The sequence below is a fragment of the Phyllostomus hastatus genome, unplaced genomic scaffold (assembly GCF_019186645.2).
Source record: "Phyllostomus hastatus isolate PE091 unplaced genomic scaffold, TTU_PhHast_1.1 phas_scaffold_501, whole genome shotgun sequence".
Taxonomy (NCBI): Eukaryota; Metazoa; Chordata; class Mammalia; order Chiroptera; family Phyllostomidae; genus Phyllostomus; species Phyllostomus hastatus.
The window spans coordinates 30,123,989-30,265,578 of NW_025334033.1; the positions used below are offsets into that span (position 1 = coordinate 30,123,989).

Genomic DNA, 141,590 nt, shown 5'->3' on the forward strand with positions numbered 1-141,590 from the left:
GTTTGCGTCCTAGTCTCAGTAGGTTCGTGGAGCCCTCGCGCCACCCACCCGTGGTTTTTGTAACCGTGTGTAGTGTGTGTGCGCGCGGGTGTGCTCTCTCCCATCCGTGCTCGCCGCGCATCGCGAGCCCGAGAGCGGGGTGTGGGCGCAGTCAGGCTTGGGGCGGGGGTGCCTGGGCGAGCGTGGGGCGGGGGCCACGGCTCGGCCCGCCCCAGGAGCCGGCCCCTCGTAGCCGCGGGCCCTGCAATGGGACGTGTTCTCCTTTAAGAGTTAAGAAACTTGAAACCTTGTTTGCGCAACAATCAGCGCCGCGGAGCCGCCAAAGTGTCTAGACTGGCATATGATGGGAGGCAGCCAATGACTCCGCGGCGCTCCTCCGGGGGCCCTCAGTGTGCGTTTGAGAGAACAAAAAAGAGAGAGAGCGCCGAGCAGGGGAGCGAGCGAGGGAGCCGAGTCGAGAGAAAGAGCTGCCCGGCGCTGCCTGGCCAGACTTCGCCGGGATCGCGGGGCCACCGGGAGGCACTTTCTGTGGAGGGGGGAGGGGGGGCGACCTCTGCAGCGCGGCGCCCCGGGCGTCCGAGCGCACTGTGGGGAGGGCTGCGACCTCTGCCTCGGTGGATTGCATTTTTAATTAAGGATTCCCAAGCAGCTCTTTGGGATTTTTACAGTTTCCACTCTGTGTTGACACCCGCGTTCAGGAGAAACTCGCTCCAAGTGCATCTAGCGCCTAGGACCTGAGACGGAGTTGGCGTTTCGTGCATGCAATTACAGGGATTTTGGTTTTGTTTGGGGTTTCTTTTTCTTCCTTTTTTTTTCTTTTCTCTTTTTGCAGGGAATAAGAAGGAAGCTGAGGGTATCAACAAGCCTGCCATTTGGATCCTGCAGGAAAAGCCCATGTAGTTAAGAGCTTGGGTTTTACAGGCAGGGCTTTCCAGACACATTTGGTGGGGGGGGGGGGGGGGTTCGACGCGAGCGCTTTGTGCTCATGGACCAGCCGCGCAACTTTTGAAGGCTCGCTAGCCCATGCGGGGACTTTCTGGTGGCGCGCTGCCCGCGGTTCTCCTCAAGCGCCGGGGCTGGAGTTGCTGAGCAGCCCGGCCGCCGGGTCCATGTAGCCGCTGGCCGGGCTCAGACTGCGGCTCGGCGTGCGCGTGTTCCCCGCTGGCCCATCTCCGCGAGCTCCCTCATGTTGCAGCCCTGCGGCGCCCCTTCGACGACAGGCTGTGCGCGGTCTGCACGGCGCCCGGCGGCGGAGCTTCATGTGGGGCTGCGGCCCGCGCAGCCGGCGCCTCGCTGAGGGAACGGACCCCCGGTAACCGGAGACCGCCTCCCCCCCCACCCCCGGTGCCAAAGGATATCGTATGTTCAGGTCCAAACGCTCGGGTCTGGTGCGGCGACTTTGGCGAAGTCGTGTGGTCCCCGACCGGGAGGAAGGCGGCGGCAGCGGTGGCGGCGACGAGGATGGGAGCTTGGGCAACCCAGCTGAGCCAGCCCCGCGGGCACGAGAAGGCGGAGGCTGCGGCCGCTCGGAAGTCTGCCCGGTAGCCCCGCGGCGGCCCCGGGACACGGCGGGACAGCGAGGCGCCCAGGGCGCAGCGAGGCGCCGACGCGCAGGGGGCCCCCCGAGGCCCATGTCGGAGTCGGGGGCCGGCGCTAGAGGTTCCCCGCTGGACGCGGCGGAGCCGGGAGGCCCGGGCTGGCTGCCCGAAAGCGACTGCGAGACGGTGACTTGCTGTCTGTTCTCGGAGCGGGACGTTGCGGGCGCGCCCCGGGACGCCGGCGACCCCCTGGCCGGAGCGGCCCTGGAGCCGGTGGATGGAGGGCGGAGTCGCGAAGCCCGTTCGCGGCTGCTGCTGCTGGAGCAGGAACTCAAGACGGTCACGTACTCGCTCCTGAAGCGGCTCAAGGAGCGCTCGCTGGACACTCTGCTGGAAGCGGTGGAGTCCCGCGGCGGCGTGCCGGGAGGGTGCGTGTTGGTGCCGCGCGCCGACCTCCGCCTGGGCGGCCAGCCCGCGCCGCCGCAGCTGCTGCTCGGCCGCCTCTTCCGCTGGCCTGACCTGCAGCACGCCGTGGAGCTGAAACCCCTGTGCGGCTGCCATAGCTTCGCCGCCGCCGCCGACGGCCCCACTGTGTGTTGTAACCCCTACCACTTCAGCCGGCTCTGCGGGCCAGGTGAGCGCGCCGCGCCGGGCTTGTGGGGGCGGGCTCTGGGCCCCCTTCCCGTTTCCTTGTGTGGCCTTTTTATCCCGGACACCTCGGGCGGGCAGAGCTGTGGTGCTCCCGCGGGTACCCCTGAAGCGTGGGAGCTCCAGTGAAGGTGCCTCACCCTGGCCTTGCTGGGGAGTGGGGATCTGGGTGCACACATCAAATGGTAACTTCATCAAGGCACCAGCAAACTTTAAAGGGTACATCGTGAAGTTTTCTCTGTACATCTTCAGGGGTGGAATGTAGGCTCCAACTTCATAGGGGGCGGGTAGGACTAGGAGAAGCCAAACACTGAGACCCCCTACCCCCTAATTTCCCCCCAATCTGTGCTCAGGCCTGTAGTATTTGCCAGCATGTGCCTATACTTATGCTGTAGTTTTCTATATCCAAGTGTAGATATACGTTGTGAAACAGGGTGTAGACGATTCATGGTTAGAGTCGAAGTGTTTGTAAATTTCCTCACTTGCTCTTTTGTATACTTTGGAGCAAAAATTTTGCAGGGCAACTCCTCTCAAAGTGGGTACCCCCCTTTTGACCTGATTGGTCCCAGCAACCCTTGGGTGTCAAATGCCAGGGTTTTCCACTGTAATTTTCAATTCTGTGTCCAGCTTTTGTGTCCAGTTGAGGGTCCTGGGAGCATCTATGAGTAGGTGAGGAAGCCAGGTATTTTTATTATATCTGAGAACTACTCCCTGTCTTTGTTTTCTACCTGGGACTTCATGCACACATCCCACCCCCAGCCCAGTTTACCTGAGGATGCCCTGGGTGCTGGAGCAGAGGTGAGGACAGTTGGGGCCAGGAACTTGCAGGAACACACATTTTAACCTGTAGTGTCTTTGGGATGTATACGCCTTAGGTGTCATTGGGGGTTCTGTCGGGGTGTACATGTCAGAGAGCTATAGACTGTTGGGTGTTGGAGGACTCTGAGTTTCTCCTTTCTGGTCCCTCTGGAGACAGTAGTCAGCGCTCATCCTAAGGGTCCATAGAGGGTCAGATCACAGGTCTCCTAACTCCCAATGTGAAGGAGGTGAGGGGGAAGTGGGCCTATGAATGTACGTGGGGGTAGTGGCTGGAGGGGGAAGGAAAAAGTAGGTGCCTCTGTTGTGGTTCACTGATGGGGATTGGTGGGGAAAGGTGGCACTCATCTGGCTGCCCTCATGGTTGGTCACTCCAAGCCTGATTCAGGAGCTTTTGGCAGTCTCTGATCTGCGGCCTGCAGTTTTCTGTGCCTGACAGCATCCCCTGGAAATGGCTTCCTCCCTTCTGCTACCTGGTCTCCTCTCTGTCTTTGGGGCACAGGACCTCTCTGTGGTTGCCCTATCACTGGTCATTATTGTTTAGTGAGAGATCATTGGTGTGGCCCACTCTGCTATTTTAGAAAGCCCTGGCAGGTACTTTTTCTGTCATCATGTCTGCCTGCCAGCATATATTTGTTGAGCACTTACTCTGTGCCAGGCACCATGCTGGACGCAGTAACAGAGAGAGTGGAAATATGAGTAGGATCCCTGTCCTCAAGAAATACAATCTTCCAGGGGAGATGGGGTAGAGTTGGGGGAAGAAGGGCCAGGTCAGGGGCTATGAACTATCAGAGTGCTGTGGGGTTAGGTGTGTAACAGGGTCACCTCCGGTAGCTCCATAGCTCTAACCTGGAGTGCCTTGGAGGGTGGGTAAGGGGTGGTGGGTGTCGAGGAGGAAGAAAGACCCAGCTGAAAGTCAAAGAGCCAGGCAAGCCCAGGTATGTGGGTGGGAAGTGGGGGAGTGAAAACGTTGGAGACAACAGACAGGATACACCCTTGCCAAGCATGGATGGGTTGTCCCTCTTCCTTGGATCAGAAGTCATCTTGGATGTTGGTTTGAGTTTGGTGGGCCTGGGTAGGTACAAGTTGAGGACAGACTGCAGTGGGATGGTGCTTAACCACAGACTTGGTCCTAGGCTCTGTTTGGCCAGTAATACAACTTGACCTTGGATGAGTAACCTGCCCTCTTAGTCTCTCTGCTGGTCAGTGGGGGTGGCTCTAGGAACATTCTCCACATCTGATTCTAGACTAAGCATTAGCACTTGACTCCCTTCGTGCTTCCAGAAGGAGGCACTGTTGCAGGGGCTGTATCTACTCTCCTTCCTCTTCAGCCCAAGGGTCCCCTCTTTCTAGCCATCCTGGGGGCTCTGGGGAGGACTGATGGCCTGGGAAGAGTTTCCAATATGAGTCAGGTAGACCCTCTTGCTTCATTCCGCTGCCTGATGGCATGGGCTGAGGAGACTGTGACTGAGAACGGGGAGCCCTTTTCTGCTCACCCCACCCCCACCGGCTGGCCGCCAGTCTGGCTCCCAGAGCTGGGCGGGTGCATAGCTGGAGCTCAGTCGTGCGCGTCCTGATAAGGAGACTGCTCCTTCCAGGGCTCTAGGGGAGAGGGCTGGGGCAGACCGGCAGGCAGGCAGGCAGACAGCTCAAGAGTAGACTGGAACACCCAGCAGGCTGACTGAGGGACAGCCACCTGGCACCAGTCACCTCAGTGCCCCTGAGCCCCACAGGGACCCCCAGTGACAGGAGGCCCCTTTCTGGGCATTGCAGATCCTTGCTGCTCAGAGCAAACCCTCCTCTATCCATACCATGCTTCAGGACAGTGAGGCCAGCTCCCTCTTTGAGGCTCTTTTCCCATCTGTAAAGTGGTCAGGGCAGACAGTCCTTGAGGTCTAATGGGTAGATTTCAGGTGACACAGGCCTACCTCCCTAGCCTTCCCCTCTCCCCCACTCTTACCTCAGAAAATGGGTTTCTCCCTCTGCCCAATCTGTCTCCACCTCCACACCCCCCCCCCACCCCCCACCCCGTGGGAGTCAGGCCCCTAGCGTTCCCTCCCTTTTGTGTGTCTCTCTCAGTCCCGGGAAAAGCCAGTTCACTGAGCTTGGTGCCTATGTGGACGGAAATGTGGAGAAATACTTTAATCACAGTTCTAACCTGTGTTTACAGAGCTCCTTTCTCCTGAAAGTATCCATTAACTTTGGAATAAATCTGCTCTTTGCTTCACCGCTTTTTTTTTTCTGTAATTATATTCAGTAAATTACTATTATCCAAATTGCGCCAGGGAAAGAGAGACAGTGAGAGAGAGAACTTCTAAACGACTGTAGGAGGCCGCCTAGGAAAACACAGGGTTCCCAGGCCAGGACTATAGGAATTAGAATGGGCTAGAAAGTTTTCCTTTTATTTGGACTGGCATTATCCCTTTGAAATCAGATCAATTTCAAGTTGGGCTTCCAAGCCCCCGCCCCGCCCCTCTGGCCTGCCTTGCTCTGCTCCTCCAAGCTCCTCTGAGCTCCTCCTTGGAGGTGAGGAAGGGGTGATAATGTGCAGTTTGCCTCTTGCTGGCGCCAGCCGGCCGCGCTGTTTATCTGGCTGCCTGGGGAATCTGGGCAATTAGGCTCAGCCGGCCTTAAAGTGCCAGGAGCTCCTTTTTTGTGTTTCCCACCCTGGGGGTTGGGGTTCAGCCTAAAGTTTCTGGGGTTGGAGGGGACAGGCACTGGGAGGCCACCTCCCCACCCACAGCCACTCCTTGGTAGGGTGGAAACTGGTTGGCCCTGGGGGAAGCCAGTGGAGCCTTTCCTAAGCAAGATGCTGGGCTGCAAGGATGGGGTGGAAGGTAGTGTCCCAAACTGATACTTTACCAGCTATTGAGACAAGCTGTGAACTCTTCTGGTTTTAGAATTAGATAGATACCAAAAGGCCAGGTACCCTCTGGGGGCTAACCAGAGGCATTCTGGGCTCAGCTGAGCTGAGCATTAGCCTTCTGGTACACGGGGCCCCTGGCTGACTTCTCTCTCACTGCTGGAGGAAGTTGGAGGAGATTGCAAAAGTTGATGCCTGAGGCTGGATGTCTGAAAGGACTGGAATTTCTTCTGATCCCTCTCCCTCTCTTCCTCTCTTCTTTTCCCTCTTTCCTATTCTCTATTTCCCTCCCCCATGCAAATTTCTTTCATAGGGGCCTGCAGGACTCTAAAAGTTATTACTGTTAAATCAACACAACTTTTGTAAGCACTGAGAACTTCTAAGAAGGGAGTGAACAGAGGACCTGGAAGCAGCTCACACCTTCTTATCTGACCTTTTGTTTGTCACACCATGTGTCTCACCTGAGTGTCCACCTTGCTCACCTGATTTAATGTCCTGGAGCTCCATCCTCTTGGATCCACTCCCTGGACGTGTGGGAGTGGAGTGGAGGTGCCAGTTTAAGGTCACCCAGTATTGTTTAGAGCAGCATTATTCCTACTAGCCCAAAAGTGGACACGACCCAAATGTCCATTAGCTGATGAGTGGATAAACAGAATGTGATAGATCCATACAATGGAATATCATTCAGCCATAAAAAGAGTACCATTCTAATTCATGTTACCACATAGATGAACCTTGAAAACATTACGCTAAGTGAAAGAAGCCAGACACAATGTATAAGCCAGAAGGCCATACAGTGTATAGATCCATTTGTGTGAGGCGTCAAATGGATCTCTACGGATCTGGAGTAGGCAGATCCACAGAGAGAAAGTAGATTTGTGATTGCCTAGGGTTTGGGGTTTGGGGGAATAAGGGCTGACTACTAATGGGGACAGGGTTTATTTTGAGGTGATGAAAGTGTTCTATAATTAGGTGTTGGTCTCACAACTCTGGATATACTGAAAACCACTAACTTGTATACCTCAGAAGAGTAAATCTTAAAGGGTATGTGAATGATAACTCAATTTTTCAAGAAAAGGTACAGTAACTTGCTATTGGTCCCCAACTGACCTCCTCCTTTGTTTAGTTGAAATACAGTAACTTCTCCTTCCTACCTTTCTGTGTGGCCTTGAGATGGTCCTATACCTCGCTGGGTCTCAGTTGCCTGATCAATTAAAAGAAGAAATTGGGTTGGGTGAACTCCAAGAAGCTGAGTTACACAAACCTCTGACATTCTAAATCCCCCCATTGGGGATGAAGTCTAGAGGCCTTTTTACTGTTTCACTTGCCTCATATGGAAGTTAGTGATTAGCTTCCAGTGCCCACAGTTGTTAAACTGCTCTGTGCACACTGTTTTGCTGGAGCAAATGGGGGTCTCTCCAGAGAGCTTTGCAGTCCCCTGCTTGCTGGTGTGCCTGACATTTCAAGTTCGTACATTTGCTTTCTGTCTTGTTCATGTCATTAGAACCCTGCTAGCTCAGGGGTGGCCATGGGTGGTAGGTGTCACAATTCAAGGCCCAGGTGGTCCCTGGAAGAGATGCTGGTGTTGATGACAGTGGCTTGACTCCAACCGCTGCCCATTGCTGTTAAGTTTCACTTTGGGGGACAGATCTGGGCGGGGGAGGGGCAGATTTTCGGAGCCTCCCTCCTTGGGTGGCCTGGGCCTCAGCCAGTCGGATTTTTGCCAGAGGAACCCTAACACAGTCATTGCAGTCCTTCTGATAAGTTAGTGGGGTAGTGGAAGGGCATGAAGCTGGGGGTCAGTAGTCCTGGCTTCTGGTTCTGGCTCTGCAACCAGCTCCTTGTGTGGCCCTGTAGGAGTCCCTCTCATTGCCCACACCTCAGCCTTTGTACAGTGGGAGCACCGGCCTCAATTCTCCTTCCCTGTGGAACTTGAGCCCTACCTGTGTTTTGATTCTTGTCCTGAGGAACTAGTCCTCACTCAAGTCTGGTCTCTAGCCTCTCCAAGTAAGTACTGAGGACCTGTGGATAAGGTGACTCTTACTGAAGGCAAGTAGCTCCCCTCCTTGAGTCCTGTTTTAGGTCTCCCATGGATCACCCCTTTGGCCCCTTGGGTCGTCTTAATCCACCCCTTTGCCCACTGCTGCCCCCAACTTGACCACTGTCCTCATCTTTGTCCACACATGCTTACTGAGCACTTTCTGTGCAGATAAGGTGACTCAGCTAGGACGAAGGGGTGGAAATGGGGTGCCTTTGATTACCTGTCTCATTGCGGGGTAGAGGAGAGTCAGGCCTGGGCTCACATCCTAGTTCTCTCATGATTGGCAGGGTGAGTCAGCTGGGCAAGTCAGTTTTCTCATCTGCAAAATTGGAACTCTGTTGACCATTTTGTCTTTGAGAAAGGATGAAATAAGAACAAGTGCCCAATGAGCATAATTAACCACTCTGTACCTAAGATTCAATAGGGTAAAATACAACAAATAAAATTGAAAATGCCTGGCATGGAGAGAGACACAGCGCAGGCTTTCTGCAAATGTGTGCTTCTCTCCCAGTAGCTACTCCATTATTAACTTTTCCTTCTCCCTAAATTCTGTCCACAAAAGATTCCCTGTTTCTAGACCACAGCGCCTTCACTTTGTCGGAATAATTTCTGGCTGGAAGAGCTGAAGCTGCATAGGGTGTGCGGAGCAAAACAAATGCTCCTGCAGCTAATTGCGCCTTATAATTGCGAAAAACACTTATTACCCCTTGTGTCATTACTGATACCTGCCTAATAATAGTTATTACCACTTTACTACCACTGAGGGTTTGTTTTATTTTGCGATTTGATGGTGTTTAGTTTCATTTAGAGAAAATGAAGGGTCATTTCATTCATGCAAATTGTTACTTAGTTTAGCAAATTGTTACTTCCCCTAAAGCAAGAGGCTAAGGAATTCTTCTGAAGACAAAGTATATGTTTTTAAGGAGGAGTATTTTAAGCAAATGAAAGGAAACCAAAAGAAAAATACCGTAGACAATAAGGAGTCACAGAGGGTCTGAGCTGGAAGGCCATAGGGAGCTTGTGTCCCACCCTTTCTCTTTGCAGAGCCAGGCGCCGAGGCCGAGGGCTCACCGTGGCTGGTGTGAGGTCTCCCGGCTAGGGAGCTGGGTTTGGCTCCTCTGGTCCTAACCAGTCTTGCACGCCTGCTCTCCCGAAGAATGCTAGTTCTAATGTAGCTTGTTTGGAAGCGAGCTTCTATGGCTGAGCCTCTGCACTCACACTTAGTCCTGATGAGAGTGGCCAGCTTTAGCAAATAAAAATACAGAATGCCCAGGAAGTTGGAATTGCAGGTAAACAACACATACCTTTCTAGTATAATTATGTTCCAACTATTGCAAGGGACATACTTATACCAAAAGCTTATGTTATACTCGAGTATTTCCAAAAATCAGATTTACCTGAGCATCTATTATTCTTTTTGTTTGTTTGTATGTAAGATATTATTTACTATTTTTAGAGAGAGGGGACAGGAAGGAGTAAGAGAGGGAAAGAAACATCTATGTGAGGGAGATACATCATCGATTGCCTCTTTCACACCCATAGGAGGGACCCTGCAACCCACGCACGTGCCCTGACTGGGAATCAAATCCGCAACCCTCGGGTCTATGGGCAGGTGCTCAATCCACTGAGCCACACCAGCCAAGGCCTGAGTGTGTTATTCCATCAAGCAACCCTGACTCTGACTTTGCCTGCAGTTTCTCTTGTTACAATAATAATAGTTACTGTTTGTGGAGGTATTTTTCCACAGTACTAAGAACTCTAGGCATTTTGTATACATTTATCTTTCACTCTCCTCAAAAACCTGAGGGGTCTATATGATTATTGTCACCATTTTAGAACTGAGGAAACACCTCTGAGAATTGAAGTAACTTGCCTGAGGTCACACAGCCGAAGGTGGTGGAGCAGGGACTGACCCAAGGTCTGGACCCCCCACCTGTGGCCTTACTGTTGGGCAGTGACATTCCAGTGGATTTGGGCAGCAGAGGTGATGGGAGAGCAGGAGGGTTTCCTGTGAGCTGGGTTTATTATTGGAGGAAATCGGTAATCAAAAGCATGTAGAAGAACCCCCAGGTGGGAACGCTCCCGCCCTGGCAGTGACGTACTGTCTCCTGTCTTCCAGAATCACCGCCACCCCCCTACTCTCGGCTGTCTCCTCGTGAAGAGTACAAGCCACTGGGTAAGTGTGCCCTCCTTCCGACCCCTGGGGAGGTGTGTCCATCCTGGCTCCCTCTCCGCCTCACTGCTGAAGGGCTGGAGGGGAGAGAGAAAGCTGGTCTGGTTGCCTTTGAAATGGGGTGAAGTTTTACAAACACACCCTCAGTTGGGCCAAAGCAGACTCAGCCTCTCCAGAGGGCTATTTACATCTTGGAATTCCTCAGCTCATCATTAACCTCTCTGTGACCTTTAAACATGGGCCTGTGGGAGATGAATGGGTTTCAACTTAAGCATCTCGTTGGAGGTGGGTTGGTATTTGCTTCTTCTCCTTTCTCTCCCTCCCCCGGTCTTAGATTGTTCTTCTTTCATGTGTACTAATTGTTATTATGACAGATACGCTGAGCAAGAAGTCACTATTGAGAGGAGCTGTAGGTTTTTTCCCTTGTTAAACCAAGAAATTTACCTGGGCAGGACCAGCAGTAATTGGAACATTTAGAAAGCATGCGTATTGCTACATAAAGCCCCTGGCATGGTGCTTAGGCAAGGTGGTTATGTCATTTCAGACAGGTTCCATTCAGAGTTGGGGCGTGTTTTCTGTAAACCTTGGGGCTAGGCGAGCAGCTTGCATTCTGCAGTCAGTGTGTGTGGTGTGAGACGCAGAGAAGGCTTGGTTTCCTGGCCATCTTGCTTTGTCCGACGGAGAATCCTGGCGGTGGGGTGAGGTAGTTTGGCTTTGAGTACCAGGAGAGAGAGTGGCTTTGTGACCCATGCAGTTCCCGTGGGACTTAAGCTTTAAAAGTCAGATGGCGTGGCAGTGATGCTAACACATTCCATCAAGTGACCACAAAAAGTGGGTTTTGTTTTGTTTTGGTAAAGTTCTCTTCCCAGTACTGTGTGTCAGCATCATCTGGGAGGTCCCTCCTAAGTGTTGTCAACTCTCAGGCATCCAGTCCAGCTTCCCTTCCAGGCCCTCCTGTGGAGTCAGAAGTGCCCACCAGGCCCCTCCAGGAGTTTGACCTCCTCAGCTTAGGAGGACAGGGCCTGCCCCAGGATGGTGTGTGAGTCAATGGCTTAATGATAGCAACTTCTTCATTATTTTCCCGGACATATGGTCATCTCATCGATGGAGGGTCTTTATTTAGTTCCCTGGAGAACTGGAGAGGTCATCTGGTTGGACTCTGTCACTTCATAGAGAGGGAGTCAGACATAGGGTGGGCTGCCCAGCTAATGCATAGCAGGGCTGAGGTGGAAATCCAGAGCAGCCCCCCATTCAGCCTGCTGGTTCCCCATCCTCCCCTCACAGGCTTGTCTCAGCATTTCCTCAGACAACATAATTGCACTGGTCATTTAGACAGTCCCTAGTTCCATTAGAGGGGGAAAAATAACCCTCAAATGTTCTTAGCAAAGTAATACCTCAGTTTGAAAGTCAAGGATCATTGCCCTAAGGAATTGTGGGTCAGCCTGTGATAAAGCAGCAAAAATCCGACACCACTTAGCCCTGTAGAGTGACCATTTGAAAGTCAACAGGTGTCCTGGTTGTTTTACAAATGGGACAAGTGAGGCCTAGAGGGAGGAAGTGACACTTGCTGGTGGTCACATAGCTCAGGGGTCTGCAAACAACAGCCTACCATCTGTTTTTGTATCATCTGGGAGCTAGGAATGGTTTTTACTTGCTTAGATGGTTTTTTAAAACATTGAAAGAAGAATACTATTTCATGACATGTGAAAATTACATGAAATTCAAATTTCAGTGTTGGTAATAAAGTTCTGCTGGAACATAGCCACACTCACCTGTTTCTGTATTGTCTGTGGCCACTTCCACACTACAGCGGCAAAGCTGAATAGTTGCAGCAGAGACTGTATGGCCTGCAAGGCTGAAAATGCTTAATATTGGGCCCTTTGCAGAAAAAAAAGTGATGACCCCTGGTTTCGCTGGCTAGGGACTTGAATCTGGGGCTCCAACTTCTAGCTGGGGTCCCTCCTTGGGGTTTGAGCAGCATGATGAAAGTGGGGAGTGTTCTTTTTCTTCAACGTCCAGAAGATGCTTCAGACTTCGAGGGCCTCCCTAGAAGCACCAGACATGAGGGTTTGGAGAGTGCGCTGCAGGGACTTACTGCAACAGCTGCGAAAAGTGGAAGCTGCCTGCTGTTCCCACTCCTGGGAGCCTCACAAAGCTATCTATCTGTGTTGGCTCCACAGTGGTTCACCAAGAAGTAGGTTCAGCCTATGACAGTGCTTCTTCAAACAAGAAGTGGCAGCAAAACTTGGGGTACTGAACACTTTGGGAACATTCGGTATTAAAAAAGCAATGATCTTAAGAAGGTTCCCCTGAGGCATTGAGATTTTTTTAAAAGAGATTTTCCATCTGTCCTTATTTTCCTCCCAACACATTTTACCAGCAGATAACTTTTTCATGCCCTGATAGTCTGAGTTACTTTTTTTTGTATTATTTTCTTTTCCTTGCATTGTTGCTTTTTCATAAACAAAAAGTCAGCTCACTTCTAAGCCTCTGTGATCACATGAGACCAAAAAACAAAATAAAACCCAGAACACCCAGTCAGCATCTGGCAAGTGGGAAACGAAAAGAAAAAAGAGGCCAAACTGGTTAATGGTCTCATCTTCCCACTCTCCAAGCCATGTGGTAAAAGGAAAAAAATAATCCTGCAGGATCGAGTGGAATCCTGGCCAGTGAGGGCCTAGGCTAACGGCTAACGGTTTTTGCCCTAGGAATCCCCAGCTTGGGGTGCCTCTCCTGAGCCAGGTGGGACCAGCTGAGCCAGACCTGGGCTGTGCTGGGCGAGATGATGATGAAGGTGCGGCAGGCCTCACGGAACATGTCTCCCGACTCCTGGACAGGCCTGTCCCTCAGCAGGGACAACACCCCATGGCTGGTAGCAGGAGGCACAGGCCCAGGAAAAATTTTCCAAGTCTGCCTGCCCCAGAAGGCATCGGCTTGTCAAGCTAGCAACTCAGTGTCCAAGAAAAAACGTGCAAAAGATTTTCCTTTCCCCATCTAACTGCACTGCAGACAGGGCAAAACAAATAATGCACGCCATATGAAGTACTTAAAACTACTTAAAAAGACTGCCTTAAAAAAAACAGTCCAGGCATTGAAAATTGCTCTGTGAGCAGGTTTGGATGTTAAGGAGTGGAGGAGGGGAGAGAGAAAGAAAAAAAAGTTAATCTTTGAGCAAATGCTTGAGCCCTTAATTAGAGGGGTGTAGCGGGACAGAGTGAGGATGGCTGGTAACTTGTTAAAACAGAGTTTCCTCAGCTCCAGTGAGAGGAAGGAAGGAAGGAAGGAAGGAAGCAAGAAGGAACAACTTCAAGAATTTTAATGGTTGTAATTAAGTACAGCAGCCAGCTATGAATTGTTTAGGGGCTTAATTTAACCTTAACCAAGGAGGCTCCAAGTTGCTACTTGCTCAGTCCCCTGAACTTGGGTTATTTCTGTGGTCAAAGCGATTGAAACTTTTTCAGGTGCCAGGGCTGCAGCAGTCAGCATTTTCCAGAAGAGTTCCAGGGTGGCTGGCCTGGTCTCGTACAATCATGGGACAGGGTTACAGAGTGGCATCAGAAAGTTGGGAGGGACCCGCTCGCTGCCCTTTGCAAGCTGTTGCATGCACACATGTGCACGCAGATGCATGAGAAAGCAGAAGAGGGAGGCGTGCCCCACAGCCAGCTAAGTTCTCTCTCTTTCCTCCCACAGATCTGTCTGATTCCACATTGTCTTACACTGAAACGGAGGCCACCAACTCCCTCATCACTGCTCCGGGTGAATTCTCAGGTTGGCATTTTTTTTCTTTACATGTTGCTGTTGTGTTGAACGTTACAGACGGGGAGAGGTGGGAGTGGTGCTCGATTGAGGTCTTTTTGATGTTCCCACTTTTCTTCCCCCTTTCCTCCCACATTTGGGATGTGAAGACTGCTCATGTCTTCATCTCTGGTGTTCTGGGGTTTAAGCACAGAACAGTGGGTATGAATGGGACCTGAAGATAACAACTTAAAGTGCCTGCCAATCCATGTTTTAGCGAGTTGTCTCTACCTTGTCGCATGGAAATGAGGAAGCCCAGCACAACTCTTCATCTCTCATTTTAGCAAGGGATCTTCTTCCCCCAGCTGCTGAGAGGCAGCAAATGGATGTGTTAATATACGTTTCTCTTCATGGGTTTCTCCTGTCCCTGCTCTGAGGAAAGACCTATGTGGAAGGTCAAAAGAGGGGGAAGTGGAGCGGGTGCAACAAGTTTTCAAGAGGGTCTGGTAAGCAGGGAGTTTGCTAGAGGCCATTGGTTTCCCTGACTTCCCTTGAGCAGTAGACGCTGGGCTAGCATGCAGAGAGAATGCTGGTTTGGAGCTCCCACCCATTGCAATGGAGTTGGCCGCGGGGACATTCCAGAAATACCTAAATCAAGCTTTCCTTAAGAAATAAGAAGTTGGTGGTGACCCGGGGGGCATAGAGGGCCAGGAGGGACTTGGATGCCAAGATCTGTGGGGCCCTTTGGGAACGTGGAGGTGGTACCCTGTGAGGGTAGCTGGGCCTCGTGGCCTGGCCCTGTGCTGCATGGTGTGACAGGCAGCCCTGTGGGCTGGAGCTGCTTCCCAAGTGGGCATGGCTGGGTCTCGGCCTAAAGACCCCTGTCTGCATGTGAGCTGTCTTTCCTGTGTCCTGCGCCCACGCCAGGATAGCATCAACCTTGACCAGAGCTATCTAGTGTTTACGTTGGGCCATGGCCTGTGCTTGGGTCTCTTTACTTCAGTATGGCAGTAAAGGAACTTGGCTGGCAGCACATAGTAGCAGAGCTATCTGTCAATGTATTCCACTGTTCTGCTTCCCATTTGTCTGCAAGGGCTGAGTGTACCTCTGATAAACTTGTCCTGCACAAAGTCCTGGCTGTCATTCCTGCCATGTTCTCACCATGACTACACAAAGCTGGCTTCTCAGGGCTGCCTGGTCATTCATTCCCCCTCTGCAGAGCCCTTCCCTCCACTCTCTGGTCCATCACAGCCATGGGAGGTCACACGACCACTGTATTTTGCCATGGATAATATGCACTTTCTTGCCCAAATTTTTGAGGGAAAAAATAAGGATATACATTATACATGGGCAGTACTAATTACGTATCTATGTATGTTTCGGATTCTTTTATTTATGCTTATACATTTTTAATGTTTTTAATTCTTTTATTTATGCATATGCATTAAAAGTATAATTCTAGAAAGCAATAATGATATCTGTATGCAAAATAATACCTTGGAATATGATCATTGGTTTTGTTTCTAAATATAAATAAACAAAAATTGAATTAAAAAATTAAAACAAAAGATCTTTTTTCTGAAAGTTTGGGCCAAAAAATATGGGTGCGCATTATACATGGGAATGCATTATACATGGCAAAAGATGGTACATCTGTTTCAAAGCTAGAGAAACTAGCCCTGACTGGTGTGGCTCAGTTGGTTGAACATCATCCTGCAAAGCGAAAGGTTGCTGATTCGATTCCTGGTCAGGGCATCCCAGTCACTGTTTCTCTCCCCTTCTTTCTCCCTCTCTTCACCTCTAAAAGTAAATAAATAATATCTTTAAAAAAGAGCAGGAAAATGCTCTAAAGGAAAGAGAAATTTGAAAGATAGAGAGACTAGAAGCTGGAGCAGGAAGTGACTTGTCAGGGCCACGTTAGTGGGGCTTACAGCACAGCTGGTCCTGGGACCTCGGTCTTCTGGATCCTACTTGCCTTTTGGTTTCTGGTGGCCCCTCTCATTGAGCCACTTTGTTTTCTTTGCCTATTGGCCCTACCTGGTTATAGTGCCTTCCCCCTGAAAGACTTAACTAAACAAACACAAGGAGTTAACATTTTAATCCTTTCTTTTTCCTCCGTGACTGTAGGGATGGAAGCCACATATGATTTTGAAGAGGATTAAAAGTATGTCTGAATGCATGATTCTATGTCCCTGCCAACCCTCAGAGTGTGTTCAGTTTAGATGGCTCACATTGGCAGTGTTTGGATAGATGGGTGATTTTTTGACATCCCCTTTTCCCCATTGTTAATAATGGAAACTCCAGTGTGCGGAGGTGCCTTACAGTTTCACATTGTGTTTACAAGCAGTCTTTTGATCTCCGTCATCCCAGAATGGGCCAGGTGTGTGGCTCAGGCTGGAAGGAGCAGACTCCAGACCATCTGCTGGAGACCCCTCCCTTATCTGGTTCCCAAGAGAGAGCCCCCACTAGAAGCTGGAAGGTCTCTGGAGACCTTGGGGCCATTGAGTTTGGCTGCCTTTGGGTTGCCCACTGTTTGGGATTCCTACTGTTATCCCAGAGCAGTCTTTGGTCCTGGCCACTGAGAAGGCCCCTGCTGCTCTCTACTGTGGACTGACCAATACTGTGTGGTTCTCATGAGAAAATTTGGCATCCAGTGGCTTTGGAATTCTAAGAGGCTAAAGAAACTGGGGAGGAAGTTTGGGATTTCCTGTGGAGGGGAGATTGAATGGGGTGTGGTGGGCTTGTGTCTGAGTTCTAGTGGTCCCAGTAGGCCAGTGGCATTCCCCACTGTGGTTGTTCAGTTGCTTTCTAGGGACAGTACATGTCTCCTCCTGCTCCAGGCTCTTCTAGTGTACTTGTCTTGTGAGAGTCTGTGGATGGACAGGCCGACACTATCCCTGATCCCAGGAGCTCACAGACTTGCAGCTGCGGTGGCCATTATCCTGGAGAATAGGCTCAGGGAGGCAGGCCCTGTAGGGTGGGGGAAAGGCCCAGAGGGGTGACTATCTCTGTGGATGATGCAGGCAGGAGTCATCCTGCAAAGGCGGAATGCAGGGTGCTGCCCAAGGGCAGGGTGGGAGGCGAGGTCAGGAAGGTGAGGGGCAGAACGTGTGGAGCCAGGGCAGGGCATCTTATGTTCAAGGACAGATAATAATGATGCTGGGGATGACAACAGTTGGCAGTTATTGACACTCACTACATGGCACTTTGCTAAGCGCTGGTCATTCTCCATCTCGTTGACTCTGTCACACCCAGGGACACAGATGTGATTCTCCCTATTTTATAGGTGAGGAAACTGAGGCTCATTGCTGTGCCAGCTGCCCAAAGTCACAAATTGCAAGTGGCAGGCAGGCGATGGGAGCCTGAGCAGTGTGACTGCCCAGCTCTCCAACCTGAGGGCCCTGCCTGGCATTCCACAGCAAGGGCTCCCACCCTCTCCTGCGGGGCACATCCAGGGGAGCAGTGTACAGTGATCAAAAGGAGTCTTGGGCCCTGGCTGGTGTGGCTCAGTTGGTTGGTGAATAGGTTATTTAGTAGACCAAAAAGGTTGAGGGTTCAATTCCTGGTCAGGACACATACCCAGGTTGCAGGTTTGATCTCCAGTTAGGGTGCAGACGAGAAGGCAACCAATCGATGTTTCTCTCTCTCTTTCCTTTTCTCTCTCTAAAAGCATTGAAAAAAAAATGTCCTTGGATTAGGATTGAAAAATGAAAAAGGAGCCTGGAGTCAGCCAGTCCCAATTTAAGTACCAAGGATAGGGGTGAGGGGTTGGCTGGTGGCCCCGGGCTCTCTGCTCATCCCTGTCACCACCCAGCAAATCCTGCAGACCACCCAGAAACCATTCCAGCCAGCTGTCGGTACTGCCCCAGCCCCCTTGCCTCCCTCTGTCCCGAGAGCCTGCGCCTTCCCACTGTCTTGTGCAGTCCCAGGACGGAGACCGCCCTTGTTCGACTTGCACAATGGCAATCCCAGCACCCGGTCTGGGACTATTTTTATCCAGTCCAAGGTCTCCGTTTCACGTTGCTGTCCACTTTAGAAGGGATGGTGGGAATTTTGAAGCTTAGTCACAGCCCAGCGGTCAAGAATGCATCAGCTGAGGGTGGGCAGGGCAGGGCACGGCACAGGGCGGGCAAATGGGACTGTCTTGCTTCAGCTTTCCTCTGAGTGCTTGACAGCTCTTTCATCTGGCCTCTATATCACCACCAGACCTAGATCCTAGAGCCTTGAACATCTGGGTCCCTTGCCTCACTCAGAGCCTGGGGTACATCCCCTCCCCCTCACTGTCTAAAGCCCCCTGCGGCCATCCTCTTCCTCTCTGCAACATCTCCACCCCTTTCCTATTGCCTTTATCTCAACTGAGTTCCTGAGGAAAGGAAGATTAGCTAGTTAAATTCGCACTAACGTGTAAGTGGTCGGTAAACAACCCCTTCTTGTTATTTAAAGGCAGAATATGCCATAATTCAAAGAATTACAGGGTGAAGGGCTACATGGGAATGTCCATCCTGGGGAGGGCTGAGGGAGGAAGGCAGGGTTCTCGCACCTCTCTGATACTCTAGGCTAGAAGAACAGAATGAGCAGGACATGAGGAGCTTTGGGCTCTATGAGACAAGGAGCAGCCAGGCCAGGCTTGGTGCTGGGTGCTGAGTGAGTTCTGGGTCTTTCAATGAGAACTTGAAGGGGTGGAGCTACTTTCGAAGCCAGGCCTGCTGGGCTCTGCGCTGGGGGGTGGGGTGCAGCACTGAGCAGGCTTCTTCAGGAACCCGTGACTTCTCTCGGTTTCCTATTCCAGTGCCTATTGGACAACAGTTCATGTGCTTTATTGTTTTTTTTTTTTTAATTTTTATTTATTGAATTTAGAGAGAGAGGAAGGGAGACAGAAAGACGCATCAATTTTGTTGTTCCACTTATTTATGCATTCATTGCTTGTTGCTTGTATGTGCCCTGACCAGAGATTGAACCCACAACCTTGGTGCACTGGGATGATGCCATAACCAACTGAGCTACCTAGCCAGGGCCCAAGTGCTTTATTAAGCACCCACTGTATGCAAGCCATGTTGCAAGCTGCCTGTCATGGGGACTGGGCTGTCATCTTTGCTGACCTTGGGTGTGTGTACCAGTTTCTTAGTCCTTGAAACATGCTGGTTTCCTGAGAGCTGTGTCAGTGAGGGCGAGCCCCTCATTTTAAAGAGGAAAGAAGGGAGCTACACAGGATTATGTGGAGAGTTGGGGTCTTGGCTGGATTTCCTCCACTAATCAGACTAAGTTCCTTGAGGGCACGGACCCTTCTCTAGGATTCTTGCATTTTGTAGATTGACTGGTTTGGGAACAGAGGCTCAGAGAGGTTAGAAGACTGGCCAAGGGCCACACAGCAAGCATAAGCAAGTAGAGCCAGTTCATGACCTAGGTGACTTCATGTTGCCCACTTACCTACCACTTTGCAGTGGTCCCTGAACCAGGCACCTTTGAGGATCGGTGCTGTGTGATGTTCATCTTCGGTGCCTACAGCAGCTGGGAGAAAAGCACGTTGAGGCAGTATTGTCTCCTGCTGCTCCCTGATTCTATAATGCCCAAACATGCCCTCCTCAGATGCGCACATCTAGCAATGTGGGCTGAAGAGCATGGACTCTGTACTAGTGGGCCTTGGGTTCGAGTCCCAGCTGTGCCATTTCCTAGTTATGGGTCTGGAGACTTAGATAAAAATGATATCATTTCTGCCCTCAGGGTGTTCACAGACAGATAAAGATGCAAACAATAGTAATGTGAAGTAGTGTAAGAGGTAGTCCAGAAGAAGAAGGAATTAGTGATCAACTTTCAGCTTGGGGGGGAGATGTTCTAGGAAGACTCCCTGGAAGAGGTGATATCCAAATTGGATTTTTGCAGGATGAATAGGAGTCTACCAAAGAGACACATTCTACGTCCAAAAAAATGCAAGGCCCAGAGGTGGGAAAACAGCTGATGCTGAGAAGCCAAAGGAGGCCAGAGGGGTTGGGAAGCAAAGCACCAGGTCTTGGTGGGAGATAAGGCAGGGGGAGGCCAGGGCCTGGTAATACTTATTAAAAACTTTTTACTATAGGACACAGAGTGCATAAGTAAGTGTCCAGGTCCGTGAAGCTTCACACACTGGCCACCCCCTGGACAACATTGCTGTCCATGGCAGTGTTTGACCCTGACACTCGACAGAGCTCATTGCCCATGGGTCCAGTGCCGCTGCATGTCTAGTGAGCGGGCAAGGGGCTAAGGTTTTAGCTAAAAAGAAGGTTTTGTTTGGTTTTGGAGGGCAAGAAGGACATTTTATCTGGAGTTTGGGGCATCTGGTATCCCGACATAACCAGATGTGAACCTCGGCCAGCCCCCATGGGTTCAGAGCTGGCCCTTGGGTGTGGCACACACGGGCTCCACCTGTCTCCCAAGTCAGGCTGCAGCCTAGGAGCGGTGGACAGGTGTCCGGACTGACTGAGCTCTTGGACCAGGACTGGCTTGCCGCTCCCAGTTCAGAAATGGCCTCAGATTCTTGCCTCCTCTTGCGATACTGGCGGAGGAGGAGAAGCACTCACCTCTGGCGAATCAGCAGTATTTGGAACTTCTGTCAAGCCTCGGCCTTGCATTTCTTAGCTTTGACCAACCAAAGGAAAAAAAAAGAGCCTTCTTCCCTCCATAAAACCTCCCAGGTGTTTCACAAAGGGACCCACCCATTCTTCCAGGGCTGGTTGTTTGAAGTTGGAACAGAGGAGTGGCAGAGGTGACTTCAGTAGTCTTGGGAGGAACAGGCAGTGGTGGAGGGGTTCTGCGCAACCTGATTGGTCATGAAGCAATGTGGGGTTTACCACAAAGCCAGAGTGGGTTCCAGGCTTGGCTTTGCCCTTTACCCTGCTGTGACCTCAGGTGAACTCCTCACTCTCTAGTCTCCGTTTGCTCAGCTGTACATTGGGGCCATCAGGTCACTGATTTTGGGTGTTCTTAGGCAGAGGGTGCCAGCTCTCGAGACTTGAGGGGTTGTGTGGAGAGCTGATGCTTCCAGCCTGCAGCATCTTAGCTTCTCATCATTGTCCCGAAGCAAAACTAAGGCCTGGGATAAGACCATGTGGAGGGAGAGAGTGGTGTCCTGGATTCTGCCCACCCCCTATTTCAGAGCACTAAAGCATGAGGGATAGAGTGAGGGCACCCTTGACTGATGACGAGTCCAAGGCCCAGAGTGGGGACAGACTCACCAGAGATCACCAACTTTCACATTCTGTGAGGTCTCTGACATAGGACCCCAGGGCTCGTGTGTTTCCTGACTGTAGGCTTTAGGGTGACAAGTCAGTGTATTGAACATTTGTCAAGAACCTACTTTGTGCCAGCGTCAGGTGATACAGAGTGAAAGCCAGGACCTTTTCCCGGAGGAGCTGATGGTCTAGAACAGCAAGCAAAGCAGGGGGAGTGACTGCGTTGCCTGCCGTGGGGCTGTGGGCACAGTTCAGCACCAGTGCAGAAGCGGGGGACTCTGTTGGGCGTGGAATGGCATGTTCAGGGAAAGCTTCAAGAAGAAAGTGATTCTGAGTTGGGTTTTGTAGGGTGACTAGTAGTTCACCGAGAAGAGAGCAGGGTGCAGACAGCCGGTAGGACAGAAGGAACAGCTCTCGCAGGAGCAGGGAGGTGTGCAGCTGCACCGTGCATGCTCCGTTTGTGGCTAGAAGGTTAATGTGTGAGAGGTGGGGCAGTAGGGGGAGATTAAGCCAGGGGGGTATCTTGAATTTGGAGGAATGGGCTGGAACACAGGGACTGAGGTTACTGGGGCCAAGGGAATTTGGGGATGTACTTGGTCCTGAAGGGGCTCTGGACCTTGTCTGGCATCCAGTACAGGGCCTATCCCATGGCCAGAGGTCATTGTGGAATAAATATATGACTCCTTGCCTGGGACAAAGAGATCCACAGAGAGAGAACATATAAAGATAACGACAAAGATCATAACACATATTAAAGACTCATAGCTAACACAGCTCTGTGCCAGGCACTCTCTAAGTGCCGTGCGCGTATTCATTCATGGTATCCACCACACAACTCTTATGAAGTAGCCACTCTTATTAGCCACGTTAAAGGAGAAGTAACTGAAATTCAGAGAAGTTAGTAACTTGCCTAGGCTCACCCACCTAGAATCAGTAGAACTGGGATCAGAAGCCAGTCAGTCCGGTCCCTCTTAGGTTCCCCAGTGTCTGGCATGGTGCCCACTCTGTCCCCTGGAAGATACAGGACTCTTGTAGTTCTGGCTCCTTGGGGTCTTCTGTGTTCCTGGGTACTCCAGATTCAGTATGAACAATTGTCACCAGGCCTCAGCACCTGTGCTCATCAGATGGTTGCTGGATGAATAAATGAATGACCAGTGAGGTGACAGGTGGGTGGACTTCTGAGAGAAGGCTGTTGGGCTGAGGGCGTCCTGTGCCTGTCCTGGGCTATTTGACTCTGAGCTGGAGGTGGATGGCTCCTACACTTCGGGCAGCCTGCATCACGGGGTAGTGGGGCGGTTGTGGGGCGGGGGGACTCGGACCAGCAGGTTTTCTCAGGAGACCTGAAATTCCAGAAAACGCGCTTGGTTGCATCCAGCCTAATCACAACCATCTGTCTGCCAGGCACCGTGGCTCCCCCTCCTCCTGTCCCTGCTGGCTCGCTTTCCCTGGGCGTCTGTAACAATCGGGAGCTGCGCTCGAAAGTTTCCTTGTCAGGGTAAAGCAGCTGTTGCCAAGAGCTCCTTCTTTGATGCAAAAAATATATCCTGAAGGTACTTTGTCAGATGTTTTTATATTAAACATTCTCCCTCCATGGCCCATGCCGCCAAGGGAAGCGGAGATGCATGGCTTTTCCAGTTGCCCTTGTGGAAAGAATTCCTGGTGTTCACAGGCCTTTCACCGCATCCGCACCCCCGCCCGCCCCAGTCAGGCCTGGCACCCCCAGCCAGAGCGACTCAGGCCTTGGGGGCTGGCACTTCTGCAAAGCAGGGGCCATCCTGGCTTGAGGGCCATCCTGGCTACCCTTACCCTGGGGTAGAACTTTCTGGGTTTGGAAAAGCAGAGGTCTCAGGTCTGGCACAGACATCCAAGTCGCTGTCCCAGACTGCAAGGTGAATCGTTGCTGAGATTTTAATGGATATTTAAAAGGAGATGTGGTAGCTCAGAGATAGGAGCCCGTTTTGACCTCTCCGAGTCTCCAGGGTAGTGCCAGCACTGGACAGAGCCGGGAGAAGGTGGAGAGGCGGGCTCAGCATGCAGCCAGGGCCTGAAATCAGGAGGGGTTGGGCAGCGCTGGGTTGGTGCCTGTGTGGCTTCGCAGCCTTGGGAAGCAGCTGAGGGGAGGGGCTCTGCTGGGCAGATGTGGTCATTGGGGCGTGTTGGGAGAGCGATGGGGGCAGAGTACAGCTGTTCTGGCTCATGCTCCGGCTCTGGCCTCTTGGGCTGATTGGGGTGAAATGGGGCATCCAGCAGCACCTCTGTACACAGACTGTCTGCATTGGCCCGTCAGAGTGGTCAGAGTGTGGGTGTCTAGGAAGTCCCAGACCATCTCCCCACCAGTCTGCCGATCTCTGCTCACCTTCTCAGCCCTCCTGTCCACTGCTCTGCGTCCGTCCACTGCTTTATGTCTGGTTCTGGGAGGCTATGCCCCGGAGCCCCCAGGTTGGGGCCTAGCCTTCCACCCAGTGGCTGTGTGGTCTTCCGCCAACCACGTGTCTGCTCTGGGCCTTAGATTTTATGTTCAGGGTCCCTCTCCCGCCTGCCCCCAGGGTGGCAGGAGAAGAGGTGACATTATTTCCAAAACAAGGACTCCAGCCTGCTCTCAGAGGGCAGATGTCGGGGATGGGGCGTGGGATGCTGGACTCTGAGTGCAGCGCCTGGGTCTTCCCCTCCTAGCACCCGCATAGGGCCTCATGTGCAGTGCATGCTGGGTTTGCGTTTGTGGTCCTTCTTGACCCTCAGCTCTCACTGTCTGTCTCAGTCTCAAGGAGACCCTTATTTGGGGGGAAGGAGTCCTGCCTCTGGAGCCTCTGCTGCTGTTTGTCCTGAGGGCGGAGCTGAGGAAGGCAGAGAGGGCCCAGACATTTGGGGGCACAGACGTAGTCTCCTCCTGCCTGCTGCTCAGCTGCGTCGTAGCTGCCAGCCCTTTTCCTCACTGAGCAAAGGCTGGGAGAGCCCCAGGGGCTTCCTCTGGGTCTGAAGGAATGCCACACCTGGGGCCAGGGGACCCAGGTCTCAGTCCCAACTCTGGCTCTCATCCCCTGGTGATGTCAGATTGTTTCCACTCAGCTGCTCCGTCTGTAAAATGGGCCAGTTGGTCTAACTTAATTTGTTCACAACCCTCTTTGCACAGAGTCCCATGAAGACTTATTTTTATTTATTTATTTTTGAGACGGAAGGAGGGAGAAAGAGGGAGAGAGAAACATCGATGTGAGAAATATTGATTTGTTGCCCTTCGTATCCACCCGGACCAGGGACCAAACCTAAAACCTAGTCATGTGCTCTGGGAATTGAACCCGGGATCTTTCACTTTGTGGAACAACAACCAGCCAACTGAGCCACACTGGCCAGGGCTCGTGAAGACTTTTTAAATAGCTAGACCCCATTCCAGAAGCAGCTGGGGAGGACTGGGCATCAGGATTTTAAAAAATTACCTAGGTGCTCAGTGGTTTGAGCACCAGCCCGAGAACCAAAAGGTTGCTGGTTTGATTACTGGTTGGGGCACATGCCTGGGTTGTGGGCCAGGTCTCTGGTTGGGGGCATGTGAGAGGTAACCAATTCATGTTCCCTCACACATCTTTGTTTCTCTCCCTCTTCCTCCCTTCCCCTCTCTCTAGAAATGAAAAATAAAATCTTTCAAAAATTCCCCAGGTGATTCTAATATGCAGCCAGGGCTAAAAACCTAGGTCTGGATGGACCTAAAAGAGACCTGGAGAATCCAACCACCTTTCCCTCAAAGTAGGAGCCTTTCCTATATGTGGGCCCCCAGCCTGTACTTGGTCACGTCTGGGGACAGGCATACGGCATCTTAAAGCGGCTTGCTCTGTTTGTGAGCTGCCCCAACCCCAGTCTCTTCAGCTGTGGTTTGTGTTCTGGGTATTAGCAGTACTACAGCCCCAGTGAGGTCACATCAGACTGACCCTCCGAGAGTCGTGAGGTGCCTACATGTTTGATTCTCAGCACAGCCTGGTGAAGTAGGTGCTGTAACTTCCAGGTTTCGGGTGAGAAAGCTGAGTCTGGAAAATGGTTAAAGTAACTTGCTGAAAGACATTCAGCAGCCCTGGCTGGAGTGCCTCAGTGGATTGAGTGCCAGCCTGTGAACCAAAAGGTTGCTGGTTCAATCCTTGGTCAGGCCACATGCCTGGGTTGCAGGCCAGGCTCCCAGTGGGGTGAGCAAGAGGCACCTGATCGATGTTTCTCTCCCTCTCTTTCTCCCCCCATTCCTCTCTCTCTCACCTGCTGAAGGCCAGTGTCTGACTAGCCCAGGTTGTAGTTTTCATTTTGCAGGAAGGCAGGCTCTCTGAGCCCTCATTCTGTCTCCTTGTGTCCTCCTTGTTGCCTCCTTATTGCCCTTTACTAAAAATTGAGCCACTCAGCTCTGCTTCTAGACCTTGGAGTAATAGAGTGTGCAGGTAGGGGTACAGATGACAGGGGATGCTGCAGACTCCAGAGGTCGGGGTGGTCCTGGCCAGGTAGCTCAGCTGGTTAGAGTGTTGTCCTGATACGCTATGGTGCAGGTTCCCCAGCCGGGGCACATACAAGAAGCAACCAATGAATGTTTACATAAGTGAAACAACAAATTGATGTTTCTCTCTTTCTTCCTTCCTCTCTCTCTCTCTAAAATAAATAAATAAATTTTTTTTAAAAAGAGGTCAGGAGTGAAAAGGCCAGGCTTTTGGGGGCCAAACAAATCTGTGGTCTAAATCATGAAGTCTCCCTTTTGCAGCCTCACTTCACTGTACTGACAAGTGGTCTGGGCAGTACCTCATGGGCGCCTTAGAAATCCCACATGCACAGTGCCCAGCATGCATTTAATTTTCAGTAAATGGTAATTAAGTGAATCGGTAACCAGGTTCTTAACATGAGGGATAGAAAAGGCATGAAGGAGAGGATACCGAAGGTGTCTCCTCAAGGCACGGGGCACGAAGGGGAAGATACTGAATATCTTCTCTAAGAACTTGGAATCTAATATAACCCTAGAGAGAGGCAGAGTGCGTGCCGTTTCCTGGGTGAACAGTGTGGGCTGGCAGCCGAGCTGGGCTGGAAGGAGGAAGAGGGTTTCAATGGGTGGAGGGGCAAATGGCAGCCGAGGCCCGGGGAACCGCTGGGCAAAAGCAGGGTGATGAGAAGAGGGTTGCTCTAGGAAGGGGAGTGATCCTGGCAGGGCAGTAAGCAGTGAGGCCCACAGGGAGGGCCTCAAAGGCCGCCTGGTGGAGAGTTGGACTCTCCTCTGTGTTGGGCCACGGCTGCATGTCCAGGAGTTCTTTTGATGGAGGGATGGATTGACTGGGGCCTTAGAGAGCAGGTTTGTATGGCCCAACAGTGGAGAGTTTTATTTGTTTAATGTAATGTTTTTATTGATATATGATATGTGTACCGGAAAGCAAAAATATCCCTAAGTGAACCATGTTTCCAGACCAAATGTATTTGTGTAACTACTGCCCTGGTCAAGAAACAGATCACCATGTCCAAAACCCCTCCTGGTTCCCTTCCGGTCACTCCCCAGCACCCACGGCAGCTAAGCTCCATCTCAACTTGTAACACCAGAGACTAGTTTTCCTGTTTTTGAACCTGGTACCAGTGGAAGTAGACACCGTGGCTCTTCTTTTTTTTCTTTTACTTGAGATATAATCCATATAAACAATGTCATGTTAGTTTTAGGTATGCAACATCATGATTTGATACTTGTATATATTGCAAAATGATTACCATAATAAGTCTAGGTAATTGCCACCACCACACAGAGCTACAATTTTTGTTTCTTGTGAGGAGAGCTCTCAGGATCTACTCCTCTAACAGCTTTCCCACACACACCATGCATCAATGTTAGCTGTAGACCCCGTGCTGTGCATGGCACCCCCAGCGCTTACAACTGCGAGTGTGCCTCTTTTGTCTACCTCACACTCACACACCATCCCCCACCCCACCTCTGGGCTCTCCTGTCACTCGGCATCTGCAAAGCCCATCCATGTTGTGACGCTTTGCATCACATGTTGCATGTTGTGACTGCTCGCTCATTGCTGGGTGATATTCTCTGGGCACAGACCTCGGTTCTCCTCCTCTAATGTATGCAGTCCACTGCTAATGAGCCCTTGGGTAGTTCCCATGTTCTGGTTCCTGCCTGTAATACTCCAGTAAATATTCTTGGGCAAGCCTTTTTGTTGACATAAGGACACCCTTCTCTAGGGTGTATACAGGGAGTAGAATTGCTGGGCTCCACGTTAATCGTGTGGTCAGCTTTATTCCACGTCCAAGGCCACAGCGTTCAGTCAAAAACATTTCTGTGGGGGTTTTGCTTCATTCCACCCGTTTTACTGAGACCTTGAGAGGGGCCGCGCCTGTCCGTGGCCCCACAGCTCCCAGGTGGCAGAGCTCAGTCCCCACCTGGGGTCTGTGCACTCAGTCCCTGGGGCCTCTGCCCACGTGGAGGGGGCACCCTTCCTGCCACTCAGAGGAATTCAGGCCTTGTATCCACCTCTGCCCTTCACCCTGAGGCAGGATTTTAGCTCCATATCCTTTTCGAAGGCCCTGGGCAGTGCACTCTGGGAAAAAGAAAAAGGAGAAAAGAGTGAAAGGAAACCAAACATTAGAAAAGAAGTGTGTTTCCAATAAACTGGGCCTTTCACCGGTAGCCAAAACATTGCATTCCTGGACCCCGGGAGCAGCTGGTCGGGTTTGCCTCTCTGGGCTGTAAATCTTTCTGGGTGTTGGGTCGGGACTCTCCTCTCACACGGTCCCCAGGACACACAGGCAGCCAGTGTCCTTCGGGGCTCGGGAATCCTGGGCTTGGGGTGGCGTGTCGTTTTTTCAGCGGACTGGCTCAGCCCCAGCAGGGCCTCTGACAACGAGCCGCCTCGGCCCTTATGAGGGAGCAGTGTGTGAGTTACCGTAAGAGATTTTCTTCGCTTGCCCACCCCCTCCCTTTCTTGGGTGCTTTGATGGGTTTGAGGTGTTTATAGGCTTGATTCACAACGGAGTTACCAGGGTTTTCCACGGAAATAACTTATTAAAGGGGCCGTGCACACGGCGACACTGAAGTCTGGGGAGGGGCGCGCATCAAAGGCGGCCCGAGGCCCAACCGGGCAGCGGTCCCCTGGCCTGGCACTCCAGACGAGGCTAGGCGGGGCAGGGAGGGGGTGGCCTGGGCTGCAGGAAGAACACTTGGGCTTAAGAAAACAGTCCCCAGACAAACCCAAATTCAAGTCCATGGGAGAGAAGAGGGAAAAGTGGAAGCCCAGCCTCTCAGGCCAGCCCTCCGTCGGAACCTCCTGCCCAGATGTGGGGACACATGTGGGTACCTGGCTGACACATGGTGCCCAGCCTTCTGCTGTCATGCCCAGCCCTCCCTGGGCCCAGGGCTGTTCCTTGGAAGGAAATGCTAAGTTTGTGGGCTGCCTCCTGCCTTTTGCCAGGGATGGGTGGGGAAGAAGTTAGGGGTAGAGGGATTTTCTGGTGCCCTGCCTGCCTGGTAACTCCTTTCTTTTGATTTAATTACATCTTGTCCTTTTGATTTGTCCTTTGGGGCTCCCTAAAAGCTGTCCTTGTCCAGGAAGCCAGCAAGGATTGCATAGCCCACAGTGGCTTCTCTCTCTCCTGACCTCCCAGTACTTTTCATCTGTATACTACTTCCTTGCAGTGAGCTGACTCCACTGAGTTTTTCTGCTGTCCCCAGCCAGAATGAGTACCTGCCTTCTGGTCAGGGCCTGGGTCTGCCTCTGCCCCGCAGGGACACTGGTGGCCCTGGTGTCTGGCATTGCCCACTTCATGCAGGAAGGCAAGGATTGGAGCCTGCAACTTAGTTCAGGTTCCTTCACAGTAATCATGACAGTAGCGGAGGAAGTAGTAACAATAACGGCTAAAACTTGAGTGCATAACATGCAGCAGACACTGTGTTTCTTATTCCCGAAGCTCATTCAGTCCCAATAAGGTAGCTTCTGTTAATTACTTACCCCCATTTTTCAGGTGAGAAAACAGGCTCACAGGGGAGAAGTAATGTACCCGGGGTAGCAAGCTAATCGGTGGCAAAAGTGGGGTTTGAACCCAGATGCTCCTGACTCCAGAACTTGTATCCTTGGATAGTCCCTTGACCTCTCTGGGTGGGCAACACCCTCACTTTCTATCAGTGAGTACACAGACTGGTTGGAGAACCCAGACAAGTCCTCATGAGGCTGCATAAGGTTTGCTGTTTGTTTTAAGATACACTTGACATACAGCAACACTGTCTATGAATTTTGACAGTTGTTTAACCATGATCAAGATACAGAACATTTCCATTGCCCCCCAAAGTTCTTGGCGCCCATTTGTGGTCAGCCCCCACCCAGCCTTCAGCCACTTGTAAACCACTCATCTGATTTCCATCTTTATGGTTTTGCCTTTTCTAGAATATCCTCCAAACGTCATCATACAGCAAGTAACTTTTTTCTTTAACTCAGAATAATGATTTGAGACTTATATATGTTGTCGTGTGGATGGATGTTTGGGTTATTTCCAGTGTTTTCGGTTATAAACATTCTGTGTTCAGGTTTTTGCATGAGCATAAGTTTTGACTCATTTGGGTAAATACCTAGGACTAGGATTGCTGGGTGTATGCTTAAAGGAATGGTTAACTTTAAAAAAAAAAAATCTGGCAGAGGGTTTCCCAGAGTGGCTGGACCATTTTGCCGTCTCACCAGCAGCGCGTGAGAGCTGCTCCACCTCCTCACCTCGTTTGGTGTGAGCAGTGTGTTTTTGTGTGGGTCACTCGGGCAGAGCCGCAGTGGTGTTTCACTGTGGCTTCACCTCACCTGTTCCTGAGGACTGATGAGGCCGAGCGTCTTCTCGTGTACCCTCTGCCAGCTGGGCTGGGTGTCTTCAGCGAGGTGTCCGTTCGGATCTTCGCACGTTGTGTGTGTGGGGTTAGTTGCTTTCTTGTTGAATTTTGTAAGTTCTTTACATGTGTTGGCTCTCAATCCTTCTAAAGTATGTAGTTTGTACCTGTTTTCTCCCAGTCTATTTTTTGTGTTTTCACTTTCATAATGGAGACCTTTGAAGAACAGAAGTTTTTCATTTTTCTGAAGTCCAGTTTATCAGTTGTTTCTTTTCATGCTTTTTGTATTGTATGAAGAACATTGCCAAACCCAAGGTCACAAAGATTTTCTAGAAATTTTAGAGTTTTAGTTTTGACATTAAGGTTTGTAATCATGTTGAGTTAATTTTTATATGTGAGATAAGGGCCTGGGGTCTTTCTTTTTGTATATGGAGTTACCCTTGTTCTATTACTACGTGTTGAAAAGACCCTTTTGGGTTATGTTGGCCCCTTTGTCAAAAATTAATCGATCATATATGTATGTTTCTCTTTCTGGGTTATATTCTTATTTCACGGTCTTTGTGTCCATTCTTTTACCAATATAGCACTATCTTGATTTTTTTAAAGGTTTCATTTATTTATTTTTAGAGAGAGGGGAAGGGAGGGAGAAAGAGAGGGAGAGAAACATCAATGTGTGGTGGCCTCTCACATGTCCCCACCCGGGGACCTGGCCAGCAACTCAGGCATGTGTCCCAACTGGGAATCGAACTGGTAACCTTTCAGTTCACAGGACGACACTTCATCCACTGAGCTGCACCAGCCAGGCCTGTACTATCTTGATTACTGCAGTTTCGCTCTGTTAGTGTGAGTTTTCTTTTTCAAAGTTGTTTTGGTTATTCTAGGCATTTTCATTTCCATATTAATTTTGGAATCAGCTGTTGATTTCTGAAAAAAGGTCTGCTGGGATTTTGATTGGGTTTACAGTGAATCTATAGATCAGTTTGGGCAGAATTGACATCTTGACAATATTTTTTCCAATCATTGAATATGGTATAGCTCTATACATTTAGGTTTTTGATTTCTCTCATCAGAGAATACAGATCTTGCCCATTATTACATTTATTATGATGTAGTACATGCTTCTTGGTGCCGTTGTAAATTGTAAAATATACTGCAATTATTTATTGCTAGTATATAGAAATGCAATTAATTTTTATATTGACCTTGGATACACAGGATTTTAATAGCTCTTGTGCCTGGCATTGGGAGGCATGTTTCAAAGGAAGAGTTGCAGAGTAGAGAATTGCTTTCTCCGGACTCTCAGAAGCATCCCCTCTGCCTCATGCTGTTCCCTAAGACAGTCAAGTGTGAATGTATCCTGCTGAGACAGGTGTGACATCTTGGTGAGGTGCCTAAGGCTTTGGGTGTCAGTTTCCTGCATGCACGATGGAAGGCAATGCAGACAAGTGAACCTGATGGTCTGGGGAGATCCCTTCCGGCCCTGGGTCTGGGGAGATCCCTTCCGGCCCTGAGTCTGGGGTTCACGGGAACCACAGGACTGGAGGTTTGGAAGAGAACAAGTCTTAATCCTAGGGACCCCGCTCCTTATTTCACAGAACTGAGAGGGCATGACACCTGCCTGGGCTTGCCCAGCCCCTGGTGAGAGGACGGGACCCCTGATGTGGACGGGGAAAGACAGCACAACATGGTGACTGGGAGGTGACACCACTGCCACAGGCAGGAGGGCGGGAGGGCAGCAGGGTGGGGGGGGGGTTGGGGGAGAGAGTGAGAGGCTGGAGAGGCGGCCATTGGCGCCGGCAGCCAGAAGGCGGCTGGGAGCTGTGACCCTCAGGAGTGGCCAGTTCATATTTGGCTGTTTTCAGAGTATGAAAGCACTGTGCTTGGGCTTTGGCTGACCTTGCCCCTAGTGTGGAGTTTAAAGGCCTTTGTAATAACTCTGGTTTGGAACAGGGTCTGGGCAGGGCTAGGGGAAAACACTGGAACCCATTAGTGCCCATTGCTGCTGCTCTGCCTCTGGGAGGGGAGAGCAGCCTTCTGTCCCTCTAGTCACTGCAGATGGCCTAGGAACCTCTGAAGGGTGTGAGCAAGGAGAGAAGAAGGAAAGGGAAGAGCCTTCCTGGCCAGAATGGCCCCCATGGCCTTTACTGAATAGAGCTAAGAGTAAGTCTTAGCATTTAGTGCCCATTAGCTTTGATTTTTCATGGCACCTCTGCACCTGTGTGACTCATCACCCCATTATACAGATGAAGAAACTGAGACTCAGAGAGGTTTCATGTACTTACCAGAGTCACACAGGTAGCAAGTGAAGGAGCTGTGATTCAGACTCGTTTCCTCTGAACTCAAAAGCTGGTGTGATAGGTTGCTGACGAGCACGGGGTTTCCGTTGGGGTGATGGGAAGGTTCTGGAACCAGATAGTGTGATGGCTGCACGACATTGTGCGTGTACTAATGCCCCTGAGCTGCATACCTAAAAGTGGTTATTTTTATATTATGTTTATTTCACGATCATTAAAAAGTTGGGGTGCCTTTTCCCCCATCTGTGGGACTTCCTGCTGTGGCCGCTCCTTGGCTTGGAGAGTGTGGGTGCTTGCAGCTGTGCCTCCTGGTTGGTGGGACTGCCCAGGATCCTGGCGGAAGGGCGGGCAGGGCCTTTGGCCAGTGGGTAGCCAGGGCTAGGTTGGTCTTTTGACGTCATCCTCCTCTTTAAGGATAGAGAGAAACTTTGACCCTGGCAGCATCCCCAAGAGGATGCTGGAACATTGTCCCTGAGCTCTTGGTCCACACAAAAGAGGTGGGACCTGGGGTGACCAGGGCCTGCTGGCCAGCAAAGCCATGCCATAGTCCAGGGCTGGGCTAGAGCCAGAGTGGATGGCCTGGTGCCCGCCTGGTTGGCCTCTGGTCTCTGTCCCTTGGCGCTGCTGGGAGTTATGACTCTTTCCCCCACAAGAGCCTTCCCCTTTGGGAGGGAAATCAGGGAAGGAAGTCAAAACCTAACTGCCCATGTTTTTTTCAGAGATGCATAATGAAGGATGTAGGGGGAAATGAAATGAGGTACTACAGCCAAAACAAACAGGCAAATAACTGAATACACGGGGCAATGAAGTAGTCTTGATCATTGTTGAATGAGTGAGAGCTGAATTCTTGAAAGCAGAGTCTGAGATGCGCATGCGGATCTGGACTTGGGTGCACATGGTTCGTTGGGGGGCGTGTTCTCAGGAGAAGCCCAATGGGGAGGCAAGGGTGTGGCTTCAGCTGGAGCCCAGCCTCGGAGGAGCTCCAGGGAGCTCTGGGGAGGGAACAGCACCACAGAGTTGGTCACACCTTGAGGCAAGGGTCAGCCTTTTGTTCCCATGTCGGTTAGTCATTGGCTGTTGGCACAGACACAAACACACACACCCACCCCATGTGGGAGGGGCTAAAATAACCTGACCCAGGACAAGTCTCCCAATAAAGGGCATCTGTGAACCAGTGGTAGCCAAACCTCTTAGCAGCTGGGGATAAAGAGGACCTGGGTGGGGCATGTAACAGCATCCACTACATGGGTCTGTAGTACTTCATTGTTAAAACTGTGCTTTTTACTTTTAGTGTATGCTTGTAATTTTTCACAATGGGAAAAAAAACCTCTAGTGAAACAAGGTTCTGCGAAGGAAGGAAGGAAAAGGTAACTTCCACCCGCCGAGTGCTGGCTTTATGCCGAGCAGCTCACGGCTGCCTTTCACCCGGGTTATTTCCCCTCCGCCAGTGGGGAGGTTGAGACTCGGCGAAGCTAAGTGACTAGCTGAGGTCTAGGCTTGCCAGATTCAGCAAATAAAACCACAGGCTGTCCAGTTACATTTGAATTTCAGGTAAACAACAACAAATTTAAGTATCTCCCATGCAGCATTTGGGAAAGACTTATACTAAGAAGTTCTTCACTGTTTATCTGAAATTCAGATTTTAACTGGGAATCTGGTATTTTACCCGACCGTCCTGTGTAGGGTACTTGACCGTGAAAGGTGGGGAGCTCATATTTACACTCAGTGGGGGCTGACCCCAAAGCTATGGCTTTCAGCTCTGGAGGGCACAGCACTAACAAAGGGGTTTTGGAGGCAGTACTTGCCAGGGCCTCCTTAGGGTGCTGCCTGAAAGCAAAGTTCACTCGAATCATCTGGGCAGCTTTGAAAACTGTGGCTGCCTAGCCCCACCCCAGACCAGTGAAATTATAATCTCTCCTGGACAACCTCCCCTCTCTCCCAGGGGTTTTTTGAAGCTCTGAGGGTGGGTCTCACATGCAGCCAGGGCCCAGGGTCACTGGCTGGGACCCTCAGCTCTCACTGTTCATGGCTGTGGGAAGGAGTCCACCAGGAACCAGGAGGGAACCCTCCGGTACCTGGAAAGTACCCAGAGCCTCTGCCCTGGCTTGGGCCCAGGAGTGTCCTAGGGAGAAGCAGGGAGCCTTTTCTGTCACTCTCCCCAGCGCAGCATCGTCCCGTAGCAGGAGAAGGTGCAGCCTGGCACCAGGCCCTGTCCCAAACTGCCAGCACGCTGGGCTCTTTCATAGCTCCTAAACCTTTGCTGTCCCCTCCACTTGGAATGCTTCTCAGGCTGTTTTGTCCACCTGGCCAACTCCTGCTCCTTCTGAAGGTCCAGCGCATGTCACTTCCTCTCAGGAGCCTGCTCAGACCCTCACAGTGGAGCTGACCGCCCTCTCCTCAAGGACCCGTGGCCTTTGAGTCAGCAGTTGCAGTTCACTTCCTAGCAGGAACGAGTGAGGGGTCTGCTGGCTGCCTGCATTGCTACCTTGGTGCTTCTCCGTGTCTAAAGGTGGTGCCTGGCATGGTGACGCAGCTGGAAAATGGGGATTGAATTAGGGGGGAAAGGAAGGATTTGTGTGTGTGTGAGAGGGAGTGGGGTCCCATCTTTCCTCCTTACACTCTTTGTCTCCTGGAGGGTCCCCCATTCCCACTGCTCCTCTTCTGGGCTGGCATCTAAGTTCGTTTGCCTGGAGCTCAGGCCCTGTTCAGCCCAAAGGTAAACAGGTTTATGATGACTTGAGGGAAGAAAAAAGCAAGTGAGCCAGGAAGTCTTGCAGTGCCAGCTCTGGGCCTGGGGAGGTGGAAAGAGGCCCCTGTGGCAAACCCGGAGTCTTGGAGCCAGGCCCCGGCCAGCCTGGGCTGATTCGCCTCTTCCCAGAACTCCACTGGATAAACACGGAAGTGAGGAGCGAAGCCTCCTGCCTTTTGAAAGGGGCCATGGCCCAGAAGGAGGCCGAGGGGCTGGGGAGGAAGAAGAGGGTGTGGGTACTTGCCCTTTGGGTATTAAAAGGATAGCCTTTTAAAAAATTGTGGTAAAATACATATAATATAAAATTTACTACGTAAACCCTTTAAAAAAAGGATTTTTATTTATTTATTTTTAGAGAGGGGGGGAGAGAGAAAGAAAGGGAGAGAAACATCAATATGTGGTTGCCTCTCACATATCCCCAACTGGAGACCTGGCCCGTAACCCAGGCCTGCAGCCCAGACATGTGTCCTGACTGGGAACTGAACCAGCGACCCTTTGATTTGCAGGCTGGCACCGAATCCACTGAGCTACACCAGCCAGGGCTATTTTAACCCTTTTTAAGTGTACGGCTCAGTGGCATCAAGTACATTTGCATGGTTGTGCCGCCACCACCACCATCACCCATCTGTAGAACCGTCTTCATCTTGCAAAAGGAGACTGGCTTTTCAAATCTCACTTTATGCTGTTTTGCACCGGTTGAGGGGACACATGAATAAAACAGACCCCTACCCTTAAGGAGCTCTCATTTTTGTGGGGTAGATAGGACCGAGGAGCCAAGGAAAGTTGGACACAAGTGAACGGGCAGGGCGCAGCTGAGTGTGTGCAGTAGGGAGGACACCGCTGGGCGAGACTCCAAAGGGGGTACGGGTGATGGTGAGTGGGCACATTTTATACTGGTCGTTCATTCCGTTGGTGCATCCCCAGGAAGACCGTGCATGGAGCAAACATCACAGGGATGCAGGAAGTTCAGAAAACGGAATAAGTTGCTCCTTGCACATGGACTGCTCTGCTCCGTTTCCTCCCTGTCCTTCAGTGTTGTGTTTCGTTTGTGGGTTCACACCGTCACGATGCAGTGCACAGAAGATAACGTTTTCCTTTCTTCCTCCCTCATCTAACATCTTACTGGAACCGCTTTTCCCTGTCCCACCCCTGGGCTTCCCAGTGTTCACAAAGAACTCTGTTTTGTCTGGGGGCATTCCTACCATTAATCCTCTCCAAGCGGTGGGGTGGGTGTGGGTGGGGGTGCTGGCCACACTGGTGGCCAGAGAACAGGTTCAGATGGATGGGCTGAAATGTAGAAACAGTAGGCTAGACACTGCAGCAGCTTGTGGGGCACCTCCTTTTTTGAGCAAGGTCATGCATGGATGGTGGATGTTGGGAATATTCACGAGTTATATTTTTGTCCATGCATTCCGCTCACAGGCATCCCCTCTTGGTCCTGTGTCACCTGTGGGGGGCTCCGGCTTTCAGCTGGCTGCAAGTAGAACTCAGGTGTGATTGCTCCACCTGGCAGCCTTTCAGACAGTGCAGGCGGCCAGTGAACGTCTGGCATATGTGTCCATCTTCCCAGGGCCTCAGATTGCCATTCCCAGGGCCCCCTGGAGAGAGAGCCCCACCCAGGCCGGCTGTCTTCCAGTACAGTTCCCTGGTCCTCCGCACAGGAGGCGGGGCAGGCCTGCGGGGAGCTGTTCAGAGATGCAGGTGTGCAGTGCTGAGGGTCCTTGGAGAGAGACAGGGCGCCAGCGGTGCCATCATTTTCGTTAGCGCAAAACACACCTATTTGCTTTTGTTTCTCAAAGAAGCATATATCTCATTATGGAAAATTTGGAGATCGTAGAATAGTACAAAGAGATGCAAGGAGGAAACTCCCATAATCCTACCCTCCAGAGAGAACCACTGTTAATGTTTTGGTTTATTCTGTTTAAATTTTTTTTTTCTGTTAAAAAATACAGTTTTGTATCCTGCCCCCCCTCAGCATTACATAAATATTTTCCCATGTCACTAATGTTCTTCATAAACGTTGTTTTTGATGGCTGCATTCTATTCCGGCCTATGGATTGACCCGGGCTGACTTAACTAGCTTGTAAGTTGGACATCTGGCCTCCCAGGTGGGGAGATGATGAACCCCAGCCGTGAGGAGGGCTCCGCCGTGAAGCAGGCAGTGACTCTGATGCCTCCTGTCTTCCCTGGCCACTTCTCTGGGCTCTGTTGCTTCCTGCCTGGGCCTGGCCTGGGGAGGAAGACATTCACTGTGAGTGGTTAGTCTTGGCGTTAACCACTCCCTCTTTTGAGCTTCGGCAGCCCTGGCAATTAATGGAATGGCTCTTCCGGGAAGGCTTCCCTGGACACCCCAGCTCGGGGTGGCAAGTGGGTACTTTCCCTCCTCTCTGAACTCCCGAGAAGGTGGAGCCTTCCCACGTGCCTCGACTGTGTGTGCTTATGAGGTGGGCGCGGTCCTTGCTCCACTTGGCCTGTGTTTGTCACTTGCTTCGTGGAGTACTGACCTTAGAGGGAGGCCTTTCTGTTCACTGGCTGTGTGACTTTGGGCAAGTCCCTTGACCCCTCTGTGTCTTGGTTTCTGTAAAATGAGAGTGATAAAAATGTCCCGTTTGCTGGTTTGTTGTATACACGAAAAAAGATAATATAGGCCAAGTGCCTAGTGCTGCCCAGGGACAGGGTGGGCACTTGCTAAGTGATGGGGGTTACTCGGCGTGAGACTGCACTGTCGTGTCACCCCCCCTTTACCCATAGGAAGGAGCAGCCCGTGGGGAATGGTTGACCCAAACTCAGTACAATTGAAGGAACTATCTTTGCTCCCTTTTCTTCTGCCCACACTTTGGTTAGGGAAACTGAGGCCACCCTGAAGTTCCGCCTACACTCCATGACTCTTGGCAGATCCCTCGAGGGTGGCGTAGGAAACGTCTTTGGAGATTCAGGAACACACTGGATACATCAGTTGAAGAGCCAAGGAAATTAGCAGTAACGAGCTCATTTCGATAGCAATGAGCTGAGTCTCCCTCCAGCTGCCAGACATTTATGAGGCTGGCTGGGTGCCGGCGGCCGGAGGCCTCCAGTGGCCCTCATCCCTCTCTCTGCCTTCCGGCTGGAAATAATTCGTATTTAAAAAATAATAATAATAAAAAAAATTCTCCATCTCCTCTGGCCTTCTGGTTCCTTCGGGTCCAGGTGGGGAGTGGTGGACGTCTTTGCTCTGTGAACCCCGTGGGGGCAATGGGAGAGGAGGGGCCCCTGCTGCCCCGCCTGCCAGAAGGTCGGCCCACACCACCCCATCTGCAGGATGGCCGAGGGGCTTTGCCTTGCAGGGACCGTCCGTAGCCGATTCTGCTGTTAGGGAAGGATTATTGGAATTTCAGTAGGATCCTGCAAGAGCTTTGGGTCCTTTCCCTCCTCTGGGCCTCAGTTTTCCCAGCTGCAAAATGGGGGAGGGATTGATGGTCGGGTGTGTAAATTTCAGACCCCGTACCCCGTGGAGACTGGAATCCAGGCCTGCGGGACGGTGGGGGCAGAGGTCCTAGGCCTGGCCAGAACCACGTGTTAAGTGCAGAGGCCCAGGACGATTGAATCGAATCTCCAGGGCAGGGCCAAACAGTGTGCATTTTGGGGGCAGTTTTTGAAATTGAGGTTAAATTCACATAACATAGAATTCACCATTTTAAAGTGTACAGTTAGGTGGGTTTTGGTGTATTCTTAGTGGTAGGCACCCATCAACACTATGGAATTCCAGAAGGAATGTACATTTGGAACAAGTGCCCTCAAGAGATTCCAGTGCCTCCTGTCTGTCCCTCTGGGTACCTCTATGAGGGAGTGTCCTCAGGCGTTGATTGAGATGGACCCGTGGGTACCAGGCAGTGAGGCTGTTCCCTGCTTGAGTTTTCTGCTGAAGCAATGAGTGTTCCAGACCTCTGCGAAGGGAATTGAGGTGGGGGGCCTTTGGGAGAGGAGCTCCTGTTTCCCCACAGCTTTCCAGGGAATGGAGCCTCTCTCCCATCCTTGTTCAGTGCATGCCACACTCTGCCAGCTGGTTAGCGGTCACTTACTCGGATCTGGTGTCCATTTAGCTCCCAGCCTGAAACTGTGGGGCCAGCTCGAGCAGTGTTGGGCTCACAGCTAGGACACACCCACAGGGATGCCCTTCCCCACTTTCTCAGCCTACCGCTGGAGGGTGTCAGTGTCCCCTTGCTGCCCTGGTCAAGCACCCCTGCTGCGGACCCTGGGGGTAGGGTCCTTATGATCCCACTGAGGTCATACCCTTTGAGAATTTCCCTCCGGGCCACTTGGGGCAGTGCAAACTTTACCTTTTTCCAGAAAGGCCTTTGTGAGGGCTGAAGAGCTGGGGTAGGAGCAAATTACTGTAGTTCCCACCTTGTCAATAAAGGGACAAGATCTTTCCAGGGGTTTCCTCAGCTCCTTGCAGATGGCACAGGAGGCTCCACCCTGGAGGATGGTGTGTCTGGCAGTCTTGGGCAGGCCACTCCTCTTTGCCCCCTAACCCCCCAGAGTGAGACCTTGCACAAGTTTCTACAGCTCTGACATTTGTGGTGTTGGGCCCCATGGGCGGTGCAGCCGGCTTCTTGGATAGTAGTTGGTAGTCACAGGAATGGGACCCAGCTATATTGCTCTTGCTGGTTGACCCCTCCCCCAGGGAAGGGGGCGCTGCTTGGCTTTCTGCCCCCTCCTGATTCGGCTCTTGCCTTTCAGGGTCACCACTGGTATTTTCGATCCTGGTCAGAGTCAGTATCCCTTACTTACAAAGCCCAGTGGTTCGGTGGACATGGCCTTTGCTTTGCACTGCCCCCCTGGGATCTCTGGCCTGAGACCTGGCTTTGCTTCTGGTTTGGGTGCTTTTACTGAGATCTTGCCTGGATCCTTGGTTCTGGACTTCTTTTCCTTGGATTCCCCCACCTGGAGGTCTGCCTCCAGAGTGACTGCCTTTTGGAGTGACTGCCCTCCACAGGGGTGGGCCACGCCCTGACTGTGTGACCTTTCGCTCTGTGGGCCTTGGTTTCCACATCAGATCATAACTGGTTCTTTCTAGCCCTGTACTTCATGAGCCACCCTTGCTGGTGGCTGCCCAGGGAAGACTGAGTGAATGGGTGGGTGCACCTACTAGCCAGAGACCCTGCAGTGCCTTCCTGCAAGATTTTGAGTCCCCTGCAGTTTGCAGTGAGAATGTAGCCACTGAGAGTTTGCTTTTTTAGAAGGGTTGGTGGCTCTGTGGTGGGGCGGTTTTCTCCCAGGGTCCCACTCAGCCCCCCGCTTCCAACCAATCCCACAAGGTGGGCTTGGGCTCCATTCCCTGGGGGTGGCTGGTGGTGGGACTTGGGTGCTGAACAGAGACCTCTGGGCTGGCATGGAGTCCGTTTCTGCACCTGTGGAATGGGTATGAACCTGAAGGGGCTTTTGTGACTGAGAAATGAGATGATGTACACTAACACCTGTGCAGTACTGCTGTCATAACTGTCAAGATCGCTGATGTGCTCATGAGTCCTCAGGGGGCTCCCGGAGACATGGAATGACTTGTTGATAGCGGTGACGGAGCGAAGCTCCGCCCCGATAGCATTCCCTCTTTCTTTCTTTTTAAAGTAGTACATGACTAATGCAGAACATTGAGAAAACAAGAAAAGCACAAAAGAAAAACAAATTACCCTGAAAGGAAATCATTATTTTTTACGTTGCTTAGAATATTAATTTTTTTGTCATCCTCTTTCCTTAATGAAAAATGGGAGTAGAAATCTGCTGTAAACATATGAATTGCCAAAGGAAAAGAAGGGCACTATTAAAAAGTACATGCAGCTGTTTGTAGCTCCCTTCCTTTCTCTCGGCGACATGGAAAACATGTCCTCGATGCAGCAGACACTTGGTGTGATTTCTAATGGCTGCTGAGGTCAGCCCTCTCCTGGACGCACCGTGTTTACCTACTGACCTCCGCAGACTCCTGTGCTCCCTGGGTGAGCATCCTCATGCATACATCTTCGCGAGCATCCCCGGGGTACTTCCTTAGGAAAAATGTCTAGAAGTGGGACTGCCAGGTCAAAGGCCATGCACACTCCAGATCGGGGGCCCTCTGGCAAGGCTCTGTCCGTTTTCTCTCCTAGCAGCCGTGCAGGAGAGGGCCCGGATCTTGTAACTCACAACCCTTGGCTATTTCCAAACCACGAGCCCAGAAAGAGTTGAAAAAAAAATAATAATAAAAACCACTGCGCTGGGAGCGACTTCCTGCCAGAGGAAGGGAGGCATTTGGTAAATAGTCCACTCCCAGTTTCTGAGTGGATGCTCTTGGGCCTGCCTCGGGCCAGGCCATGTGGGAACATGCAAGAGAGCCGAGACCCGATCTGTGTCACTGGCTTCCCACCACCCTGGTCAGGGAAGACGCGGGACACCTGAGAGGCAACAGGAGTGTGAGCCCAGGAGCTGCGAGGAGTTCAGGCTGAGGGCAGGGCCACGCGGCTTTAGCCACCTCAGCCACCTCAGCCACCTCCGTCCCTGGCATCTGGTTCAGTGCTCCAGGGACTAGAAGTGTGGTGAATATTTGTCGAATAACAAAGAGCAGCTTGTTACCAAAGGAAGCCTACGTGAGCTCTTTGATGTAGGGGCCCAGTCTTGTTCACAGCTGGCTGCACCCTGAGCCTAGAACGGTGTCCTTTCTCCGTAGTAAATACTGGCTGGGAGTATGAATGCTTTATGGGACAGATGAATCCAAGGAAGTGAAGAAGGAGTGGTCCAGATCATTCAAGAAAACGGGGTGAGCCTTCTTGCTGCTTGTACGTGACCCACCCCTCGTGTAGGTGGGTGCCAGAGCACGCTGGACAGGGAATCTGGGTGCCAATTTCACGCCCCTGCTCCTGTGCGACTCGGGTAGTTGCCTCATTATCTGAGCCTCAGTTTTCTTAAGGGACTAGATCTTGTTCTCAGGGCGCCCTTCTGGCTCTCAGGCCAAGAGTCTGGGTGCCTGTGGTCAGGATGGGGTCACAGAGGGTATCAGTTGGCAAGGCTCTGGCCCCACATATCCAGCAAGATGCCCCCCTCCCCAAAGGTGACATCTGGACCACAGGCAGCTGCTGCCCAGCCCTGGTTCCTGCCATTGCCCCTCTTTCCACCCCTCAGCAGGGCCCTCAGAGGTCATCAGTGGCACTTCCCCAGGGAGGGGATGTGGAAATAAGGTGATCTAGCCCCCACCCCCCTGCAGTGTTTTTGAATAAGGTTGTGGATTGTTTATTTGAGAGGAGAGGTGCCAGGCAAACATCCTACTTTTAAAATCAGAGCTCCAGCCTCCCCTGCCCCCGCCCCACACTCCCCAACCCCAACCCGGGAGGCCCCTCTTTTGCAGACCCTGGGCTGGCATGCCCCTGCCCCTCAGCGTGATTCCCCACCCCCACTTCCTGGGCCTGACAGCAAAACAGCTCCTGATGGCTTCATCTTCCTTGTGTCCTGTCCCCTCCCCTCATTTCCCTAAACCTCCCTTCTAAGCAGGAGAGGAGAGGGGTTTCCTACTCCAGGAAGGCACTTTTACTTTGTCACAACACTTTCCTATCTTAGGCTTGTGTGCTCAAGGTCTAAGTGCTGAATCCATTTGGTTGGTGAGGATACTTTCTCAGGGTGCATGGCGCAGCAGCGGCCTATGCCTACTGTGTGAAAGCTGGGGCTCCAGCACAGCCTCTGCCTCCATCTTGCTGTGTGACCTTGGACAGGTCCCATTCCCTCTCTGGGCCTTAGTTTGATCATCCACAGAGTGAGTGGGTGGGTGATGGATGATCTCTCAAGTTCCTTCCTACCTCTGTGTGTCTCTAGGTGAGTCATGTGGCATCAGGTGGGGAGGCCCCTTGCAGTGCCTCCCAGGCCCTGTGGCACCCCCACCCCTCCCTTGTGCCCCACTTCCCGTAGCCAGTTTGGAGCCAGAGACAAAGGCCTGCCCTGGGAGGAAGGTGCGGCCAGTGGGGATGTGTGCTGGTGCCTGGCTGGCGGGCCCTGATAAGAGGCTGCGGCTCTCGTGAATCAGCTGGAGGTGCTGGGGGCAGGGGGAGATAGGGCGGGCTGGCACCGGTCTTACCAGCCTCGGCCCGCCCCCTCTGGGGCCTCCCCAAGCTCTCTCATACAGGTGGGAGAAGGTTTTGTGACAGATGCCGGACTTGAGCAGAGAGAAAGGGAGGCGGCAGCTGTGTAGCTTTGGTGACTCCTACACTATTAAGTGTTTGCAAGCCTGGGGTTTTCTGGCCCCTACAAACCTGGGACCTTCAAAAAGGCCATGTGACACCCGGGCTCTCTCCTGGTGTTGGGGACAGCATTTGGTATGGGACGTGTGTAGTTTCTGGAAGTTAAAGGTCTCCCTTTCCGGCGCACCAGCTCTTTGTTGCACATCCTCAAGGACCCTGACTTCAGCTTATTGTTCCCGCTGCTGACACAGAGGCTTCCAGTTCCTCTCTGGACTTGCACGGGGGTGGGGGGTTTCTGGTGCTGACAGTGGGGGCAGGGGGTGGGATCTCTGAGTACCTGCTTGTGGAAAGTCATTTGTTCATTCAGGGGAAACGTCATTTTGGGACACCGTCTCAGTTCTGTGGGAGTCTGAGACAGTGACTGCCACTTCTGGCCCTTGCTGATTTCATGCCCATTTAAACTGCTCAGGTGGCCACTGAAGGAGAAGGTTCCGTTCGGCCGTAGCTGATAGGGGTAATGCAGAAAGGGCTTGATTCTGGCTTCGGCTGTGAATGGTTACGATGACCCCCAGTGAATCCAGGAAGTCCCCCCTCCCTTGTGGATTCACAGGACGTTCCATTCAGAGTCAGGTGTGAAGAACTGAGTTCCCCAGAGTTAGGGGGATGATCCTGGAAGGGGAAGACACTGGCTCTGGGGGTTAATCTTGTTCTAAAGTATAAATAAGGGAAGGGTATATTTAAGCTACTTTCCGAGATATGTCATGCATTTGGACATTAGTATGTCAGTTATTGGTATAACAATACTGACACACAGAATTCCTTCTGGCCTGATTTTCTATGTACAAAGAATAGCCCAGCACCCTGACCTGTGCCGTTCAGTTGTTTGGGCAACCTCCCGCAAAGCAAAAGGTCACCGGTTCAATTCTTGGTCAGGACGCGTCTGGATTGTGGGTTTGGTCCCCAGTGGGGGCGCATACTAGAGGTGACGGACTGATATTTCTCTCCCCCTCCTTTCTTCCCCTTCCTCTAAAAATAAAGAATCAAGATCTTTTTTTTTTTTAAAGAACAACCCAATTGATCCAGTTAATTTTCTGTAACAGGGTCCAGTCAGGAAGACAACTTTTTAGCTCCACTTGGCTGGCAGGTGGGGAGACGGAGGCTTGGCCGAGGCTGCATGGCTTGCCGAGGTCGTGGCGCACTGGGGCGTGGGTGGGCCTTGGGGCTCTGGCTGCCACACCTGCCATTCTTTGAGAGCCTCATCTGCCCCTGCTCACAAGCCTGTCCTTGACCTGGGCCCCTTGGTCAGCTCCTCAGCACCCCCAGGGGGAACCCAGCCAGCGAGTCCCAGGTAGTCTTTGAGGGTCTATGGCCCAGTCCTTTCGGGTGTTCACCGGGGGATTGAGGGACCTCATGGAGGTGCTGTTCACAGAGCCCACTGGGCCGTCGGTGCCTCCCTGCCTGCCCCGCAGCATTGCTTCTTCACCAGAAGAACGTTCACGGGTAGTTCTTAGTTCCAGCTTAGCCACTGTGGTCTCTGCCACCATGGTTTCTCCCTTAGTCACGTATGCTTACGAAAAGTTGAAAAGTGAGCAGTGTACATTTAATAGAGGCTAAACAAAACACCCCACCTTAGAATGCAAGGCAAGGCCAGATGACTCAGGGATCATTGGACATTGGGGGTCATCCAGAGTGGTCATTTTGCTCCAGCCACCGTTGCCTCATAAGGCTGACCGTAGCCATCTGTCCTGTGTAGGAGCCACTAACTCACCCTCTTCCCCCTGCAGAGATGTGTGAGTCTCCTGAGAGTCGTGTGGGTCTCCTCCCCCTTGCCTTAGTATGAGGCAGTATTTGGGGGGCACACACGGCCACTCCCATACCCTAACTTGCTCCACTGCAGCCAGACCCCTCCCTGAATGATGAATCCTGCCTAGACTCCATAAATCACCCTAACAGCACATTCCTTGGGGGATTTGTAAAATAATCAAAATATTTGGGGAAAAGACCTTAAGATTACTTATGGCTATTAGTGGGATCCATATATTTTGGCACCAAACATGGCTTAATTGAAAAAATATGTGTGCTTGGTGATTTCTTTCTTTCCTTTTTTTTTTTTTTGGTAAGGAGTAGGCCTAGAGAAAAGCATGGTTAGGAAAAAAAACAGGGAGGAATTAAATATCAAAAGGGTTTGTGTGGAGGAGCTGTTTACAGAATTGTGGAAAATATAATGCTAAATGGAAAGTAAGTCCTGCCTATATAGTTTGGGATTATTAATAGAACAGAGTTAACCATGTACATAATGAAGCTTTTAAGAGACCTGGGACACCTCTCCCCGCTGCAAAACAAGTTTCCTTCGAATAGCACCATTCACTCTGCTCAGGGCATTAGGTTACAACAATAAATAAAAATGAACAGTGCCCTGAGAAATTCAAGGAATGCACAAATGTTTCAGTGATTTAGTATGAGAAAACACTACTTAAACATTTAATTGAATCGCATACTTTCATCTTTAAAATGTGAGCGTTTGAACTGCCACCTGAAGCGTTCTCTCCGCTTCATTAGATGGCAGGGCTCCTTGGGGGAGGTGTCCGCTCCTGCCCCTCTCCAGGTTTTTCCCCTTTCCTGCTGTGCCCTAACTCACCGTTGTTTGCCCGAGATGTCAGGAAAAGGCAGCTGGACTGCAGTTTCCTCGTAAAGCTTTCGGGAGAGGCCTGCCTGCAATGTGCTTTTCCATGTGCTGTAACCGTGCTGGACTGGCCGGGATATGGTGTTCGCTTTGGAACCCTGGGTCAGCTGCTGCCCCTCCCTGAGCCTCAGTTTCTCCTCTGGTGAACAAGGGGCTTGGAGGAGAGCCTCGGGAGGACTTTGTCACAACACACGTGCCTGGAGCGCAGTCTGATTCAGCGGGTTCCCTGGGTGCCAGTGTTGTGCCTTCCTGGTTAAAGATGACCTACCAGGGTAGGTGCTCCTGAGGGCTCTTCCAGGTTTAGGGATTCAGAGGGTAGGGACACGGTGACCATTGTGCCCTCCCGGGGCTGTGCCATGCACTCAGGGTTTGCTGCAGGCTGCCTTGTGGAATCCCCTAGGATCCGGGGACTTGGCGGCTATAATCCCAGGAGGTGGACGGGGCGATACCTGCTGAAGGGGGCCCCAGCCCCATGCTATGCTCTGCAGTTGAGTCTGTGTGTGTGGGGACTGTTGTCCCAAGTTGCTAGGTTGGGTTTGGCATCCGAGGGAAAGGGAAGATCATGGGTCACAGCATAGTCCCCACACTTGGCCAGGTGCTGTTTTTCGAGGTTAATGTGTACACACGGGAAGCATACACAGGCACTCACTCCCTCGGAGGTTCACCACGGCCAGGGCTCCGGGTCTTTCCTCAAAGATTGATCAGTGGCCCCTTATTGATTGCCTGCTGGGAGCTGCTGAGGGGGGCACAGAGGGACTCCTCTCAGCCCTGCCTTTGAGGGGCTTGTGATCTGTTTTCACACACACGATGGAAGAGCTGTGTGACCCTAGGTATATCGTCTCTCTGTTAGACTCGTGGCCTTTTTGTCTCTTAGATGCCTAGGGAAACCCCCTGGTGCCACACACTCCTTTTTTGTGAGTGTATTCATGAACTGTTTTGTTTTATCTCCCAGCTAGAGTGGGGATTTCTCAGGACAGGATGAGTATTTCATGTGGCCAGGGAGCACTCAGTAAATGAGGCATCTTAAGTTTATTTTGCTCCATTTATGGGCACCTCCAGGGAGCCCACCTGTGCCTGGTGCGGGGTGCCGGCAGCAAAGACCCAGCCCCTGCGCATGTGGGACCTCCTGTCTCTCTAGGCCTGGGCTTGGGGTTTGTTTGGTGCCAAGGCAAGGTGTTCCCAGGAAGCAGACCTGGAGACAAAAATTCAGGTGCATGGTTCATCAGGACAGGGGTTGACCCAGGAAACAATAGGGGAAGAGTGGGGAAGGGAAGGGGTGAGAGGTCAGGGTTGGGAGCATGAAGAAGCCAGTTGCCTCTGGGGGCACTGGGACTGGAGTCTGCTGGGAGCTTTGGGAAACAGCATAGAGCTCATCTCAGAGTTGTCTCATTTGAGGGGCGAGGGAGCAGGGGGATTGATCCACCACTCTGGGGGCATTTATTCCTGGCCTTTCTGGACTCTCAGGGCATGCATGCCCTTGGATGAAAGCAGGTGTTGGTACATGGAAGCTGGGCCAAGCCTGAGTTGGTGCGAGCTGAGGGGTGTGAGCAGGGCACCAACAGAGGTGTTCATTCAGTTCATCCAGCCGGTGTCAACGGAGCGCCCTGCATTGTGCCAGCCCTGGGTGGCCCAGAGACCCTGCCACTGGCCTCCCAGAGCAGCAGTTTCATCTAAGCAAAGGAGAGCCCGACAAGCCCCTGCCCTCTGCAGAACCAGTGCGAGGCAGGCCCTGTGCTTGAGGTTTTGTGGGTGAAAGCACTCTGCCAATTGTTGAGGTCTGTTCTGTGGGTGGTCGGAGGATAATGGTGGTGACCACAGCTCTGCACAGAGGGCTCAGACCTGGAGGCTTTTACCACCTCACTTTAGAATCAGAAGTCAGGGCCAGTGGGAAGTCTGTGGTCTTGGGGAAGCCACTGAGCGTACCTTGCTGGCTTAGTGTGGCCCGTAAATTAAATGATAGTTCAAGTACAGGCCTTAGCCTGGTGCCTGGCACATCGGTGCTCAAGAAGTGGGCACTCTCACTCCCTCCCTTACAAGCTGGTCACACGTACCTGTACACTTTCCGTAGAGCTCCCAGCATGCTGTACGGTGGCAGGTAGGGCATGGTCCGTCATCACCTCTTTCATAATAGGAAGCTGAGTCCCAGGAACAAAGACCAAAACCAGGGTCTCCTGAGCCCCTGGGCAGCCTTGCTTTTCCGACAGGACAGGTATGTGTCAAAAGTCAGAACAAACTGTAAAGCCCACCTAGAGCGGGAGGAGGGGAAGCCCTAACATGGTGGGGGGACCAGCCATGCTGTTGGGCTGTGGCTTTCACCAGCCTTTAAGCAGGTTGGTGCATGACAATGTTTAGACTCGGAACTTGAGCTCTGGATTTGCGCCCTCTGTCCCCTCAGGGCCTGGACAGTGCGGGCACAGAGCAGGATATTAGTGCTAGTGGGGCTTTGGCGGTCAGCCAGCCCAACCTTTGTTATGTGGTGAAGAGGAACCGCTCCGGAGACACCAGCAAGTCATACAGTGACTTACTGGCAACCAGAAATTCAGCTGGGCCCTGGATGGCCAGCCTGCTTTTCTTCCTACTCCTTCCGGAGGAGGCTGCTAAATAGAGTGTGTTTTATTATAGCTGCTTATAAACATAATAAACATCCCTTACATTTAATGGTTCCTTTAAAAGAAAGCAACTTCCAACCCAGCTTTTCACTTGTTCTTAGGAAAGCCCCGAGAGGAACAGGGGTGTTGCCCATTTTCAAGCTGGAGTAACTGAGTCCCAGGAAGCTTGGGTCTTGGGACTTGCAGAACAATGATCTTTCTGCCATTCTGGGTACTCCAGTGGGTCATTTAAGGCCACCTCTGGCTTGCTGTCACTACAGGAAGTCACATTACCTCTGTGCTGTGAGTTCTCTCACTAGGGTCGATGGTCTCACGTCACCCCGCCAGCTTCAGCCTCTTCTCTCAGAATGCTTGCACTTAATGGAAGCAGACACTTAATGAAAAATTACATGTGCAAATCTATAATAAAGGCCTGAACAGATTGCTGTGGGGATTGCAGCAGGGGGTGCCTAGCTGAGTGTGGGAAGGCTTCATGGAGGAGGTGATGTTTAGCCCTGAATGGGGACAGTGAAGGACCAGAGAAAAGATACAGGGGGGTGTCAGTAGCATTCACCAAACACTGTGCTGTAGGTATGTTGTCTTACTGAGTTCTTAAACAGACGGCTGGCTCTAGGAAGCTTGTTTCATTGTGGCCATTTTGCAGATGAGGTAACTGGGCCCTGGAGAAGGAAGATGGCTTATTTGGGTTGGGTTTTAACGCTCCCGTCTTCCTTCCCTGCCCTGTGCTCTCTGCAGCCTCCCCTGCCACTGCCATAAAGGCCGCGAGGCCTGAGCAGATCTTCCCAGCACTTTTTGGGTCTGAGATCTCCAGAGGGTGATGATGCTGAGCAGTCCTGTAAGATGGTGTGTCCTGAGTGGGAGTGGGTGGTCCCGGGGCCTACCTTGGTGCCATCAGCCTTGTCCCTCAGACTCCCCTTGAGTCATCCCAGCTGCGGGATCTGGGTAGAGTTGGGCCTTATGGGAGCTGGACATCTTGCAGGATTCCCAGACGCTCCTTGCTTCCAGAACCTCAGCACTGCCCCTTGGATACCATCTCTCTGCTTCTCCCCTTCTCCTGCCTTGGATCCCTTGGGAGGCTTCTGACATTCATCAGGGGCAAGTGGGTGTGGCCAGGGTAGCCTTGGCACACCTGCTCCTCTCCCTGATCTCTGGGTGGCCTTTTCTAAGGATTCTGCTCTGTGGACCTGAGACATCAGGGGTCACCCGCCTCAAGATTTCATCCTACAGATGGGACAAGCAAGGCTCTGAGAAGGGAAGTGCCCGGCTCAAAGCCACACTGTGGTAGGGACGGGGCCAGAACTGCTTGCGATCCCAGGCTCCTGGGGACCGTGTGGACCCTCTCGTCCTCTGCATGATAGGATCCAGTACTTCCGCCCCGCCCAGCACAAGTCTGTCCCTCCACCCCAACGATCCTCATAAACTTGAGGAATTTCTAAAAGCATTTTTTCTCTTCCTGCAAGGGCGTCATCACTTTTGTGGAGATTTGTGGGGCAGGGTCTTGCTGAGGGAAGGAGTCCCAGCTGGCTGATGCGGAGGCTCCATTTCCTGGCCCAGCTCCCAGACACTGCCAGCCTTCTCCAGCAGGGGTCCTCAAAGGTAGCATGGAGGGGGGTGGTTGGGGCTCAAGCTCTGGGGTCAAATGTCAGCTCCACCACACTCACCACCGGTGGCCGTGGTCTCATTTGTCCTCCTCTGTAAATGATGGCAGGCCTATCCCAGGGGAATGAGTTAACAGTGCACATACAGTAAATGCCCCACAAATGAGTGACGTTGTCTGGCCCGCAGAGACATGCGGGCTGTCCTCGTCCCTGCTTTCTCTCCAGCTGGCTCTGTGTTTTCCGGGTGCCCTCAGCCACCACCGTTCTTACTAAGTGGACTGTCCACTGGTTTGTGCTCTTCTTAAATTAAGGGTAGGGGTCGATCTCAAACTCTGCTCACAGAAAGGTCGGAGTGTGCCAGGCTGCAGGCGAGGCAACACTGCCTGGGCATGGGTGGGCTCTCGCTGGGCTGTGGGAAGACTCGCCTGCAGTCTAGTTTGCAAGGGCCACACCCCCGTCTCCCTGACCACCGTCCGCTTGTCCATGAGCACATGCAGCTCGCCCACATCCCTCCTGTGCAGTGCAACAGGCGGTGCTTGGAGGGGAGCTCAGTGGGGCCCAGGGCCCGCCGCAGTGATGTGGCCTGGTGGTGCTTCTGTGCTGGGCACTGGAGGGTGCTTCAGAGTCAGTGCCTGCTAGTCGTTCAGCACAGAGGTGGGTGTTGTACAGAGTGTCTTTCATCATCTTTACAATCATAGGGAGTATCAGCAGGGAGTACAGTTAATTATAATCCTCATTTTACAGGTGGGCTCACTGAGGCTCAGAAGAAAGGCACATCAACTTAAGGTAACAGCGAAGGGCTTAAAAGTCCACTTAAGGCAATGGTGCCAGGGACAAGGTGAGGCCTTATGGCTCCCTGCGGAGGCAGCATGGGGGCAGAGGGAGGCTCTTTGGTTTGGGGGTGGTGTGTCTTAACTCATCAAGGAGGTATGACTTCATTTGGGGCTAGGGATAGGCTGCTTTATTTTTGTCCCTAGTCCCCCCTCTGCCGCTTGCTTGCTGTGTGACCTTAGGCAAGCTCCTTTCCCTCTCTGGGCCTGTAAGGACCGCACATTCAGGTCATTTTTGGACTTTCTGGAAACTCCAGCAGCAGATCATTTGTGCGCAGAAAGGAGCTCTTTTTATTAGTTCTGGCGCTGCCCTTAGTCTTCAAAAGCCTCTTAGGGGCTGGGGGCTCCTGGCCCAACTCTAAGGGGTCACCTTCCTATTGAACAGCCACCACCAGGCTGGGGGTCTGACAGAAATCTTGGCTTGCTCCCTCGAAGGTGCCAAATAGACCCCATCGGTATGAGTGCAGGGCCACACTCCCCAAGCCCCACCTGCCCTGAAACCAACAAACCGTGATCTCTCCCTGTTCCTGGGCCTAAGTTTCCCCTTTTGTAGCATGAGGGGAGAGGAGACAACTTGGATCTGTGGTTTTCAAACTCTCAGGTGCTGCTACAAAGCATGGGGGACGGGGTACTATACCTCTCCCCATTTTAGATCCTGGGCTCACAGTAAGATTCTGTGTGGGGGAGAATGTGCGGGGAGAGGGCGTTCCACCTGCTCACTAAGAGAACAGGTTTCAAAAACCAAGGGGATGATCTCATCCATTCAACATTAGGATGCTAAGGTCATACTTGGATGACCCCCAGGGAACCCCAGAGGGGAAGATGGGGTGCTGGGTAGAGGATGTAGGGCAGGACTCCAAGTATTGAAGCTGTGTCTGCAATTGCTACCAGTCCGTGAAGTCGCCACTGCAGCCGTCTGCTTACTTGCAGCCATGGCCCCACCTGGGCTCCAGGTGGCAGCGCCCACAGGGCATCCCTGTGCTTGGTGGGTGCTCAGCGTGTTACCAGGTGCTCACGACTGATCTCCCAGCACTGCCTGAGCAGGGAAGCTTCCAGTTACCACCCCATTTTAGGGATAAGGAGCTGAGGAAGGAGGAGCCCGGCCTAGGTGAGGGACTGGGGGAGTGGCCATCCAGTGGGTGTGGGGAAGCTGGGGGGTTGGGGGGTAATATCTCCAGCCCTGGGCACGGCTGGGCTTGGCTCCCATCTCCAAATGGGCCTTCAGGCGAGGGGAACCCATAGTGGGGTTAAACAGAAAGGCCTCCTGGAGGAAGGAAAAGATTCCCAGAGTTCTGTGCTTCAAGCCATTTTGGTAAAAAAAAAAACCTAATTAGAGGTGACAATGGTGACTTTGTCTGTGGGCTCACTTTTTCCTCCTTCTTCCCCCACCTCCCCCTTCTTTTTGTCCCTCATTTGTTATATCCATGGGAAAACTAGGTAACGTTATAATTACTGAAAATATTGTGGGTCTGTGGAAGCTAGGGGGAGGGGCGTGCCTGAGAGTGCAGGAGGCCCTTTTTTAAAAAAATTTTTTTTTAGGTTTTATTTTTTTCCTTTCGTTTGGAAACGGAGCTCTTTGCAGTCATGCTGTCACAGTTAAAATAAGGTTTAAATTACAGGCCAGCCCGTGGCTTTTCCCCTTTCTTTCAGAATTTTTGCCAACTTGCAATTTACTTAATGAAATCCTGCTATTCCGTTTAACGGGGATATTTTTTGCAGATGTTGATTTAACTTAGCTTTGCAAAATATGTGAACTGTACCGTTTCTTTTCCTATTTTTAACGGTTTCAGGATTCTGGTTCAGCAACTCCACTGGCTCTGCCATGCCAACAGCGGTGTTTACTCCCATCCCTTGAAAATATTTGTTTTCCATTGCTTGGTCTGCCCTCCCCTCCATCCCACATGCCCGCCACGGGGAGGGGTCCGGTACACTGCAGAATCTTCCAGTGGAGACTTAATTAGGTTTAGTAATGGGTAGAATTGGGCTGATGGAACTGGAAGGCATACCACAGTTTGTTACAGTCTAATGCCCTTGTTTTGGACATGGGGGATCAGAGTGGGGAAGTGACTTGCCTGAAGTCACACAGCAAATTAGGAACAGAGCAAATGACAAGTATATAAGCTGGGCCTCCTGGATCGAGGTGAGAGTGGGTGGTTTTGGCCTTATGTCTATTTTGGCTGTTTCTTCTCCATAGAAAGAGAGACCTTTTTCCTCCTCCCCGGGAGCTTTGGGCTCGACCCGCAGGTTAGGAGGGAAGTTCTGCTTCATGTCTATCTGAGGCTGCTCTGGCACAGTGGAAAAACTGAGAGCTCTGAGACCTGGGGCTGTAGGGAAGGGCTTCTGCTGCTGACTAGCTTCTGTGACCTGGGTCAATTGTGTGACCTCCCTGAGCCTCCATTTCCCCACCTGTGCAGTGTAAGTGATAGTACCATCCTTGTCTGTTGTGAAGATCTAATGCAGAAGGGCGGTGTGAGAAGGACGAGCATGACACAGCAGGCATCCAGGGAATGCTTTTACAAAATCCCCACAAATTGCTGACTCTGACACTAGGGTGGGACGTGCGAGGAGAGTGAATCTGGTGTCTGTGGGTGCCCTAGACCCATGTTCAGACACAGAATGAAATGCCCCTTCCCTTCTGGGCAGGGACCTGCTTCCTCTAGCCACCTTTTTCTTAAGAAGCAGTCACCCATAGTGACAGGGCCTGGAGTCCGGAAAGAGTGGACAAATTGTTTAGCTTACTGGGGCGGAGACCCAAGATGGCAGGGGGCTTGCCAGGGGCAGAGCCTGAACCCGGGCATCACTCACTCCTCATGGCTCCTGAGGTGAGTCCAGCCCCCTCAGATGTGTCTCTCCCAAGCTCCCCAGGCAGGGGACTGGTCCATCCTAATTCCGGCCCCTTCGGGGCCTCGCCCCCAGTCTCTTGGAGATCTTGCCTGGCTCTGACACACACACACACACACACACACACACACACACACACACACACGGGAAGAGGCTAAAGGAAATTCCGGGGGTGGGGCCAGCAGGGAGAGCTGGGGCAGCAGCTCGGTGTTGGAGGGGGGCCCCCCCCCCCCCCCCCCGGGCTGGGCCTGCCCTGAGTGCCGCATTCCCCACACACGCCCTGGCTGCCAGAGCGTCCCCGAGCTGCGAAGGAAGTGCTGGCAGGACAGCAGAGCCACAGGCAGAACGCAGTGGGCCTGGGCACCGGGATGAGGCCCTCTGCACGTGTGGAGCTGGCCTGTCTGGGGCCAGGGGTTGGCGGGGGCAGGGCGGCCGCCTGGGTGCTCTGGGTGACCTCAGGGAGCAGCTTCCCGTAGCCGGGGGGCGGGGAGGGGGCTGGTTTCTCGTTAGTCTGAGGGAGAGGGCTGAGGGCACTCCTTGAAGCACACTTCACCTTGTATAAACTCTATTTATATAAAGTTGTTGTCTTTGTGTATGTCTGCGGGTGGAGGTGGTGGGAAGGAAAGAGTGACTGGAACTTTTGTTGACTGAAGAATTCATCACACAGATTCTCATATATCCATGACTCTTGGTTCTTAAAAACTCTCCTTTTTATTATTAAACATAAAGTAATACGTCTTTATACAAATAATACAGTTACATTCTCTTTCTGTAAAATTTAAAATGTACTGGTAAAGCAGAAGTCTCTTTTTCTTAGCCATCCCACTTTTCTCCTGACAGTTAGCTACTCTGAGAGTCAATGGTATGGAAAACCAACACAGCACGGTACATTTAAAATAGATATGTGGCAAGTGCAAACACTAGTGACAATAAATGGGACAAAAGCTCTCAGACTGTGGTTCTATAAATCCAGTTACATGTGGATTTCCAGAAAAGAGACACTAAACAAAATTATGTAGGAAGGTTGAAACTAAAGAGAATGGGGAAAAAAGATATACTCATCAATACTAAGCAGAAGAAAGCCAGTGCGGTAATTTTGATAGGAGGTAAAATAATTCCAGGCAGAAGAGCGTTACAGGAAACAAAGAAAGAAATTTTACGTAGATCAGGGTTTCACACTTTTCTGTAAAGGGTTGGATAGTAAACATTTTTGGCTTTGCAGGCTGTGCAAAGTCTGTCCCAGCTGCTCAGTGCTCTCGTTGTGGCACCCACAGACCACACGTGAAACAATAAGCATGACTGTGTTCCAATAAAACTTTATTTACAAGGACAAATGGTGGGCTGTATTTGACTTTTGTTGATGCCTGACATAGATCAAAGCTAAAATGATCAGCAAGATATAATAATTATTTTTATATACCTAACAACATAGCTTTGAAATACCTAAATCAAAGATGAGTAGCTCTAAGAAGAGAATTTGGGAAGACCCCAGAAGAATGGGACTTTATAACACAGTTCTTTCAAAAGTTGACAGATCCAGAAGACAGAGAAACAGAGGCGGACTTAGGAACAGCTCTGTAAACTTGTTGGTAGGTGTATGTCTATAGATGCCTGTTCACTGTACTATCTGAGGTCTTTGGTCACCCCTTGAATTTTTCAGTTTTTTTTTTAACTAGAGTCACCTGTCTTTCTCTAAATAGGCTTGACAAGTAAAGATTGGACCAAAACAAAACAAAATTCTCTATTTTTATCATTGGGTGCTTTGTGCTGTCCTAAATTTCCTACTTCTAAGACCCACCTGTCTTTTAGTTTTAGTCACACCCGGCCGTAGGCAGTGTCACCACCCTTGGTGAGCTGACGGCCAGTTGGGATGTGCACCTGGAAAACCGTGGAGAGCTGGTTGGGCGCCGACCCTCCTCGCGCACCAGTGGCTCCCTGTGCCTATGACACGGCACAGGTGCTCAGCCCCAGTTGGATAGTCAAGGTCTTGTGTGGTCTGGCCCTCACCAACCTGTGTGGACTCTTCTTTCTCTGTGAGCACTCCCGTGTTCTGTAGCCTGGCCACAGCACGCCGTTTCCTCCTCGTCTTCTCCTGCCCCTGTGCCTTTGCCTGGCTGTTCTTGGAGCACCGCTTTCCCTCCCTATCCCTCCCACCTGCTCCGTGATGGCACTCGGCTGCCCACCTCCCCAGATGGACTTGACAGCCCCCCTTTTCTTGTCTCGCTGCCCTTTATTGACAAGGCTCTTTTGGGCTGTGGGTGCTTTCTTCCCCTGGACTTGGAGCTCTGGGCACTGAGGTGTGGCTGGTCTCCTGGGAACAGTGCTGTGCGCAGCATAGACTCTGGGTAGTGCCCGTGGAAAGAAGGCAGCATCTTTGGGGGGCTTCCCTACCTGCTGCAGAGAGGTCAGACTGAATGTTTGAGAACTCCAGCACCACCCCCGGTGCCAGCGAGTGACCTTGGATTGGTCAGGAGACCTCAGTTTTTCTCCTCATCTGGGAAGTGGGGCAGTCAGTGACATCTGTCTCCTAGGGTCATTGTGGGAACTAGATGTGCCTGACAAGTGGTGAGCTTGCAGGGCATGTCAGCCATCAGCACATCAGTCCCTGTCCAACGATGCTTTGTCAGGGCTGCTTTGGGTCCCGTTCCACAGATGGAGGACCTGAGGCCCAGAGGAGCTATGGCCTTTGTCCCAGACACACAGTTAGAAAGTGGCAGAGGTGGAATTTGAACTGAAGTCCTTGGTTCCAAATCCCACACAGAGGTGCACACTGTCTCAAGGGTCTGTCCTCAAACACACTCTGACGTCAGAGCCATCCGTGGTGGCTCCAGAGTGTCGCCTTCCCCGCCGGTCCCCCAGCCTGGTGTTGGGGCCGCCACATCCGTCTCATTCTAGAAAGTCGATTTGGTTTGGTCTCCTTCCTGCCCCTGTCATTTATCCCTCGAGGAAGCCAGCTCTCTCGCTAACATGCCAGGCTGTTGAACCCTCCACTAGTGGGATGGTAACATATCAGAGCCAGAAAACGGGCCTCTTAAATCTTGTTAAAAACAGAGATTCCTGGGCTCCACCCAGGACCCATGAATCAGAATCTCCAGGGGCGGGGCCTGGGAATCTGGACTGAAGGGCCTAAAGTAGGGCAATCACTAGCTCTTTTAACCCTTTTATCTTTCTTGAAGAGGCCCAGCCTCAGAGAGACCCAGGGAGCTGGGGGCACTGACAGGCCCTCTCTGGACTCTCACCTGAGCTGTGGCTGCCACCCCTTTCCAGCATGTCCCCGCCTCTCCCTCCCCATCCCCCAGCCTCAAATCTCTAGAAACCCTGTACAATGGAAGTGGTTGCGAATGGGTGTGCAGAGACCTTCTGGAAATGCAGGCTCTGCTTGCAGACTTCCTGTGTCTTACAATGTTATCTTCAGAATAGGAAACTTTGCCCCATTTTTGCAACGCACATCCTTTGCCTGAGAGTCTACGGTGGTGCCGGCCAGCCGGGGCGGGTCACTTCTTAGGCAGAGGCGGGGAGCTGTTCCGACAGCGATGGAGGAAGGACTCTCTCCCTGCTACCCACAAGAACAAACAAACAGACCCTTTTGCAAAAGTATTTCATGTTGTTGGACTCATCAGGATGATTTGCTCCTTGAGCCCAGAGGTGTTAAGGACCAAGTCGTTCCTCAGAGATAGAAGCCCCAGGCATGAGGCCTGGCCCTGTTGCCCGCGCTCTGGCGGGTGACTTCTGCTCTCTGGGCCTCGGTTTCCTTTTCTATACAGGCAGGAGGTTGGGCAGAATGCTCTCTGGCCCTGACATTTAGCAACTCCCCAAGAATCCTTTCCATTGCCCTCAGTTTCTCCTGAAAATAAACACGATGTTGCTGTTAGTGTGTTCCACGACACCCTGTAATTTTCAGAGTTTCCACCAATCCAAGAGTAGCATGCCCCTCTTACCCTCAGCTCCAAGACATTCACATGACCCTCTGGGTGGTGGGTGGCTAGGTGGATTCCCCAGGTGGCAGAGTTGGTTTTGAATGGGGAGTAGGGAGTGACCCTCATAACTCATAAGGAGTGAGGCTTCCCACGAGCTTGAAGTCTGCTGCAGGCCCGAGCTGGTGCTCACCTCCTATAGGCCAGCTGCAGAGAGTATTTATGCTGTTTCCTGTATTCCCCTCAGACTGGAAGTCTCAGGGAGGATGATTTTGGTTTGAGGGAGAAAATATGTGTGTATAGCCCACTAAATAATTTGGAACTGACCAGAAGGAATGATGTTTATAAAAACAAAAGTCTCTCTGATTTCCTTTGACATCTCCCTCCGTTAGTTTCTCCTGACTTCAGCCTCCAGCATTTCCCTCGCCACAGGATTAAATTCCTCCAGGAAGCCTGTGGGCACGAGGGGGCTGGAGCCATGCCGGGGAGACCCAGAGCCGCCAGTCTCCCCGGGGTGCCTCTGTCCTGGCGCTACCCCGATGCCTGCCAGCCTAAGGGCCCCTGAGGAAGGCAGAGTCCTTTCAAGTGGCACTAATCTTGGGCAGGGAGTCAGGCCCAGCTTTCAGGCCACTTTCTCCCTCTACCTTCTATCTCCTCGTTTCCGAGGTGCTTAGCACACAGTAGGCATTTAGTGAGTACAAGAGAGGTGCCTCCTAAGCAAATGTTCTTCTCGCATGTCAGTGGCTCTTCTGTTGGCCGGACCCCAAACCCACAATGAGTGGTTCTTGAAAACATCCTACCCACTCTTTCCCTTCAGGGAATTTGCTTCCAGGGTTTGAGGGTGGAGCTCCAGCGTGTTCGAGGCCTGGGCGGGGTGGCTGCTGGGGCTGGGTCTGCTGTGGCTGGGTCGGAGTGTTCAGGAGGGGGTGCTCCAGGAAGGTAGAGAGGGTCAGACTCTGACAAGAACAACCTGCTGGGATGTGGTTTTTGGTGGGTCCTTATAACTAAGTGAGTTGGTGTGCCTGTTTTATGGTAGAGGCCATGAGGAGGGAGGGGGCTGAACCAAGCGGATGCTCAGATTCCATGTGCATGGCACAGGTCCTTTGGACTAAACTGTGGGTCAGCTACAAAACCCAGGGTGTCTGTGACAGAACGTTTGTCTGGTGGCAGGATACACGTTGGTGGCCAGCCCCAGCCCCAGCGCTTTTGTTGGGCTTACCTGACAGCACTCTTTGAGGCCCAGATGAGTTGGCAGAGGAGGGAGAAAATGCATCCACCGGGATACCTGGCTTCCCTGCCTCACAAGATGAGTCTTCCCCCAGAGACACAGCCGAGGGGCCCCTGCTAGCCTGGGGAGCCCTTCTGTGGCTGATTCTACCACCCAGTGGGACTTGGTGATCCAGAGGATGCCTGAAATTCCCACAGGGGCAGGTACAGCAGGCCCGGAGTGGGCAGCAGTGTTGGTGGGCTCTGTCGAGCACCTCTAAAACTGGGAGATGAAAGGTGGAGGGAGAATAATCCGGTCTGGAGGCTGGGCTTGACTTCCTGCCCAAGGTCAGTGCCACTTGGAGGGGTTCTGCCTTCCTCAGGGGCCCTTAGCTGGCGGGCTTTGGGGTAGCACCAGGACAGAGGCACCCCGAGGAGACTGGCGGCTCTGGGTCTCCCTGGCATGGCTCCAGCCCCCACGTGCCCACAGACACAGGCGGTTGCTCCTGACTCGGTGGCCTTGGGGACCTGCCTGGCCGGAACCTGCCATTCCCCCATCAGTGCCGCCTCCCCGACTTGGCAGGCCTTCTCCTCAAGCTGGAGCGGCCCTCGATATTTCCAGCTTGGCCCACTGCCCGCCTCTCTGGGGCCTCGCAGTCTGTCCCTCGCAGGCCAGGACCAGCACACCGTCTTCGATTGACTCACCCAGGGCCCCTTTCTGCCATCCCACACTGCACAGGCTTATCTGCGGGCCTCTCACCTTGCCTGCCCCTCCCTGGAGCTGTATGTGTGACTTTCTTTCTGGGAGAAAACAGGAGGCCTGGCTAATTTGTAAATCACCAGGGAGGCCATAAATGTCCTTGCTTCATCTACTGCAGTTGGCACCTGAGGGGGCTGTCACGTGGATATACCCCAGTTGGCTGGGTGCCTGGGCCAAATGCCCCAGGAAATGCTGCTGCTTTAAGGTGGGTGTGGAGATAAGTGGGTGGCATGTTGGTATGCTGGAGCCACTCTTTCCTGGGTGGCCACTGAAGGGCTTGGAGGCTCTGGGAACACTGGAGGCTCAGCCATCCAGGTGGTAGCCTTTCCAGATACACTGAAAGGGAACATTGACAACTCAGTGACTCCTCACCAATTCTGGCGAATCGGGTGGGTGATGGGGAAGAATCCTGTCTAAGAAACCGAGCCTTGTGATTCGCATATATCACAGACTGTGATGCTAACTGGATAACGTTTCCTGTTCGAGGTCATTTGGAGATCTGCTTTAGGGAACAGATAAGAGCGACTTGTAATTGGTGTGCCATTTGTGTACACAGTGCTAGTAGGGTAAACAGTTCTCCTGAACCTTATTTATATTTTGCATTTGTTTATCAAAACTTTTTTTTAACTTCAGCCCAGCTGCTTTTGGAATTCTTACAAACTCTGGATTTATGAGTCCTAATTAATAGTACTTTATTGAATGTGTACCATAATTTATATTGGCAGTGTGTGTGCTTTACCCAGAAGCCTCAGTGCTCAGGGTGAGGGAAGCCAGAATGTCCATTCCTCCCCACAGTGTCAGTGTTATGTGAAGACTTGGGGCACAAGTCATTTGTCTTATCAGATCAGAAGCAGACATTCTGTGGGCTAGATAAAAGCCTGAGATTTAGAAGATTTCTCCCTAGGGGTCCGAGTCCCCCGGGCTTGGCTGGCTGGCTCAGTGGACACTCCAGGTGAGGTCTGCGTACAGTGGGCTGTGTGTGGAGCCAGTGGAAGAAAGAGGAGAGGTGGAGGATCCTCTGGCAATTTCCAGCACCAGCAAATTTCATCCTTGTTGGTGATCTGATGCATTCCTTCTCTCCCTTTGGTCCTACACGGGGGTTATGTCTCACCTTCGATGCTCATCCAGCTAGCACTGGCGTCAGCCATTCAGCCTTACTTCTAATTAGGAATTGAGATCCTGCTCTGCCCAGGGGCTCAGCACTGATGTCAGGAAAATTGTGCTCCGATTTCACAATTGGATCTCACTGTCATGGGGGCTACGTGCCACTCAGGGTTGGTCTCCTTGGGGCTGTTTGTCCATGTAAAGGCCTCCCAAAGGCCTAGCCCCAGACAGAGACGCTCACACTGCCGTCCTTTTCCTAACCACCCTGCAAGGCGCCTGAACGGCTTTCATAAACCCGAACTCAGCCGTGGCCTCTCCTGCCCTCCGCTCGCCCAGCTGCCTGTCATTTTCTCCATCCATTGAGTTAGAGGCGGCAGTTTCCCCAGGCCGGCCTCGGGATTGCCTCGTGGCTTTGTTGTCAGTGTCTCCCTGTCTGGCTGGTGAGGATTACCAGAGGGAAGGGCGTTACCAGGACCCCCTTCCTCTGCACACCACACACACAGACAGCAGCCTGCAGGGTTAGGGGAGCGTATCCCCATTCCACCAACTTCCAGAAATCAAAGCATGTCTTGGTTTTAGGATGATAGTGGCCTGCCAGTTGGATTGGTGCTGTAGGATGGAGTTGGGAGAGGAGGCTTCTGGGTGCTTGGGTTTGTCTGCTGTTATTTTAAGATGGTTTTAAGTGTCCGTTCTCACAGCTAGGGCCACAAGATAAGGCTGGGATGTTGTGAGATGCTTGATATAACTGAAAGGGCCCGCATCCCCCCCAACCCCCCCGCACTGAGGAGGAAGTGGTTAGGTGGCCAGGAATGCAACCTGTGCCTCCCAGATTAATTAATAATTGAGAGCTGGCCCCCAGCCAGGAGAGCTGTGAGAGATACAGTGAACAAAGTGGTTAACTACAGCGGGGGAAGGAAAAGTTTGACTTTGCCTGTGGCTAAAAGGGAAATTCACAATGGCTGTAATTTATGGGCTGAATTACTTGGGATCCTCCTTAGTGGGCCCAAGTTGGGCATGTGCTCCAGGAATGCAGACAGTCGGCCTGCAGTGCCCACGGGGAAGGGAGGAGGAAGGAGTGGGGGGCACATGGCAGGCGCCAGCCTCCATGGAGGAGGTGCGAGTCACACCCATGGGAGAGTGGCTGCACTGACTGCCTGTTGGAACTAGGGACAGGCTACCTGGGCACGCTCTGCAAGGAGGAACGGAGGGGATAGTGGCTGTGGAGTGTGGCGGCCCTGGGTTCAAATTCTGCCCAGTTGGCTATGTGACCTTGGGTAAGGAGCTTAATCTCTCTGAACCTTCATTTCCTCCTCTGTAAAATTATACTTGCCTCCTAGGATTGTCCTCAGGGTTAAATGACATGGGGTGTCTGGATAGTTGGGGCTCCATAGCAGCTGGAGTTCCATGGGATGACTGGCAAGGGTGGCTGCAGCAGCTCTAAACAGGGTCATTACTTAGCTGACCTCTGCTAATGTTTGCTAGGCCCACACATGCCAGGTGTCGCTTTCTAGGTAGACTTATTCAACCCGAGATTCTTCAGCCCCCATTCCCAAGGGCCCTTTAGACTTCCCAGTGAATCAGGAAAGACACCCGCTTCCCCCTATCACACAGGGCCGTGTGGCTGCAACAGCCCTACAGAGGGGGAGGCCATTCTAGCAGGCACTTGGGCTTTGCTATCAGTTGGGTTCTCCCTGGGTCCTTGTCTTTTCTAGAAGAAATCAAGGATCATTAACCAGATCATGGAAAACAAGCCATGTGCCCCTCTTGGCCGGAAAGTTGGCCTGGGGGATAGAAGACGAATGAGAAGCACCACTGACCATTGTGACCATCGGTCTCGCGTTGATGCTGCCTGGACTTGAGTCGTGCAGCGTGTGCCCAGACTCAGGCTGAGGAATTACTGGGAGGGATGTGAGACTCTTCTGAGGTGATGGCTCATCTTCCCAAGATGCTTGGGGGGAGGCGGTGCTGGTGTAAGAGGTGGGCACCTTCTACCTCAAGACGGTGAGCCCTGCTCTTCCTTTCTCGTTAACCCTGTGGACCTCAGTGCAGTCAGCGAAGCTCTCTGAGCTTTATGTGCCATAGCCTAGAGCAGGGTCATTTATGAATGGACTTGGGGGGTTAGAAAATCCTCTACCGTTAAAAATGACACCCCACCATCGCCATTGATGGGGATTGGGCCATCTTCTTGGCTTGGGCTACAGGGGCTATGGGAAGCCAGCTTGGCCTCCTTCTGCTTTGGAAACCGGTCCTGGACTCGGGGGTGAGGCCCGAGGCTGTGGGGCTGCATTCACCTGTCAGCCTGGTGGAAGTGACGGACTGACCGGCTCCCTCCTCTGCACCTCCCTCCCCAAATCAAAGAAGCCACCCCTTCTCGGGCATCCTGGAACCTGGGCGAGGACAGAGCCGAGTGGCGTTAGCCACTTCCACTGTGCACGGTAGCACAGCTGCAGACAGGAGGCTGGGTCACAGGGGTGAGCCTCTGCCAAGCCCGTGGGTCATTTTGCAACAGTTTTGCAGGGAACATTTAAATCTCATGTTACTACCTTCTTTACAGCAAATATTAGTATTTAATTGTGGCTTAATGATCTCTCCAGTCAATATTAGCTTTTCAATCATTATAAAGCACTCCTGGGTGTTCAAGAAATAACACGAAAATAATCTATGCAACCCTCCCTTTAAAAGAATCCACTGTGGAGGACCCCGCATTCACTAGAGAGGCATGGATTACGTACCTTTGTGTTATTAAAGGATATTTTAAAGGACATGATTTAATGCAAGGATTATTTTAAAATTAAAAGCCCTGACCTCTGGGACTTTAATTTGGGGGTGTTTATCCCAAAGCGCATCTTTAATGTAAATAAGGCGGGAGTATTTGACTTGCAAAGGTCACATGATACTGTCTCTTCGGTAAACAACAGGCTGGTGTGCGATGAAGCTGTTTTCTGAGAACCTTGCGAACAAGAAAGCCGCCACCACAGCAGTCTTTGGCTTTTCCGTTCGGAGCCATCCTTTCTGTTCCTTTCACCCTTGTAGACCTAGCAATCCAGGGAAACTCAGTCCACCCCCATTGCCAGCTGAGATGACTGTGGGCTTTAGGTGACTGACTGATTGATTGATTGATTGATTGACTTTTGAGCCACTGAAACAAGCCTTGCACACAGTGAGCTCACAGAGTATCCCACTGGCCAGGTTGCATCATGAGGCTCAGCAAGTAGGGGCGTTGCCTCTCCATCCCTGCCTCAGTGTCCTGGCCTCTGAGCGTCAGTGGTGTCACCTGCTGGGTGGCAACAGTGCTGCTGCTGTGCCTTTTTTCAGACACAGGGAAAATCTGATGGTTTCTCAGCTGCCCCTCCAGCTCTCGAATGGAGCACCCCGTTGTTGAGAGCGCCCTTGTCAGGCGGCACAGCTCCAGGTCCCGGGGAGCAGGGGTAGAGAGGAGTGCGGCCTCATCTCAGGCCAGCCTGGTCACAGGTGGGTGGGGCAGAGTGCACCCCCTCCGGTGGCAGCATCACTGAGAGTATCACGGAGGGGATTCAGACCCCTGGACTTGGGCGGCGGGGCGCGGGGGGGGGAGGCTTGTCAAAGGAGGTGACATTGGGGTGTTGCCAGTCGAGCAAGACTCTGGAAACATTGGAGCGCAGGGGAGGAACCTCATATTCTTTGAGTGCCAGTTCCTGTTTGAGGTCCTTGACTAATCCCTCCCTCCGCTCTGAGCGAGGTGGGGAGCCGGAGGATACCAGCGCCAGGCAGGGCTGGCCCCACAGGCGTGCAGCATGTGCCTCTCAGACCCGTGCTCTGAGGGGCCTCCGCTCAGTTCGGGGCTCTGCTTTCACCATTGGGGTTCTGGGTGATTTTTGAACAAGGAGCCCTGTTGCCCTGGGCCCCCCAAATTAGTAGCTGGTCCTGGCACTCAAAGGTGCAATGGCTTGCCCATAGTAACAGCTGGTGGGATTTGCACCAAGCCACCTCTCTGCTGCCTGTGGCCTCAGGGAGCTTTACAGGTCACAAGAGAGTGGGGTGGACAAAGTATACACTGAGTTGGGTATTAAAGGCACAGATAGCCAGGGGACTCCAACAGCAGGAGATGGTGATGCCAGGGATTTGAGGGGCCTGGGCTATGGGGGCCCCCCTGGTCATCCCCTGGGATGTTTGTGCACTACAGTGGTGGGTTCTTGGCCTTCAGAGTTGAGACAGGCTGATGGAGGGCATTTGGAAGTACTCTGCTTTTATGGCTTTATCGTGGGTCCAAAGTGGAACTCTGAGACAGGAGGTTTGCTAATAAAACTCAAATCGTATTTGGGGAAAAAAAAAAAAAAAAAAAAAGGAGGAGCCTGAATTCTCCTAATTCTGGGGACCTGCGGGGCAGAAACGTTCCCTGAAGCACAGCATTGCCGTCTGCCACAGACCCGCATCCCTGTGCCTCTGACATGTGCCCAGGCTGTCCCCATCTGAACCCCCAAAGGGCCGGTTTTGTTCTCTGTGGTCCCAGAGTCAACGGGGAAGTCAGAGCTGGGCTGGATCAGTGAACTTTGGCACTGAAAGCCCGAGATGAAAACCCAGACTCAGCTGAGAACTCAGAAGAAGGGAGGAATTCTGCGGCAAGCCCTGCACACCCTGCAGGCGGGGAGGGTCTGGGGCCCCCTCCCTCCTTCCTTCCCTCCCTCCTTCCCTCCCTCCTCGCGATTGCCACCTCTTTGCTGGGGACCGGGGTACCCAGCTTTATTGTCTCGCACCCATAGTGTTATTTTAAATCTTTCCAGGGCCCATAGGACCAGCCAGGCTTTCCCACTTCTAGGGCGGGGTTCAGGGGTGGTTCTCCGGGTAAGAAAACAAACAAACATACTGAGTCTGACTTTGTGATAAAACAAAAGAGGACTTGGAATGGGAACAAAGTTCAGAGCTTTCTGTCGCTGAAACTGGTTCCTTCTCAAAAACATGGGCTGATTTTACAGGCGGCTTATCACCGTCTCTTCTTCCCTCAGAGATACTCAGCACCTTGTTTCCCTCCCTGGGCACTGGAACCAGAATTCTCCCCTAACTCTGCTCCCTGCAAGAGGTTTGCTGTGGGGTCTGACCCCTCAGCTCTGCTGGGGGACAGCAGCGGGACGGCGGCCTCAGGGTGGCACTGCCTGCAGAGTGTTAAGCTGGAAGCACCGAGGCCTGGGGAGAAAAGCCACTACTCCCCGGGCCCAGGGAACCTGGGACAGTCCTGCCAGGGCACCAGGACAAGGTGGATGCTGACGGAAGTGGGACCCCAGACCTCTTCCTCCGGCGGGTCCCCCTGCTCCCCAGAGCAGTAAGTCCTGAGGAAGCTGTCTGTGGAAGAGATGCTGGAAGGTCTTTGTATTAGGGCCTGGGCTAAAGCTTGTTTTATGTCAGGTTGCAAGAGGAGTTCATCTTTTCAGAACTTGTTTGAATACTGCACAAGATAAAAGAAGGGAAACCTTACCCACCTCGGCTCCGGCTGCCATTCTGTTCCCCTGGAGACACAGGGCTGAGCAGGTCAGGGTCAGGGCACCAAGGCCCAAGGGGAGGCCTTCCTGCGGGGCTCAGCAGGCCTCTCCCTGGGGGGCCAGCCACTGCCCCTCTGGGTGCCCACTGACTAGCCCTACACCCATATCCCTCCTAAACCCCTCTGGGCTGGGGGCTCTGAAGACTCCCCAGAATAGCAGAGGGAGCACAAAGGGCCTGGTGGGGAGGGGGAGGGCTCAGAACCAGGCCAGCCTGTGGGGGTTCCCACACTGCACTCTGGCTGGCCTCTGATGTGGGGTCTGTCCTCAGACTGGGGAAGATTCCACCTCTGGTCTTGGAGAGTTCAGAAGGGAGACCCAATGAAGAACACAGAGCACCTGGCACCAGCCGCGTCCCAAGATCACAGCACTGCCACATTGCCATTGAGGACCATTTTTAATGCTGATTCTTTATAGAGCCTCTGTGTGCCTGCGTGAGTGGGCGTAGCTGGGTGATCATCTTTGTGCCCTTACCCTGCAGCCCTCTGGGGCTTTGTGCCCACAGGTTGCATCCACAGGAGTAATGCAAATCCCCGGTCTCTCAGCCTGGAGAGACATGAGTTCAAACTCCAGCTTTGCAATGTCCTGGGTGAGGACTGTGGATGTTCTCTGTGAATTTCGGGCCTCAGCTCCTTCACCTTAAAATGGGAATGACAGAGTATTAATGGTGTGTGGAGATGATGCATTTAAAGTGCTCCATACTCTGCCTGGTATTTGGTAAAAGTTCATTATGTGAGCTGGTTTATTATTGTTACTACTACTACTAGTATTGGCTGTTTTGTTTTATCATCACTACTACCACTACTACTATTATGATTCCCCCTGGTTCTCAACTCCTTTGGCACATCTTATGTTTGCAGGTATTATTACCTAATATGAATACCCTCATGAAACTATAGAGGCTGAATTAATCTAGTAAATAATTTATACAAATAATATATAGAGGTAAGAGACTGTACGATGGTTTCAGTATTAGTAAAAATAATAGTAGCTGTTACCCTTGGAGTGCTTATTTTGAATCAGGCATTATTAGACACATTTGAAATTAATCCCAGCAGCCCTGTGAAGTAAGCACTGATTGCATCCCCATTTCACAGATTAGGAAACTGAGGCCCAGGGAGGGGGTGTAGTCAGTTGAGCAAGATTTCACAGTGGGTGGGTGGCAGAGCTGAGGTGCATGTGCAGGCAGTTTTGCTCCTGGACCCATGCTCTTAATCCAGCCCCATGCAGGAGACAGCTGATCGGTCCTAGCCTTAGGGCTGATTCTGCTGTGACCTTGGGAAGTCACTTCACCTCTCTGAGCCCCAGGTTTTGTATGTGCAAAGTGGTGGGTGTTGGCCACATTGTATCTTTCCTGGTCTCCTTTCTCTGACTGCTGTCATTCTCCTTTTGCACTTGTTTACTCTCTGGCTTGGGATAAGCCCGGCTACCAGCAGTCTGCGGCTGGTCCATCTGTCTGGTAAGCACAGTCCTTAGAGCCAAGTGACCAGCAGCCGACAGAGTCCCCAAGATGGACCTTGTGCAGGCGGCAAGGGTGGCCAGACTGCCTGTGATGTAATGACCGATTAGGAACTTCCTCTTGGAAGCTTGGCTTCCTCTAGGAGCCAAAGGTGCTGGCGCTGAGGTGGGGGGTGGGGGTGGGGAGGGGTGGGTGGGAGCAAATAAGAGGAAACTCCTGTCAGCTGGGCCCTACTTTTGGAACGCGTTCAGCAGAGAGGCTTGGTCTAAGCTGTCGACCATTAACATGGCCCGTGCACATTCCTTCTCTGCTTTTACTGCCTGAGCCCAGTGGGTAAAGGCTGCTGCCCCCTCCCTTAACAAAGAAAAAAAAGAGCCTTTAATTAATGCTGCATCTCTGGACTTGCTGCAAAACCTAAAGCCATTTCTGCAGCTTAAAATGACAAAGGAAGGTTAAGTGGAAACTCCTTTTTTCCCCCGTAAGTTTGATAACAAAAACTACTTATCTAATGGGCAAACAGGGCTTTTAAGGGGGTGTTAGGTTAACCAGATGCAGGGCCATGTAATTATTCCCAGGCCTGGGAGCCGCAGATGAAAAAGCTGCCGGTTGGACTGGAACTTGAAGCCACAGGCATGACATGGGACAGAAGAAAGGCATTTTCCAGGAGGCCCAGAGGCTCCAGCGTGGCTTGTGAAAAGGGGATTGGAAAAGCCAGCCCTGGGCTCCTCCAGCTCTGCCACCAACTTGCTGGGTGACCCAGGGCAAGTCACTTAACCTCTCTGGGCCTGTCTCTGAGTCTCCCTTCCCACCTCTTGGCAGGGTGTGGGTCTGCCCTTGCTTCCTGCTCACTGAGGTATGACTGGGCTGACCCTTTCCATCCAGCCCTGGGAGAGGCAGGGAGGCTGCCGTGGCCCAAGTTGTATGTGAAGTAGCAGCAAAGGCTTTGAACACAGAGGACTCTGGGATGGGGGGTAGCCAGGACCCTGGGGACCAAGAGGACTCTGGCCTCCTGCAAATGCTCTGGGCCTTTTCGTCTAGCTCCCTGAGAGTCTGAGGGATTCAGAGACTTTTGGTCTGGGCACATCTTAGGTTCCCTCCACAGCATGGCCGAGTCCAGGGCGGCGTGGCCACGTGGAAAGGGGGAAAGCACAAGGAAAACGAGCTGCACGGCGTGTGCTCGGGCTTTCGGAGCGTGCAGCCCACGGGGGAGCACATGGGAACGCTGCTGCCCTTTGTTTTGACAGAAAACTGCTGATTCGAAGAAGCTAAAGGATTTCTTGGGCTTTCTCTCCCCGCCTTCCCCAGACTGTGGTTGGCCCCTTGGTACCCCAGCACCCCCTCCAAATTACATGTTGGGCTCACAGCACCCTCCCTGGGCGGAGGGGCCAAGAGGAAGGACTGCCAACCATTGCAGAGGCTGCTCCAGTTCAGGGGAGAGGGGAGGGCCTATTGTGGGCCTGCCTCCTCCAGCCCACCCCAGGCACCCACCTCCCTCTGGTGGCAGGAATGTGGGCACCACCAGGAAGCCAGGCCACCTCCAGCTGGCCTGGAAACACAGGGGCTGTCCCCTGGGCCACCACAGAGCCCTGCTGAGGCCACTTCGGGACTGGAGCTGGCTTGGCAGCACAGTCCTGCTTTTTTCATTTTAATTCTTTCAGGGCCTCATGTTTACAGTGAAATCCACAGCTGTTAAGTGTGTATAGATCAGGACTTTTGACGGTGTGTACACCTGAGTTCCCATGGCACCAGTCTGAACGTGGAACATGTCCACTCCTTCCCTGTCCTCCCCGCTCCACGGAGGTAGTCCCCGTTCTCATCTCCGTCATCATAGATTAGTGTTATCTGCTTGAGAATTTCCTGTAAATGTGAACAAGCAGCACCTTCCTTGAGTGCGTGTTGTATGTTTCAGTAGTTTGTCCCTTTTTATTAGTGAGTAGTGTTCCATTGTATGGATGTACCTTTTTAAAAAAGATTTCATTGGTTTTTAAAAGTTATTTTTGGCTTTTAAAATTTTATTTTTCAATTACTACAGTTTACATTTAATATTATTTTGTGTTAATTTCAGGTGTACAAGCAGCACAGTGGTTGGACAACCATATACTTTAAAAAGTGGTCCCTCGGTACTTCACGTGCCCACCGCCAGACTTAGTTATCACAGCGTTGTCACCTGTGTTCCCTGTGCTGAACTCGACATCCCTGTGACTGTTTTGTCACCGCCCATTTGTACTAATCCCTTCACCTTTTCCACCCGTCCTCCCAACCCCTCTTCCCTCCGACACCCATCAGTCTGATCTCTGTGTCTGTTTCTATGTTGTTTATTTGCTTTGTTCTTTAGATCCCACATACAGTGAAATTGTATGGTATTTGTCTTTGTCTGACTCATTTCACTTAGCATAATACCCTCTGGGTCCATTCATGCTGTTGCAAATGGTAAGATTTCATTCTTTTGTATGAGCAATGTTACATTATAGGTATGTGCCACAACTTTGTATCCACTCATCTATTGGGCTAATTCCATATCTTGGCTATTGTAGATAACACTGCAATTAACATAGGGGTGGATATATTCTTTTGAATTAGTGTTTCAGATTTTTTCCAGTATACTCCCAGAAGTGGAGTCACTGGGTCATACGGCAGCTCCAATTTCAGTTTTTTGAGGGAACTCCATACTGTTTTCCACAGTGGTTGCACCAGTCTGGATTCCCACCAGTGCACAGGGGTTCCCATTTCTCCACATCCCTGCCAGCACTTGTTTGTTGATTTATGGATGATGGCCATTCTGACCAGTGTGAGGTGATACCTCATTGTGGTTTTAATTTGCATCTCTGCTGGCTAGTGATGTTGACCATCTTTTCATATGTCTGTTGACTTTCCATATGTCCTCTTTGGAGAAGCATCTGTCCAGGTCCTCCGCCGGTTTTATGAGTTCTTTATAAATTTTGGATATTAACCCCTTATCTGATATATTATTGAGAAATATCTCCTTCCACTTAGTAGGTTGTCTTTTCATGTTGTTGATGGTTTCCTTTACTGGGCAAACTTTTTAGTTTATTGTAGTCCCTTTATTTTTTCTTTTGTTTCCTATACCCAAGGAGCTATATCAGAAAAAATATTGCTAAGAGAAGTGTCAGAGATTTTACTGCTTATGTTTTCTTCTAGGAGTTTTGTGGTTTCGATTTATGGTTTTGAGTTGTATATTTAAGTCTTTAATCCGTTTTGAGTATTTGTTTGCATGTATCCGTTCGATTTGCCCGGCACCATTTATTGAAGAGGCTGTCTTTACCCCATCGTCTGTCCTTGCCTCCTTTGTCATCTATTAATCGACCATGTATACAGGTGTGGGTTTATTTCTAGGCTCTCTCTTCTGTTGCATTGATCTATGTGTCTTTTTTTTTTATGCCAGAGATATACCTTATTTTTGTTTATTCATTCCCTTAGGCCATTTGGGCAGCTATAACAAAATACCATAGGCTGGGTGGCTTAAGCGATACATTTATTTCTCATAGTTCTGGAGACTGGAAAAACCAAGATCAAGGTGCCAGCAGATTTGGTGTCTAATGAGAGCCCATTCTAGTTCATAGATGGTGTCTCCTTGCTGTTCCTCCGTTCCGGGAGGGTTAGGGAGCTCTTCAGCATCTCTTCCATAAGGGCACTAATCCCATTCACAAGGGCTCTGCCTCGGGACCTCCCAAAGGCCCACCTCTCCAGATGCCATCGCATCAGGGCTTAGGATTCTCACACGAATTTGAAGGGACACAAACATTCAGTCTGTGACAGCAATTTCCTGTCGGACATCTGGGCCGCTTTCCGAGAGTGGGTGATGATGAGTAGAGGTGCTGTGAGTGTTCACTAAGGCACAGGAACTTAGAGCTCGGTGTTGCAATGGGAAGACTGAGGCCAGGAGAAGGGAGGTGAGCTGCTTGATTAGAGCCAGGAGGCAGGACACCTGACTCCAGGGCTGCTGCTAGATCAGCGCCAGACTGTGCCTCCACTTCTGCTCCCCTGCCCCCTCCTCTCCCCGGAGCCGTCCCAGCGAGACCCAGAGTCTGGCTGGGAACTAGGCCAGGCCCTGAGTGGGGGGTAGTACGCAGGAGTTTCGGTCAGAGCGCGGTCATCTTTGATGTTGTTCACTCGGGTCTGACTCCCCAGCATTTATTTGCAATTAAGGAGCTGGTTCCTAATTAGGCTGATGGCGGGACCACAGCCTTGAAACCATGAGAAGAAAAAGATCTTCCGCGAGAGACTGCCCCTGCACCCAGAGCGGCAGCGCAGGCTGCAAATGGGAGGGGTCCTGGTGATCCCAGGGGCTCGGCAACTGTGAGACGTGCAGAAGGGACCTGGGCTTGGGGCACCTGCCTTCTCATTCACAGGCAGCGCATCTGCTAGTGTCGGGCACTTCGTACACACACGTACATAGGTGAGGAGTGAAATAGTGCCACAGCCACACTGGTCCTTGTTGTAGACATTCAGTTAGTATTCATGGCTTTATTCGTTTGCTTACTGAATGTCTTTTTCCTCAGGTACCAGGCGAGCAGCTAAATGTATGTAAAGTCCTTTGCAGTTTGCTAAGAGCCTCGCCATCCACTGTCCTATTGTAACTTCTTATGACAGTGACCCTGGGTCATGACCCCCAACTCCCCTAGGGAGCCCTGGTCTCTGAAGGGTCAGGCCAATGCTGGGGCCAATAGACAGACAGGTGCTTCGTTCTACACCTAATTGATCTGCTGCAGGGAGTTTCCAGAAAACCTTGAGATAAACTACGTGAGCGAAACACTCAATTATGAATAAGCCTATTTTCCAAATGGGGAGATTGAGGCTTGGGGACATTCATCGACTTGTCCACAGCCACACATTTAGTCAATAGTGACAACCTTAGGTCTGTCTCAATTCTGAAACCTGTATTTAGATCATGAGACAAGCATTAGGTTAGAAATGTGGGATCTCAAGTTCTGGTCCCTGTTCTGCCACATACTGCTGTATGTCTTTGGATGGGTCACTCTGTGCCTCCGGGGTGCATCTGTAGGGCACAGGGACATTGGACTCAATCAGTGGTTCACCTAGACCAGTCTCAGGACTAAGTTTTCATTGGTCCATGATGAAAGAAAGAAGAAAATTTCTTATAACCTAGCTGTGGCTGGTGTGGCTCAGTGGTTGAGTGCTGGCCTGCAAATCAAAGGGTCACTGGTTCGATTCCCAGTCAGGGCACATGCCTTGGTTGCAGGCCAGGTCCCCCCAGTGGGGGGCACTTGAGAGGCAGCCACACATTGATGTTTCTCTCCCTTTCATTCTCTCTCCCTTCCTCTCTCTAAAAAAGAAAGAAAGAAAAGAAAATTTCTTACAATCTGAGCGTAGAGATTTTCAACCTTTTTCATCTTGTGGCACACATAAACTACTAAAATTCTGCAGCACACCAAAAAATAAAATTTTTTGCCCATCTGACAAACACATGTGTATAATTTTGATTGATTTACCCAAAAAAGTACCTACCCTTTTTGCTCCAAAATGCCTTTTAAAAAAATCAGGTGTCTACACTTGTATATAATGGTTTCTGTTACCAAGAGTTAAGGACCCAGACGCAACCTTATTATGCAACGTGACTGCTACGCTGCAGCTACATTATACGACCTGTGTACAGGGTCTGGCAGAAGCAACGCCATTGAGGGTGGTTGTTAGGGTACGTGAATGTCCCACACAAGATGGACAGCAATTTGAACATTTCACCTAAAATGTCATATGGCCTGCTTGAGTGTGACATTGTTATGTTACAGAATTACATGCTCATGACTTTGTATAAAAGATTCGGGTGTAATAAAAAGGGGGGGTGTTATTTGTGCTGGACCCTGTATTTATACTTCAAGACAGGGCACTCACACCAGACAGCTGTTGTGTTGGCTGGTGTCACACTTTCACTTGACAATCTAAGAGAAGAAAGCTCAGCGCCCCAGACTAAATAGTCAGGTCTTGCATGTTTTAAAAATTCTTGTGGCACGCTGGTTGAAAATTGCTGATCTAAATGTGTTAGCTTTAAATCTGATTTCTTTTACTATCAAATTGTACCTTGTGTAATTTCATTAGTGTTAGTTTGCACTTCCTTTTGTGCCAGCAGTAGGAGACGGTCTCGGGGATTTTAATGTCACGAGAGAGTAAAGCAGTGGTAACCCTGTGACACTCCCAGCCCTTTGGTTAAACAGTGAAAGCCCAAAGTGCTGGGGCTCCCTGAGATGCTGTCAGGGGGCCCCTCGAGTTCTGGAGCCCTGAGACCCCGAGGTCATCATGCTCTGGGGGTGGGGAGGCTTGCCTGCTGGCTTATTCTTGGATCAGACCTGAGGCCTGAGTCCTCGCCTACCATCCCCTTGGGCCTGAGGTTGTCCGTTCCCGCTGCTGGGCAAGATTCCGATGGGGGTGGGGTGGGGGTGAGGACAGTGTGCCAGCACTGGAGATATATTTTATTTCCTTCCTCCTCCCTTTTAGTGCCTAGCAAGAGCACCCTGGGGATACAAGCAGCCTTGGGACAGACACAGAGAAGACTGAGACCCACTCCTTCCTGTGTGAGGGTCTAGCCTAGCCAGGGGCACTGACCAGCAGCGGGAACGGACACCTGCTCAGGTCAAGGAAGGGACTGCATTTAAGCCTGTAACTGCTACAGCGGGGAGTGGTCAGTGAGGGCTTTTCCGAGGCGGCAGTCCATCTCCTGGAATTTGGAAGACTTGGCCAAGAGCCCAGGCCTGATGAGGTGTTACCTAGTCTGCTCAACCAAAGAGGCTGCAGGAGGTGAGGCCTGGCCCAGGCCATGTCCTTGAGCCAGACAGCTGGGGCCGGCGGAGCCCAGGGCAGCTCTGTGTCCCCAGACACAGACTCCCGTCCCTGTGAGGAGCACTGGGGTAAGGCCAGGGACGCAGATCTTGAATGGGGGGGTGTATAGATGATGAGGGGGCATTTGGCTCGGCCGGTGGGAGGAGAGGGACAGGAAGTTTCACCTGGTCTTGGATTGAAAGCCTTATGGGAGCTGGGAGAGAGGAAGTCACCCCTCCCCTGTAGTCCCATTACCCTTACCACCCCGCCCCCAACACACACACTCTCTGACTGTGAAACTGCTTCTTTCCCTTTTACAACGAGGTGGCTGATTCTGAGTCCTATCTGTGAAAGGGGGACAGCAGTAACCAACCCCTCCCTTGGTGACACTGTGCAGGGAGCCCTGTGTCTGCAGGGTAGGGTTGACACACAGGCTCGTGGGCAAGCACCTCTAGGACCTATGGACCTTGAAAACAGTCGTGGTTATAGAAGGGGACACTGTTGGGGAAGGGGAGGGCCTTGCTCAGTGCATGGGCTTAAGGGGAGGCCTGCACTCCCCTCTAGAGGATGCCTGGCACTGACACTGGCTACAGCATTCACTAGTGTGTACCCTTGACCAGTTAGGGCACGTCCCTGGGCCTCAGTTTCTGCATGTGTGAAATGCAGCGATAACAGAGGTGGACCACCGCTGTCTTGCAGGAGGCTGCCTGGCTTGTGGAAAGCACATAGGGATGCCTGTTGCCTGTCCTGTTGCTCAGTGTTCTCCAGGCATAGCTTCTTTTGCTTGGTGAGAAGGTTGGCGCTAGAGGTTTATGGCCAAGCTGGGGTGGTGCTTGGGAACCCCCAGCCAGTGCCAGATGGATGGATGGCTTGGGTATTCCTGACTGCCCACCTGCTGGGATTGGCCTAGCGTCCACAGCTTGGTCACCCACCCCAGGACAGAGTTGTCTGCCCACTGGCTAAGGGGCAGATCAGTGAGGGCAGGAGTAGGGCCAGTCAGCTAGAGCCATGAGGGCCCTGGATGGAGACTGAGGGAAAACGATACGTCTGCAGGAGCTGGCCCGGGGACCTGTGGCTGGGACCTGACATAGGGTGAGGGGCACACCCTTTGGAGCTGTGCCCAGGCCAAGGCCACAGCAGAGCTGGCAGCCTACAGGAGGCCCCTCAGGCAGACAGTTTCCTGCTAGGTAGCTAGGCGGGCCTCCTACCTAGCACAGAAGAGGATGCTGTCAGGGGGCCTCTCACCCTGCTGCTCTGGGGCTTCTAGGTGGGGCTGAGCCGAGAGGCGGAGCTGACCTCACTCAGGCTCTGAATGAAGTTGGTTGGTGGTGTTTTCCCCTCTCAGCTGTAGTTGGACTTCCATCGGTGTCTTTTGAAGAATAGGAGCCATCAAGTGCCTTGCTATGTCCTCTTGGGGCCTCCAGCAGAATTCTCACTCTGTTGAAAATCTCCAACCAGGGCCTGTGTGGGAACTTGTCACCTGGCTAGGCAGTCATGGGTGTCCACCTGCTTTTCAGAGCTGTGTGCTCATGAGAAAGAGCAGGTGTTACCGGGCTTTAGAATCTGAGAGGCTGCCCACACAGGAGAGCAGTGGGCATGGGGCTGCCGCCGGACTCCCTACCCTAAATAACACCCCGTGCCCTCTGCTTGCCCCACAGACGCCAGCATGTCTCCGGATGCCACCAAGCCGAGCCACTGGTGCAGCGTGGCATACTGGGAGCACCGGACGCGTGTGGGCCGCCTCTACGCGGTGTACGACCAGGCCGTCAGCATCTTCTACGACCTACCTCAGGGCAGCGGCTTCTGCCTGGGCCAGCTCAACCTGGAACAGCGCAGCGAGTCGGTGCGGCGCACGCGCAGCAAGATCGGCTTCGGCATCCTGCTCAGCAAGGAGCCCGACGGCGTGTGGGCCTACAATCGCGGCGAGCACCCCATCTTCGTCAACTCCCCGACGCTGGATGCGCCCGGCGGCCGCGCCCTCGTCGTGCGCAAGGTGCCGCCTGGCTACTCCATCAAGGTGTTCGACTTCGAGCGCTCTGGCCTGCTCCAGCAGGGGCCCGAGCCCGACGCCGCCGATGGCCCCTATGATCCCAACAGCGTCCGTATCAGCTTCGCTAAGGGCTGGGGTCCCTGCTACTCCCGGCAGTTCATCACCTCCTGTCCCTGCTGGCTGGAGATCCTGCTCAACAACCACAGATAGCGGCAGCCGCCCAGGCAGCACCGCCATCCGCCCCCGCCCCCACCCCACCGACCCCACCCCCGGCCAGGGGGGGCAGTGCCCAGAGACACAGCCCCCACGGACAAATCCCCCAAATATCATCTACCTAGATTTAATATAAAGTTTTATATATTATATGGAAATATATATTATACTTGTAATTATGGAGTCATTTTTACAATGTAATTATTTATGTATGGTGCAATGTGTGTATATGGACAAAACAAGAAAGACGCACTTTGGCTTATAATTCTTTCAATACAGATATATTTTCTTTCTTTTCCTTCTCCCTCTTCTTTCTTTCTTTCTTTCTAAGAAAATGATACAGCAGAGCTAGGTGGAAAAGCCTGGGTTTGGTGTATGGTTTTTGAAATATTAATGCCCAGACAAAAAGCTAATACCAGTCACTCGTTGATAATAAAGTATTCGCATTATAGTTTCTTTCTTAAAACTGTCTTCTTTTTAACAAAGAGGGACATGCAGGGCTTCTGTGGGTCTCTGGCCCATCAGACATCCTGAAGCTTGACCAAGCCCTTTACCAGACGGAGAGCCGAGGTAGTAGGCTGAATTGGCAGGAAAGACATACGTTTACTCCCGAGGCCACAGGAGGCTCCGTTGTTCCTTCTTGCCCATGGCTGTAGTGTGTCCACAGGAAAAGTGGACAGTGCATGGGCCATCCATCGCAGGCTGGTGGGGGAGACTCGCGCTCCGGCCCGGATGAACTCTGAGTCTGACGGTGGAGACTGGGGTCTGTGCCTTCCATGTCTGAGCTGGGCACAAGCTAGAAGACAAGACTGCCCTACCACTCTGGGGAAGCGGCCTGAGGGAGGAAACCTGAGACGGTGGGCTTTAGGCTCACCTACCACCAGGCAGAGCCCGCTGGAGCCTTGCGGGGAAGCTCCTCTCCCACCCACCTCCAGCTCAGAATCTGCCCATTGGGGGCTGCATTCGTGAATTATGCAAAGGCAGGTGGTTTATTTTTACTCTGTGCAAGGGAAACGTTGAGGTTCTGGAAGGGTAAATGGCTAGCTCACAAGACAGATCTAGGTTAGAAGTTACATCTAATCGTAGGGCCGGAGCCACATTAAGTCAGTGTTGTCTCTTGAAGAAAACTCAAAGAAGAAAGCCTCCTTGGCCAGATAATGAAAGGGAATGTTACATTATATGTCTTTCTTGGAGATTTATATCAGCATAGTAAATGTCCTGAGAAGTCTGTGGATTATCTATTGCTGCATAATAAATTATCCTAAAGCTTAGCAGCTTGAAGCCACTAGCATTTATCTCACAGTTTCTGTATTCAGGAATGCAGGAGCAGCTTAGCTAGGCGGTTCTGGTTCAGGGTTTCATGAATCTGCAGTCGAGCTGTTGGCCAGGGCTGCTGTCCTCTGAGCATAACAGAGGCTGCAAGACCCATGTCCAGCTGTTGGCCCAAGGCCTCAGTTCTTGCCATGAAGGTCTCTCCAGGCCCTGCAAGTGATGGGCCATCACTTCTTTCAGGTGGAACCCACTCGATCACATGAACCATTCTTGCTGCAATGTATAAGGGACCACACCACAGTGCGGATGCCAGGAGGTGTGGATCATAGCCACTGAGTCCAAGAAATGCATCATTTCACTTTGTTTCCTGAAGGTATTTGCCAATAGGCTCCCCACTCCTGTTAATCTTGTCCCTGTACCAAGGCACACGGGTACCTCTGGGCCATTTGGTAACTGCTGCCTACCGGGTGTGCCAAAGCACCCCACACTGTGCCCTGAAGATGTGTGTCTGGGACGCCTGCCTCACTGGCGTGTTCTGGGTGTGGGGTCAGTGTGGCGGCTCTGTCAGCAGGTGCTCCGGCCAGACAGACTAGGGAGCCAGTTGTCTGGGAGTGCCGAGGAGAGGAAGTGAGATGCCTCCCCAGAAGACTCAGTGCTTTGACTCTGATCCTCACTGGTGAGAGGAGTGGCCAGTTGACAGGCTAGGAGCAGCAGAGGGGGCAGGAGCCAGGGGCAACGCCAAAGGAGTGGCAGGAGCTGGGAGGCCTCCCATTGCGTGGAGGAGACAGGAGAAGGCAGTCTGTTCAAATCCCAGCTCTGCCGCTCACATGGGCGCCCAACCTTTTGGCCTCTCTGGGCCACACATTAAACACACTGCGACACATAATCACAAAAACATCTCATAATGTTTTAAGTGTATTTATGATTTTTGTGCTGGGCCGCATTCACAGCCATCCTGAGCCACATGCGGCCCGTGGGCTGCAGGTGGGACACCCCTGATGGAGTGACTTCAGAAACTTCTTTCAGGTGCCTCAGTGTTAAGAGAATACAATCATTTCTGCCTGAAAAGTAGGTGTGACTTCAAGAATGGAGCACATCACACAGCACGTGGTTCATCATCAGTGCCTATTAGCTGTTATTAATACAGGGCCAGGGCTGGAAAGGCAGGTCAGGGGCCCTCCAAGGCTAAGATGAGGAGCTAGGCTGGCATTCAGGAGGGAGTGGGGAAGGTGGGCTGGCTTCCGAGTAGACCAGGGAGGTGGTCAGTGTTAAACTTTAAGAAACTCCTTGAAGGGGCTTCCCAGCTGAGGGCCAGGCTCCTGGCAGAGAGGGACTCCTTGCCCTTTGAGGAAGCAGCCAGTCACACCGATGCCTGCGTATGGGAGTGAGGATCATAACCCTCCTTCATCAGCGAGCAAGACAGAGTCCGACACTCCCATTTTATAGATGGGCAAACCAAGGCCTAGAGCAGGGAAGTGCCTACCTATCTCAGGCCACATGAGCTTGGAGGCTGGGATAGGACCAGGTTTCCTGCCTTCCATCACAATCTATCCATGCAGACAGGACGGTGACATCCTTTCTCCAACCCTCATCTCCCTGATTCTCAGGGGGTACCCACCTGGGAAGCTGACATCAATTCTCTAGAGTTAAGCCTCATGGACCACACTGCTTTTCATGGAAAACTTTCTCTTGGTTTCCCTGCCAGCCCAGACTCCTCCCTCACTCCTTCATTCTCCCACCCTTGGGCCTGATCCTCGTGGGGGGCACAACTCTCAAGGACCACCCTTGGTCCTTTGAGCAGGGGTCCCCGAGCTCCAGGCCGTGGACCAGTACCGGTCTGGGCCTGTTAGGAGCCAGGCTGCACAGCAGGAGGTGAGCGTGACTGTAATGCCCTTGAATCATCCAGAAACCATCCCCCTCCGCGCCACCACCTTGGTCCGTGGAAAAACTTGGTCTGTTTTCCACGAAACCAGCCCCTGGTGCCGAAAAGGTTGGGGACTGCTGATCTTGAGCACTGAGCAGAGCTGGGCTGTGCTACATGAGGGTGGGCTGGGGGTCCCTGAATTGCTCTTCTTTTCAAAACGATTGTGAGCCCTTCCTGCGTGCTAAGTGTCTTTCATGCATCTATTCTTGATGAGAACCTCCGTGCAGGGTTCTCAGCCACCTCCTTTTTTAGATGGAGAAACTGATGCTCACATGAATGCTGTCTCAGATGCCAGCTCGGGGCTCCTCCTGTGTGTTAGCTGCGATTGGCTCCATAGGAGTGGCCTAGCCCTTGGGGACAGTCTGAGCCTGTAGGGCTGAACTCTGGGGACCCAGGGCCATCAACCTCACAGCTGTCTTGCCTCCCAGACCCGCCCTGTTTGGAGGCCGAGGATCTCCCTGAGGTCCTAGGGTGGCCTCAAGTGTCAGGGAGAGGCTCTGTAGCTGCCTTTCTTCATGGGGGTCTGGGAATCCACTTCCAGCCCCTCAGTTTACAGATGGGGAAACCAAGCCCCATACAAGAGAAGCTGAGTTCCTGGTGGCTGGACCTGCTGTTCTTCCCCCTCTCCCAGTTATGGGGCCCTTAGTAACTGTGGTTTCCCGCAGGCCACCCAGGGATCTGGTGACTCAGGCTCCAAAGGAAACACTTTCTAAGCAAGGCCTGGTCTCTGGAGAGCATTGTGGGAGCCTGGTCCCTGCAGGCCCTGGGAAGCAAGGTGGGTGGGGCTTACAGCCCCCAAACCCAAGCTCAGGCTTAGAGTGAGGATGGGGTCGGGGGGCAGGATTTTCTGCAATTGATTAGGTTTTTGGAGAAATGTTAGTCCCTCCATTGTCTCCTCCACCCCATTCCACAGCCCAGCCCCTCTCGAGCCCCTCCCTCCTGCCTTAGTCTCCCAGAACGTCCGGGGGTATGAGGGTGGAGGGGTTAGTCTAGGAGTAGGAGAAGCAGAGCTGGGAGAGAAGGGGGACTCTGCAGATCCTGTGTTCGAGCCTCAAGTGAGGAAACTCTAGGCCCCAGCTCACACAGCAAGTTTAGGGCAGAGCTGAACCTAAAACTTAGGTCTCGGGATTTTTGGTCTGGCTGCTTCCTGTTTGCAGGCACAGCTTCCACCAGTGCTCTGGAGGGCACGCATACATCTCCACCTCCCAGGACTGCCCCACTGCCCCTCTCTCTGTGGTGGGAGCTCCCATCCTACGCACACGTCACGGGGCTTTAAAGTTCTAGCCACGTCCGGCTGCAGCTGCCTTATTATAATCCCGACTCTGCCATTCACCAGCTGTGTGATCTTAGGCAAGTTAGTTAACGTTTCTGTGCCTCGGTTTCCTCATCTGAATAAGAGTATCTACCTCCTACATTTGTTGGGAAGATTAAGTGAATTAATGCATGTTACACCCTCAGAACTGGAATGAAGCTTCCAGCAGGTGCTCACAGGGGTGTCAAACTTTCTCACCGGGGGCCACAGCAGCCTTGTGGTTGACTTCAAAGGGCCGAATGTAATTTTAGGACTGTATAAATGTAACTACTCCTTAATGGGGAGTACTACACCTTAACGATTAAGTGAGAGCTCGTGCTGCTACCGGGTAGAAACAAGGTGCCAGGCCAGATAAAGCAAGGTGGAGGGCCGGATTTGGCCCACGGGCCAGCCTGGTGTTTGCCACCTGTGCTCTAGTACCATTTTGGGGCCTGAAAGGTGGCTCAGGGAAGTGAAAAAGGCTCCAGTTGGAGACTCAGCGAGTATGAGGACTCAAATGCAGATCCCTTAACCCACCGATGACTGTGGGCAGTCACCTGACCTGCATAAACCTCAGTTTCCTCCGGAAAAGTAGAGTCGTGATCCACTGGGCTGATCCTGGGATACCAGGGCCACCCCTGACAGCTGCTGTGGCTTCTGCACTGGGCCTCCTGCCCCTCTCCTGCCTCCTCCTGCGCACTCTCCACCCAGAGCGGCCTGCAGTCGAATCCGACAGTGTGCCTCTTCCACAGGACCATGACTCTCTGATGGCTCCCTGTGGCCCCTCCGAGTGGCCTGTGAGGCCCTCGGGGAATCTGGCCCCGCCCCGTCCCTACCAGGCCAACCCCCTGGAAACAGCGCACTCCAGACCTCTCTGTCTCTCAGTCTCCAGATGGGTCTCTCCATCTCTCTCTCTCCCGGGTCTTTGTCCAAGCTGCCCGACTGCAGACCATGCCCCAGCCTGCCCGATCCACACGCTGACCGCACCGCTGACCCTTTCTCCTCCCAGGGAGTCTCCTGGAAGCCGGAGCTGTCTCATGTCCCATCTGTCCCCGAGGTCCTGGGCCCCTGCATGTTTGTGGAATGAAAGGGTCATGGAGGTAATGGATGTGGGTGTGTATTTTATAAACGCTGAAGGACTGAGCAGGCATCCAGAGGTGGGGGTGTGTGTGTTTATTAGTAAGTATCCTGTGTCTCCATGACGACCCCCAGCTGGCTTCTCCTTACAGGCCCCGAAGAACCCTCCCCCCTCCCCCTCCCCTGTCCTCAGACCCTGGGCTATGGAGGCTCATGTTCTGCAGCCTCATTCTACCCTCTCAAGTATGTGGTAGCAAGAATCTCTGGTCTGGGGGTGGTGTCCCTTTGATCATTTAGAATGTAGACTCAGAGAACAACCAAGCTGGGAAGGGCCCTCAGAGTGCATCTAGTTCCATTACTCACAGAAGTGAGGCGGGGGGGAGGGGGCAGGGTGCTCACCAGGGTCACACACAAGGCAGTGGCAGACAGGAGCCAAACCCAGGACTTGGGGCTCCCTCCAGAGCTGGCTTCTCAGCGACGCTGCGAAGGCTTCTGTGGAGCCAGCAGTGGCCTGAGCGAAGCAGTTGAGAGGCCATAAGAGTAGGGGGTGCAGGTCATTTTTGTTTTAATTCTGGTAAAATACATATAACACAAAATGGACTGGTTTAACCATTTTTTTTTAGTGTAAAGTTCAATGGCGTTGAGTACATTCACACCGATGTAAAGCCATCAGCACTGTCCATCTGTAGAATCTTTTCATCTCCCCTACGCTTTTTTATGTTATTGTGATAAAATATGCTCAACATAAAATTTGTCATTTTAACCATTTTTAAGTGTACAGTTCTGTGGCATTAAGTACGTATTCATTGTCGTGTTCTCTACATTTTTTTAATAAAAGGCCAATGAAGAAAAATCTTAAAATTCTTCCCTCCAGAATTTTGAGGCTTTTGCTGACTTCCAGCAGCCCCGAGAGCCCAGAGGAAGCTGTGTGTCATCTTGGATCTGCTGGGGGGCTGGCACCGGCTGCTGGGGGAGGGGGTGTCCAGTCCAGGCTGACCATCACGAGGGATACAGGCCGAACAGCCATGCAGCCCTGCTGATGGTTTCTAAAGCAGGTCACAGCAAGGCTAGTGGCTGTGGATATAACGCCCAGAGTTTCTGAACGTGAGACTGGGAGGGAGCCCGCGGGCTGAGCGCAGCAGAGAGATGGTTTTTAGTGTGACCTCCCTGGACTCTCTGGAGCACCACGGGAGACCTGAGGGATCTGGGGGAGACCCCACCCCAGGCCTCTATTTCCCCTCGAAAATAAAAGATCTAAACCAGGTGACTAGATGGTGCCTTCTGGGGAGGCCTAGGGGCTCTAGGGACCCTCGCCCTTTACGCAAAATCTGTGTCCCGGGAGTGGCAGCTAGAGGGGACATTAATGTTCCACCTGCTGAGAGAACCTGGGACAATCATAGTGACCTAACTCTGCCTTCGTTTACCACAACTAATAACAGTTATTCACTGAGGGACTTGCTGGTTCCCCTTACCCACAGCTTCACTCCAGTTTCAGTCACCTGTGGTCAGCCACGGTCGGAAAGTATTACACAGAAAATTCCAGAATAAACAATTTACACGTTTCAGTGCCAGCTGTTTTGAGCCGAGTGCTGAAATCTCGAGAATCCCGCTCCGCCCTGCGCGAGCTGGGAACCGTCAGTGGGTCCAGCGTCTCCACGCTGCAGACGCCCTGCCCGTGGGCCCTCTCGGCTCTCAGATGGGCTGTTGCAGGGCCCCAGTGCTCGGGTTCGAGTAATGGCCCCGACGCACAAAACAGGGATGTTGGCACTTCGGACGCGCCAGAGAGAAGTTGTAAGGTGCTTGTTTTGTGTTGCCAGAAGGTCAGTGTCAGCCTCACGTTAGGTCACAATGAGGCGTCTGTCACCTCACTTCACCTGTCGGCATTGTGCCCCCTTGTGTCGTCACAGGGAGGGTGAGCACAGAGTAGTACGTGTTCCTGAGAGAGACTACACTCACATAACTCGTATTCTAATATATCATAAGTGTTCTATTTTGTTATTAGTTACTGTTTTAATCTCATACTGTGCCTAACTTATAGACTAAACTTTATGATAGGTATGTATGTATAGGTCAAAATATAGTATATATAGGGTTCTGAACTATCTGGATTCAGGTATCCACTGAAGGTTTTGGAACGTATCCCTTATGGATAAGGGAGGACTACTGCACTAGGAACTTTGTACCATCTCATTTAATCCCTACCGTTTTATAGCTGAGGCTCAGAGACATTAAGCAATCTGCCCAAGGTCACACAGCCATCCAGATCTCTCTGGTTCCAGAGCTGGTGTTCCCACTCGCCACCCCGCTGATGGCAGCACTTCGGAATTTGACTTTGCGTGGCTGCTGAGCACACGGACTCTGGAGGCAACTCCAGGGGCTCCAGGCCCAGCTCTGCCTTCCACTAAGTGACCCTGGGCCAGTTACTTAAGGTGTCTGAGCCTCAGTTTCCTCATTTGTTAGAATGGGCATAAGAATAAAGTGGTTAGGTAGATTAAATTAAATGACTTTATATTTGTGAAGCAGTTTGAACAGGGCCCGGCTGGTAGCAAGTAACATTTAGCATTTGTTGAAATTTAAAAATATTTCGTTGTCAACAGCTTTATCTTATTTTATTTTGGTCAATTTTGTCTGAACCAGCAAGTTGGAAATCTAGAAACAGTTTTGCTTTCTATACCTTATCACTGAGCGATGAACAAAACAGAGCCGTAGAATTGCCTGGAAAACACACACACACAGACATACGTGCAGGCAGCCCAAAGTGCACTCACCTTAGCATTTAACGAAACATGCGTATTCGTGAGTTTTTGTAGAGGAGAGAAAAAGATCTCTTCCATAGGCCATTCAGTGTGGGCCAAATTCCTTCAGTTGTATTAAATGGGTGGCATTTTGAAGCTTCCTGAGTACGTGTATTATATTGGGTTGGCGAAAGAGTTCATTCAGTGTTTTCCATATGAGGGCACTAGTAGTGCTTTGTTGTCTTCAACTCCATTAGAAGTTAGATTGTGTTGTGACAGCTGTCATATCAGTGTGCATTTAAAAAAAACTTATCAAAATTGGTGAATTTTGGTGCAGCCATTTTAATATTGAAGGTGGAAGAAAATGTGCATCATTTTTGGCATATTATGCTTTATTACTTCAAGAAAGATAAAAATGTAACTGCAACACACAAAAAAAGATTTGTGCAGTGTATGGAGAAGGTGCTGTGACTGATTGAATGTGTCAAAAGTGTTTTACAAAGTTTCTTGGTACTATTGACATTTGATCAAATGATTCTTTGCTGTGGGGCTGTCTTATGCACTGGAAGACGTTTAGCAGCACCCCTCGCCTATGCCCACTAGACACCAATAGTGGGACAGAGCCGACATACGCAAAATGTCCACGTCAATAAAGTTATTGGTGAAAATGAAAAATGTGTCTTTTCTATTATGGAAAAATGTAACGGACTTTTGGCCAACCCAATAGAAGCAGACGCTTTGGAAATGGCTACACCACCCCACCCCTGCTCCTTCTCTCCTTTCCTGCCCTACTCACAGAGCTAAAGTGGTTGTCGTCATTGGCCCTGATGACAACTCTTTTGACTCTTTATGATTCCCTTGCTTTGTGCTGTCCAGAATATAGTATCACTGAACATCAAAAAACACATTAAATCCCCAGGAAGCCAAGTGGCACTGGGTCTGCCTTGGCGACAGGCCTTGGCTGGCTCCTGGGCTCTCCTCACTCTGGGGCTCTGGGGGGCTGAAGTCTCTTGACCCCTGGGGCCACCTGGCTCCCTCTGGGCCCACAGCCAGGATCCCTGCCACGAGCAAACAGCCAAGCTTGAGCCACATGGGGTTTTAAAGTGAGAAATTATCACTTTGGGATCCTGTTCTGAGTCAGCGTCTGGAGATTCCCAGGGTGCTCCTCAAGGGTGGAGGGTTCTGGCTGCCCTGGCCCCAGCCCAAATGGGTGATGTCATCAGAGTGTTCTGCGACAATTTCTAGGCCTTAGGGGTGAGCTCCCAAGTGACCATGAGATGCCAAAGCCCTTTGAGGTGAGTCTGTTCTTGAATTTTCCATGGCTGGGGAGAGAGGAGATGCTGGGGAACTAAAGTCCATCGAGCCACTGAAAACCGTCTTTGAGCAGAGAGATTTCCCCACCTTTTCCATCAACCCTTCTGCCTGAACTGCTGCTGATGAGGGTGAAGGGGTCAGCTCTGTGGGCACAGGTTTGAATCCTGGCTCCACCATTTTCCACAGTGTGTGAACTTGTGCATTTCTTGGTGTTCTCGTGTGTAAAATGGGGATGGTGCCCTCTCCCATGGAGAGGGCAAATGAAAAAGCATGTAGTGTTGGAAGACAATTCTCCACGGCCTCTCTGCGAGTCTTGCAAGCAGAGATACTGACTTCCTCTGTTCTGGGCTATCTCTTTAAGGATTTATGATAGCCAACAGCCTTAGAAGACAGAGATGGTGTCTCCGTCTGGTGCAAAGGGCAGACATGTTTACTGCCTATTATAAAAGACTTAGGTTTCCTAAGCTCAGGGTTCCCCTCCCATAAAGCACCCCACTGAGTGTACAAGTGTCACCGTCTCTCTTTGCACGGCAAGGACACCAGTGCAGACACGACACTTATGCTGCTGGCTGTGCCCTGAGTGATAGAAGTCTGCTCTCTCCCACCCAGGAGTCTGGAGTGTTCTGCCAGCATCCAGGACACAAGGGTGAGCTAACTCATGGTCTTGCAATAGGGTAAAATCTCAGGCCCTTCACAGTTTTTGACAGATTTGGTGATGAAGATGAAATGCTGACAGAGACATGGCTTTCTGAAAGAGGAATAGTGAGGACCTCACAGGCCAAATAATTAGATATTGAGGGATGTCTATGGAAATCAGTAGCAAATATGGTGACCAAATTGTATGGCCAAGTGGGCAATAAACGGCTCTCCATTTTATCGTCTTTTCGCAAGGAGGAACAGGGGAGGCGGTTGCAGGCTGAGTGCTGGGAAGGAGGGGCAAAGACAGCTGTCCCTGTCTGTGGTACCTGGGTGTGGCTGGCTCACCTCTGGGTGGGAGGTCCGCACCCATGCAGCGGCCAGCCTCAGCTCTTCACTGAGGAACTGAAACAAGCCAGTACTGGGATTTGCTCGGGGTGGGCAGAGATGCTGCTGATTTTCCAGACAGCAGTTAGGAAGACGGACATGAACACTGAGAATGAAAGGAGGGAGACTGATGGCTGCTGTGGGCAGAAACCAGAGGGGTCGCTGGGATTCTGGCCGGTTCACTTGGAGACAGAGGACGGGGCTTGCAGTTAAGGAAGAACGGTGACTCCACCCCCTCTGACAGCCTGTCATGCCAACTTCAGGTCCATCTGGAGAAGACAGGGGGAGGACTGCAGGTGAGTCCTGGCTGCTGTGAGGGATTTTGGCTTCTTGGGGAAATCCCCCTGAGAGACAAACTCCCAGAGGAAGCCGCAGGTGAGGCAATGACGGGCGCTGGGGCACTCACTGCCCTCCGGGCTGTGTCTGTCGGATGGTGTCCGCGGGCTGCGGGGGCTGTTCCACCTCAGGGTCGGTTCTGAGGAACTGAACGCGGTCACTTTTCTGAGTGGACAGAAATCAAGACTTCTCACAGCTCTATCCAACAGTCCTCTTGATGCAGCTTGTTAGATTTTTACTGTCTCTTAGGTATGGCCAGTGACCTTGCTGGTGAGCCTGCCACTTGGGAAACAGGCTGGCAGATTAAAGATGCCCCTCCGTAGCATCGTGAACTGTGGGAGTGAGTTGAGGCTGCTGACTGAGCCGTGTGGGTCACTCCCGTGGACGTCCCCAGCAGGGCTTCCCTCTGTGGTGAGACTCACTGCCGCGCCTGCCCTGCCCAGGCGGCCCCTGTCCGCTGCTGCCCGGACCTATCACCCCAGCAGACACGGCCGTACCCCTACCTTCAGAGCCCTGTACAAGTGAAGGACTCTGTTTCTATGCCGCTGGTGACTCCTGCCCAAAGTCGACCTGGCTGTCTCGTGGCGAGCGTGGTCCCTGTCTGCTGAAAGCAGACTGGCCACCTCGGAACTTGGACCCGTCCCGTGGCTGTGGGTGGGTGCCGCTCTGCTGCTGACACATTGTCAGGTTATGGTGTTGCTGTTCCAGTCTGTCCAGCCGATTCCGGCCACAGCCTTGTGGCCCTTGAAACTAATCTGGGCCATGTTTTCAGCTCTCTGGGTCATTTCCAGTCTGATTATGCTGTGCCTTTTATTGCAGAAGGCACTCCACGTGGGCTGGCAGTCAAGGTGTCCGACGACCGCCCCTGCTCCCCACCACCTACAGGGGTGGTCTTGTCAAGTCAAAGCTCTCAGCTCTGTCCCTGTCACCTCCTCAGTTCATACACCTGAGTAAGGCAGTTTGTCATTGGTGGTGGCTATCCTCGGAAAGAGGTCATCCCCTCTGGCCACCTCCTGATGAGTGTAATGACCAGGAGGAAGGGGCTGAGGGTTTATGTAGACCTGCATTGAAAATCTGAGATTCCTCCCTAACCGTTCTTGGGTGTTCCCCAAGTGGGCATCCTAGTTCATGCAAACTACATTTGGTAGTTTGACAGAAGGGGATTCCAACTGCATTCTGGTTAAATTTTATAAAAATGTCCTATAGCCGTTGTACCCAACCCTTCTGGGAAAAAGTTCTGGGTGCAAGTGAGGGTTGAATGGGAAAAGGTGAAGTTATATCCACTGGAACAGAACACACTGCTTTTGCAGCGGTTCAGGAAGAGCAACAACCCAGCACCTGGGAAGGGACCTGGGAAGGGACCTTAGCTGTCCTTTCTGCACAAGAGACAGTGCCCTGTGCAGCCCTCTCACAGTGGTGAGAGTGCCTTAAATTTAGGCCACTGCTGGCTCAGTCTCCCCTGCCAGGCAGTTCTGGCCGTGATTTGACCGCCTTTTCCCTTTACCTTCCCCCAGACTGAGTGGTTATGAGAAACAGCATGAGATGACCTCAGCTCCTGCCTCCCATGCAAAATGATCATCAGAGGTGCCTTTCGATGTCCACCCCACCCCACTCCCATTTCTCAGGCACCTGTGGGGCTGACGAACCATAGGCCCTCCGAAAGCAAAGTAATTTGTTACACAATGGTAGGTGACTAATGCACCGCCAGTTCTCCTGTTTCACACTCACAGCAATGCTCCAACATCAGTGGGATGATCCCTGCTTTACAAACGAGAAGCGAGAGTTCGGAGAAGTCAAGCATTTGCCCGAGGTCACCCAGGCAACTGGTGGTGCTGAGTTGCAACCAGGTTTGCCTGACTCTTGTTCCAGTGCTGAGTTGCGCCTCACTAGCTTTACCACATCCAAGGTACTAGGTTCTTCCATGCGCCTCACAGACCTTGGCACATAACATTTTATGCCTTTCAGCCTGTGCCCTGGCTCCGGACCCGTGGTTGGGAGGCTTAGAAAGCTGAGGCAGCAGGAAGCAGTCAGTGGGCTCCCTACCATCTTCTCCCCACACGAGGGGTCTCGATTTCTTCATGTGTGAAATGGGTCTGAGACCTGCTTCAACAGGGTGGTCACAAGGAACAATGAACTCAGGAGCTGGAAGGTGCTTTAGAAAACTGGAGGTACTGCTGTGGACGGCGATGTGGTCTGAGACATGGCCCAGGAGGAGAGAACAAAGGGGCGGATGGCAGGCCTGGGATGGAAAGAAAGCAGAGTGGAAAGGGCCAGTCAGACACAAGAGCTGGGCCAGGGCTCCCTTGTAATCTGTCGGCTGCAACGTTACCTGCTTTCCTGTGCCTGAAATCCCAGGCATTACTTTGGGTTAAGCAGAGCCTTTCTGAGGCTCTCCTTTTAAAACACTCACCTCTTCAGCACCATGCAGTTGCCTCTCCCCTCGAGCTCCAGGAACACTGCCTACAGTGTCTGATGGAGCACTCACTCTGGACACGCACACTTTTGATCCGTGTTCTAGACACGGAAACACGAGGCTCAGAGGAGCTCGGTCGTTTGCCTGAGGTCTCTTGAGAGATGAGGGACAGAACCAGGATTTTGACTGAGACTGCTCTGGCTTCAGGATCTGGTGGCCTTTGGGCTCCTTGGTTTTCCCATACCTTTGGCTTTCACCCTCGAGAAGCCAGGCATGCTGAAGCTGGGCCTGCCCAGAATCCCCCTCCGTGGGTGGGGTCCCTAAGAGACCGAAGGCTGAGCTTCTTTAAGGAAGACTAGGCGACAGCCCCAGACCACTGTGGCTCTGGGTACATCATAATCTTCCTGTGACATTACCACAGCCCCTTGTCACGGCCCCTCTACCTGCCTCCAGGAGCTCCTTTTGTTGTTGGTGCTGCAGCCAGATGGAGCTGCCTAAATGCAGCCCGGCCGAGCCTTCCCCGGTGCGAGCCGTTGGTTGGCTGCCTGTTGAAGCCCAAGCCCCTTACAGAGCATATGAGACCTCCTTAGTCTGCAGCCACTCACCCTCCCTGGGCTCAACCGGCGACATTTCTAATGGGCCCAGCTGATCTGTGACTTCACCAAGCACTTATTTACCCTGTTTCCTCTTCCCAGATGCTCCTCCTTCGCTCTCCATTGCTTAGTTGTCAAACTCCTTTTCATTCGTTTACAGTGGTGATCCTTGTGGGTCTTTAATGTACTTATTAGGAGGCACATGCATGTAGCACAGAATGGCATGTAGTGAACTGTCTCCTCCCACCCAGCCCCAGCCTCCCAGACTCCCTTGGGTTCCTTATGTGCTGGGTGTTTTCGTACTTTTAATATGTTCCCTTCTCAATGCTCCGGCTCACCTGTCCTTTTCTCTGGGACCCATCCCCCAGTGGCTGTCCCCTCACCTGCCCCAGGTAAGTCCAGCCTGCTGAGTCTCACACAGCACCCAGATGTCCCTCGGTGTTCAAGTCTTGGGCACATTTATTGTGAATGTTGACAGGCCTATTTTCTGTCTAGCTTGGTGGTCACTGTTGTGTTGGTGTCTGTGTCCCCAGTGGGAGACAGAGAGCCCTGGCACATGGTAAAAATAAGTTAAAGGTATTGCTGGAGGACCGGGAGTGTCTTGAGGTGGTGATGACGCAGTACCGGGGGCTGCTGCCTGTCGCCAAGTCCCCAAGAAGGGAAGATTTGCTTAATGAGTGGCGGGGAAACCGAGGAGATGGCGGGTGCGGGTGCGGGGCGAGGGTGGGGAGCGAGTACCTGCGTCTTCATTTCACACTGTGGAGCAGAATAAGTTCCAGATGGACGGGACTAGAAGTGTGAGAACCGTGAAACTGAAATAACTAGAATAAAACATCCATGATTTTGATTTCTGGATGGGGAGGCTCTCCTAAGAACAGCAGTGATGAAAGAAATTATAAAGGAGAAGATGTACATATTTGTATGCTTAAAAGTGGAAACTTCTGTACATCAAAACATACCAGAAATAGAATTAAATAAAAACAAATATGTAAAGAGTGCTTACAGATCAAAAAGAAAAAATCTAAAAACCTCAACAGAAAAAAATGGGCAGTGGACATGAAAAGAAAATTAATAGAAGGAAAATGTGTGTAAGTGTATGAAAATATGTTCAACTTTATTAGAACCCAAAAGATTCAATTAAAATAATGAGATGTTATTTCTCACATTACTTTGTCCAGACTTTTTAAGCAGTCGTCCGTGGGGCTGAGACAAGCGAGGCGAGACGGTGTCCTCCTCCTGAGCTCAGGGGTCTGCACCGGGGGGCGGCGTCCAGGGAGTCACTGTCTCCGAGGGGATCAGACGCCTTGAGGATGCTGGCTTGTGCCCTTTGTTCCAGCAGCTCTGCCCCTGGGGATCTTCCCTGAGAAATACTCATGTTTTTAATAGCAGCCGAATTCTGAGACAGCCTAGACATCCTGATGCTGGGGAATTAGAGAAACGACGGCACACCTGTGTGGCAAAATATCACTCGGCCTTTAAGCGTGTTAATTGTTAGAGATCCGTGTACTTTGGAGAATGGAAGGAGACATCGAGGTGCAACTGGGTTTCTTTTTTCTTCCCACTTTCTGTTTTTCTGGGCTATTTACTTTACCATAAGCATATGTTATTTTCACTTAAAAATTATGTTTTTGAATATTTTAAAATGCAGAGTTCTCCCACTATCTGAAAGTAGAGTGTTCCTATGAAACCTTTCCTAAGCCAAAATGGCATAAAGCAAAGAAGCAATTACCATTCATTTACATGGAGAATTTTCTGAGTGTTCCCAGGCCCCAAATTCAAGGCACGAACAATATTGTCTTTATGTTGTTCACCACGATCAGAACACTTATTACATCCAGCTTACATCAAGTGTAACGCCCTTACAAGCTCTTCCAGGCTTCCCTCGTCCCTTGGACACGCATCTTGCCAGCGGAAGCACAAATGGATTGAGATAAAGCACAGATGCTCACAGACCCAGGGCAAAGCCAGAAGCCTGATGCTAAGATGCTGAGTGTGGTTCCCAGGAAGGAGTTTGGCAGGACCACCCTCGCTGCCCTGGGTGCCACGGCTTGTATAATGTTCACTGCCAAACAAACACTATCGCTGGTTTCACTTTTTGCCTTTTTTTTGGTAAAAGTGAAAATCCTCTTCAATTTCTTTTGGTTACAAAAACACATAGTAATGCCTTTCATAGAAGTGAAGTGGAGTAAAGCGAACTTTTGGAAAGCAGGGGGACACCTGCATATGGAACGGTTATGCTGTTATGCTGCTGGATGGGAAAAAGCAGGCTATAAACCTACATACACATATGACAGTGCTTCATTTACATGTATATGCATAGTGAGCAAGCACTGGATTCAGTCCTTGGCACATAGAAAGTGCTGCATATATGCATACATACTGATATTATGACAGTAATGCATACACAAGGTCTGTCTGGAAATAGTCCAGACATTGTTAATATTATGAGAATGGTTTGCAGGACATCGACATCGATGTAACCTGGCAGCCAAGGAGAGTGGACTGGAATGCGCATGCGTGAGCAATGACCACTTCACTGTACCAGTCAGTGGGGTGGTACACATTGTTGAGTGAGCATGTGTGCTGTTGCATTCACAATGACTGAGTGAATAGAACAAGGAATCTGCATCAAGTTTTGCATTAAGCTTGAACATTCCTCCATGGAAACTATTCAGGTGATTCAGAAGGCCGCAGCTGGGGGCAGCTGGTGATTGGCAGCTTCATCACGACAACACATCTGCTCATGTATCACATCCTATGCAGAGATTTTTTTTGAAACATCAAATCACCCAGGTGACTGTGCCTCCCTACAGCCCAGATTTAGCACCCTGTGACTTCTGGCTTTTCCCAAAACTAAAATTACCTTTGAAAGGGGAGAGATTTCAGACCATTGATGAGATTCAGGAAAATATGACGGGGCAGCTGGTGGTGATTAGGAGAATAGTGTAAGGTCCCACGTTGCCTACCTTGAAGGGGACTGAGGTGTTGTCCTATTTACAATGTTTCTTGTGTCTTGTATCTTCTTCAATAAATATGTCTATTTTTCATAGTTCATGGCTGTATACCTTCTGGACAGACCTCGTATATGTATGTAAAATATAACCAGTGAATATATCTGGGTTGCAGAGTTAGGGCTGATTTTCACCCTTTTTAAAAAAGATTTTATTTATTTATTTTTAAATAGAGAAGAAGGGAGGGAGAAAGAGAGGGAGAGAAACATCGATGTGTGGTTGCCTTTCATGTGGCCCCTCTGGGGACCTGGCTTGCAACTCAGGCATGTGACCTGACTGGGAATCGAACCAGTGACCCTCTGCTTCATAGTCCAGTGCTCAATCCACTGAGCCACACCAGCCAGGGTGATTTTCACACTTTTTAAAAACTTTCCTATGTTTTTCAAGTTTTCTACAATGAGTATGTAGTATTGTTATTATATTAACTTTATTATAAATTGTAGTTAAAAAAACAGATTCTCCACAATAATGTTGAACCAAAAAGGATTTGGTGTGAAAGCTCAATTAGACATTTATAACTGCCAGGGCTCCGGTTAACTGAAGTTTGCCTGTATTAAATGACAATAAATGCATCTTTTTTCTTGTCACATTTGTGTCATTTAATAGTGCACTTCCACACTGGACCGCCTCCCTTGAGCCCTATAGCACCCCTGTGAGGTACTGAGATAAGGGAACTTAACAAGACATAATGGAAAAGTGTACACACACATACACACCCAGAGCACACACCGGCTGTGACCTTGGGCAAGTCACAGTCCTTGAGGGCTTCAGGCTCACAGTTAGCTGACCAGGACACAGCACAACTTGATTCCGGGCTTCCCGGCTTCCTCAGCATCTGGTAGGCACGGGGGGCATTGGCAGGGCAGGAGGAGGGGAGAGGGGCACACCCACAGCCCTCAAGAGGTGATGGGGTGCATCTGGAGGCCTGCTGGCTGCTGTCCCTGGGAGACCCCACACTGACTACAGAGGCTCCTGCCGCTCCTGATGCCCATAGACGTGCCCTTCTCATCCCGAGAGCGGACCTGGCAAAGAGGCAACCTTTCGTTGGAAGAACAAAAGAGAAAACCATGTCCTGCCTATGCTTCCAGGCTAAATGCCTTCTGTTCTTTCAGTCACTGGGTTTCTGTGATTTGTTGCTGGGGGGCTCAGGATACAGAGGGTTCCCTGAGCCTCAGTGCAGAAACTCCAGTTCACAGATAGTCTGAGAAATCCTTGGGGGGACAGGGAGACAACACAAGCAAGATTACATGCTGGACATGTTGAGCATACACACTGGGAGAGAGTTTAGAAAGAGAATAATAATAGTAGCAAACAACAATAATGAAATAACAGCTATCATTTATTGAGCACCTATTATATGCCATCTGTTATCTCATTTAATTATCCCATCATCCTTGTGAAGTAGGTAATGTCATGTTCACTTTACAGATTTTGAAACTGAGACTCAGATAGGTGAAATAACCCATCCAGGTACTTGGCAAGTAAATGGGAGGGATGGTTCTTTCTCCCAAACTAATATCCAGAACTTAGCCCATATACGCTGTTCTCAGTGGGAGGTGTTTGAAGTGGATGGATTTAATGAGTACCTACTGAATGCCAAGGCCTGGCTTTGGTGATCTTTATATGGTATGCCATTTAGTTTTCAGAATAGCCTTTGTGGGGCATCTGTAATTATTCTCATTAACAAATGAGAAAATGGAGGCTCCGAGGTTTACTCAAGGTCGCAATGAACCAAATAAAGGCCCTTTTAGGGAAGCACTAATGGAGAGAATGAATCCGGAGTAACTTGGACCCGGGGTCAGAGCCCCAGAGCCAGAAAAGATGAGGAAAGGCACCCAGGGGTGACTGGGTGGAGGCAGCAGAGGGTCTAGGGGTAACTATAATTTTGGACAAGCCACCATCCCAACCTCAATTTCTGCATCCGAAAAATGGGACTACGGTACCTTCTGTGCATGGTCATCACGCGGATTAAATGGAGATTGTCATGGGGATAAGCGCACAAGTTGGGCTTAACAAATACAAGGTCCCTCTCCTCCTACCCATTTTTCCTTTCCTCTGGTCTCTGTTAGTCAGTCAGCACTCTGGTGGGGGAAGGGGATTGTAGAACCAGCCTGGCATTCTATCCTTGCCCTCCCTGGCCCTCCCTGGCTCTCCCTGGCCCTCCTTGGCCCAGCACCAGTGTGTCATAAAGGGTTATGGAAGCCAGCTGAGCTGCCCCCTGGCCCTACGGCCTTACTACCTTCTCTGGGCTTTAGCCTGGCCTGTCTGAGTGGGCCCTGGGCAGGGGATGCCAGCTGGACTGTCTCTGGGGGTCTCCCCACACCCAAGTAAGCTTTCTATCCCCAGCCCACTCTCTCTTTTAGCCTGTACCACCTTCCTGCTGAGCCTGCCCCCAAAGACTCAGGGGAGGGGTGGGGCTGAGGCTGCCGCCCACTGCCCCAGGGACTGTCCCTGAAGGCATCTCCAGTAGGTCTCTCCCCAACACATTTCAGGTGACAAACCCATCCTTCTCTCTCCCACAACCCTGGTAGGGGCCCTCCCACTCCAGCAGGGGACAGGGAAGTGACTCAGCCCCCACAACCCCCTCCTCAGACTCACTCACGCACAGCTTTGCTTTGGAAAAAGGGTGGTTTTCATTTCTTTCCTTTTTTTTCCTTCAAGCACTCTTACTTGTCTGCCCCTGGGCTGTCTCTCCCATGGGCCTCTGTGGTCTGGGCCAGGAGTCTGTGGCCAGCCCTTCTCTGTCCTTTCCTGTGGAGGGTCCCATCATCAGGGCGGGCTGTGTGGCCCTACTGTGCATGGTGGGAAAGAGGCTGGCCTCCGGAGGCCCCAGCTGGCCCCCTATTATATTGGCTTCTATTAAATTGAAACACATAGCACATCTATTACACAATAAACCACAGCTATTTCATGGATCAAATTAAGTTTTATTTGGGCAAATTACAACCTTTCCTACAGTCGGGCCTTTGTGAGGCCATTCCTTTTTAATAAAAGCAGCATTTCTGGAGCTGGCCCTCCTGGACCAAAGCTCCGTGGTGGGTTGGGGGCTCAGGCCGAGGCTGGCAAGAGGTTGGAAGTATGTGTGCAAGTGTGTGTGTGTGTGTGTGTATGTGTGTGAAGGATGGGAATTCTTGGGGCCCCTCTTGAGAATGGATTTGTCCGCCTTCTCCTCCTGCCTCCCCATCCTGAGGTTGCCATGGAAGTCTGCAGAGAACTTCTCATTAAACAAGAAAAAAGCTGCGGCAACAGCAGCAGGAAAGCATTTCCCGGAATCCGGGAGGAAGTGTGAGTCACCAGCCTGCTAAGTGAGCTCTGCGTGGCCACTGTGGCCCCAAGCCCGGGAGGCCTGGAGCGCAGGGCCCGCCAGCAGGACTGCGCCAGGCCTGCCCGCATAGACATGCCTGCTGCCCAGGCTGACGCAGGCTCCAGGAATGCAAACAAAGCTGGGTGGAGGGGCCTTCTGACGGCTGGGGCACTGGGCCAGGCAGGAGGGAGCGAGCCTGGAGGAGAGGCCTGCAGAGGGGCTTCAGGTCCGACAGGCCCCTCTTCGGTGTCCTTGGAGCCCGAGCTGCTGGGAAGGCTCCAGCCTCTCAGTGTGACCTGGCCTAGCACTGCCAGCTCTGGCATAGCCTCCAGGCTCCTCCTCGTGGGACAGGGGCTGAGTTCTCAGAATCGGTGCTTGGGACCAGCAGCGTCAACATCAACATCAACGGGGAACTGGTCAGAAGTGCAGATTCTCAGGCCCTAACCCCAGACCTACTAAACCAGTAGAGTCCAGAGATCTGTGTTTTAACAAGCCGTCTAGGCCATTTTGTTGCACACTCAAGTTGGAGGGCCACTGTACTTTAAAGATCTGTGTGTCGGTGTCAAACTCATACTTGCTGGTTATTCATTCAGAAAATTAGGAGGTAATGCTTAAGTAATGCTTACCGGGTGCTGGGGATTGGGCTAACTGCTATATACACGCTAAGCCACTTAATTCTCATATCCACCCTGAGGTCAGGGTCTGTGATCATTTCTCCATTCTACGGGTGACATAAGCGCTGTTTTTTAAGCAGAAGCCAGCATTCTGGGATCTTGGAGGTGATGGGAGATGCTGCGCCCAACTGGTAGATTTGGCCCATGCAGGTTAACTGGTCTTGTAGTGGAACTTTCCCTGGGTAGCTTTTCTTAAATGCCCTTCAGTGGCTGCCCTGTCCCCTGAGAGGCGGCGCTGGGGCAAACTCTCACTCCAGAAGCGGGGAGTACGGAGGCAATCAGGCAGGTGGAGTCAGAGAAAAAAGAGGAGAACAAAGGAAGCCTGGCCCGAGCAGCGCAGGGCCCTGTAGGAGCTTGTTTTCCAAACACGGTCCCTGGACCAGCAGCATCCACATTTCCCAGGAGCCTATTAAAAATTTAAGCTCTTGGGCCCCACCCAGGCCAACTGAGTTCGAATCTGCATTTTAACAAGATCATGTGCACTTTCAAGTTTGAGAAGCATGGGGTGGGGCACAGAGGCACATACATCCCTGAGCCTCTTCTTGCATCAGACGGGGAAGGGTCATGGGATCTGGGGTCTGCACCAGCCTCCGCCCAGCTTCCTCTGGGCTCTGGCTCCTGTGTTAGCACAAGCATCCCCTCAGCAAACCTTGGAGCCCGAGGCACAGGAGGGAGCCTCGGGCCCTTAAAACTCACAGACAAACTATATAGTGGGAGGGACTTTCCCTTTGCCGGGTCCCCTCTCCCCAAAGTCAAGGATCTTTACTCCCTATACTCTCTTCCTAGAATGTGGGCTCTGGGTTCAAACTCAGGCTCTGCCATTTATTGATTGATTCTTGTTATAAACTCCTTGGTGCCTTGGTTGTTTTTTTTCCTGTAAAATACAGCAATGATATTTTTCTAGATCATACATTTGGGGGTTGATTAACTCAGCGAATACACATAAAGCACTTAGAACAGTGTTATGTAACTTCATTACATTAGCTACCTGCTTTCAGCCTGCCTTCCTTCTCTCCTCTGGGTGGCCTTGGGCTGGGGCAGGACAGAAAAAAGGTAGCCCTGACCTGTGAAGAGTTAGCACCAAGGCAGGGCTACTGAACTGGACTCCAAAGGTAACAGGGGCTCCTGTGGGGGAAAGGAAAAATGATACTTGTATTTTACCTGTGGTGCGCCAGGCTCAGTGCCAGGCGTTGTCCTCCTCTCCACAGCCGTACCAGGAAAGTACTGTTCCTGTCTGAGCTTACATGTGAGGACTGAGATTCCAGAAGTACAGTGACCAGCCCAAGAACACGATTATTTAAGGGTAAAACTAGGGTTTGGTGGGTCTGCCTGGCCAGCCTGACCTCAGTCCACACGCACATCCCATGACCCCACGCTCTTGCCTCCTCTACAGCCCAGCCCTGTCCCCGGGGAGAGAGCAGGATCTAGAAGGCCAGAGCTGGCGGAGGAGTGGGGAGGCTTCTAAGGACATCGTTCATGGCTCTTTCCCTAGGGCTTCAGTTTCCCTTGGGTAACGCTTCCTTCTCGCAGGTTGCAGGACTGGTCTTCTGAGTGGACCTGTGGTGGTCTTAGCTGCTCCTGCCTGGCCCCACCAACTGAGTCTGCCCATCCCTCTGTCCCCAGGACTGGAAGGCATGCTTTTGGCGTCTGCGTTAAAATCCCAGCGAGGGGAGACTCTGGTTTCAGCTCTGCTGCGTAAAGGTTTTGGAAGGTGTCACTCTACGCTAACAACAGGAAAAAACTGAACAAACTGAAAGTCAACTTTTTTTTTTTTACATCCATCAGAGACTTAAGGCTACAGGGCAAAGTTCCACACTGAAATCCAGAGAAATGGGTGAATACAGAAAATCACAGCCAAGATCAGTACCTGAAGCAGAAGCCCTCAGAATGGTAATTTTTCAAACTATGTTACTGAAGTATGGTGAACACACAAAAAAGCTGTGCATATTTAATGTTTACAACTGGATGAGGCTGCATGTAAGTATGGACCTGTGAAACCGTCATTACAATCTATGTGATAAGCATATGGAACTTCTGGAAGCTGAGTGTGGACTAGCTTGAAAGTTAAAATCTTCTGGGGGGCCCAGTCTCAAGCCCTCCCATACTTTCATGGGTTTTATCCCCGGAACCCCACCAGGTTCACATGGTAAAGATGAGACAAAAACCCCCTCTGTTTGGAGTAGGAAGAGAGGAAAAGTAAACATTTGGAAATACGTCCAGAGTTTTCTCCATAACAAAGGCCTGCCCTGTGTTACTAGAGCCTTGTATGACCTGGTGAAGGGTGATTAGGCAACTCCAGCCACCCCCCCCCCACCCCAGCTTCCCTGTCTCATTTAAGGGGAGAAAAAAGGGCTTAGACGTGCTCCTGAAGGTCATAGCCCAGGGACTCAGGCCAGCTGAAATGCTGAGATTTAACGATGAGTGTAGAACACTTCCCCTCCCCCAGCATCTCCCAGCAAGGGCAGGTCCTCAGTGTAGCAACAGTGGGTTACAACTAGAAGAGCTGCAGGACGTAGGTTCTCTTAAAGAAGGCGTTCTTAGGGAAACTCGAAGATAACAGGGGAAGAGAACAAACAAACAGGGAAATTCTAGGAAACGGAAGCCTCTGGCACCTCCAGCTACAGCAAACCTTAAACACAGCCCAGCTCTTAGTCAAAATTAATACAAAATCTCACACTAAAAGCCTGATTATCTCAATTCCCATAATCCAATATATTATGTCTGCCTTTTAACAGAAAACTAACAGACATGCTAAAAGGCAAGAAAACAGTCTGAAGAGCGAAAGCAGTCATTAGAACCAGACTCAGATATCATAAAGATTTTTTGGAAGTAAGCAAGCAATAAAATAAAAACAGGGCTGGGTTGCCGCCGCCACTGCCGCCATCGTGCCAGCCCCCCGGGTCTCGGCGAGGTGGGGCGGTGCTCCGGAGTGGGAGACAAGCCGGTTTGGGAGCAGAATGGGTCCAGCTGCATTCAACGTTACTACCAGTTATTTGGTAATGACAGAACCCAACGAGGTGCAGTTTACATTGACACGTCATGCCTTACGTGGGAAGGACAGCAATTCCAGGGGAAATTGTGGAGTTGTCAACCGACCTTCCATTCCAGAAAATCCAGCACAGCATCACGGCGCAGGACCATCCGCACCAGACAGCTGCATCATCAGCAGGGCTGTGGGCCAGCTTAAGGCCAATGGAGACCCGATCACGGGGTGCCACCAAGTGTTCCTATTAAAGAGCATCAGCAGTGCTTGGGTTTGCACCAATGACATGTTCAGGTGTGCCCCGCGTAACTTCAGCTTGCCTCCTCCTGGACAAGCACCTGTGCTGTTTCCTCTTCCTTCCTCTTCCGGAGACTGTTCACCCTCCTCCAGATGCTCCAGCTACCACACACACACAAGCAGTGCTGCGGGGGAGTGGGCACAGTGCGCTGCTGCTCCCTGGGCATTGTGCACGATGTTTGGACACTAGCTTCGTTACATCTGACAGGAGAGGTTTGTGTGGTGCCAGTGTGTGCCCTGGAAAGACTTTTAAGTAATGCAAAAGGTTTTGTGTGTGTGTGTGTTTTTTAATCTGACAAGTGACTATAGTAACCCAAAAAAGTAAAGGAGAAAGCAGCTGCCTCACTACCCAGATATTGATTTGTTCTGATGTTTCAATGCCTCATGATGGGACAAAACCACAAAAAATTTTCTTAAAAAAATAAAACAACTACGATTAATAATCTAATGGGAAAAAGTAGATACCATGTGAAACACACATGCATTATATAAGCAGAGAGATGAAAACACTAAGAAAAAATAAAAAGGAAATGTGACAAATAAAAAACACTAACAAAAATAAAGAATCCTTTTTGTGGGCTCATCAGGAGACTGGACATGGCCAAGGGAAAAAATCAGTGAGCATAAAGATGTATCAATGGAAACTTCCCAAACTGAAATGCAAGCAGAAAAAAGAATGAAAAAAAAAAAAAAAGAAACAGAACATCCAAGAAGCATGGGACAATTGTAAAAGGTATACCATATGTGTAACGGGACTGCCAGAGAAGGAAGAAAGAGAAAGAAGCTGAAGAAATATGGCTGGGAGTTTTCCCAGATCAATAACAGACACCAAACCATAGATCTAAGAAGCTCATCCAATACTGAGTAGGATAAATACAAAAATATCTACACCTAAGCATATCCTGTTTAAACTGCAGAAAAGCAAAGAAGAAGATAATTTTGAATGAAGCCAGAGGAGCTGTAAGTGGCCCTGCTCTCTGCCTCTCTCTGTTGTGTCAGTGGACGCTGCCCTGCTCCCCTCAGCTTCTGCCCTGCTCTTGCCTTGAGACTGAGTATCATGCCTTCAGCTAAGTTTCAGAGTCCCGATGGAGAGATATTTGAAGTTGATGTTGAAACTCCCAAACAATCTGTGACTGTCAAGACCACGTTAGATTTGGGAATGGATGATGAAGGTGATGATGACCCAGTTACTCTACCAAATGGTAACGCAGCAATGTTAACGTCCAGTGGTGCCCCCACTGCAAGAGTGACCCTCTTCCTCCTGAGGATGATGAGAAGAAGGAAAAACAAACAGATGATATCCCTGTATGGGACCAAGAATTCCTGAAAGTTGACCAAGGAACACTTTTTGAACTTACTCTGGCTGCAAACTATTTAGACTCCAAAAGTTTGCTTGATGTTACATGCAAACCTGTTGCCAATATGATCAAGGAGAAAACTGCCAAAGAGATTTGCAAAACCTTCAGCATCAAAAATGACTTTACCAAAGAGGGGGAAACCCAGGTACGCAAAGAGAACCAGTGGTGTGAAAAGAAGTGAAACGTTGTGCCTGGCACTGTAACACTGTAAGGATTGTTCTAAAACTAGCTGCACTGCTCTGCTTATCATTGTTAACATTAGACAAACAGCATGCAATGCAGCAGCGAATCAACTGCATCAGTGGGGTACTGGCCTCATTGCACGGGTGGTGTGGGCCCAGACTCCAAACCTATGGCTGAGTTTCTTTCAGTACATTCAAAATGTTTCTTTTCTCTTTGCTCTGGATAAAACTGAAATGTGGGTTCACTATTAACAAAAAAAGAAATAAACAAACCAGAGGAAAAATACTTTTTACTCACAGAGCAAGAAGGATAAGAATTATATCAGACTTCTCATTGGAAACCATGCAAAGAAGGAAATGGAGTAAAATTTTTAAAGTACCCACCAACCTGGAATTCTGTGTCTAGCAAAATTATACTTGAAAGTGAAATGAACACTTTCTCAGACAAAATTGAGAGAATTTGTCATCAGTAGGCCTGTCTTCCAAGAAATGTTAAAAGGAGTTCTTTGGAGAGAAAGGACATGATGTAGGACAGAAACTTGGATGTACACAAAGAAAGGATGGGTATCACAGAAGGAGTGATAAAGAAAAATAAAAATTTTTATATATCTTTTTTAAAAATATTGCTCATATTAAAGTTTTTTGCATTCTGATTTTTTAAAAGATTTTATTTATTTATTTTTAGAGAGGGAAGGGAGGAAGAAAGAGAGAGAGAGAGAAACATCAATGTGCAGTTGCTGGGGGCCGTGGCCTGCAACCCAGGTATGTGCCCTGACTGGGAATCGAACCTATGATGCTTTGGTTTGCAGCCCAATCCACGCTCAATCCACTGAGCTATGCCAGCCAGGATGAATATATATCTTATTCTTAATTGAGCTAATAGATAACTTTATTCAAAGTAATAATAGCAAAAATACAACAAAAACAGTACTGAGTGACTATAGCATATAGATGAGTGAAATGAATGCCAGCAATGTTATAAGGGATGGGAAGGAGGAACTGGGCATTCTCTGCTATAAGGCACAATAATATGATATACTGTTATTGAGAGTGCACTTGGCCCTGGCTGTGCAGCTCAGTTGGTTACAGCATTGTCCCAACACACCAAGGTTGCAGGTTTGATCCCTCGTCAGGGCAGACAAGAGAATCAGCCAATAAATGCATTCATAAGTGAAACAACAAATCTGTCTCTCTCTTTCCCCACCCCCTTTACTCCTCCTTTCCTTCCTCTTTTTCTAAAATCAATCAATAAAAAAAATTTAAGTGGACTTAGATTAGTTGTAAATGTATATACTGCAAACTCCAGGGTAACAACAAAATTTTTTTTAGACATTTAACTGAGGCACTAAGAGGGGGGAGAAAATGGAGTCATATAAAATCAGATAGGTAGGAAAAGTAAAACATATAAAAAACAGTTATGCACATGGTAGATATTAATCAAATTATATTAGTCAACACCTTAAATGTGAATGGTGTACATACACCAATTAAAAAACAGACTATTAGATTTAAAAAAAATAAGACTTAACTGTCTGTTGTCTATAAGAAGTGCACTTTAAAAATAAAGACACATATAGATTAAAGAGATGGAGAAAGATAAACCATGCTAACACTAATCAGGAAGCTGGAGTGGCTACACTAATTTCAGAAAAAGCAGATTTCAAAACAAGGAAAACGATCAGGGATGAAGTGGAGTATTACGTGATGACAAAGGGATTGAGTCTCCAAGAAGTTACCACAACCGAATAGGAGAGCAGCAAAGCGCGTGAGGCCAGACCCTGACAGACTGCGAGGAGACATGGACAGAACCACCACCTGGAGATTCCAACACCGCCTATCAGTAAGTGACAGAGCCAGCAGGCGGAAAACCAGTAAGAAGAGAGTTGAACTGAACAGCACCATCGATCAACTGGATCTAATTGGTAGATTACATCATCCAGCAGCTGGACAATGCACATTTCTTTTCAACTTCGCATGGGAATATTCACCAAGAGAGGCCACATACTGGGCCATACAAACCACCTTGACAAATAGGAAAGAACAAGAGTCATACAAAGTGGGCTCTCAGATCACAAGGTCATAAAACTGGAAGTCAGTAACAAGCTGGAAGTCAGCAGGTCTGTTGGCCTGTTGCAAAGCGGAAGCAGAAATACACCGAATCGTGTGTATATATGTGTGTGGGTGTGCACGTGTGTACCTGCGTGTGTGTTTGAAATATAACGGCGGGAGTATCGGCAATGTCCTTTCCTAATTTTCTCAAAATTTCTAATCTTGTTCAGAAGCATAATGGGTAAAGTAAAAAATACATAGCCAAAGGTTTAAAGAATTACTATTAGGTTGGGTCACCTCATCTGCCTTGAGATCTTTCTTGTGGTGGAGCCGGGGGCCCTCCTCATTCTGTGTGCCCCATGTCTTACTGTGTAATATCAAGGTTTGCCAAATCCCTTGGTCTCTATTCTCTGCTTTCTGAGTTTGGGGGTTTTCCTTCCTTCCTTCTTTCCTCTCTCCCTCCTACTCTCCCTCCCTCCCACTCTCCCTCCCTCTTCTTGACTTTCTTCCTCATTCTTTCTTTCTCTCTCTTCTCCTTTCTTTTTCTTTTTGGGGTGTGCTTGGAGAAGTAAGAGAAGACTCATCTCTTAAAATATACCTCCCTACTTTCTTGTTTATATAATACTATGCTATGAAGGCTTCTAGGAGGCCAAAGAACAAGCACACAAACAAAATCAGACTATAACCATTCTGCTGCCTGCCCCTCGCCAAGCTGGGCCCCAGGTGGGGCCCCAGGACAGAGGTATGGGGGTGCACCAGGAAGCAGGGCCAGCACCCCCCCGGAGGAGGGCTCCACATGCCTTGGATCAGGCTCGGAAGTGGAGAGAAGTAGCCAGACTCCCCCCAGCTCCGGGTCTGCGCTCAGAAAGGGCGGAGGTCCAGCGCCCTCCTCTGTGAGATGGCACTGCTGTGTCACGGGATGACACACAGGCCCCTTGGGAGGAGGACCAGGCTCCGGCCAGGAGCTCCCTCAGTGCAGGCCGAACCCAATGTGCAAAGATGGGCCTGGGGTGAAAGGAAGTTTTTATAGGTCCAAAAGTATGTGTTTTGAGAAACCCTCTTTCTGTTCTTGGCTTGGGAATTCAGGTCTTCTGTGGATCATTTCTTCTTGCAGTGTTGGTGTTTTCCTCCCCTCATCTCAAAGTCATGCGAGCCCCTAGTGCCAGCTTCTGCCCCCTCCTGGGCGGCCGCCAGCAGCTGCCTGTCTATGCCGCCTTAAAGTAGCATGAGGGACAGACAGGGAGGCTGCACACAGTGTCCCCCTCCTGGGAGAAGGCCCTGCTCTGGACTTGCCAGGTTTTAAGCATTTGGCATGGGGCAGTGGAAAGAACTCTCGATTGGTGTTAGAAGCCCTGAATGCCTCGTGGTCCTGCCGTAGAACTGCCTGTGCCATCTTATTCCAGCTTCCACCTAAGAAATCTGGCCTGAATATCTCCAAGGGCCTTCTCAACCTTCTGGTCCAAAGGGAAGGGCTGGGACTGGTGGAGGAAAGCTATCAGGGAGCTGAGCCCACTCCTACAGGGTCCTCCCTTGAGGCCCCCTGATTCAACCCCACTCCCCGACATGGTTCGAGGCAGTGGCAGCTACTGGTTAACACAGACCAGATGCAGCCCGTTCCCCAGACATGCTCAGTGGCCTTCCTCCTCAGAGGCCTTGGAGATATTTGAAACTCCGTGGAGTTTGGCTTCAGAGGCCGAGTGGAAACCACAGCCCCATTACGTGAACACATATGATCTCCCTGGGAGGAAAGAGGCAACGAGCCTCGGAAAATAAGAGGCAAGTTGGAGGCCACTGCTCTGTGGAGAACACTTTTGCCTCCCCGCGTAGGACAGAGCCTGGGCACCCCAGGGAGGGCAAGTCCGGTGTGCTCTGCCAGAGTGGAGGAATGGCCTCAGAGGCAGTGGGCTCCCTAATACCAGAGGACGGGAGCCAAGGTCAGGGGCCTTTAGGAAGGAGACTTGAACCCCCTATGTGAGCTGGACTTCCACCAAGGAGCCATTCTTTCTCCTGATGTGATCACATTTGAGGTCTGTCCAGAAGGTATCCAGCCATGAAAAATAGAGACATTTATTGAAGAAGATACCAGTACAACATATAAGAAACATTGTATACAGGACAATGATGCCTCAGTCCCCTTCAGGGTAGGTACCTTGAGACCTTACACAGTTCTCCCCATCACCATCAGCTGCTCAGTCCTATTTTTCTGAATCTTGTCAATAGTCTGCACTCTCTTCCTTTTCAAAGGTTACTTTAGTTTTGGGAAGAGCCAGGAGTTACAGGGCACCAAATCTGGTCTGTAAGGGAGCTGAGTCACCTGGGTGATTTGATGTTTCACCAAACATCACCCATGTATTTTGATGCATGAGTAGGTGCATTGTCATGATGAAGCTGCCAATCACCAGTGACCATAGCTGTGGCCTTCTGAATCATCTGAATAGTTTCTGCAGAGGAAAGTTCAAGCTTAATGCAAAATTTCATACAGATTTGTTGCTGTACTTGTTCAGTCATTTTGAATGCAATGGCCACACAGTACACATGCTCACTGAACAGCATCTGCTGCCCCCACTGACTAGTACAGTGAAGTCACCCTTGTTCACATGTGTATTCCAGCCCACTGTCCTTGGCTGCCAGGTTACATCGATGTCATGCAAACTGTTCTCAGTATATTAACAATGGTTGGACCTTTTCCAGACAGACCTTATATTTTGAAAGCTTTATGTCTTCCAGACAAATCCTTGAAGAAGAATAATTCCACTGAATGAGAATGACCTCCTGTCCTTCCCTTTCCCCTGGGCAGACCAAGCAATTAGGTTTGCACAAATAAATGAGAAATGATCCAAAGCCACTGTCAATTAAGATACTCCAGCTTCTATCTCTGCCTGGTTGGGTAACTTTGGGTCAATAATTTTGTATCTCCATTCTCAGATTCCCATTTGCCTAATGGAAATAATGAGCTTCACCTGGGGGTGCATAAAAGGGTCAGGACAAGGCTCAGAGGCAAGTCACTATTATTCCCAAGTGGCATTGATCACATCCTCAGTTCCCATTTCTAAATAGTCCAAGACCTAAATAATAACTGCCCATCAGCACTGTTGGTGAAAATAACCAAGACGCCCCCTGTGGGTGACTGGGCAGCCAGCTTCATGAGTATGGCCTGAGGTAGGCACTTTGAATACTGCTGATGTGACTTTAAAAAAAATGGTGGTAACATTGGTTTATAACATTATATAAATTTCAGGTGAACAACATTATAATTCACATCTATCTGTACTACATTGTACTTACCAGCAAAAGTCTAACTTCTCTTCATCACTATACAATTTCCCCCCTTTATCCATTTCGCCCTCTCTCCACTCCCTTCCCCTTCCCATCTGGTAACCACCAATCTGTTGTCTACATGTGTGAATCTGTTTTTATTTTATTTGGATTTTAGATTCCACAGGTGAGTAAGATCATATGGTATTTGTCTTTCTCCATCCGACTTATTTTCACTTTGCACAATACCCTCAAGGTCCATCCAAGTTGTCCCAAATAGCAAGATTTTATCTTTTTTTTATGTCCCAGTAGTATTCCATCATCTATGTATACCACATCATCTTTGGCCATTCATCAATCAATGACTGCCTACATTGTTTCCTTATGTTGCCTATTGGAAATAATGCTGCCAGTTATGTTCTTAATTGGCACATAGGAGCACATATATAATGTTCTTAATTGGAACATAAGAGCACATATATTTTTTTCAAGTGTTAATTTTCTTCAAATAAATGCCCAGAACTGAAATTACTGGATCATATGGTAATTCAATTCTTAATTTTTTTGTGGGACCTCTATACTATTTTCCATAATGACTATACCAATTTACATTTCAACCAACAGGGCACAAAGTTTTCCTTTTCTCCACATCCTCTTCAACACTCATTATTTCATATCTTTTTAATAGTAGCCACTCTGAGAGCTGTGAGGTGATAGTTCATTGTGGCCTTGACTTACTTTTTCCCGACGACTGGTGATGTTGGGCATCTCCTCACGTGCCTGCTGCCCGTTTGTGTGTCTGCCTCAGAGAAATGTCTGTTCGGCTTCTTGGCCTGTTTTTTAAATCAGTAGTTTTGTTGTTGTTGTTGTTGTTGTTGTTGTTGTTGTTGAGTTGCATAAGTTCTTTATATATTTTGGATATTAACCCTGATTAGATATATGATTTGCAAATATCTTTTCTCATTTGGTGGGTTACCTTTTCGTTTTGTTAATGGCTTCCTTTGCTATGTGGAAGCCTTTTAGTTTGTTGTGGTCCATTTGTTTATATTTGCTTTTGTCTCACTGCCATTGGAATCAAATCCACAAAAATATTGTTAAGACCAACGTCAAGGAGCTTGCTGCCTATGTATTTTACAGTTTCTGGTATTCTATTCATGCCTTTAGTCTACTTTTGAGTGAATTTTTGTGTAGCTGACATGACTCTGAAGAGCAAAAACTGGCTGAGACCATCTCTGCTGGTCCTTCGAGCATGAAGTGAAGGCTTGGTAGGGGCAGTGGGTGCCCGTGCTCTGGTTCTGCTCAGCGTCGGTTCACCTGGGGTGCTCTAGGCTGATTACTTGGCTGTTGTTGTAGGACACGGAACTGACTGACTTGCTTGGTCACTTAGCAACCTCAGTTTTCTCTGCTATGAAATGGGAATGGCAGCCGTGTCAGCTCCCTGGAGGAGTGTTGTGAGGGGTAAGAGGAATGTTCAGTGGGTTTAATTATGTGATCACCTCCCATTGTGGGGAGGCCTTGGCTTCAGGGCTCCAAGGAATGGGAATGCAGAGTTGGCTGCTGCCCTCGGTGATTAACCCTGAGGAGAAGGCTGTATTTCCTTGGCACAGAGTCTGGGAGTGGCTGGAGCAGGTTCCCTATCCATTTAAGATTTGCGAAAGGAAAGAAATTGAACTTGGTAGTGGACCTTGAAATAGGCTACTCTGGCTAAAGATAATGAAACCTTTTTTACCCCTGCCGAAACTTCAACTGGGTTTCCATCCATGTCCTTGCTCATCCTTCCTCTCACCCATCAGCGCAGCTGTTGGGAACCGGCCTGCCTAGTTTCAGAAGCTGTAACCTCCCCACCCGCCACCCCCCCCACCCACCCACCCATGGCTAAAGCTGAGTAAAGGACCTTGGGACCATAAGCCATTAAGCAGACAAAGCTTATCTTCCTTGTAGGGGCACTGCCTCTGCCCCCTTTTACTTCACCTTGCTTGGCCCCAGGCAGATGACTGGTTAGCCAATGACAGGTAAGATTCCTTAAAGGAGGGATGACCTAAGACAGGCACGGTTGCAAAGGGGCCCTCAGGGAAGGACTTGGGGGGCTGTAGAAAAAGGGTGATGGACCCTCACCCCTTGGCTTTGACATAACCTGAGTCCTCATTCTGTCTGCAAGAAGTCTCTTAATCTCTTGGCTGCCTTACTTCCCCTGCCTGACTTAAGCCTGAAACAATGCCAGAGGTGAGTGCAGCCCTGTGCTGGAAAGGGCGGGTACTGTGGGGGTGATCAGGCCTAAGAGAGAACGCATAAAACCCTATGAAACCTGCTTTGCTAATACCCTTAATTTAAAAGATAAGGGTATAAGCATAGAATGAGTTTGTTTCCCCAAAGTTTTATGGCCCTTTAGCTATCTGACCCTGACTCAGAATAAGCCCTCAGAGTTCTCTGAATGTTATCTGTTGTTTGATCATGACTGCCTGACAATGATTGATGAGCTTTACATATACACCTTGTATTCCTATGCAAATTAAACCCAATAAAATCCCATTGAGGAACAGGCTCCTGGTCCTTCTCGTTTGAGAGATTGGCCACCTTTCCTCCCCAAGCAGATCAAGTCTTGGTAGACTTATTCTCATCGGCAGCAGATGGGGGGCTCTGTGGGCAAAGCTTCCCCACACACATCCACACAAACAGTCACTTTATAAATACTCCATGGACCCCCTCTTTGTACTCAGCACTGCCCCCCCACCCAGTGCTGAGCATGGTGCCTGTGCTCTTGGAGCTTTCACTTTGCATGGGGGAAAAAGACCTTATACCAATAGCTCTATACATCTGTACAAAGTTGCAGCATTTAACAAATGCTAAGAAGGCAAAGAATGAGGTATTGTGACACTGCATAACAAGGGCCACCTCCTCCTGAAGGCCAGTACTTTCTTTGTGTCTGGCAGTATCCTTAAGCCCTTGAACTTGGCTCACTGGATCCTTGCCATGTTCCTATGGGACCTATAGGGTGGACCCATTATATCTCTACTTTACAGATCTGGAAACTGGGCAGAGCTTCGATCTCAGTTGTTCCCCCTAATTCTGTGTCACAGGAGGGCAGGCTTCCCTCTTCCATTTTCCCAAGAGAAGAAACTGAGACGTTGAACAGAAGTTAATGTTTTTCCCAAGGTCCCAGAGATAGGAATGGCTGAGCTCCCTGGCCTTTTTTCTCCTATCAAGTTCCAACCAACCTGGGACAGAACTTTCAGCACAGAAAAGATAAATTAGCCCTGGAGGGATGAATGCATGGTTAGTGGAGAAGATGGGCATTGTGGAAGATCAGCTGCATCATGGCCCTACAATTCTTCATCCCTCCCTGTATCCACATCCTTTCTCAACAGTTCTGTGATGCCCTTCTCCCTGGGGTAGAAAGTTTTCCCAGTCCTTGGCTCTAGGCTCAGCTCCATGAGGTTGCCTTGTGCCCCAGGCCCACTTCCTGCCCTCATTCTGACCTTCTCAGTCGGACCTTTGCTCATCCTTCACAAGAGGATGTTAGCAGACTTGGTGCAAGCAGAGGGTTGCAAGCAAAGCACTCCCACATTTCCTTTTTTGCTTCTTTCTTCTGCCATTATCATGAGAACATGCTGGCCAGCTTGCTGAATGACTAGACATGTGGCCCTGAGCCAAGCCACCCTTTGCATCTCAGTGAGAGACCCCAGCCCAGATTAGCTGAACCCCACAGACTTGTAAGCTAAATCAGTGTTTGCCATTGGGGCTGGGTTGTTTTGCAGTATTATTATGGTAGCCGAGGGCAGACGCAGACTGCATGCAGCCAGTTTGACTGCAGATTGCAGGCGATAGAGGCTCTGTAGGAGGTGTGCACAAAGCAGAGGAGGAGCAATGATTTCTGAGCTGAGAGATCAGGGACTGAGTCATAGAACAGTAACACAGAGCTGAATCTTGAAGGGACAGGAAGAAGGTGTTGCAGGCACACATGGAGGTGTACTACCACAAGGTATGTTTGGGGAGTGTCACCCAGCACGGCCAGTACATGGAGGACAACCTGGGAAATGAGCCTGATGGTGGCAGACCCTGAGTGCCAGGCTCGAGAGCTTGGGGCCTCAAGGGGGCAATAACACACCACTGGAGGTTGATGAGCTGGGAGGGAGTACAGTGGACTGAACGTTCATGTCCCCTCAAAATTCCTATGTTGAAACCCTAACTCCCCCACCGTAATAGCCAGTAGGAGGGGAGCATTAGACTTTGGGAGGTGACGGGTCATGGTGGTGGAGCCCGCGTAAACGGGGTTGGTGCCCTCAGAAAAGAGGCTCCAGAGAGCTGTCTGGCTCTCTCTTCTTGTTGTATGGAGCACAACAAGAAGTTGACAGTCTGCCACCCAGGAGAAGGCCACCAGAGCCCTGATCGCAGCCTTTCAGCCTCTAAAACTGGGAGAAATAAATACATTTCTGTTGTTTTTAAGCCCCTGGTCTAAGATACTTGGTTATAGCAGTTTGGATAGGCAGGGCTGATCTTTGTTCTTTTATTTTGCCCACCTAATCAGGTGCGGAGTCCTGTATGTTGGGTCCATCCTTTGTGCCACAGGCCCACTTCCCGCCCTCATTCTGGCCTTCTCAGTGGGGCCTTTGCTCATCCTCCACATGGCAACCCAGACCTACCTTAACAGTAGGTAATCATCAATCTTCCTACCTAGAAGAACGATGATTAAAACCTGTTTGTCAGCAGAGCTGTTCTTAGCTTTACAGTCAAGGAACATGTTTCTGAAGCTCCTCTAGGATAGGCCTTGGCAGCTTGGGAGGTCATGACCTTTGGAACCTGTCTACCTGGGTTCCAAAACTATGTCACCATGTACTGAGGGAGTGATCTGAGGAGCCCTGTCCCCTCTCAGAGCTGTCCCATTCTTACTCCCCCGAATCTTCGCTGTACCTTTCGAGATCAGTATCCCCGGGCCTTAGAGGCTCAAGGTTGTGGGGGGAGGGCTACCTTGCCACGGTCACACAGCTAGAACGTGGCCCAGGCAGGATGGAACCCAGTCTGTCTGAAACGGGGAAATCTTGTCCGTCCTGCACCAGTATGTCCGGGTGCCATGTCCTCCTGGGGCCCCTTCCTAAAATCCTGGGAGGTAGGATGGTGCATTCTCTCCAAAGGCGGTTGCCAACAATTTCTTCCTGCCTGAACCTAAATGAGGCTCCTCCCAGCAAGAGGGAGACCTATTTCCCTTCCCTCTGAATCTCTACTGGCCTTGTGCCTTTCTTTAATGAAGAGAATATGGCAGAAGCGACTCTGTACCATTTCAAGGCCTCACTTTAAATGGCCTAGGGCCTCTTGTTCTCTCGCGCATGCGCTCTCTCCCTCTCTCTGCCTCTTGCCTGCTGCCATGAAGAAAGCTTGGGTGGATTAGAGAGTGACAAGGAACCACAGAGGGAGACAGGCCATGCAGGGAGAGCTGAGGAGCTGCAGCGCAGGCACGTGAGGGAGTTCTCTTAGACGGTCCAGCCCAGCAGAGCTCGCTGCTGGCCACGGCCATGCTGATTCCACATGAAACGGAATCCTCCCGGCTGCCCCACAGAACTGTGAGAAAGAGCAAATCACTGTTCTTTCAAGGCACTGAGTTGTGGGTTAGTCTGTTACACGGCATAGGTAACTGAAACAGCTGGCCTGGCAGACGCCTAGGTTCAGAGTCCCTAGGACTTCTAACCTCCTCTGGGGCCCTGAGCCCTGGTTCCCATGGTTGCCAGACAACTGGCAAAGGCTTTGCTCCTATTTTATTCTTGCTGGGGAAGGAGAAGGGAGTTGTGTGATTTCCCCACGTTCCATTTGGAGAGCTAGTGGAGCTAAGACAAGCTAGTGGAGTTCTATGAAAAGAATGGAAAGCTAAAAGCTTAGACTCTGGAGTCAGATTCCTGGGATTTAAGTTCCAGCTCTGCCAATAGCTAGCTGTGTGATGCTGGACAACTTACTTAACCTCTCTGTGCTTCAGTTTTTGCATCTGCAAAATGAAGTTAATGCTTGTATTTGTCTCATAGAGTTCTATGAGGATTAAATGAGGTAATATATATGAACTCTTAAAATAGTGCCTATTACAGGCCCTCAGTAAAAATTATCTATTGTTCTACTCCCCCTCCTCTCTCAACACCACTGCTGTGGGCCATCCCATGCTTCTTCCTGGCGCAAAGTAGTTTGCCAGAGTTCCAGCACCTCTGTCCCTTTAAGGACACTCCTGAAAGTTGTACACAGTCCTTATGAGCCATTGTCAAGACTTCATTCCATGGCAAATCTAACTGCAAAGAGGCTGAGAAATATAGTCTTTATTTTAGGTGGCCATGTGACCAGCCAGCTCAGAACTGGGGGTTGTGTTACTAAGGAGGACTTGGGGAACAGACACAGGAGGTCATAACTGGCCAAGTTCACACACTAAGGACAGACGATAGGAAGGGTATTCCCATTAGAATGAGCAGCCTATGTATGTAAGGCAACTGGAATGGCCAGTTCTGTTTCCATACTGCCTTCAAGGGTCTTCACTCTTCTTTCCTGAGGTTCAACGTGGCTACTTCTAAGGATTTGCTTTTGGACTAGGCTCTTGCCAGGCAGACAAGCTCCATTCCCAGCTCTCCTGTTGCTCTGGAGGCCCCTCCTTCCCTGAGCACTCATGGGAGGAGCTGAGATGCTGGAGTGGCTCCCTGTCCTCACAGCTGGGTAAGCCCTCAAGGAGCTGGTGGTCACTGAGGAGATGGGGCTGCTGAGTTGAGGGGCCACAGAGAAAAGGGCCAGAGATCTCACCTGACTCCTGACCTACGTCTGGACAGCTGGGCCACCGGTTTGAAAGGGCTCCGCAGGCCAGGGGAATGCTGTCAGCAAAGGTCAGGAGATGGAGCTCTTAGGGGGCTTTCGAGGAGAGCTGTCCTGTCAGTTCTGGGGGCCTGAGGCCTGACAAGGCTGCATGTTTAAGGGATGAGGGACCACACACACCTACAGATCACGTCGTGCAGAGGAGCTGGTTATGACAGGCTGGGACCATGGAATCAGTGTCGGTGGAAGGGAGAGGGAGCTGCAGACCAGCGGCCTTGGAGTGGGCAATAGAACGCACAGGCCCCACTCTGAGCCCTGACTCTGGGTATGGAGACGGAAGAGCAGGAGATTCACCGCTCCAGTTCTGCGTTGGATATGAGGGGTGACTAGAAGTTTCAGTATTCTCATCTATAAAGTGGCGGTCTGCTTCTCAAAGAGCACAGTGAGGGTTCCAGATGATAGATGGGAGAGGCCTTGCGAGCGTTCAGGCACTGTGCACACACGCCTGCTGCTGTGGAGACCTGCAAAAGAGGGGCCTGCCACGTGGCAACATCTCTTCAGAATCCTCACAGGCGTGGGCTTCAACAAGGCCATACTGCCTGGCCCTGAAGGCCCAGCTGAGCCTGAGCTTCCCAGGAAGCTGCCCATGACCGCTTGTGAACTGCTTCCCTCACCCCCCAACCTCTCACATCCTCTGGCTCCAGTAGGCCCAGCCCTTGGGTCAGAGCTCTGGATGCAGACTCTGCCAGCAGCCTGGATCCTGCGACCAGGCCAGCAGTCCATGAGCCTGGACACTTGGGCTGAGGTGGCCTGGATAGGTAGAAAGCCTAGGTACTAGAGGGAATACTCACCCAGGTAGAACCCGCTGCTCACACGCCCACAGGGACCACGCAGGCAGCCAGCGTGGAGAGTGACTAAGGGGTGCCAGCCTCTGGGCGAGGGTGTGCCTGCCCAGTTCAAATGAAGTGTTTTTACAGGCTGTCCCCGGAGCACCACAGCAAGTTGCAGGCTTTGTGACTCGGTTTCCCAGCCACAAGTGTCCGCTCTGGATGTGTTGGGGGGAGGGGCAATATGCTTTTCTGCAAACTGGCAAAATCAGCCAGCCCGAAAGAGAGAAGTGCCCATCTGCTTTGCTTCTGTAATGGAAGGTGGGGTGGGGGGCTCCAAGGTGCAATCCGGTGAGTAGAACCCAAAGTATGCCAGAGAGGCCTATTGTTTTCTTTGCCCAGCATCACCCCCCTGGTGGGAACTGCTCCCCACCATCACCAGCTGCACAGGCTTCCAGTAAGATTTACCTCATTGATTCACCCCCCAGGGGGTGAGCACCTGACCCAACCTGAGTCAGTCAGTGTCCCCTGCAGAGAATTTGAACCTGGGACCAAAAGACTTCAGCTAAGGCAAGCTGTCTTCCCATCTATAGGTCATGAACCCAGGAGCTGATGGCAGCCATGCTTTCCACCACTGACCAGAGGAGTGGACAGAGCTGGGGCCGGGAGAGGGGAAAGACAGCAGAGAGCAGCAAGGTGAGAGAAGGGGGGGAGCCCCATGGGGCACCCATGGGTGTCAGCCCTGACTGTGCCCTCTCCCAAGGCTGACCAGGTCCTGGTCTGGGATTCCAGGGGATACCCCAGGCTCCTTCCAAAAGCATCCTAGCCCCTTCCCTCCAACATTTTCTTTTACTTGCTATAGCTAGTAAGGTGAGTTTCTGCTGTAACTAAAATAGTTACACCTGATATAAAGTAAAGCCCAATGAGGTCTAGTTTTATGTGACTGCTGCTCCTTGAATGAGCAACTTCACTTGCATTAGTCTGTTAAATCCTTATGATGACTCTGCCAGGTAGGTATTGTTATTATTTCCATTTGACAGATGAGAAAACTGAGGCCCAGAGAGGATAAGCAACTTGCCCAGAGTCACACAGCTGACAGGAAATTGAGCCTGAGCTGGTTGAGTCTGGAGCCTGAGTAGCCATCTTCCTGTGCAAACTTACCCACCTTGCTGCAGGGGTTGTACTGGAAGCCACTGGCCTGGGGGGTCTGTTGGGCCTCGTGCAGAGCCCATGAGTCTCTGGGCTTATTTGACTCTGTTCTATTAAATAGGTTTGTGTATCTTGAGAAAGAGCCAAGTTGGTTGGGCTTGATGTTTTGAGTGCTGGGCTGGAGGTGGCCTCTGTGGAGAGCCCAGCCAGGGCCTGGCCGAGCCCCCGGACCAGGCTTGTCGGCCGAGGAGGCTGATGTCACGTCCTGCCGCAGCTTCGACGCCTGCCTGTGAGTCACGGGCCCAGACAGCCTGGGCAGAAGCCGTTCTCCCCCAGACCCTAAATCTAAACCACCCCTCTCAGGAGACTTTTAGGGCCTGGGTGGTTGTGACCTTCTTTCTTCTGTTCTTCCTAACACTCATTTTGGAGCCCTTGGCTGGGTCCTACTGCTGAATAACCACGAAGGACAAAGCTGAGACCTGGGATAAGCTTGGTCCTCACCTCTTAAGGGGCGGGGGACTGTCCTTGGAGGCTCAGATGGAGAGAGAAGACCCAACATTGGCTGAGCCACGGGAAGCCATGAGGTCCCAGGGAAAATAGCAGAGGACCTGACAATTCATCTGCAAAATGAAGTAGAGTTGAACATTAAAAGCCTAAGGCATTACAGTGGAAAGACATGGTGGACACCCCTCCCAATTTAGTTGTCGCTAACGGTAGGAAAGTCCGCTTGAGAAGCACATGGCACCAGGGGTCCTGCCGAACACACTGGACCTTAGTCTAGTCACAAGGAAGCAAGTCAAATAGAGTGACATTGTGCAAAGTATGTGGCCTGAACTTTTAAAAAATGCCAATAGCATGAAAGCAATTGAGAAAGAAAAGGTTTGGAGAACGATTCTAGATTCAAGGAAATGCAAAGGGTGATCCTTGACTGGATCCTGGGCAGGACGGAGGAGGTATAAAGAACATTACTGAGACAACCTTGGCAAATCTGCACATGGTCAGTATGTGAGATAATAGTTTGGCCATGTTAAATTTGCTGAGTGTCATCACCGTACAGAGATCATATAGGAACATGGCTTCATCCTTTATTTTATTAAAAAAATTTTTATCCTGCCCTGGCTGGTGTGGCTCAGTGGATTGAGCACCAGCCTGTGAACCAAAAGGTTGCTGGTTTGATTCCCAGTCAGGGCACGTGCCTAGGTTGTGGGCCAGGTCTGTAGTTGGGAGTGTGCAAGAGGCAACTGATTGACACATCTCTTACACATTAATGTTTTTCTTCCTTTCTTTCTCCTTCCCTTCCCCTCTCTCTAAAAATAAATAAATAAAATCTTTTTAAACAACCAAATTTTTAAAACAAAATAAAATTTTTATCCTCACCCAAGGACATTTTTCCGTGCTTTTTGAGAGAGAGGAAAGGACAGAGAGAAACATCAATGTGAGAGAGAGACATCAATCTGTAGCACCAGGACTGGGGATTGAACCTGCAACCTTTCAGTTATGGGACAATGCTCCAACCAACCTGAGCTACACTGCCCAGGGCAGTCCTCATTCTTAAGAGAATTGCTGAAATATTTAGGGGAAAATACCATGATGTCTGCAACTAATTCTTCATTGGTTCAGAGTTGAAGTAAATGTAACAAAAATTAAATGCCTAACGCAGGGCAGACCTCAGTAACCAGGAGCTACTTCTCCATCTGGCCTAGAGCTGCCTCTGCCCTGCCTCCTCCCTAGAGGACCCTTCTTCCTTCCAAGCCCTCCCCTGAGCTCCTTTTCCCAGTGGAGGTGGCCACAGGGAAGGCTCTGGGAGAACAGCAGGAATCAGCCACAACCACCTCCCTGAAATTCAAGTCTTCCCCTTCAGAGAAAGCCCACGTCAGTGTTCAAGGACCTTCCTCTCTCCCAGCCCGTGGAAGCAGCGTCCTTTCCTGGGATGGTCCTTGTGCTCTTCAGTCCGCCCTGCATGCACTAGTCATTCTGTCGCTTGTGTGAGGCTGGCAGCTCCAGTTCACACAGACCAGGCCACATGGATGCGTCTCTATCTCTAGGATGACCTGAGCACCTGAGCTATAGCAGACGCTCTGTGCACCTTTGTTAACAAAAGCTTAGGTGCCAGTGCGAATCTGCTGCCCTTTTGGAGACTAGTTAAGTACATGTTGGTGTATTCATATAGCACAGCAGAATATCTGCAGGTGTCAAAAGAACGACATGAGCCGGTATGAGATAATCCAGGATGTAGCAATAAGTGACAGTGGCAAGGCACCCTACTGTGAGTGCAGCAAGCTACTATTTGTTTAAGAGGAAAAAGCATGTGTACTTGTGCCAGCAAAGGTTGCCTTAGGGGTGAGGATCGGGTCACTAAGGATATGGGCAGGGAGTGAACGGTTTTGAGTGTTTGACATGTGTACATGAACCTGTTTAACAAATTACATGATTTATATTTATAATAGAGTCCTACTCTTTGGGGGAGGCTGAGGGAACCCCAGGAGGTGGATGCTGAAGAAAGGAGAGAAATGGGTGAGCATTGCTCCTGGGTTGGGGAGACACCTAGGCTGCCTGCCTATTGTTCTGGCTGAGGGAGGACCCTGACGAAGAGCCCCTGACAGTGGAGGGGGGCAGCAGCCTACCAGAATCCTCAGCACCACAGGCTTCTCCCACTTCCGTGAGGTCCCATCCCCTGGGCCCTGTAGCTCCTCATGACACCCACTTCCATGCCTCTGCCAGGCTGGTGCCTCCACTGGAGACGCCCTGCCTCCTTTTCACATGCTGAGTCCTCCTCGGCTCTCAAGGCCCCACAGTTCCTGCCCCAGCCCCGTGTTCTCCTGACCCCCGTCAGAGGCCCCTCGCACGCCGTCATGCTCCTTCAGCCCCCAGAGCTTGCTCTAAAGGCCCCAGAGCTGCGCAGCCCCAGCTCTGAGAGCAGGCGACGGTGGAAAGGGCGTCCAGAGAACTCTGGCCCCACGGCCTTCCTCAGGCCCGTGGCCTCCTGCTGACCGTTCTGGGCCTACACTCTCCTTTCACCACCCAAGGAGTGGTGGGAATGCCGTGCCTCCCGGAACTCCTTTGCGTGGGGAAGGGACCGGAACATGTATCATGGGATGCACGTGTTAAAGAAAAAGTTCTCCTGACACGTGTTAAGGCAGTAAATAAGGAAGATTTGACTCGGGACAATGGTGGCAGAAGTCAAGACTGTCACAGTAGGGTCAGAGGTTCAGCGAGGGCAGCTAGGGACTTATAGTCAACAAGCAGACTGAGGGGGCCCATGGATGGAAAATTACAAAGAGGTGACATGGAGGGTAAGGAGGATTCTTACTAAACCAACTTAACAGGATTCTTCTGAAGGCAGGCCAGGGGAATCAGACACCAGGGTGGGGGATCCTCCCTAGCCTGAGAAGACTCTTGCCAAAACTGAGCTAAACAGGCCCAAGATGAGGCCCAAGGACCAGGCCTAATCAAAAACTGGCTCAGGAGCCTGTGAGTTTGTTCGAGAAGAGAGTCTTTGTCATGTGTTATGGGATGTTGGGGAAGTTCTCCTTTCTACAGGTGAGGAAATGGAGGCTCAGAGGCGGAGTCATTTGCCTGAGGTCTTTTTAGTCCACTGGTCCCCGGGAGGCTCAGCCCCAGGCTCCCCCTGCATCTGCCCCTGGCCCACAGCTGTGGGTGAAAGGCCCTGGCTTTCCAGCCCCTATGTTGCCACGGGCTCCTTCTTATTTGACCTGGGACTTTCAATAGAACCCAGGAACAAAGCCGAGAGAGTCCTCTGGCCACACCAGGGAGCTCCAGGGGAGCCGGGTGGTCCAGGCTTGGGCCGGGCAAGGCAATAATTAGCTGAGAGCTCCTCCGGAATGTTAAGTACCCAGGTCTGGAATGCAGCTCCTACTGGCTGCAAATAAGCCCCCCCCCGCCCCCCCATCAGACAGGCCCTTCAGTAAAGATAAAAATCAGGGTGGGCAGGCACTGAGGACCCTATCTTAAGAGCTCCCCCATAAGGCGGCACATTTTTCTGGCCTCTCTCAGGATCTCCCTCCATTTAGAACTCCTTCCACCCCAGGACTAGGTTTTGCAGGTGTGGTAGGGGTCTTCCTACCACTATCCTGCCTCCTGGTATTAACGCCCTTGCGTGACCCCCCTCCTTCTGTATGGGCTAGACGTAATGGCCGCTTTGAACAAATAGAACACAACAAAAATGATGGAATGTCACTTCTGAAATTAGGTTATGAAAAGACCATGGATTTCATCTTGGGTACCCTTTTACTCTCTCCGAGTGGAGCCAAGTTGCCATGCCGTGAGCTGTCCAGGAGAGAGGCCTGTGTGGCGAGGAGCTGAGGGAGCCAGCAGGGCTGGTGAGGCGCAGTGGTGTGCACAGGGCGGTGTGCAGCCCAGCACCCACCAGGCACTGCATCTTGCCAACAAGCACGCGAATGAGCTTGGATACAGATTCATCCCCCGTCGAGCTCAGATGCCAAGCAGTCTCCACCTCTAGCTGGGATCTGGTGCTACTGAACAGCAAGTGGGGTCCTGCTGCCCGCCACCACCCTCTACGCAAAATTCCAGAGGTGATTGGTGATAAAGGAAAGGAGCCTTTATTCAGAAGTTACACAATTTTGGAATAACAGCTTTCCACATGTATTAGTCACTTAAGCCTATCAATTAAGGCTAAGCTTTCAACACCTTGAGTTCTCCTATTATTTCCCCCTGTTAGTTTTTAATTATCTTATTTCTATAGGTTAGTTTACAAACTAAGACAACATAAGATACAAAAAGCTACACAATTTTCAGAGCCCATCCCCTCCAGAACAGCAGAGAAGAATAACCCTGCCACCTTCTGCCAGGCCAGCCTGATCCTAGGCTGTGCCAGGGGTTTCTTCCCCCATCCAAAATCCACCCCAAATCCCGTCCTTTGGGAAACACAGGCAGCTGCAGATGATCATCCAGGCATCTGCGAGGAAGAGGGCGAGAGCCAGGGAGCACATCTTTTATTTCAAATCTCCTTGCCCATAATTCCATGCGCTCTGGAGGCATTCAGCTTCTCAGCCAATGCCCCCTGGACTGTTTACCATCGCCTCCAGCAACCTCCTGCTGGGGTCCCTTCCTGCTCCTCTCCAGTAGTCTGATCAGACCTTTCTGCACCACTGGGACTAACAGATGTTTTGGAGCTTGGGCCCAGGCAGAAAGATGGGTGACAGACAAAGTCACAGAGCACTCACCAGGTCCAGATTCAAACGTGTGGCTTGCCCAGATGCACCCTGAGAACCCTCATCCTCAGACTGCAGAGAGGCCACGTACGAGCAGGACTGCTGGGGCCTCGTCCCGGGTCAGGACACTCAAGGGACTCAGACGCGATCCCACTTTCCACATTCCCGTCACCAGACTCCTTTAGAGTGAGAGCCTCTCCCCCCAAAGAAGGCACCACTTCCTGCTTCGAGGCCTAGACCCCACTCCTCGCTGTCTGGTCCGGAGATCGCAGGCAGTCTAACCCAGGGAGGCCCACCTCCATCTCCCAGGGCCAACCCCACCAGTTAACAACTGGGCACTTAGAGGCACAGTGGGGAGCCTGGCTTGCCCTCGGTGATGGAGCCTGGGACTGCCAGGTCCAGTGTCAGTACCAAGGTTTTCCAACTCTCTCAGCCCAGTGTGCTGGGCTCTAGGCTGGTGCTTCTTAAACCGAAGCTTGTGTAGGAACCTTCTGCAGGGCCTGTGAAGACACAGGTGGCACAGCCCCACCCTCGGAGTCTCTGATTCTGTGGCCTGGGTGGGGCCTGAGAATTTGCATTTGTGTTCATTCCCAGGTGGTGCTGCTGCGGCTGGGCGAGGACCACACTTGGAGAGTCGGTGCTCTAGACTGTCTCCCAAGTCACTCTCCGCAAGGTCCCCAAACCACGGACCGAGGGCAGCTCGCAGCGTCCCCGCGTGCCTGTGCGGGCACGGTCTCCTGTGAAGGAGCTGGGTGCGGCTGAGAGAACCACGAAGGGCAGCGCCCTGTCTTGTTTGTCTTTGCAACTATTTGCCCAGCAGCTCCCACATTTGCTGACCCGCAAAACCCACAGGTATAAATGGCACACCTCAATTTTATTAGAAGACACTTTGTAAAAAGTTTCTTTTTTTACTATAACCATTCTGAAAGCATTTTATTATTTTGTCCAGGCAAAATGAGTATTCTGTGCAGGCACATTTTTTTGTTAAGAAGACCAACTGGGTGTTAATAGGGAGTGAAATGATGATCTCCGCTGTAATGTGTTCTGTTTCCAAAGGCTTTGCCCCTAGGCTGCGGCTTCATCGATCGTCGTGTGTTACCGTTTTTTGGCACTAAAGCTTGTATCCTTATAGCTGATGCTTTAACTCCTGGGCGATGGGTGGGTCTGTCGGCACAGGTACAGAATCACAGGTGGATGCAGATTCAGGTGCAGGCCCAGCTGCAGATGCAGATGCCAGCAAAGACGTAGAAGTGATGTTTGCTAAAGAGAATGCACATGCTTCCTGCCTCCCTTCCCTCTGCCCAGACTGTGGGTGTGGAAGGGCGCCGACTGGGACCTGTCAAGATGGCACAGTAACCAGGTGGAGGGGGCCTGGGTGTCTGTACAACCTTGCGGAGTAAACTCTGACCAATACGCCAGACACACACGTCTCCAACAGACAACAGGCTCCTAGAGGATGGGGACAGAGCCTCCCTCTTCCTCACCACAGCTCCTAAGACAGGGCCTAGCACGGCCCACTTCTGGCTCTGACCCTTGCTAGCAGGGGACCTGCGGCAAACGACCTCCCTGGCCTCTTCTGTAAGATGGGACTAAGAAACATTCTCACTAGATTGTCATCAAGCTTAATGAAGTGTTGTACGTAAAACACTTAGCCCTGTGCTGGAACATGGTAGGAACTTTGCACCATCACTCCCTATTTCCCTTAAGATAAAGTCTCAACTCCCTACCAGGACCCATGAGGACCTCTGTGTTCCAACCCTGCCCGTGCCCCTCATCTGCTAGCTCCTACTTTGAACAACAAGCCAATGGAGTTGCTCCAGATCCCCGTCTTCCACAGGGACTCGTCCTAAGGTCAGGGTGAAAGGTGAGAAATGTGCCCATAGGTATAGTATCCAGACCCAGAGTGCCTCGGTCAGTCCGTTTCCCTCCAGGGTAGAAACAGGTGATGGTATCTGCAGTTGAGCACCAGGCAGAGTAGCTGGCTTGTGTTTAGAGACCTCGTGGGATCAGAAATATCTTTAATCAGTGGAGTCATACACAGAATAAAAAGTTCACGTGCTGCGTCTCTCCCACACTTTCAGTTCTGGCAGTACGCACTGTTTTCTAATCTGTAAGCCTCTGCACAGGCTGCTCCTTCCATCCCCTGTATGCGCCCTGCCTCCCCCTTCGCTTGGCCGTGGCCAGACCTCATCCCCGTCCAGGCCTCTGCGCAGGTGCCGCTTCCCGCGGCAGCCTTCCCTGAACCTGCACCGCCCCGCGCAGCAGCGGTGTTCCCTCTGTGCATCAGTGCACGGCTGCCGGCCGGTCGTCTTTTCTACCAAGTCCCCCCTTCTCTTTTGTTCAATGCTCAGCCCCAAGTGCCGAGCACAGCATTCGGCCCGGTCAGTGATACTTGGAATGAATGAACCCATAAGTGAGCGGGGGACTGTCAGGGACGCCTTTGTTTCCATCAGCGGGCGTCTGGGGAGGGCAGGAAGGGGACAGGGAGCGCTGCGGGGCCCTCTCCTTCCCCATCATCCTCCCAGACCCCTTCCCTGCCCAACAGGGCGCCACTGGGCTGTCCCACACCCTCTCTGCCGCCTGCCCAGTGACCTAATTATTGTTTTTTCTTCCAGCCCCGCGGAGGGGAAAACAGAAATTCCTGGTGGATGACACAGGCCCGGCGGCCGCCTGAGAGCCGAGCACGGGACCGGCTGGGCCGGCTTCGCCCGCCGCCCGCCCCGCCATTAGGGCCGCGCGAACCCGTCATCAGGCTAAGTACAGAGCGGGCGCGGGCCGGGCGGCCGGGAAATTGCCGGTTCCCGCTGACCCGCGGGGCCTGCGGGCGCCCTGAGTCTGGGGGTCAGGAGCGGCCCGCGGCCGGTTCGATGGTCCTTACCGCCCGCCGGCCCTGTGGGGACGCGGCCGAGGTGGTGGAGGCTGCGCTCCTGGGGTAGGGGAGGGTGGGGGTGGGACGGCGGGGCGGGGCGGCGCCGGGCGCAGGGTGGGGCGGGAGGCGTTTGGAGCCGGCGAGGCCCAGGGTGCGGCCGCAAGACACATCGCACGCTGCGAGGGCTCTGGGGGCCTTTGGCACCCCTCTCCCCTTTCTGGGCCCTGCCCCCACTGCTGGAAGAGGCACTGGGCTTGCAGCCAGACCGCTGTGGGGCTGAGCGGCCCCAGCGCTAAGGGAGGGATTAATATGTCCTGTACCATCCGTGGGTCCTTGACGCTGGAGGGAGCCTCAGTTCCTCCGGCCACGAAGTGGATTGAAGCAGCGAGGGATGAGAGGAGATGGGCGGGGGTCAGCCCTCTCCCCCACGCCTGGCATAGAGCAGGCGCTCCATTTTCTCTCACTCACTAGGGAAAAGGGTGCTCAGTCACTCACGTTTTCTGCGTACAAACATGGGTTGCACACCTTCTGTGTGCCAGGCACTGTGTGAGGCCTCAGGTTATGGTGATGAATGAGACAGATAAAACCGCACATTCTCAGGGCAGACCAACAATAAACCAAAAAATACACACATCAGATAAGTCAGGGCTTCAGATGGCGAGAGGTGTTAGGAAGAAAAATAAGGGTTAGAGGCAAGGCCCGTAGGAGTGGGAGGGGTGTTCTGTGTTAGACTCAGTGGTCCAGGCAGGTGGTCTTCAAGGAAAGGTGCCCTTTGAGCCAAGACCTGAGTGCAGTGTGGCAGTGGGCACATGATCTAGGGGAAGCCCTTTTGGAAAAAACAGGTGACTGGGCAAAGGCCCTGGCTCCCCCTCCTAGGCCTTGCTGGCAGAGTTAGTCTCTCGGGTTCTGGGCTCCTACAGTGCACGATCACTCCCCTTTCTCCACCAGTCTGCAGGAAGGACACATGAAGAGGAGTTCTAGAGTCAGACAGACCCGGCTTTAAATCCTGTCCCTGCTACTCACTGGCTGTGTGACCTTGCACAAGTCACTTAACCTCTGAGTGGCAGTTCTTCCATCTGTCAAACAAGGAGAATAATGGTGCATTCCTCACAGGTCTGCGTGAGGCTCCAATGAGGGGGTGACGCTGACATGTTGCAGGCCCGGACTTGGCTGTACTTATGTGCTCAAGTGAATGGACTGTGGGATCTTTGTGAAGACCTTGGTTTTCTTCATCCGAACATCGGGCCTCTCTCTGACTGGGAACGGAACATCCTGGTGGCGCTGGGGAGACGAGTGGCAGAGTGCTGAGTGGCCTGGACAGACTCCGGGAGATGGTTCCCAGTGTGGTCTGGTGTGGGCCATTCTCCGGAACTCAGCCCTGTTTATACAGACAGAAGCAGTGGAATACACTTCCGGATGCACCCCCTCCACCCGCTGGACTCCCCAGGGCTCAGCCAGACACTCAGTGGGGTTCAGAGAGGAAAGCTCCAGCCAGTCCAGGTCAGGGCAGAGCTGTGATACTGGCGAAGTTCATAGTTCATGTCCTCACCCACTTCCCATCTTTTGGCCCCCTCTCCCTGCCTCCCTGGCTAAACTTGCCCTTCCTTGAGAAAGGACAGGAGGTCACTTCATTCATACCCGAGGGAGGATTTCAGTCTTTGGAGACAGTTCTGCCACACTCCCTCATCTGACACATGGGGGAATCTGAAGCCCAGAGAGGGCAGAAGTTTTCCAGAGGACACACAGCAGTCCTGGGGTATGATAATTCATGCCAGCAGACCTTTGACCTAGGGTTGTTTCTTCACTGTATTTCACCAGCCAAGTTCCACCTCTTTTACAGAAGGAAAAATCTGAGGCCCACAGGAGTAATGTGAATCAGCGAAGGCTTCCCAGACCAGCAAGTGGCAGTGGGGAGAGAAGAATGTAAGCTGTACAGGGTCGGAGGAGAGGCGGGAATCTTCCTGGACCGCTCAAACCATTCTCAGGCCCTCCTGCTTTAGAGACAGTCTCTGAGATCCCTCATGGGAAAAGTCCTCTGGACAGATCTGTGGTCATTGGCTCCCCCCGAGTACCCCAGGAATCCTAAACTTCACCCATCCTGAGGGGCCAGGTCAGCAGGTAGCCAGGGGCACATTAGTGTGCTTGTCTGTGGGGCTCTGGGGAGAGCCAGCTGTGATGGCTGAGTTGCAGCAGTACCTGGAGGCCACCACGGTCAGGCTTGGTGCCTCCTCTCCCGGCCCAAGGTCTCTAGACGCCCTGGCAGAAGCTTTATCTCAGGATTTGAACACAGCAGCCAAATCTGGCACCAAAACCCCCTCCTGGCCTGCAACTTTTGCCACTGCTTGCAACAAGGAGTTGTTTTTCGTTCATTCATTCACTCATTTATTCATTCAACCAGCATTTCTGGAGAGTCTGTCAGACGCTGCTCTACACACTGGAGGTAGAGCAGAGAGCAAGTTGGGGCCCGGCCCCCTGGAGTTCACCTTCCAGAGGGAGGGACAGGCAGTAAACACACACACACACACACACACACACACACACACACAGAGTACTTGGTCAGATGGGCGTGAGAAGGCGAGGGGACGGTGTGTGACGGGGGTGCTTCTAAACCGGGTAACTGAGCAGTGGCCACCGTGGAGTGGAGGGTGTGCCGTGTGGGTGCCTGTGGCAGAAGTTCTGAAAGAGGGAGCTGAAGGCAAAAAAGCTGTGAGGTGGGAACATGGTCAGCATTTTGGGGGGACAGCAGGGAAGACGCTGTGGCTGGAGTGAGCGGGGAGGGAGAGGGAGAACACGCGACTGGACAGTGGGCAGCCGGCCCGTGAGTGCCCTTTATGGCTCCGAGTCCACCCGCTTGTTCTGTCTGTGTCTGCCTCGGCGGAGCTGTGCCCCCGCCCCCAGGGCAGCCTGGACATCCCGAGGAAGTGATTCCGGAGCAGGCTGCCTGCCTCACCCCTGCTGGCTCCCTCCACCCTCGCACCCCTTCACCTGTTCTGAAAAGCAGGATTGGAAAGATTGGCGAGGATGCTGGCCTCCTCTGAAAAGAATTTGGAGTCAGAAATCTCTGGATTCCGGGCCAGGCTCCACTGCTTAGTAATTGCATGAGTTTGGATGAGCTACTTAAACTCTCTGAACCCCCACATCCACATCTACAAAATAGGACTAAGTACACCTACTGCCTAAATAGCTTTGCAAGCTGAGTGTCTGCCCACGCTGTGATCCAGCAGGTGCACTCCTAGGTGCATGATCAAGGGAAACACAGGCACTTGTCCGAAAGCACGGACCAGGCGTTCCTGGGGGTGGGTCAAAGTGGCCCTGAAGGGCAACCAGCTCTGACGTCCACCAGCAGGACCTCCGAGGAAGGTCTAGTACTGGCAGGCAGCAGGCTCTGACGGAACAACAGCGTATACAGAGACACCAAGCAGATATTATTATTCCGTTAACAGGAAGTTCAGGTAAAGCTAGTCTGCGGTGAAAGTGGCTGCCCCTGTGGGGTGCTCGCTGGCAGGGGACTTGAGGGAAACTCCTGGCATGCTGGAAGTGTTTAATATTATGATTTGGTTAGTGTAACACAGGTTTATATGCATGTAAAAGTTAATTGAACTCAAATTCCATGAACAATTTGAGAGTTGTGCGTGTTGTGCTGTGTATGTTATATTTCAATAAAAAGGTAAAAGGGAGGGGGAAGTGTACTGCCTGTGTAGCTGGGGAGAGTGGATGGGGTTGGCAGCATGCTGGCGTCTGTCTCCGAAGGGGCCCCAGGAGCAGTCCCTGCTCCCCGAGTGCCACCAGGGGCCCCTGCCTAGGCTGGCCCTCCGCGGACCGCTGTGGACCGAGCATTAGCTGGGGAATGCTGTGCTGTTGGAATCGAAGAATGGAATGGGACTGGGTCTTCTTTTTTTTCTTTTCGTTTTTTGGGCTTATTTTTTCTGTTGCTGTGCTTTGAGATGAGAAAATGACTGTTTTTATCATCGGATGTGGCAACTTGCTGATGGTCAGGTCTCAGGCACCTGAGACCCGATGAAGACCTGGGAGTGGGCAGCACTGGGCTCTCCTGGCCGGGGGCCTAATAGATGGCGTGGGGAGGAACCCCCCCTCCTCACAGATGGGCTGCACCCCACAGAGAGAGGCCTGAGGGTGCCAGGCTCCCTGGCAGTGGGCAGCAGAGACCCACCCCTTCACCTCCCATTAGCCCACGTCTGAAATGCTCCCAGGATCACCTGGCTGGCGAAAGTTGTACCACTTCCACCTTTCCATCCTGTCCCGAACCCAGAGAGGGGGGTGACTTCCCAAAGGTCACATAGGAAGTCTGCAGCGGAGCCAGGCCAGACCGTGGGCAGAGGGCAGGGTTAGGGGCTGCCGGACGGGACCGCCAGCCAGGCTTCCACCTCCTGCCCATGGGGACAAGATCCCTCCTGAGCAAGGACCGGGGTTGTGCCCCCTCCTGTGCTGAAGAGGGAGGACATCTCTAGTGTTAATGGGGGAGCACTTTCACTACTGACTCGGCATGGAGGGCTGGGCTCTCTGGCAGGGGCTGTCCAGGGTGAGCTCCATCACTTCAAGCCCTTCTAGCTCAGGGTCACACTCTAGGGTCCCCCTCACCTTTGTGCCACTCCTTCCCTTGCTTCCCCTGGAAATATCACAGGCTGCCCCTGTCCTCAGCCTACGTGATCTCGGTTTGAATCAGCCCAGCCTGTGCTCGTGGGAGGCGGGAATGGCCTGAGGGAGATGCTGGAGGTGTGACCAGCCCAGGGCCAGTTCAGACACCGATCTCTTCCTTTTTACCTGCCCTCAGGTGTGGTTTCGAGTAACCTCCCCTGGCTAGTCCGTGCACCCCACCCCAGCTCCGCCCTCACAGGCTGTTCTGTGTCTTCACCGCCCACGGCATTCACTCATGGTTATCTGTTTATTGGTCTGCTTTCCCTACAAGACTATATGCTTCTTGAGGATGGGAGCTGTGTCTGCTTTATTCACCATGGGGCCCTTGGTGCCCGACACAAAGAGTAATAGCTCTTTGAGAGAAGAGTGAATGAATGAGAAGTGTTCTGGCAGGGATACAAACATGAGGCCAGAGGGTGCCAGGGCAGGAAGGGTTAATTCTGTGTGTGTGTGTGTGTGTGTGTGTGTGTGTGTGTGTGTGGTGAGGACCACTTGGGCTGAGCCCCGTGTGGTTTCAGAGGAAGCTGGCTGCAGGGCAGCGGAGGGCAGGAGGACTCTTCTGAAGCTTGTACCCCTGGAGGTGTGGGCTCTTCCTGATGAGCTAGAGGCCTGCCTGTGAAACCGTGTGCGGCCCCTGCATCGATGCAAGGGCCCTGGGTCCACAGAGGAAGGAAGCCTGGGTCTCCACACTGCCAGGCAGAGCCAGAAGAGGCATTCCTCCTCTTAGGAAAGGAAGAAACCAGGCCTTCTCCCTCCAGGCACACTGGCCCGGGTACAGGGACTCTCCCTGTGGCGTCTGTCCCAGGGAGGCCCCAGAGAGCCTCTAGCTCAGCCCTCAGAGAAGGCCAGAGGCCTGCCCCGGGTCACACAGCAAGGAGAAGTGGGGCTGGAACGCACTCCAGGCCTGGGGCCTCCAGTGCTGGCCCCACCCCCCGAGCCCCACCCTGCCTCCCCAAGTCTCCCATGTGCAAAGGCCTTATTCAGGTTGGTCAGCCCGGGGAAGGCAGCCCCAGCCCTGGACCCCCCGTTCTCTCCGTGGTGAAGCTGGAAGCCCGGGGCCCCACGCAGTCTCACAGAGCAGGACTGCTTCTCGGCAGCGTCCGCAGCCCAAGCCCGCTCACCGGAACCGTGCTCAGGACGCTGGGAGGCCTAACTGCAGACGTGCTGCCTATTCTCTGGGCCTTGTCTTTCGACCACCCCCTCCTGCCCCACCAGCAGACGGCATCTTTCCCAGGCCAGGGCCTCTGCCGCCTCTGTCAGACTGGAGACTCTGCTCACGGGCATCTCGGGTCTCAGTTCTGCAACCCTTGGCACTGAGTCCTGCCCTGGGACCTCCATGGCTGTCTAGGCAGGACCCCCATGGAGTTCTCCCTTTTACACCCCCTGCTCTGGGCCAGGCTATCTGTGGACTTGGGGTGGAGGCCTGGGTGAGGTCGGGGCAGGCCGCTCTTTGCTACCCTCTTCCCAGAAGCTCGAACGGTCATAGACCGTGTCTTACTTGTTCCTGTATCCCCTATGCCCACCCTGAAGCCTGACCTAGAGTGAGCCCTCGTGACGTGAAAGAGGTGACTCAGGATGTCACTTGAGGGCTCTGGGCAGACATTCCAGCCACCACCACCCCCAACTCCCCAGGAGCCACAGTCTGGAATTCCACTGAAAGAGGCCCATTCCTTGACATTTTCTTCCTGGAAATAAATCAGAGTATTAGTTTATCCTTTTCTTGAGCCCAGAGCCTGAGGAACTTTTGAGAGGGGTCTGCCAGCCGGTCCCCAGGCCTCGGGAAGAGAAGGGCTGTGATCCGGGGAGGAGCTAACCTCTGGAGACAGGCTTCGGCTGCGGGGCCCTTGGGGCTGGTGAGAACAGCGGGGCTTGTCTGGGAGGGAGCCTCCAACAGACGCTTTATCAGGCCCTGTCGCCAGCGTTATCTGTGGCTTCTCAGCAAAGAAGGAGACACAGTCCTCAACCACCCTCAGACCACTCCAGGCCTGGAACAAAGCAGCCGAGTCAGCTGGCAGCCCCACGGCTCTATGGCTCGGCCTCAGGGCCCACGTGGGGTGTTTGGGGGGTGACTGGCCCAGTCTGGCGACTGCCCGTCTGCTGGGACTCCCCCGCTGAGTGCCCGTGGCCGCGGGGACCAGCTCCCTGGGGCTTGTCTGCAGAATGGGGATGGGGCACTGGGTCACCGCAGCCCCTCCAGGGCCTCGCCGAAATGTCAGCCACAAAGGACGGGATACAGAGGGGCCTGTCCAGGAACAAGGGCCAAGTGTTGCTGTGGGCTGAGGGCTGGGGCTGGGCTGGTCAAATGTTTACTTGGAATGGTTTGAGTGGGCACCCTCAGGCCACGGGGGCAGCTGGCGCCTGGCACGGGGCCTTTCTACCCACCACCATGGGGCACTGCAAGGATTCAGACCCATCCCAGATGGGCACAGATCCAAAAGAACCCAGAGGGGGCTGCCAGCCAAGGCCTTGGCACGGCCACTCCCTCCCAGGCCCTGCCTGCTGTCCGGGACAGGAGAAGCTGGGAGGGCTGGCTTCATCTCTCATTCTGGAAACACCTGCTTCCCTGGCGTCTCGCGGGGCTGCCGCGGATGGTCGGGCAGGTTGTGTGCTGTGAAAGGCACCTTGCCGCTGCAGCAAGAGGGCCGGAAGTCCTTGCCCAGCTGCAAGGCCAGCCCAGAGGGTGCTGTCCTTGCAACTGTCTGCTAGGAAGGGGTGCCTTTGTGTGGTGGGCACCGGGGACATTAAAATGACCACAGGCTTTTTGGTAGGTACTCATATAATCTGTTAGGGGTAGGCTGCCAGATATAATACGAGATGCCCAGTTGGATTGGAACTGATATAAACAGTGACAATTAAAAAAAAAACCATGTAATTATGTCCCGTGTAATATTGCAGTGTTTTAGTGTCGTGAGGGGTCGACGAGGTTCCTCACAACGAGGTTCCTCACGACGAGGTTCCTCCTTCCACACTCCTCCCTCCCCCCAGCACAAAGGGCCCTAGAGACATGAAAGAGTGAGGAAGGCTGGAGTGCAGCGGGAGGGGAGCCTGAGAGGCAACAGGGACAGATGGAATCGACTTGGAGGCGGGTGCTTTGAGTGAGGTGGGGACCTCTAGAGGGCTTGAGCTTGGGACTCATGTTGTAACGGGCTCCCCCTGGCGGCCCTGTTGAGAATAGAATGGACGGTCAGGGCCCAAGTTGGCTGACCTGTGAGGTTATTGCAGCCATCCAGGGCCGTGAGCCTGCAGCTGGAGAGGAATGGCTGATACTGGACACACGAACTTTTGATTATGGAAGACGTCAAACATGTACAAATAGTACAAGGAACTCAACACCCACTTCAACCATCATTAGCTCACAGCCAGTATTGTCTCATGGAGACCTTTTACCCCTCCTGGAAAATGGATTATTTTGAACCCTGGTATTGTATTATTTCATCCATAAATATATCAGTGTGTGTCACCCAAAGATAAGGCCTGGAAAAAATCTCTTTGAAGCAGGTATCACCAGGAATTTGCCCAAAGACCTCATGCAGCTGTTGAAAGAAGGGGGACCCCTGACCCCATGAAGCCCATTGCTGTTAGTTCCCCAGTCTTAGGACCACCTCTCCTAATGTTTGCTAGTGTTTTCCTCCTCAGTCCTCCTCTCTCCCACCTCTCTGTCTGCATACTTGTCCAGCATGAAGCTCTGAGGGCTCCGGTCCTGGGCGCTGGCATAGACTCCCTGCTGGACATGCCTGCCTTTCCCCCATACCTCACAGCAGCCCAAGCCTCTCCTCTTTCTGGTTTCTTGGTAACAGGATTGTCTAGTGTTTGGCAGAGAGGTTCCCTAGCCCCTCAAAGACCACCCCTCCCTGGGAACTTAGGAAATGCAGGCACCCTGGGGGACTGTGGGGGGGGGGGGGCGGAGCTTGCAAGAAATCACAGAATGGGATGCAAGGCCACGGATTCACATGTAAAAACCCTAATAAGTGCAGGGAGGTTCTTTGCTTTCCAGAAGACCACCCCCTGCAAAAAGCAGCGTGGCTCTGCCTCTGACTTACCAGGAGACTTTGGATAGGTTCCTTCCCCTCCCTGGGCCTGGTCAGGCAGGGCTTCTACCTGCTCACTCTCCTCTCAGATTCTGCCTCCCCACAGTTCCTGGGATGGGAGGGGCCGAGAGGCAAAGCTAGGTTGGGGAGAGGCTGCTGGGAACATGCTGACTTCCGACCCAGACACACCCACACACTGATTGTCAGAGTATCCCCACTTTACAGGAGAAAGCAGGGTGCAGAGAAGTAAAGACACTTTATTAGGGTCTCCTTGTTTGTAGGTAGAGCAATCAGGACTTGAGTCCAAGGCCAGATTCTCAACACTGGTGCCCAGGTGTCCCCATGGGTTTTGAGGCCCACCCCCCGCAGGACCCTCTGCAGAGGCCCAATTCTGCCAGTGCGGTCTGGATTCCAGCCAGGGCCAGCTCAGAGCCTCCTGAAGCCTGGAGATCCTCACAGCTATGGCTCCGGGAGGCTAGCTCGCCTTCCTGTTCCATTCATTTTCACTCACCGAGACCCTCCTGTGGGCTGGGGTCTGTGGGCACCACGCACACCAGTGCATTGCTCTCATGTAGTCCTCACAGCCAAGTGGAGTGCTGTGCCCACTTTACAGATGGGAATACTGACTCTCAGAGAGGTACAGCGACCTGCCCAGTGCCACACCGCTCTGCAATGGGAAAGACAGGGCTGACACCAGAGATCTCTGTCTGCTCCTTCCACTGCATTGCAAGGACTGCCTTAGATAGTAACATGTCTGACAACCCAGGGCCGTCGGGCTGCCCTGGCTTCAGGCATCCTTTTTTGCACATAGCTCCTCTGTCCTGTTCCACCTATGTGATCACACTTGATCTTTCTAATAAACATGGGAGGCAGGTATGATGTCCTTTCGGCTTTTACAAGTGAAGTGCCAGACACAACCCTGGGAAGACTGTTTCAAAACTTCCTGAAACTTCCCCAAGCTTGAGTCCGCCGTTGAGCGGCCTACAGATACTTACGTTCTTCTAGCGCCCCCTACAGCCCTCCAACGACATTGAATCACTCTACTGGGGCATTCAGACAGTTTTTCCTGAAAAGTTTTCTTCCCCTTTATGCCCCATACCTCCCTCAGTGGGCATTCCCCTCACAATTTCGGACCCATCTTGTCCCTTCCAGCTCCACACATTCAGCAGTTAAAACACATTTACCTCTGTAACTTCGTCCTCAGGAAACTGATACTATTAAAGCTCAACAAATTGGGGAGGCTGTCAAACTTGAGAACCACAAGAATGAGTCCGGGTTTCCCCCAGTCTGGGAACTCTGGGGGTCGAGTCAGTGTTACCTCATCAGATTAGGCCAAGGGTCTTCCAGGAAAGGGGCTGTGTCTCCCCTGTGCGCCCCCACCCCGCCCCCGCAAGGCCCTTCTGGGCAATGAGAGGTGCGGTGAGTGGTGGGAGGTGGCCCTGGCCCCTCCCACCGTGAGCGGGCTGCAATACTCAGCTGATGCAGCTCATCCTGCGTCATCTCCCCCCAACACACACACAATGGCGAATTTTTTTTCAAGCAAGTCCAGGCTGTCAAATCATTTCATTCATAAATATTCACTATTATCTCACCTAAAATGGATGCCATTGTCACAGCTAATACCAAATCAGTGTGCGTATTTCCCTGATGGTCTCATAAACGGTATAATTGTTGCTTTTTACATCTTGTTTACATCTTGGAATCAGGATGCAAATAAGGTCCACACATGGGGATCGGTTTATGTGTCTTTAAGTAACCTTGCTTGGAAGTCATTTGCAACAGTCCTTGTCTTTGTGGTCCTAGCACTAACTTAATGGAACTAACTTAATGCATACATTTATTTGCTTCATTTTGCTTGTGGGTTTTATGACTTTATTTAAAAATTTCATATTTTATTTATGGTTTCAAAGTCTATCATACAAAATGAAATACATTTAGAAAGATCTACCTTATTTATTTATTTATTTATTTTTAAACAGAGGAGAAGGGTGGGAGAAAGAGAGGGAGAGAAACATCAATGTGTGGTTGCCTCCTGCGTGCCCCCTATTGGGGACCCAGCCCACAACCCAGGCATCTGCCCTGACTGGGGATGGAACTAGCAACCCCTTGGTTCCCAGGTCTGCACTCAATCCACTGAGCCACACCAGCCAGGGTGAAAGATCTGCCTTTTATTCATGTTTCCCCACCCATTCTTGCTCCCTATAACTATTAATTTTTTTAAAAAATGCTTGATCCTTCCATTGAATTACATACATATATATTATACACACACACATATGCACATGCATTCGGATCCTTCCCTCCTTTTCTTAGATAAATGTTGACACACAGTCTCACTTTCCTCTGCCCTGTTGTATTCAGGCACGTCTCTCCTTGTGATCTTGCCTGTTGCAGTCTGTCAAGATTTCCCTTATTCCCCGTTACAGCCAGAGTCCTCCACTGTGCCATCGACCCAGCCGCCTGCCGATGGACACTTCCTTGTTCCCAGTCCTTTGCTACTACAAGTCTAGAAGCAGGGAGAAGCCTTACACGCACACCTTTTGGTATACCTACCGGAGTAGGCTTCCAGCAATGGGATTCCTGAGTCACAGGTTGAGTACACTAGCAATTTTGCTGGCTTTTGCCAAATTTTCTCACAAAGGGATTGCACTGTTTTGCATTCCCCTCAGCTACGAAGAAGAGAGAGAGTTTCCCCACTCTCTCCCCAGCGGATTGTGTTGCCAAACTTCTGGGTTGTTGCCAATCTGATAGGTGGGAAATGGTATCTCTGGGTAGTTTCCGCTGGCATTTCTTTTGTTTGAGCAATGCTGATCATCTTTCATGTGGTTAAGGTCCAATGCAGTTCTTTTTCTGTTAATTGGTAATATTTTTAGCCCATTTTCTAGAAGGTTGTTGGTTTTTACCTTCCCTATTTTTAGAAGCTCTTTATAAATTAGAGGCATTCCTTCCTCCTCTGTGATAAACTTTCAGGTATATTCCCGCAGTTGGCCATTTGCCTTATTTCTTTATTTATTCATTTATTTATTCCTTTACCTCAAGCTGAACAGGGTGACCCTAAGGGGCCCACTGCGCTGGACTGATCAGGGACACTCCCCCTCCTCCCTGTGCTGTCCTTTCTGCTCCTGACCCCTCTCCTGCCACTCAGGGACCCCTCCCAGTCTCAGCTCTGCGAAGGACAGAAATAAGTCTGGTGATCTCTGTATTCTCTGAGTGCCTGGCTCCTGAGGAGTGAGAGAGGGAGGGAGGGAAGGAAGGAAAGAAGGAAGGAAGGAAGGAAGGAAGGAAGGAGGGAAGGGAGGGAGGGAGGGAGGGAGGGAGGGAGGGAGGGTGGGAGGGAGGAATCTTGTTAGGATAAAACAGCCTCTCAGCCTGGACAGCCAAGTCAGAGGGAAGCATGGAAAGGCACCTTCAGAATCTGGGTTTCTTGACCTGGCTCACTCTCTTCAGACCTAACTGGGGTCAGAATTGCCCCTCCTAAATTGCTTGCAGACAATATTTGATGCCTGCTTCACCTCACAGTTTCAATGGGTGTCTGCTTACTGTAGAAACTGTGGAAAATACAGAGAGGTACAAAGAAGAAAATAGAAATAGCCTGTTACCCAGATTAAGCCACTGTGGCCATTTTGTTGTATTTTTATTCAACTTTCTTTTTTAGAACATATTTTATTTTTATATATTCTATTTTATGCATGCATATACATGTATACCCCTTAACATAGCATACATATTTCCTCATGGTGTTGAATTTCAGCACATCATCATGATTTAAAACGACCATATAATATGCCATGAAATGAATGTATCATATCCTAGCTTTACCACTTAAACACTCTTTGCCTCAGTTTCCTCATCTGTAAAATGGAGGTAGTAAGTGCCTCCTTGTAAGTTCCTTGTGAGGGTTAATTGTGAATCATATGCATGGAATGCACTCGGTGAGTATTGGACATTGTCAGTATTATTACTTTTCCTAATTGTGGATGTTTAAATCCTAACTTTATTTAATTGCAGATAACATTGAAATGAACCTCTCTGCTCAGGAGAGTTTTGTGGGGGCATCAGAGGGGATGCTCCACTCCCCACCCCAAACTAATCGCATCAGCGGCCAAGTGATGCTGGGGAGACCCCTGGGCGCAGTTAGGGCAGTGGGTGTTCGCCCCTGAAAGCCTGGGGGGAGGGGGTCCAGGCAGGGAACAGCATCTGTAAAGGCTCAGAAGTGGGGAGAGTTCCACTGTGCTCGGTGGAGTAGCAGTTCTTGTGCCTTTTTCCCGATGGGGTAGTTGAGGCCCAGGCAAGGGAAGGGATTGGTCCGATGATGGGGGTGGGAGCCAGTTTTGCACCTCTGGACTCCCAGGCCTGAAAAGCATTGTGTGCTTGATGGGAAGAGGAGGTGGAGAAGAGAAGCAGGAGGAAGGAGAATTGGGGGCTCATGAAGCCCTCATGAGGGTGAGCTCCGGCCTGGTGAAGGCTCAGTTGTCCCACAAGGAGGTCAAGAACCGACTTAGCCCTGTTCGCCTCCAGATCTTCTCCCTGAGGTCTCCTAAATGCAGGCCCTCAGGCGGGCGGCTGGCAGGTCCCTGGAGGCCCCACCTCACCTCCCACCCCTTCAGCCCAGCCTCTTGCAGACTGGAAAGCCACAGGCTGTTTCCAGTCAGCCTCCAGAACACATAGTCGGGCAGTAGCTCGCCCTGAGTTTATTTTTAAAAGAAACTCATATGGCCATGGCACCAAGCCTCCTCCAAGACGGAGGGGCCCGAGAAGGCCTAGGAAGAGTTGGGGGCTTGGGCAGCAGGGGGTTGGGACCTGGAAGGCCAAGTCTGCCTGAGGCAGAGGCACTGGCAAGCACCGTTGGAGGGCTCCTGAATGTGCTCCACACACGGTCTTCACTGCTGCCAGTCACCATTGAGGGGCCGCCATTAAGAGGGGTTCCATAAAATTTCGAAGGCTTCCTGAGCATCAAAAAATCCAAATCATGGCTCTGAATTTGAGAGCTTTGCTGGAGGTAGCAGCCTCACTGCTGCTCCAGGCCAAGCCCTTCTGTGTGATTCTCTCAGGCCCGCACACTGAAGAGCTCCCGCCCCCTGCTGTTTACAGGCGGTAGTTCAAGGATAGGGAGGCAGCAGTCCCGCAGGGGTGGGAGGGCCACCCTTTCGGCCGTGCGAATTCTCTGCCAGTAGGACTTGACTTTTCTCTGAAGGACCATTGTAAGTTAAACCTCAGATTCAGAACGCAAGAGTGGGAATGGCCCGGAGGTGTCTAAGCCGTTCCTCTCAGGGGCCGGAAAGAACCTTGGGATGGGGAGGGACTTACCTACGCCAGTTTGTGGCAGAACTGGGACTGGAACACCGTCTGCAGATTTCAGCCCCAGCTTTCTGCGACTGCCTCGTCTCCTTCCATCAAACAGCCGCGGGGAGACATTCTGCAGCAGCTGGAGAGGGCCAGGCTCCGAGCCAGGCCCTGGGGTCACAGTCCCTACCTTGAGGGGCTCCCAGAGGCCAAGTCTGAGGACGTGAGAATAGGCACTCATCTGGATGGCCGGGGGTGCGGGGGGGGGGGGGTGGGGGGTGGGGGGGGCGTGTCCAGAGAGCTGTGGAGACCAGGGTGGAGGGGAACATCAGAAAGTTTCCACAGGGTGTTACATAGGAGGGTGAAAGGTGAAGGGACCTCACTATCTGGACGGGTAGAGAAGGGGTGTTCCAGGAATGGGGGAGAGCAAGGGCGACACCCTGGGAAAAGAAGGAGGATTTCTCCCACTCCCAGCGGGCAGTGCGATCCAGCGGTGGGGGGCTGCAGGACCGCAGCATCAGGGCGGATGTCCCACCTCAGGGCCCGAAGATACAGCCTACCACCTTGTGGGGGCTTAGACACACACACACACACAGATTGTTGGACATGGTGCATTTTAATCTAAAAGAGGGACCCTTTCGTGGCGGGGAGGCAGGCCCCGTGAACCTGCCACCCTTTCGCTAGTCTCTGGACTAGTGGTGATGTGAATGCAGTCCGTGCTGTTGTGTCTGGGGTGCCTCTCTCTCAGGCTTAATTCCGTTGACTTTCAAATTGCAGGCCGAGAGCCCTCTGCTTACATCCAGCTGTTGAGGTGGCCACTCCCTTCTCCTTCACCTTGATCCCATCACCTTGCTCTCTGTGCATTGCTTTCTCCACAGGTAAAATGAGGCAGGTTGAACTTAGTGTCTAAGGCCCTTTCTGTTTAGGGCCGGTTCTTAGCCCAGTATCTGGCTCTCTCTTTGCTGGGGTGTTGGAGGCGCCCTCTGGTGGCCAATGTTGGCCATGCAATCCGGGAACGGGCTAGGCCAGAGGTCCCCAACCTTTTCGGCACCAGGGACTGGTCTCAAGGAAGACAGTTTTTCCATGGACATGGTTGGGGGTGCATATAATGGCTTTATACCCTGCCACCAGGTGCAGCTTGTCACTTGCCACTCATTGATAGGGTTTTGCTATGAGTCTGCAGGCAGTTGACTGATTTATTATGGTCTCTGTGCAGTCAAACCTCTCTGCTAACGATAATCTGTACTTGCAGCTGTTCCCCAGCACTAGCATCGCCACCTCAGCTCCACCTCAGATCATCAGGCATTAGATGCTCATGAGGAGCACGCAACCTACATCCCTCACATGCACAGTTCATAGTAGGGTGTGCACTCCTATGAGAATCTAACGCCGCTGCTGATCTGACAGGAGGTGGAGCTCAGGTGGTGATGGGAGAGGGAGAGCGGCTGTAAATGCAGCTAAAGCTTCACTCGCTCACCTGCTGCTCATCTCCTGCTGTGCGGCCTGGTTCCTAGCAGGCCCTGGGGTTGGGGGCCTCTGGGCAAGGCAGCCAGCACGGTTCTCCTGAGAGCAGGAGGGTGTGCACGAGAATGTGAGCCTGCCCGTGCACTGGGAGTGGTCACACAGGGGATACGTGACAGGAAGATGACATACAGAATGCATAGTTTCCCTAACTCTCCTCCCCTGATTAAAAATAAAAAAACACAGACAGGTAAGCGGGGCCATTTAAAACAAAGGCAAGGGCTAGCAAACCTTTCTGGGGTCTGCCTGGGACACCCAGGGTCGCAAAATTCCCTGCATCACCCATCTTGCTCATACACAATGAGAGCATGATTTCCCTGCTCAAAATGTCATCCTTGTCCCCCTCTGCCGAACAGGGTAAATACAGACGCCCGGCCAGCATGTTTAGGGCCTTCCAGAAGCTGGTCCCTGCTTCATCACTGCTGTGGCCTCATTTTTAGTGCTTCTCCTCTCTGGTCCACCCCAGAGGGACACTATCTCATTCTTTACCATCTCCTGGCGTCTGCTCATGCTGGTCCTTTTTTTCAAAGTGTCCTACTTTTTCTGCTCTCCATAGTACTTTTCAAGATTTGGCTAAATGCCACCACCTCCCAGAAGACTTCCTTGGTTTTTCCATTTGGGTCTGAGATCTCCTTCCTCTGAATCCCCCGGTAACTTTGTCTACATCTGTCTCCTGGAATGTAGAGAATTTGTAGAGCTTAACCAGGTAACTTGGATCAAAGACGCCCAGTTCTGTAGCCCTTTCCCAAGGACTGGTCCTATGTCTGCTTCATATCTAAGTCCTTCCAAACACTGAGCCTTCCCCATTGGTATCCAGGCCACCCTCTGTAGGCCCTGCTCCCACTCCTCCCCTCCACCTCCCCTCTGCCCTCAGCCATAGCCGGTACAAGCTGCTTTCATGGGGGGAGGTCTGTTGGTAGAGGAGAAAGACATGAGCCTTGGGCCAGACTCAGTCCTGTCCTCAGCAGGCACATGGCTTCGCAGAACACAGGCTCCAGCTGCTGCGCTGTGTGCAGGAGGCTGGTCTCTGGGGTGCTCGGAATGAAGGGTCAGGCCCAGGCACTGCCCAGCCCTTTCCTTCAAGGACAGAAGCAGTAACTGCAGTGCTAACAGTAATAGCCCTGGCTATTTGTAGAAGTCTGTGATTGTCTGTTTGTTGTGCTCTGCAACACGAAATTCTCACACAGTCCATCTATAAGTGAGTAAACGAGATCAGAAAGGCTAAGCCACGTGCTCAAAGTCACACAGCTCTAAGTGGGCAATGCTCAAACTCAGTTTCTCCTTGCTGGGCATCTCCCAATGTTGTGCACTTTCTGGAGTACTTTGCTGTTACTGTGCCTTGCACACAGGAGGTGCTTGATGAATTCCAGGATAACAAAACAGACATAAATGAAGAGATAACGTCCTTTCTGCTAGACTTCCAGTCTGCCTCAGGCCCCAACATTCATCTCTGCGTGTGGGAACAGTCCCAGAGCTGGGATTGCCTGAGAAGGGACCCGCTCCAGGGGCCAAAGCGGGAGGTGGCGCTTGGGTCCCAGGAGGGGTGAATTCCCTGAGTTTGTGGGTTAGGGAGGAAGGGGTCTGAGCATGATGAGGACGGGCCCCGGCTGTCCCACTGTCCCAGTCAGTGTGTGTCCCACGGCTGTGTGTCTTCAGGA

The 141,590-nt window shown here is 51.6% G+C and overlaps 1 protein-coding gene and 2 pseudogenes across 1 annotated transcript; all 3 read left to right on the plus strand.

Moving 5' to 3' along the window:
* Positions 1 to 276: 276 nt before the first annotated feature.
* SMAD6 (SMAD family member 6) lies at positions 277 to 76,867 on the plus strand. Its single transcript, XM_045823776.1, has 4 exons — positions 277 to 2,172; positions 10,026 to 10,082; positions 13,770 to 13,847; positions 76,001 to 76,867. Exons 1-4 carry the CDS (start codon positions 1,362 to 1,364, stop codon positions 76,540 to 76,542), a joined length of 1,488 nt encoding a protein of 495 aa, XP_045679732.1. The 5' UTR covers positions 277 to 1,361; the 3' UTR covers positions 76,543 to 76,867.
* A 19,863-nt stretch (positions 76,868 to 96,730) lies between these two features.
* LOC123807865 lies at positions 96,731 to 101,838 on the plus strand (annotated as a pseudogene).
* Positions 101,839 to 101,849: 11 nt separating this feature from the next.
* On the plus strand, positions 101,850 to 102,360 carry LOC123808757 (annotated as a pseudogene).
* The last annotated feature ends 39,230 nt before the right edge of the window (positions 102,361 to 141,590 follow it).

What these genes read in the sequence shown, in the direction of transcription:
- SMAD6 (XM_045823776.1), top strand. Translation starts at nt 1,362, where the DNA reads ATGTTCAGGTCCAAACGCTCGGGTCTGGTGCGGCGACTTTGGCGAAGT. An exon ending in TGAAGAGTACAAGCCACTGG is followed by an intron (nt 10,083 to 13,769) that starts GTAAGTGTGCCC and finishes TTCCTCCCACAG; the next exon opens with ATCTGTCTGATTCCACATTG. An exon ending in TGCTCCGGGTGAATTCTCAG is followed by an intron (nt 13,848 to 76,000) that starts GTTGGCATTTTT and finishes CTTGCCCCACAG; the next exon opens with ACGCCAGCATGTCTCCGGAT.